The 139,481-nt window shown below is 35.0% G+C and overlaps 10 protein-coding genes, 6 long non-coding RNA genes, 5 other non-coding genes and 1 pseudogene across 24 annotated transcripts; 10 read left to right on the plus strand and 12 right to left on the minus strand.

Annotated features, from left to right (window-relative positions):
• Positions 1–4,085: 4,085 nt before the first annotated feature.
• LOC106388044 (dormancy-associated protein homolog 1-like) lies at positions 4,086–5,107 on the minus strand. Its single transcript, XM_013828021.3, has 3 exons — positions 4,777–5,107; positions 4,453–4,642; positions 4,086–4,357 (listed from the first exon to the last, which is right to left on the minus strand). Exons 1-3 carry the CDS (start codon positions 4,865–4,867, stop codon positions 4,321–4,323), a joined length of 318 nt encoding a protein of 105 aa, XP_013683475.2. The 5' UTR covers positions 4,868–5,107; the 3' UTR covers positions 4,086–4,320.
• A 332-nt stretch (positions 5,108–5,439) lies between these two features.
• LOC125584258 lies at positions 5,440–11,946 on the plus strand. Its single transcript, XR_007321228.1, has 3 exons — positions 5,440–6,899; positions 7,002–11,157; positions 11,495–11,946. It is a non-coding gene; the product is annotated as an uncharacterized LOC125584258 (long non-coding RNA).
• Positions 11,947–12,053: 107 nt separating this feature from the next.
• LOC106447162 (protein FRIGIDA-ESSENTIAL 1-like) lies at positions 12,054–14,938 on the minus strand. The gene is made up of 5 exons (XM_013889033.3): positions 14,344–14,938; positions 14,051–14,162; positions 13,788–13,942; positions 12,490–13,694; positions 12,054–12,400 (listed from the first exon to the last, which is right to left on the minus strand). Exons 1-5 carry the CDS (start codon positions 14,453–14,455, stop codon positions 12,365–12,367), a joined length of 1,620 nt encoding a protein of 539 aa, XP_013744487.2. The 5' UTR covers positions 14,456–14,938; the 3' UTR covers positions 12,054–12,364.
• A 13,312-nt stretch (positions 14,939–28,250) lies between these two features.
• On the minus strand, positions 28,251–29,832 carry LOC106383880. The gene is made up of 5 exons (XM_048749374.1): positions 29,412–29,832; positions 28,996–29,190; positions 28,627–28,910; positions 28,355–28,441; positions 28,251–28,274 (listed from the first exon to the last, which is right to left on the minus strand). The coding sequence occupies exons 1-5, from the start codon at positions 29,830–29,832 to the stop codon at positions 28,251–28,253; spliced, it is 1,011 nt and encodes a 336-aa protein (XP_048605331.1).
• A 1,503-nt stretch (positions 29,833–31,335) lies between these two features.
• LOC106386477 (ras-related protein RABA1h-like) lies at positions 31,336–33,877 on the minus strand. The gene is made up of 2 exons (XM_013826318.3): positions 32,895–33,877; positions 31,336–32,193 (listed from the first exon to the last, which is right to left on the minus strand). The coding sequence occupies exons 1-2, from the start codon at positions 33,113–33,115 to the stop codon at positions 31,758–31,760; spliced, it is 657 nt and encodes a 218-aa protein (XP_013681772.2). The 5' UTR covers positions 33,116–33,877; the 3' UTR covers positions 31,336–31,757.
• Positions 33,878–43,806: 9,929 nt separating this feature from the next.
• LOC125584259 lies at positions 43,807–45,242 on the plus strand. The gene is made up of 2 exons (XR_007321229.1): positions 43,807–44,618; positions 44,692–45,242. It is a non-coding gene; the product is annotated as an uncharacterized LOC125584259 (long non-coding RNA).
• A 1,354-nt stretch (positions 45,243–46,596) lies between these two features.
• LOC106385562 (WUSCHEL-related homeobox 9-like) lies at positions 46,597–50,077 on the minus strand. Its single transcript, XM_013825472.3, has 4 exons — positions 49,268–50,077; positions 48,362–49,147; positions 47,903–48,084; positions 46,597–46,841 (listed from the first exon to the last, which is right to left on the minus strand). The coding sequence occupies exons 1-4, from the start codon at positions 49,392–49,394 to the stop codon at positions 46,836–46,838; spliced, it is 1,101 nt and encodes a 366-aa protein (XP_013680926.2). The 5' UTR covers positions 49,395–50,077; the 3' UTR covers positions 46,597–46,835.
• A 12,063-nt stretch (positions 50,078–62,140) lies between these two features.
• Positions 62,141–70,630, minus strand: LOC106385384. Of its 3 annotated transcripts, XR_007321231.1 has the most exons (11): positions 70,446–70,615; positions 70,220–70,367; positions 69,690–69,764; positions 69,232–69,344; positions 68,630–68,709; positions 66,533–66,631; positions 64,116–64,196; positions 63,515–63,597; positions 63,131–63,229; positions 62,833–62,947; positions 62,141–62,751 (listed from the first exon to the last, which is right to left on the minus strand). It is a non-coding gene; the product is annotated as an uncharacterized LOC106385384 (long non-coding RNA). The 3 variants fall into 3 exon arrangements; XR_007321230.1 differs by having other exon boundaries at positions 62,833–63,229; positions 70,446–70,630; XR_007321232.1 differs by having other exon boundaries at positions 62,833–63,229; positions 70,220–70,355.
• On the plus strand, positions 64,320–64,391 carry TRNAP-UGG. Its single transcript has one exon. It is a non-coding gene; the product is annotated as a tRNA-Pro (tRNA).
• On the plus strand, positions 64,744–64,815 carry TRNAP-UGG. Its single transcript has one exon. It is a non-coding gene; the product is annotated as a tRNA-Pro (tRNA).
• Positions 66,061–66,132, plus strand: TRNAP-CGG. The gene has a single exon. It is a non-coding gene; the product is annotated as a tRNA-Pro (tRNA).
• On the plus strand, positions 67,110–67,181 carry TRNAP-AGG. Its single transcript has one exon. It is a non-coding gene; the product is annotated as a tRNA-Pro (tRNA).
• On the plus strand, positions 69,450–69,521 carry TRNAP-UGG. The gene has a single exon. It is a non-coding gene; the product is annotated as a tRNA-Pro (tRNA).
• Positions 70,631–76,885: 6,255 nt separating the features above from the next.
• LOC106385789 (protein SPEAR2-like) lies at positions 76,886–80,011 on the plus strand. 2 transcript variants are annotated; one of them, XM_013825690.3, is made up of 5 exons: positions 76,886–78,692; positions 78,803–78,919; positions 79,012–79,088; positions 79,179–79,305; positions 79,379–80,011. In XM_013825690.3, the coding sequence occupies exons 1-5, from the start codon at positions 78,261–78,263 to the stop codon at positions 79,553–79,555; spliced, it is 930 nt and encodes a 309-aa protein (XP_013681144.2). In that variant the 5' UTR covers positions 76,886–78,260; the 3' UTR covers positions 79,556–80,011. The 2 variants fall into 2 exon arrangements, with proteins under 2 accessions (XP_013681144.2, XP_013681145.2); XM_013825691.3 differs by having other exon boundaries at positions 79,391–80,011.
• Positions 80,012–80,138: 127 nt separating this feature from the next.
• LOC106386215 (sodium/calcium exchanger NCL-like) lies at positions 80,139–83,496 on the minus strand. The gene is made up of 7 exons (XM_013826093.3): positions 82,422–83,496; positions 82,128–82,309; positions 81,987–82,044; positions 81,503–81,684; positions 81,260–81,399; positions 80,571–81,171; positions 80,139–80,494 (listed from the first exon to the last, which is right to left on the minus strand). The coding sequence occupies exons 1-7, from the start codon at positions 82,849–82,851 to the stop codon at positions 80,246–80,248; spliced, it is 1,842 nt and encodes a 613-aa protein (XP_013681547.2). The 5' UTR covers positions 82,852–83,496; the 3' UTR covers positions 80,139–80,245.
• A 9,818-nt stretch (positions 83,497–93,314) lies between these two features.
• On the minus strand, positions 93,315–94,047 carry LOC106388049. Its single transcript, XR_007321233.1, has 2 exons — positions 93,682–94,047; positions 93,315–93,583 (listed from the first exon to the last, which is right to left on the minus strand). It is a non-coding gene; the product is annotated as an uncharacterized LOC106388049 (long non-coding RNA).
• A 6,492-nt stretch (positions 94,048–100,539) lies between these two features.
• Positions 100,540–105,457, minus strand: LOC106388047 (apoptosis inhibitor 5-like protein API5). Its single transcript, XM_048752469.1, has 17 exons — positions 105,320–105,457; positions 105,096–105,202; positions 104,843–105,004; positions 103,926–104,025; positions 103,774–103,839; positions 103,499–103,590; positions 103,236–103,310; positions 102,989–103,138; positions 102,755–102,820; positions 102,613–102,678; positions 102,204–102,314; positions 101,916–102,005; positions 101,725–101,831; positions 101,393–101,507; positions 101,249–101,314; positions 101,050–101,153; positions 100,540–100,958 (listed from the first exon to the last, which is right to left on the minus strand). Exons 2-17 carry the CDS (start codon positions 105,183–105,185, stop codon positions 100,763–100,765), a joined length of 1,656 nt encoding a protein of 551 aa, XP_048608426.1. The 5' UTR covers positions 105,186–105,202; positions 105,320–105,457; the 3' UTR covers positions 100,540–100,762.
• Positions 105,458–109,876: 4,419 nt separating this feature from the next.
• LOC106350657 lies at positions 109,877–111,186 on the minus strand. Its single transcript, XM_048749375.1, has 3 exons — positions 110,767–111,186; positions 110,371–110,691; positions 109,877–110,314 (listed from the first exon to the last, which is right to left on the minus strand). Exons 1-3 carry the CDS (start codon positions 111,184–111,186, stop codon positions 109,877–109,879), a joined length of 1,179 nt encoding a protein of 392 aa, XP_048605332.1.
• Positions 111,187–112,062: 876 nt separating this feature from the next.
• Positions 112,063–113,417, minus strand: LOC125584260 (annotated as a pseudogene).
• A 3,334-nt stretch (positions 113,418–116,751) lies between these two features.
• On the plus strand, positions 116,752–119,150 carry LOC125584261. The gene is made up of 2 exons (XR_007321234.1): positions 116,752–118,420; positions 118,521–119,150. It is a non-coding gene; the product is annotated as an uncharacterized LOC125584261 (long non-coding RNA).
• Positions 119,151–121,325: 2,175 nt separating this feature from the next.
• LOC106406700 (protein trichome birefringence-like 37) lies at positions 121,326–124,455 on the minus strand. The gene is made up of 5 exons (XM_013847411.3): positions 123,918–124,455; positions 123,673–123,844; positions 122,555–122,736; positions 122,287–122,445; positions 121,326–121,851 (listed from the first exon to the last, which is right to left on the minus strand). Exons 1-5 carry the CDS (start codon positions 124,259–124,261, stop codon positions 121,563–121,565), a joined length of 1,146 nt encoding a protein of 381 aa, XP_013702865.2. The 5' UTR covers positions 124,262–124,455; the 3' UTR covers positions 121,326–121,562.
• Positions 124,456–137,047: 12,592 nt separating this feature from the next.
• On the plus strand, positions 137,048–137,832 carry LOC111208058. Its single transcript, XR_007321235.1, has 3 exons — positions 137,048–137,097; positions 137,181–137,297; positions 137,376–137,832. It is a non-coding gene; the product is annotated as an uncharacterized LOC111208058 (long non-coding RNA).
• The last annotated feature ends 1,649 nt before the right edge of the window (positions 137,833–139,481 follow it).

Consider the following 139,481-nt stretch of genomic DNA (forward strand, 5'->3'; position numbering starts at 1 on the left):
ACAGTAGTAAGATTCCAAATAAGATCAATCAATAACAACATTTTTTTTTTTTACGACAGGAGTTCATGAAACACTAAAAGAAAGATTCTTACAGCTAGCTATGCCTCCAAGACCACCGGTGAGAACTCCTATTACCCCATGTCAACTAAGTAATTATCTAATCAGCTTAGAACCCTCTAATCTCGAGTGGATGTGATACCGCCGTAGGTACTCTCATAGACAGTACAAAAAAAAGACAGCATTTCCAGCACATTCCCTTAACAATATTAACTAAAAATTATTATTACAAAGCGGAGGTTTCACCTTACTAGCTCTGGACATAATACAAAACTAATGATAGCCAATAGCCATAGCTGCACCAAACAGAGCAGATGAAACAATTGTTTCTAGTCGTGGCCCATCATCTCATAAAGTTCCCTTTACAATAAAACAATTCAAAAACTGAAGATGCAAAAATACTTGAAATTACAGTGAAAAGATCAGTTTGTCTTGTATACTTACCTGCAAAAAGAGCATTGCCTGGGAGTATATTCCGAAGCACAATGGAGACCGTTTGGGAGATCCTTGAAGCACAATGCAAACCGTTTTTTTGTATCTGAGCCCTCTTGCACATATGTGTTTTGTTTCTGAAGTTTCACCTGACACAAGAAACAAAAGACAACACCCACCTCCAAAGAATCAAGATTTGCCTCTTAAAGAGAAATAAAAGAGCAAGAGTGTTGCTAAAGGAATGATTTTTATGCATACGAAGCTCATAAGCAACAGACCCAAGTAAGTCCCAAAAGGCATCAGAAGAATGCTCATTGATGATTTTTGAAACATTACCCAAAAGCTAAGTACAGGAACAGAGATGTTTGTATTATCTGTACTAAGCTAAGTACAAAACGTTACATATCTATCGATGCACACTTGAAATACAAATATACCCACATGGTATAAATTGGGATTTAAATGTGGGTACCTTGACGGTATCGAAAGGGTGGCGAGACTAGCCATCATTCCGGCAATGTATACCTTGTAAAACCCTAAACCCTCTCCCATCTTTGTCTCTTTCCTCTTTCCTCTTTCCTCTTTCCAACCACGTCACCGACCAGAAGAAGAAGACTTCACTATTCTTATCAACGGTTTTGAATTGAGGAGGAAACATTGCAGAGTAAATTCAATGCTTTACAATTACCTGCACTTTCACCCATGAATCAAAAAGCCGTCTTAGCTCAGTGGTAGAGCGCGTGATTTTTAATCCCGTGGCCGTGGGTGCCCACAGACGGCGTCTATGTTCTTAACCTTTATAAAAAGGGTAACCATATAGATTTTACTTCGAATCATGGATGTTACAACTTACAACTTAGCCACTAGGGATTTATACACATCAAACATGGCGCAAGAACACTTTATTGGCCGAAGATATATTTTTATAGTGTTGTGGAGAAATGTACATAAGACTTGTTTAAGGAATAAGAAAACCATTATCAGCTAGTAGTTTACAGTCTTTTGTATATCCGTGCAAAACAAGAAACTTCAGGATGATGTGCAGAGCCGGACTTGGAGCATACTTACGAAACATTTGAATATGGGGGACCCCAATTTTTAAAAAGTTCATTTATTTACATACAATATATTATATAACTATATATAAAACATAAATGTCAATGTAAAACAAAAGATCGAAACTTAAAAGAAAATTATTATATAGTATACCATAAAACACTACGTACGTTTGAATATTACATTAAAGCAGAAATATTATAACACTAGGTAATAATCTGCGTCTCACAGGGAATACGATTATTAGTTTTGTTATTTTTTAATAAGAAGACATTAATCTGTTTAATCTAGTTATCAGTTTGGTTTTAGGTTGTTTTTTGTTTTTAATCTCCTAAAATATAACTATCATTTTAAATCAATATTTATTTGGTTTGTTCGATTAAAATGTTTGATGTTTTTGTTTTTTTATGTGATAATCAAAAATTACTATTATATGTTTGTTTTTATGTTATGAATCTTAAATAGTCGTAATGTCGAACCAATGGTTTCATATTATAGTTTCTAAACGGATAATAGTTAAAGAAAAAAGAAAATTATTAAGATAAATCATTTTACTACAATTTAGTCGATAGTGAAAGAAGCATTAAGAAAAATAATATTTTAACTTCAAAAAAATTTAGATATTTGTGGTAAATACTTAGTTATAAGGTACTCATGTCAATGTGCATATGTACGTGTACGTAAAAGTATATAAAGATGGTTGATAAATATATAAAGATACTGTTGATTAATATTAAATGACATTTTTTCAAAATAATACATGAAAAATAAAATTATTTAAAAACAAAAATATTGTAAAATTTTCTATATGATGTTGTCAAAAAAAAAACAAATATTGTAAAATTTATATAAACTATAATATATAACTTACATATAATTCTTTAAATATATGTATATATATATATGCATATAACGGATCAAATTGGATATATGTTCCTATAAAATATTGATATTTGTGATTTGCTTTTTTTTTACAGATATTGAATTTAGTATTTGATTTGCTTCGTAGAGTAACGAAAATCCGGATTTTCGGTTCGAATCAAAACGGTTAACGAATCGAATCAAAATTTATGAATAATTTGTCCAGCTCTATTCGTAAACAGTAAAAATAACATAAAGAAGAACCATGCATGTGAGTTTTATATTAAAAAAAATAAAGTACATATTGTGAACATATTTATGTAGAGTTTGACTGAGAAACTCTATACATGTGACATGTGTCCATTTTAGTGTGAACACATTTATTACAATGCTTTTACACGTGACATGTGTCCAGTTTAGTGTGAACTTATTACAATGTTTTTTCTTTAATATATAATGGATTTGATTTGAGTTTAGTATTTACTAATTATTGTTTAGAGTTTACTATTTTAACGGTGGGTTGAGTTTATAAACATTTTATAAATATTTATGAATGACTTAGCAGAGTTAATTTATTTTCTCATCACAGAGGTAATTACAAAAAAAAATTATTATTGAAAAGTAAATTTAGAAAATAATGATAAAATTAGAATTCTCTCATTAATAATCTAAAAAATTCTTTACAAATAATAAATAATTTAAAACCATATTTGTATTTAAATAAAATTATGAAAATATTAATAATTTTAAAATAGAAATTAAATATATATATTTTTATTTTGAATAGGCCCCTAATTTTCCAGAACCGGCTCTGATGATGTGACATAAATGTCGAACTGCCTAGAAATCATATATGAACCAAAAGATGCTACCATAGTTTTGATTTATAGGTTCAGCGAGATATGGCCATTTTATATTGTTTTCACAAGATGAATGATGCAGATTATATTGCTAATTGTATTGACTTGCTTACAATCGTTTGAACTACGAAACATTCACATCTTGATGTAGTATTAGATGGTAAATCTTCTTAATTTTCCTTATTGATACATATAGTTCTGTAATATTATTGTGAGTTCTGACCAAAATATTAAGCTGTGGAGTGTGATAATTGATAAAGCTGCATTGGGATTGAAATTTATCTACGGAAGTTAAGAACCAAAGAGTCTGTCCCAAGGATCTGCATAAAATGTATCACAATTTAACCGAGTATTTTATAGTGTTTCCTAATACCATATTCAACAAGTAAAACTAATTATTGCCCAATACACCTGTAGTCAGTAAATTACTATCATAATTTCTTCTCAACACAAATAACTCAGCTAACCATTTATTAATTATCTTTTCTTATAAATGGAATAATGAATAATGGTAAGAGACCGTTACAAAAAAAAAAAAGAATAATGGTAAGAGACCCACTACTCAACCATAGTTTTTGTTAAATAACTCATCTAACATTCACATATTGATGTAGTGTTTGAATCTTCTTATTGACAAGTATATATATACTATAATTAAATCACTATCGAATTGCTTCTTGTCACACTAACTAATGTTAAATTTTTGTCCTATAATAATGACATGAGACCCTATAATTAATCATAGTTGAATTAAAAGTTCAATAATGCTAACCATAGTTGAGTTATATATTATCATCTTTTAGTTGAATCATTCGAAGCTAAAAGTTAAATATATCCATTACCAAACAGTAGAAACATTACAAGAGACAAGAGGACGCATTACCACCGTTGAAAACCAACCCAGATGGTCGAAATCAAACGGTCGCTAACAACAACAAACAAACAAATAAAAAAAAGGTTGCGTATACAGCCATAAACTGAAAATAAACACGTGGCTAATGGAAACATGATTTACTACATCACCGGCGTGTCACTCCTTCCTCTCGGTCTCGGCTCAACGGTGCTGGCTCCTAGTATCGTCGCTGTACAGCCTGAGAATCACAACGGTTAAGACATCTTAGATCTGATCTGAACTGTGCGGTCAACGACCACAAAACTCTAGATATTAATAACAAAGTTTGCGTACCAGTCGTAGACGGTCGGAGCGTTTGGGTGAGAGGGCTTGTCGAAGAGGTTAGTACCCATTCCTCTCGTGGCGATGTTACTTCCTGGATGAAACACACTCCTCCACACGTTCTCTTTACGTGCCGATCCTGGCGTCGTTGGAGTTCCCGGACTCCCGGCCACCGCCTTGCTGCTGCTCCCTTCTCCTACACCTTTTCAAGATCACATAAATTAAATTTTAGACATACATATGATGTCAATTGGTTTATTTTTCTGCTGGGTGAATTGCCAGAACTGCTTGGTTGCCAATAACATACATATGCATGCTTGAATTATATGCGTATACCTTTGATGTCAATGGGTTGGGCGTTGATCTTGTTGCGGAGGCGGCCAAGGCCATGCTCCGGCTTAGGTCCAGCTACAGTTTCATCCCACATCTTGTTTTTCTTTTCCTTTTCTTTTGTTGATTAGTAGTGAAGGATGTCAAGTGTGATGTGCATAGTGAGCCTTCATCTCATTTATAGAGAAATATATTATTTTTCACCCATAAAATATCTACAGAAATAAAAAAGAAATAATTGGCAATTCACTGGAAAAATATCAAAGGATTTTTTGTATTTGCATAACGTAGATTTTATTTATCTAGACCATATGTCCAACAAAATAACGTTAACGTTAACCTAAATACTAATAGCATATTATTTTTATATATATACTAATAAGGCAATGGATTGCAATTTCTCAAACCTTATTTTCCCTTTCCTATTTTTTGCATAAGTTCTTTCAGATGTTTTGTTTTGTCAACTAATTCTCATTCATTTCCTTATCTAATTAAATAACCTAGATAATATTTTTCTTACTACTTCAGGACTTTTGTAGTAGTAGTATATACTTCTCTGGAGATTTGTTTTTTTGCAAATTGCAACTTTCCAGTGCATCAAATCTAAAATTAAACACACACTATCTTTGGAAATTAGGGACTCGGGCTCTATTAAAAATTGTTTAGTCCATAAAACTCATACAACCTTAACTTAAAACACTAATTTGGAAATAACCGAAGTGAGCAGTGAGGGAAGAGCGTGGAAATTTATAAAAATGTGACATTTGGATAGAGATGGAGATATGGATAAGGATGAATGAGTCATGAAGTAGGACCCTGGAATCAAAGTATCCCAAAGCTTCCGTGGAAAAGTATTATACTTACAATGGTTAGTGTATTCAAGACCCTCCTTTTTTATTTTTCTACGTTACACATGACTCTCTTTACACATGACTCTCTCTTTCACATTATTAATTCAACATCTATTTTCTTTTAATAGCATACAATGAATTTTTTTAAAAGAAAATTCAACACCTTACAATTTTAATCTCAATTTTTTTTATGTTATTATTTACTAAATATATCAGCAACAAATTAATCTGAATAATACAATTATCTTCGCCGACAAAAAAATATTTCTAATTTTCAGTTTTATTTATAATTTTAATGTATTTTGTTTTATTTATATAAATAAGAGTATTAGGAAATAATATTAATATTATATTGAAATTATTTATGTAACTAAATTAAATAAACCAAATCTCTATTTGTACAACATAAAAAACTATGAATTTTGACATAAATTGTTTTTATAAAACATATAATTTACTATAAAATAATTCAATTGAAGCAATGAAGATGAAAAAAAAATCTCAAAAGTTCCAACAACCAATTAGATATTACCAGTCATATTTATTTTTTAAAAGAGAAATAAATTCTCAGATCTTTACTTGCTTTTAAGAGCGTACAATACAAATACTTCATCTGATTGGTTCATGTTTTAAATGTATGTTCCATTTTTTGGTTTTCAACTACAGTTGATTTAATCCACATAGTTTTTTTTCTTGTTTGAACATCTCCATTGCTTGTGTTCAACCGTTGAAAAAATCATTCAACTACCCCAATGTACATGGTCTAAGAACAGCAAATGAAAGGTACTATATAAACGATAGTGGATGAGAGAAGAATAGATGTGTAACGACCCGGTTTTAAAAAATCATAATTAAAATTTGGTTTGATTATTTATTTAGACTAAACCAATCTGAAAAATAATTTCTCCTTAATGGTTTAGTAAACCAGACATGCTTATATATTAATTATAAGTATTTCTTTATTCTTAAAACCTAAAACGTGAACTGCAGCGCAGCCATCTTTCATCACCATCATCTTCTTCGTTAGCCACCTCAAGTCATCTTCACGTTTCTCCCTCCATTAGTTGGTCCAACGACCATCATTGACCGTCATCTTCTGGGAGTAAGTAGCCAACTCTTTTCTCTGTGTTATAAAAGCGGATCTCCAATCAGATTTGTATTCTAAAAGTTATGTGTGTTTTACCAAGTGATATTTCTGCATAACACATCTGAGACCAGTATTGGGGAAAGTCAGGAACGGATTATCAAAGCATAGAATTTTGACGTCAAATTTTCATGGTAAATTCTAAACTCACAGATCTACCTATAGCAGAAAGCGGATCATCATTTGAAATTTCGGTTTAAATGTTATGATTGTTTATTTGAAACTGATCTCTGCAGAGGGAATCCACGAACAGTCAACTTCATAAGCGTTTTCCTGTTTATCCCGACTCACTTAGAAAACGAGCGAGATACCTTTGGAAAGGTCTCGTTGTCAGCCTTCCAGATCATTCTTTAGATCGACAAACTGAGGTACAGTTAGGAAGTTATGGCCATTTTAATTTCGGGTATCAACTCTGGTCAAATCCGAAAATCATAAACCTAGTCTTCTAATTTGGAAACCCTAAATCTATTGTTTTAGGAAAGTTTCTTATGGACCTAAGCCATTAATTCTCGTGTCGTAGTTGACCGTATCCTCCGTTGTCCATTTCATCCAGTGGCTAAGGTGAGGGTTATTCCGTTTAATCCAGTGCTAGTTTAGTACTACCATTATGGAAAGTTTAGTTTCGAAACATGTTCCGTCTCTATGAATCGAGTATAACTGGAGTCTTGTTTGTTTTTATTTTATTCTTTGTCTAAACCGGAGATAGGAAATTAGATGATTCAACTGTTGATTGATTTGATTGATGTTAAAAGACGGTTATATATAAGTATACATATAGTATGGATTGGTTAGCCGGATAAAGGGAAGTACTTCTGTATCGGCCTATTTGTGTGGAGATTACGGGGTGTATAGGGAAGCACTTTTGTACCACGTATGAGCTGCGGGAGTACAAGGAAGCACTTCTGTACTACGTGGCAATTGTTTTTGTTGAGATTGCGGGGCGTATAGGGAAGCACTTCTGTACACGCATGAGCTGCGGGAGTATGGGGAAGCACTTCTATACTACGTAGCATTGTGTATGAGGAGAATGTGGGAGTATATGGAAGCACTTCTGTACTACACATACTTTTGGTATACATAAAAATTTATATATCTATATCCGTAAGAGGAGAATGTAGGGTGCAACGAAGAGCTATGTACTATAAGTGCATTGGTTGTTCTGTGTGGTGCATTAGGTGTCGTGTTTGTTTTATGCTAGAGCTAGGCCTACATAGTCGTAGTGCTATGTACTGAGTCAGTGGTTTGCGGTTTAGCATCCCATACCTCACTGATTGACTCCCCTGTTGCTCACCCCTCTTTTCTCCTCCTTCCAGGTGAGACTGTCGAGCATGAGTGATTGCTATCGGATTGGTGCTTTTGGGTGTTTACTTCTTTCCATTTCAGACTTGCGGGTTTTATGGTTTTATCGTATTTTCTGGATTTATTTCATTATTTGGATTTTTGACTATTTGTCAGATTTACGATATGTGCAGACGATTTATGAGGACTACTAAATAGAGATTTCACGATTATTATTTATTATTTTATTTTGGAGAGTACGGGTATTACAAGATGATGGAATGATCATGCTATAGAAGCCCACAAAGATAATCACAAACGTAGAAACAGAGTCCGGATGATCAGAGACGTACAAAAACGTGAGTCGCTTGGCGAATCAAATCCCTGACACATGAAATATTTATAACAAAACAATAAAAAATAAAAATAATTGAAATTTTCTTTGCATCTCTTATTTTTCAGCCGTCTAAATATTAAATACTCATTTTCTAATTTTTCTCATAAAATTTTAAGCTACGGTGATTTATATATTTTATCCAATTTTTTTTTCATTTCCTATATAAATTAATCTACTATTTTCTCAATTATTTTAAAACCAGATAATACTTTAACATTTTAAATCTTATACTAGGTGATAACCCGCACCCTGCGCGGAGCGAGTAGATTTAAAAATATTATAACTTATAATTTGTAGACATAATAAAGGTTAAAGTCATAGTAAGAAAAATATATGTAAGAAAGCACGGGTTATAACTAAGAATTTTAGTATGTCAATATAAATTTATATGCGATTGAATTTAAAATTAAATTGTATATTTGTTTGCATAAAGATAAATTATAAATATAAGATTAAATGAAACATAAACAATAGTTTAATAAAATATAAAAGGAAGAATGTATTAGAAAACAAAAGAAAATGAAAAATAAAGACAAAATAACTGCTGTCAATAATGTCTTCAGAAGTCTTCGTTTGCAATCTTATTATGAGCGATAAAAAAGGAATCATCTTGCGAAATTAAACATATTATTTAAAAAAAATCTGTGAATGCATGTATTACCTCAATCGTAAAGCATCGATTTCTGGAACACCAGTGGGGTCAAAGATAATTTTGGAAAACCCATCAATGTAGTAACCTTCTTAAGTCGGCCTTATTATGAAAGATGAAACAATATTAATACATGCATTCACAGATTAATACTGGATGAAATTAATACTGTATATACTACTTACCTTGTTGTACAAAATTGCGAAATGTTTGGACGTCAAATAGGTAACAAAATGAAGTTTTGGTCACACAAATTTAATTTCACAAATATTTTCCTGTCGATTAAGGTAAGTGTAAATCAAAGATGGAAAATAATGTATTCGTAATAACTTTGAAATAGTATAATTTGATTCAAATAACAACTATGCAATATCCGTTAAATCTGTGATATAGAAATTATTTCTTTTCAAGTTAATTGTGTTTTCTTTAATACCCTAACATGATCGAACTTTTTTTTGTATAATATATTCGATCCAGTGATCAAGTCAATTGTGTTTCCTTTAAAATTGGAAGCATTAATTTTGGGAATAATCGAATTGGTAATTATCATAATTATGTTGCCTTGAATCTAAAAGATCATAAAACGATTTGGCATATTATATACTGACAAAATCAAATCTAAGAAATGGTCATGGTACTTTCATATGGTCATGGCATATTACCTCTTCGTACCACAATTAGTTTTTCAAAACATTATGATAAACATGGTTAACTAGTTGCTATTATTAGCTTTTCAAAATATTATGATAAACATGGTTAACTTGATGCAGGATGAGATATGAAATGCAATCCTGGTCATGTTAATTTCTTACAATCGGCGTATCAAGCTTAAAGAACCAATTCAAAATGCAAAGAACATAATATAAAGAAGTTTAATAGATTAAAGAACCAATCGTTTACTCAAACTTAAAGAATTATCACCACACGTATTCTTGGATATATTCTCAAGGTTCTTCACCGAGGAACATAATTATAACAATAAAGACTCTCTTTGAATGGTAATAAAATGTTTCCTTATTTAAAGATCCGATTTTTTTAAAGATCCGAAAGTAACGTTGTGAAGATAATTATGCTTGAGAATCTTATACTATAATGTAATGACCAGTGGTATTTTTTTGTAATTAGTCTAGTTGAGTAAAGACTTTTAAAATAATGAGGTGATAGAGTTTGTGGTGATGACACCTAGAAAATGGTACACATGTAATAAACACATGAAGCCAAAATTATTTTTTACTAATGCTCCTCGAATAATAAAAAAAGATACTCATTTGTCTTCATCAACAACTACTTATATTTAAAGATGAGATTTCTCAAATTGTTATCGAAAAAGTGATTTTTCTTAAATTGTAGTCAGAGGTGAGTTTTTGTCTCTAAACTGATCTTACATATAAACTGTTATCTTTAATACTATAAAAAATAATTGGATTGGCAATTATGTAAATGATACTCCCTCCGTTTCTTATTGTAAGTAGTTTAAAGAAAATTCTTTTGTTTCAAAATGTAAATAGTTTCCAAATATCTAGATAACTTTTACATTTATTGGATATAGTGTAACCAATCAAATGATATTAATCTTTTTATAATTGGTTAAACTAATTAATTAAATATTATTTTTTAAAGTACCAAGTTTCTTATTATTAGTGTTTTTAGTCTAAACTACTTACATTTAATATTAGTGTTTTTATTCTAAACTACTTACATTGTGAAACGGAGGGAGTATGTGTCATTCACTATTTTAAAATAAAATTAATTATTTTTTGTTAAAATCTAATAAAAAACTATTTTCTTTAGATTTTTGAGGAGAATCATTTCCACTACGTCTATATAACCTCTCGCTAACTCCGACTTCTTTTGCTTCTATAATGGTAAGAAATCATTTAGGGAAAAAAGCTCTGGATAAAAATGCCAACAAAGAGGTGCAGACTTCTCAAGGTTTAATGACAATCAAATGTCTAACATTCCTTTCATGTAATAATTTTCTGCCAGTGGTTCTCAATCATCCTTCGAATGTGTTATTTGGTCAACGTTTAAGATTTTTATCGTGTAAGAATCATCCTACAACCGGAAGGTAAACTTCTTATCTTATCTTCTTTCTTTTTTTTACTTCTTATCTATTTTTCTTTGCTAAATTTTTAAAAGATTTGGCATTTTAAGATTCATGATTGTTTAACCAGTCTTTGTTAAACATGGATATTATTGTTATTGTCATGAGTGCAAAAATACTAAATATGTTTCATTGAATAATATTATTTTTACATGATTTTGATGTAAATGGCGTTCTTATATTCATGTTGTACATTTTATGTAAGCATTTGAGTATATTATAATATTATCTTTTGTTTCAGGTCTGAATTTTTTTGTTCTAGGTCTGAAAGATTTTTTTTTTTTTTTTGAACAAACTACAGGTCTGAAAGATTTTAGGTTGCAAATTTTAAGTAGGATTCACTCCAGATCCCTATCAAATATGGAACGAACCTATCAGCCTATAAAGCACATGTTTCGTCTGGTATTTTTACATATTTCCAACCATAATAAAATCAGTAAATTTTTATTATATTTAGTTTTCTACATAAATTTACAGTTAGAAGTTGACTGAGACGAAAACGAACAATAGTAAAATGAAGAAATGAGCTGTTTTTTTTTTTTTTTTTGTGTGTAAGAAACGAACTGTTTTTCTCAAGGCGCTTGAATCTTTTACATGTTAGAAGTGAAAAACCACTTAACAAAAAAGCTAGCTCCACTTATAAGGTTTTGGGGTACATCTAAACCTACCCCTAAACCGGCAGAGGATATCAAAACTACATTGAAAAAAATTATCGTTATGTGGATTGAGACAGTCTGAAGCTCTCAGCACTTGGGAAATCAAGATTTCTGTTTTTGTTCTCTTACAATAAATTATAACGATACACTTTGATCAATTATTTTTTGGTAGGAATTATTTTAACAAGTACTTGGCATAGCATGGGCCATAATACTAGTAACTATATAATATATAAGCGCATCTCTACAAGGTTACAACCAATGAAAATAACCCATTATCTTTCCAAGGCAATACGCTGTTTCTAAGCATTAACCAAGCTTTGATGAGTTGTACAATGTATACACATCTCCAGTTCCAACCTTCTTCCATCATTTGTAAAGGATAAGAAAAGAGATCCAAGAAAATAGCTGCCAAAGTCCTAACTTAGGAAAAGAAGGACGACATAATTTACAAGAATATCATTTTAGCTTGCCCTCATGCCACCATGTAAGGTGGCGTTTGATTTGATGATACCTTAGGGCTTAGGTTTACCATACTTTTCAACATATCCCTGCAAATGAACAGAGGTGCTGTCAGACTAATGCAAGACTCTACTACTTTAAGTTTTTTACCTGCTGAAGTGTATAAGAAGAGATTCACCTCCACAAGCTTCACAATCTTGGTTGCAGACATACTAAGATACTGATCAGCGGATGCTGAGTCAGTCGGCACCTGATGGGACTGGACAGCAGCGCTGACTATCTTTTCAGAAGCTCTTTTAACTACCATGTTATGCACTTCTTTGGTAAGACGTCCTTCACGCCACAACGGTTTCACCATTTCTTTGATGGTTTCCACAACTGCAGTCCGGAACTGTCTCATTGCTTTGGTCCCTGCGTCTGACCTCACTTCACCATCTCTCTCATCTGATTTCAACAACTTTTGATGTGAAGAGCCGTCACTTCTACGCCAAGATCCGTGCCCTGCAGGTTTGCTTCTTTTTAAAACAGATCTATTCTCTGTAGCCACCGAAGAAGAAACTTCTTTGCTTGGTGTTGTTGCATCATTTTGATCAACAACCGAAATAGCCACCCCCTCCACCACTCCATGTGCTTCCAAATTCTTCGTCGCCACAGATTCTTGATACTGATTATTGATACATGAACTGGTTTTATTATCACTAGCAGAATCACCATCTTTCTCCTGGCCAGACTTTTTCTGTGCATCTCTCCCTTTACTTGACGATGGAGCAGTAAGAGATATGTCTTGTGGAGTCTCTATATCCGTGAAAGGATCGTAGAGGGCATCAGACGAGGGAAGTATATAAGGTGGAATTGTGAAAGATGCTCGAAAAGGTTCAGAAGGTTCCCAATCATGTGAAGAAACTTTCTTCTTGTTGCTAGTCCTGTCGACTTCTGCATCTTGAACGGATGAAACAGAAATAGCTTCCACCATCGGTGGTGATCTAGATCCGTTTGTATCACTCCTGTTTTCAAAATTCCCCAAGTTAGAAGCATACTGATTCATAGGAGCAGAACTGAACAATGATCCTGTCAAGGCTGGTCCGGAAGATCCCATGTCTGTTTTTCCATAGGAAGTGATAGAAGCTCCATGTTCTTGAACAAAGCTCCTTTTCAATGGGAAGGAACTAGTGCTATTAACAAACACAGGCTTGTCCTCAGTGAAAACAGCACCACCCTTTTGTAGACTTCCTCCTCCCATGTTTCCCAATGAAGGCATAAAGTGATTCTCGTTGGTGAAAGGGAAAGCTCTCTGACCACCTGGTGGATTCACGGAAGGCATCACGCCATTTTCTCCTAACGAGGAAAATCTTCCACCTTCTTTGCTCCCCGATGGTCTTCTTCCTAAATGAACGCAAGTGAAATAAATCACTGGTTGATTCATGAAGAGGAGCTACCTATAATACCACAATCTCTAAAGAAGAAACAACTACATACCTTCAACAGACTGGATACCACTGGTTGCAGCCATATGTTGCTGCCTAGTGTGATTCGTGTTCTCCTTCACATGAAGAAACCTGCAGGAGTTCCCTTGAAGGAAAAAGTTGCAGGGAAGTGGTGGACGTTTATGCTCTGGTCCATTCCAAGGAAACCTGAGAAAAGAATCTGTCAGTATACAAAGCCAAGTCCATCTCTGTACACTAAACCTCTTACTTAGCTTCAGTATAAGCTTAAAGAACGAAACTTTTTTTGCTATATACCTTGACAAAACAGTGCCTTTTTCATCTCCCAACATAATATTTTCCCCTGTGTTTCCAGTAACATCAGGTTGCAAGTTCCTGTAGCTGCCGCATGGTTCCTTTCTCATCTCATCTAAATGTGACAAGTCAAATCATGAGATAGTGAAAAACAAACATACAAGTTTAAACTCAAAAATCTATAATTAAGTTGGCCATCAGAACAGAGTCACCTCAATTTTCGATTCACGAACTTGAACAATACGAATAAACAAACAAAAGTGTGTAAACAATCAGGAAAGGAAAAATTCACAAACAGTTATGGGAATCGGGAGCTTCTATTGGTCTAGCGAGTAATCCAGGCATTGTATGTTGTACTTGTACTTGGACGACGTCGTCGTCGTCAATGTCCATATCAGAATCAGACATCTCGAAGGTTTTGAGTAGCACGTTTACCGGCGGCGTGATCGGGTGGGGAAACCAAGCTCAGGCGAGTCGAGGATACGTTTGATATATCAAACGGGAGACAAATGTCACAAATCATTGATACAAATACCTTACTGTTTTATTAAATGGGCCTTCCTCAACTCTAAGGCCCCCATACGAGCTTCTCTAATCTTACCTTTTTAATTACTATTGATTCTCGAATATATTATAATCATTAATTAATATTTTATTTTAAAATTTATGTGTATGAATTATTATAAATAGTATTATGTTATTTTATTTACAGATTTTGGATATATAATATCTAATAGATTTTATTTGAACTAGGTAAAGAACCCCGTGCAATATCGCACGAAAACTCATTTTATGAAAATAAATATGCTATATTTTATAATGTAATTTTTTAATTAAAAAAATTGGTTACAATTTATTTTGAAGAAATACATGTCTTAGCTTGAAGCTATATTCTTTTTATTAATAATACTAAAAATCTACATTTTGTTTATAGGTTTGGTTGTAATAAAATTATAAAAAATTTGAATAAATTTTATTTTGAACGAAAAGACACATTTTGAATTCTTTAAAATATAATAAAAATAATTTGTCACATGATAAAACTAACATCACAAAAAATTATGCAGTTTATAAGAATAAAAGACACACCCTTGGACATTTTTAGTAAATGTATCATTATTGCATATTATTATGCACTTTTGTTTTTAGAATATGTTAATATAATAAAATTTATTTGATAAAATATTACTTTATCAATGAGTCTAAAACATATTCAGTTTAGTTAAGAAAAAATAAAGCTACACTCATATAAACAGATTAATTTTCTCTAAAATATAATTTAAACTGAAAAGATATTAAATTTTTAAAAAGGATACACTTTTAAAACATTTTAGTATTATTAAAGAATGCATCTACTCAACAGAAAAATAATACTAAACAAATGAATAATTTCATGAAAAATAAAATAAAAATTCATTAAACTGAGAAAACTAAGAATTATATAAATAAATACTCTTACATTATTTAGTTGTACGTAAAAAATACAACAACTTAAAAATACAACCTATTGGTAAAGGCGCACACACTGAAGTTTCCATGCATGTTTAAAGTTATTATAATGAACTCATTTTATTAAAAACTAGAAATTTTTTCCGCGCTTCGCGCGGATTGTATCTTATAAATTTATTTTATTTGTAATATTATTTGTCGGTTTTTTCTTTTACATTAACTTCTTATTTTTTCAATGTTATTTTTTCTTAATTTAAATTTATATGTTTATAATTTTTCATTTTTCTTGTTAAAAATAGAGAACTATATTTTTTATAGATGGTTTTTTGTATGTGACATAAACTTTTTGAAATTTTAAAATAATGTTATATATAGTACGATTAACACATTAAAGAAGAGAAACATATTCAGGCACATTTTACGCATGTTTTATATGCATAATTTTAAACATTATATATGTATATATTATAAGTTTGAAACATGTAAATGCTTTCTAAAGCTAAATACTTGTTCTGAGTTTACATAACTTATCGAAAGTTTTATCTTTTTTTAAATTCAAATCACAGAAAAAAATATCGAAAAGTCAGTATAGATGAGTTTTTTTGGCTTTTAAATCAACACTGAAAAATTACATGAATCAGATAACAACAGTTTTATAAAGAACTGGATAAAATTTGACCGAGCCAAAGATTTTCACACAATATGTTCTTTCTTCTTCAAATTGCAAAGAGCTATAGGCACAAGAAAAAAAATCATAACTTTTGTTTTCATTTATATAACATTTTTTCTCCTTTACACACGGAGTTTATTACACTGTTATAAGCAATGGAGAACTCTATTCATATAAGATTCACATCTATACATTTTGACAAAGAAGAATTTTAGCCATCTTTAGTTTCAGAATGGACCAACTTCAGTCATATACACTATATTTTCTTTATGATTCAAATCTTACGATTTTAATATATGTGCAGATTTCCATGTGAAAAAGCACGCACGCCATCTATCATTCAACCTATTACTTTTTCCAAAGTAAACACTATAATCCTTGTTTGGTTAGCTCCACAAATTAATCTCTTTGGATCAGTTTACTAAAAAATATAGATACTAATGTCAGAAAAGAATATAAACACTATCAACAACAAATATTGGCACAAGACTATTTGGTTCAAGGAACATATTCTACATAATGCGTTTATATCATGGCTGGCTTTACGGAGAAGACTGCCAACCAAGGATCGCTTGAGGCGTTGGAGGTTAAATGTCTCAGGAACGTGTGTCCTTTGTAATCTGGAAATAGAGACTCACTATCATCTCTTCTTTGAGTGATCTTTCTCTCGCTTGATATGGGAGCCTTTTGCTGCTGAAGTTTGGATTTCTCCTCCGGCTGATCTACACTCTATTGCAGCCTGGATCAATCAACCTCGCGTCAACGCAGATACGCATGCTACTCCAGTCATCAAGCTCTACTTTCAGTCAGCCATCTACCTGTTGTGGAAAGAGCGTAATGCTCGTGTGTTCACAGCTGTCTCCTCACCTTCATCAGTCATCCTTGTCTCTCTCGACCATATGATGCGTGACCGTCTCCTCTCTTACCCGGCAAGTTCTTCCTTCTCCTCTTCTTTACTTCTTTTTATCTTTCTTGTATAAGACTTCCTTAAGACTTTTTTTACCTTGAGTTGTTGTTGGTTGTTTTTGTTTCCTTGCTGTAATAAGTTGTTTAAAAACAACAGTATAACCTTTCAAAAAATGATAATCTTAACATCTTACAAAAAAAAACAACAAATATTGACTTATTTATGTGAATATGTATTTTATTTTAAATCATTATAGTGGACGAAGAAAGCACCATAATTTGTATAACAAATTTTTCTTAGATTCACGTCATCATACTCACCATTTTACCATTTTAATTATATAATTTTACATGAGCTTCTTCACCCTCCCCGGTTATTTTCTCTTAATTTATAACTACAATATAAAGTTATAGACTATATATATTATAAATTAATAATTTATTTACCCTTGAAGTCTAACGATTAAAAATAGAACATAATTCAATAGATATATGATTCTATTAATAAATTAGTAGTTACAAATTTGAAATTTCTAGAAATATCAAAAGTTGTATGTTAGTTAATTATCTTTTAAATGACATTTATTTCTAATTCTTTTTGGATGAGAATATTTTGGCTGAGGTGGATAGTCTCAAAAACCTTGAATTTAGTTCCTTTTATATAGTAGGATATATGCCCTTTTTCATTTATAATATTGCTTAAAATTTCTGACAGAATTTTTGTAAAACACTAACACTTATTATATTAAACTATGGAACATAAAATTAACTAAATTGATAAATTATGGATTTACCTTTTTGAAACCATCAACGGCTTTTATTAGATTTTCAAATAGCATTTTTGAAGTTGAGGTGATATTTAGATATAAACACTCTAAAATTTTATCGGTTCCTCAAACCAAAATTTCTCACCTTAGCCTAAGATATAAGAATAACAGAAATTTTTTTTCATGTGTTTATATGTTTCTTCAAAGATTTTTGATGATTTTTGAACAGTAAATCTCTTTTCTAGTATATATATTGTTGTGTTTTTCTGGTTGTGATTTGTCAATGTCCACAACTTTTTATATAGAAAACTAAGAGTTGCAATAACTGTTAATACGAAAAGTTGCAATGATTTATCACCAAAAACTACAGTCACCTAAAATTGCAATGGTTCATCACCAAAGATTGTAATAGTTTATCACTAAAAATTATATTCACTTAGTTATAACTGTTCCACCAAACAATTGCACTGATTCACTTAAACTGGTACAAATTAATATTCACTTAAATCGCTAGTAATTCTTCCATTTACGTTTAATAGAGGCTATGGAACTCATGTATAAAGGACGATGTTTTAACCAATGCAATTATTAGGATGAAAAGACACATATTTAAACATTTTGACAACTTCTATTAAAGTCATACAATTCTTAGGATGAAAAAACATATTGTTAGAATGAAAATACACATTTTTAGATATGCACTTTTTAAGATGAGAAGACACACTGTAGGATGAGAAGATTTGTGAATATATAAGAACACAACTATAAACATTTTGCCAACCGCTTAAATATCAAAACAATTTTATAAATAACTCTAAAGAACCTATATAATTTATAGGACGATAACACATATTTTTAGACATTTTAAACTTTCTAAAACCAATTTTTTTAACAGTGACAAGACATATCATTACATAGTTTTACAGTTTACTAATTAAACAAAATATTTATAAAGAATACTTAAAAAATATTACATACCCATAATGTAAGATTTTTCTTTTTTTTATCATACGATTAAAAATAACATTTATACATGTCAATTAAGAATAAATCAATATGTTCTATTTTTTGAAAAATCTCATCGTATATAGGTTTATGGAATTTCAATTAAAGTATGTTTTGGCTGTCACTACAAGAAAACAGCGGCATACTGAGGGAAAAAATCGTCGATATGTCGTCGGAATAACGCTATTCCGACGACATACCGACGAAAAAAGTCCTCGGAAATAACTCCTCGGAAATTCATCTTTCCTCGAAAATCCCTCGGAAATTTCCGACGGAATTCCGAGGAAATGAATTTCCGAAGAAATTCCGAGGACAACAAGTTCGTCGGAAATTCCTCGGAATATTCCGAGGAAGATGTCGTCGGAATATTCCGAGGGATAAACTTCCTCGGAATATTTCCAAAATTAAAAAAAAAATTATAAATTTATTTTTTTTAAATTGAAATTCGAAAATATAAAATTAAAATTAAAATAGAAAACATATTTAAAATACAAAAAATAATAAAATAGTTTTTATAAATAAAAAAATGTTTTAAAAATACAAAATTAGTTTTAATAAATATAAATATTTTTATAAATATGAAATAATCTTTTTATAAATACAAAATAGTTTTTATAAATACAAAAAATAATAAAATAGTGTTTATAAATAGTGTTTAAAATTGAAATAGAAAACATATTTAAAATACAAAAAATAATAAAATAGTTTTTATAAATAAAAAAAATGTTTTATAAATACAAAATTAGTTTTAATAAATATAATATTTTTATAAATATGAAATCATCTTTTTATAAATACAAAATAGTTTTTATAAATACAAAAAATAATAAAATAGTGTTTATAAATCAAAAAAATGTTTTATAAATACAAAATTAATTTTAAAATATGAAATCATCTTTTATAAATCCAAAAATCGAATTTATATACAAAGAACGTTTTGTATATTTAAAAATAGTTTTTATAAATACAAAAAAAAATAGTGTTTATAAATCAAAAAACTGTTTTATAAATACAAAATTAGTTTTAATAAATATAAATATTTTTATAAATATGAAATCATCTTTTATAAATCCAAAAATCGAATTTATATACAAAAAACGTTTTGTAAAATCGAATTTATATAGAAAAAACGTTTTGTAAATACAAAAATAGTAAACAATTTATAAAAAAATTTCTAAATCAATTCAACACAACCAAATCACAATTCTAAACCTATTACACAACAAATCACAATCCTACCCAATCACCCTAACAAAAATCTATCAAAAAACTTCTAAAATCATCAAATCTACTTAAAAACCTAACAAATAGGACCTAAGAGAGTGGGATAGGGTCCTTACATGATTTGTTAGGGAATGGAAAGGATTCGCCGGAGAGATTGTCGCGAGAGAAGGTGGAGAACGCCGGAAGGAGAGAGAGATCGCCGGAGAGGAAGAAGAGAGAAATGGGGAAGAAGATGCGTTTCGAGTTTATAAAACCTTGGGTCCGACGGATATTTTCCGTCGGAATTCCCTCAGTATTTTCAATTTCAATTTTTGCGAAATATTTGGCGGCTTGTTTGCCCGGTTAAATGAAAATATTCCGAGGAAATTCCGACGGCCACTTAAATATCCGTCGGAATTTCCTCGGAATATTTTCATTAATTCGAGGAAAAAAATATACTGTGCATATATTTCTATTAATTTATATTGTTCCTCGGAATTTCCTCGGAATATTCCGAGGAAATATCGAGAAACTAGTGTTTGGGGTTTCAAAACATCAATATTTTTTGCCGTATTTCATTTCTTATACAATTGTAATGCATACCATTGAGGATTCTTTGTATAGATGAGTATAAACCATGAAATAACAAATTTCAAAACGAATTGAAAGTATTCCCTTTACCGTTCATTAAAGTGTATAAGTGTTTCTCTTACGTTGTGGGATTTCATTCATACAATCGGAAAAGTGTTAATTATAGGGTAAGGAACAAATTTTTGACTTCATAATGAACGTAAGACACTTAATAAGGGTTATATAGGTGTTATTCAAACCGCAAAACGTTGTTTTCGGTTTAAAAACCCTATTTCCTCGGAATTTCCTCGGAATATTCCGAGGGAATTCCGAGGAAACCCTTTTCTTCCTCGGAATTCCGTCGAAATATTCCGAGGAAATTCCGAGGAACTAGTGTTTGGGGTTTCAAAACGACAGTTTTTTTTTAAACGGATCGATCGATGGATATATGTCCAAAAACACATCGATTGATCACTAAGATGGGCCAAAGCGTAACAATGTGATCGATCGATTAGATTATCCCATCGATCGATCGAGGATATCAAGTGTTCCTCGGAATTTCCTCGGAATATTCCGAGGAAATTCCGAGGAACTAGTGTTTGGGGTTTCAAAATCTCGAATGTTTTTTTATACACGGATCGATCGATGGATTTATGTCCAAAAACGCATCGATCGATCACTAATATGGACCAAAGCGTAACAATGTGATCGATCGATGGGTATATGTCCAAAAACGCATCGATCGATCACTAGTTCGTCGGAATTTCCTCGGAATTTTGTAAAATCCCTATAATATTTCCTCGGAATTCATCAGTTTTTTCCGAGGAACACATTTTTCCTCGGAATTTCCTCGGAATATTCCGACGGATTGATGTTTCCTCGGAATTTCGTCGGTATATTCCGAGGATTTCATTTTCCGTCCGAATGTCCGTCAGAATACCGCTGTTTTCTTGTAGTGTGTTAATCAATATATTATGTCTCGAACTTCTCCCAAAAGAATGGGTTACCAAAACAATAGGGTATTATCATTTCGCTGAAATAATGTGTGTAGCTGTAGATGACACTAACCAGTCTCTTCAGTATTAGTATATATCTTGACAATTACAACAAATTAAAAAACGAATCAACTTATAAGACTTACAAAGTCGAACATGTGATCATGGGCAGACTCATCATTCACTGCTTGCGTATCTCTGCACGTCCGTATACATGTTTGTCCCGAGACGCCAATAGACTTATTCAAATTAGAAGAACAATACGATTTTGAGCCTTGATCGACATGTATACAATATTTGTTTTTACGTTGTGTGTTATACAGTTCCAATTCCTATGACAATAATACAACTCATTATCTGTTAAGATAATTATACGTCACATATACCAATTACCCCATATATATAGACAATAAAACCTAATGAATAGACACAACTCTAACATTTTTCGAAAGACACTCTTTAGAATATTTTAACTATTTTTAAAACTAATTAAAAAGACACAACTCTTCAAACAATTACATGACAATAATAGAAACCCATTATCTGTAAAGATAATTATATATCACATATACAATTACCCCATATATTTTTTATCAAAAAATAATAATATATATATAGGAAATAAAATCTAATGAATAAACACAACTCTTAAATTTTTAAAAACACACTCTTAAGATATTTTAACTATTTTTAAAACTAATTAAAAAGACACAACACTTCGAACAATTACATTTTAGAGGAAATGTTGAAAAGACACATATAATTTGGCAACTTATTTTTAACTAATGAAACTTTTAAGATGAAACACAACTTAAAGATGAAACCATCGCCATAGAAAGAAACCAGTGATCATCTCACTAGAATAACACTCCTATTGAGAAACACAACGACAACGTCTAATTAACCCCACGACAACTTGGATGATCTCATCACTGACGCGTTTTCCTCTAATAGATTTATTGAACGACAGACAAAACCCCATGTCTCTACATCGTAATACTAATATGGTAAGCCTCAATCTAGAATCTAAAAGAGCAAACGAAAGAACAACAACATAAATTTAGATGTATTGAAACTATTAGAAAATTGAATGAAGAGAACCCCAAATTTGTCTAAAGGAAAGGACATTGATAGTGGTTTCTTGAAAGAAACATGAGGTTATGATGAACAATAACTTTGAACTATTATTGTAAACACGTTTCAAATCCAACAGTAAAAATGCTCACTGAAATTAGAGATGGTAGTAAGTGATAACCACCAACTCAATTGCATCGCAATTGGAATCACTTCCACAAAAATTTTGTCATGCGAAAACATTAATTCTAATTTTCTTCAGATTGGGGATAGAGAGCGAAACAAATAAATCAATTCTGAGATTCTTGGTGGAAAGGAAATTTGAGAGGAGACAAAAGAACGATGGAGGATTAAAGTGTTAGTAAAACACATATACACATATATATATATAGAGAGAATGATAAGAGAAGTTTCATTTAAGGGTTGCTTTGTTCGAGAATGAGACCATTCCGTGAAAAGATGCCAAGCAAGACAGTTTTTTTAGAAAAGACAGTTTTTTAAAATCTTTTAGAGATGACACAACTTTTCAATATAAGTGAAATTCATTAACTTTTGGAATTAAATGAGATTGCTATTATTAGTAGATATAATGAATTACATCTATTTTTCCAATTTAATCATAATATTTTTTGTTCAACCTGATTAAAATTTTGATTAATTTTGTTATTTTTATTTAATTTATTTTGGTTGTTATCTTAAATTTGTAAATATTTTTTGGTAAATTTATGTATATTTTAATATATAGTATCTTTTTGACAATCAAATGGAAAATAAATTAAAATGATGATCAGTTCGAAGATACATAAATGAATATAAGGATAATAATTCCTTGCATAAAAATAATTTTCTTAAAAAATAAATAAATAATAACAATTTTTAATATTTTATTTTCTTTTATTAATATGTTTTGAGTTCCATTATTTATAAGGTAAAATAATTAAATATTTTTCTAAATAATAATATGTTATTTGATGACAAAAAATGTTATTATTCTAGTTAGACTTTAAATTTTGGACATAAAAATTTGGATTGGTTCAGTTTAGGCATGGGCATAAAATCCGGAACCCAAAATCCGAACCGAACCCGAACCGAAAAACTCGACCCATTATCCGATCCGAAACGTAAAAATACCCGAACGGGTCTTGTATGGTGGTACAAAAAATATCCGAACCCGAAGTGTTATTAACCGAACCCGAACGGGTAACCCGAAAAATCTAAAATTAATAGTCAGTATAAATATTTTGAAATATATATAAGTATTCCAATTATTAAATTCAATATTTGTGGTAATATTTTATATAATAATAAATATTAAAATTCTAATAAATGCTTTAAGTACACAATTAGTTATAAATAAGTATTTTATAGTTTGCTCATTGAAATAAAAAGTCTACTCCCTATAAGACAATACATATTGTTTACAAATGATGTTTGTTTTCATGCTTGATTTAACATTTTATAGTTATTTTATCAATTTTATATGTGATATATTAATTTTTATTTAATTTAGATGTTTTTCTTTATGTTTTACTTCAAAAAATTTATTTTTTACTTTGGTTATATCCGAACCGAACCGATATAACCCGAATCCGTACGATATATGATTACTTTATGGGTTTTATGATGCAATACAATTTTGAACCGAACCCGAAGTGTTATTATCCGAACCCGACCCGTACTAATAAAATTTTAGTATGAGACCTAGAAGCGTAAACCCGAAAATCTGAAAACCCGAAAAACCCGACCCGAAAGCCAACGGATACCCGAACGCCCAGGCCTAGTTCAGTTATTCATTTTATGAGTATATACAGTTAAATATATTCTTTCAAATTTAAATACAAATATTTTTTATTCTATTTGATCCAAATGTGATTAGTTAAATTCATTGATTTTCATCTTAGATATATACATATATTTTCATATTTTATATATATTTTATGTTTAATAGCCAACAAAGTTAGGAAAACTAAAGTTATTATGGATACGAAATTTTTTTAATAATCTTAAACATAAGAATTCATATTAGTATGGGTTTTATTATTATTAGTATATTGGGGGTGAAAAAAAATCAAACTAAAAATATTAAGCAAATTTTTTTTTAATAATAGTAAGATATACTATTTATTGGTTATTAAAAGTATATTTAGTTGTGCTATTTAAATATTTTTTAATTATTTGATCAAAGTTAAAAAAATACTTTCTTTTTCTCAATTTGTTATGGTTCTTAAAATACTTTTTTAAACAATTGTTGAGACACCATGTTATATATAATATTCATTTTAAAAAAAAAATAAGTCTTTCTTTGCATTATATCTGTTATTCGGAAAAAAAAAATTAATTGTTATAAAATTTTAATGGTAATTATCTATAATATATTAAATTTAACGAGCGACATATAGAAAAAAGATTTTAAATAATATTATAGAGATCAAATTCATATAACAAATACATCGGGAACCGTCTAACCAAAACAAACGAAAAGGTGACCGAATCTAAACCGTGAAAGTTTAAGGGTTTCTACATCCAAGTCTTGGGTTCGAATCGGAGACTATGCAATTTATTGCAGATTACAGGAAATCCAGATTTTAAATCCCGGAGAGAACGATTTATAAAACAATTATGCAGACTACGGAAGAAAGACTTACAAAGGATCTTCAACATGGTGCAAGTAAATCTTGTCAGGCGTGGATCTTCATAGGACGGCTTAGGTTATGCAGTTAGGCGTTGTCTTCATAAGGCATGTAGTATTGTTGGTTGTCGAATCGTCTATGTAATCTTTCTCATATCATAATTGTAAGATCATAATAAGTGAGCGTTAAAAAAAAAAATCTAAACCGTGAAGTGTATCTCACGTTACCTCCATCATAACCTAAAAATTCAAATTAGCCATCGGTTCAAAGACCAAACATGCTAAAGAAGTCCAACCCTATGCCGTCAAAAGGCGACTAAGCAAAGTTTTAAGGAGAGCAATGTGTGGACTAGAACAGTGACATATAACCTATGAATGGTATTGCCACCTTTCTGTCATGCTCATACATATCACACAATTAATAGTGCGAAGAAGTAGGGTATAACCTAGTCGACCTACGATCTACAAAAGATCTGGTGAAACTATTATAAACAGAGCCGGCCAACAGTTCAGTACCAACAGGGGAAAACTATAACTTTGGGAACCCTTGGGAAAACGATGCATATTCACAATGATTTTGAATTGAATTAGTAAATACAAATAACGATGACACTAAAATAACACCGAACCAGATTTTTTTTATAACTCTTTTAAGAACTTCAACCTAATAAAACCATTCTTGCAACGAATCAACCAAGTTTACAAAAGCCATCAACTTGTGACGTCCGATAGTTATCTCCGCGGAAAGATGGGAAGCTCAAAAAATAAAAGCCCGGAGCTCGCATTATTGTATTATGGAAGAAAAGTCGTACAAAAGAAGCCTGGATGAGCCCTATTTGTTAGGGGTGTCGCCCAAAGACGCGTTCACAATCCTAAAACAAACTCATGGGGGATCATGCGGAAGCCACTCTGGCGGGTGATCCCTAGCAATCTGGATAAAGAAACTAGGCTACTTCTGGATAACGATCGCCGATGACAGCGAGCAATTCACACTAAAATGCGACAAATGCCAAAGGCACGCACCAATGATACACCAACCAACTCAAAAATTGTCTACGATATCTTCACCATACCCTTTTATGAAATGGTCCATGGATATAGTAGGCCCGCTAGTACCTTCTGGGCCAGCCCAATTGCGATTCCTCCTGGTATTAACCGACTATTTTACCAAATGGATCGAAGCCGAAGCATTCTCCAACATCACCTCCACGACGGTAACCAGCTTCATTTGGAAAAACGTCATATGTAGACGTGGCTTACCGTACGAAATAATAACCGACAACGGACCACAATTCCTCTCAAAGATATTCAACGATTTTTGCGTAAAGTGGAAAATCAAGATTAAGGCCACGAGCCCCGATATCCAAAGTGCAACGGTCACGCCGAAGCTGCAAATAAAACTATAATGAACAACCTCAAGAAAAGACTCGACCTCAAGAAAGAGAGGTGGGGCGAAGAACTGCACGGCGTCCTGTGGGCCTGCCGAACAACCCCCCACACGGCAACCCAAGAAACACAATTTTCGCTATCTTACGGAGTCGAAGCCGTAATCCCAGCCGAAATCGAGGTCCCGAGTCAGCGACGAGAAATATGTCCAAAAGACGTCGAACTCAACGCAGAGCTATTGATTCACCAATTAGACATGATCGAGGAACGACAAGAAAAAGCGGCAGTACGTGTACAAAATTACCAACAAGCCGCGGCACGTTATTACGACTCCAACGTAAGAAACCGCGCCTTCTCCGTAGGCGACCTAGTCCTTCAGAAGGTATTTGACGGAACAAAGGAACCGTGAGCAGGAAAATTGGGCACAAGATGGGAAGGCCCCTACAAAGTAGCCAAAGAAATCCGAACCGGAGTTTACGAACTAGAGAAAGTCAAAATCGGTCTCTCTGAGATGAGACCTTGGAACGGTTACAACTTAAAAAAATACTACAAATAGCACAAACCCGAACCTCGACAAAGTCCATCGAATTTCGAGCTGGGAGGCTACTGGCACCAGCAGCTCAGTAAAATGCAACAGAAGTACGAATAGGCTTGATCCCCAAAGAGGGTACGTAGGCAGCTCGACACCGAGCACAACCCAAACAACCAAACAAACTTTTGTTCTATCACTCGGAAGTCTTGAAACTAATAGCATAACCCACCCAATTGATTATGTCATCAGGCCTTATAAAGGCCCACCAAACAGATTCTAAATGTCAAGACAAACAAGCTCAATGAAGCTAAAGTTGAACAAAACATTCGATTAGGAAAGGTATTAACCGGTAATCCTTTTTGAAGACATATATATGTTTCTTCAACAAAACAAAAGACAAAATGAAAACACAACAAAAACTACAAACTCCAAAACAAGCGGGTTAACTTTGCATCATTCATGATCAACCGAGTCACCAAAAACCTCAGGAAGCTCGAGGCGACTAAGGCAAAGATCTGACAACGAAGCAACACCATAATCAAAATTGAGCGAGATCTCCTTGTCTCTAAGATGCCCTAACTCCTCTTCGAGCTCGAAACCACCTTCACTATACTCAGTCAAAGCCTCAATACGAGCTCGCACCTCCTGCAAACGAATCTCCGCAGCTGTCTCCTCCTTCTTCTTCCGAAGCTTTTCCCTTACAACGGCCAGAACCGCGTCATACTCCCGGGCAAGGGAACGACGAGCCATACTGCGTTCCTTGAGACCTGTCGCCTCGCGACCTTCGATCTGCCGTCTATGCTTCTCCTTCATCAAGTCGAGGTCATTCTGGATAGCAACCTTCTCCGCCTCGGTAGCAGCCAACTTCCCCTTCAATCCCTCGACCTCGATCTCACGTTGCTTCTCCGTCACTCGAACGGCCTCCAACTCACCCCAGAGCTGTTGAATCGTGAGAAGATGACCTCCGACCTCCTTTTTGCTTGGAAAGTCAGCCAAACACTTCTCCATTAAAGCAGCTTATTCATTGCTCGCTTCCATAGCCTAAGCAAAAGCAACAACAGAATTCAAGCAATCATCAGCTAACCCTTCCGAACATCGGAAGCAATCGCGAGATACATTACCTTAGCATTCGCGACTGCCATCCGCACGTAAGCATCACGCTCACGCATGTCATCCAGAGAAGGAAGCTCGCATCCCTTCTCTCTGATCTTGCGCCAAACCAGAGCAAGACTCTCGGGGTTCTCAAGTATTGGTACCTCATTGTCGTACAAAAATCTCCACAAAGAGGTCTCTTGGCGTCCGGAAGACAAGGAATCGGGTCGACCAGAGAAGTACCTTCATCAGAAGCTCACAACGGCAGAGGAAGCCCTGAGCTCGGGGAATTCGAACTCACAGAATTGATCTCTTCTAGAGCTTGAAGTCGGCGTCGGTGAGTCGATGAAGCAACGTTGTCATCAAGAGCTCGATCACCGGCAGAACCGGCTGAAGCGTCTGGCGCCCTTCGAGCCCCACCTACGGGAACGGCGATCGACACCAGCGTAGCCAAAAGACCAAGAGATTGAGCCTGCGATCTCGACCTAAGGGTCGGTCCATGTCGGGCTTTTTGAGCTCGTTCTAATGACCCAACTTTGGAAGACTCGTCAGAACGATCGGGTAGCGCCTCCTTCTCCCTCGCCCCTGAAAGATAAAATTTGGGGAATTGAGCGACGCGCAGACATTTGAATCCTTCCAAAAAAAAAGAGAAGAAGAAAGATCAGCTTACTCTCGCTACGACGACCTTTTTCTGGTCGAACAGGGACCGCCGGACCAACAGGAGTAGCACAGTTTTCTCCTGGGGGAAGAGCGTAAGCAGCTCGAATTTGATCTACGGTAAATGAGAGCCATCGAGGGCTACCTCGCCGCAGAGTGGAAATCAGTCCGCGAAGCTCGGGAGTCATAGGCGCAGGACCAAAGAGTTCTACAAATAAGCGGAGAGAAGTTAAAAAACGCCAAAAGAGATCAAAGAGTAAAATTATCTTCGAAAAAGAAAACAGAAAAAAAAAGAAACTTTAAAAACCTACCGATCTCGTCGGACCACTCCCTAGGGATCCTCTTGAAATCGAAGTCGCCGACCGATGCCAGATTAATCTTGAAAACGAAAAAATTTCTCCCTCCACCGGTCATCCCTGTTAGGAATACCGTCTATAATAGAACGGTCGGGCCGAGGAGCAAGAATCATTTTTCTAGGAAAGTCATTGTTCCGCTTAATAGAAAACAGTTGCTTCAATTCCTGGAGACCAGACTTGAGACCCTCCTCCCTAGCTCGGATCCTCGAAGCCAAAAAATAGCGCCATAAATTAGGTGCCATCTGGGCAAAATCCATCCCAAGCTCCGCAAGCGCCTCGAGAAGGAAGCGAGGAAGCGGAAATGACAAACCTCCGTCTTGGAAATGCGACGTGTAGGCCCCACAATACCCCGGTCTCACAGTCTCCAGAGTTTCACCATCTTCGGGTGCTTCGATCTCGACGGCATAATCGATTCCCCAGAGTTCGTATAGGTTCTCGATATGTTTTGCCTCGATGATCGTCGGGAGATGAGGACCAAATTTCTCAGATGCCATAGATTCGAAACAGAAAAAGCACCAAGAAGAAGACGATGAAAGAGAAAGTAGAATCGTAACGTTGAAGAAGACGATCCATTCGGTAAAATATAATATATATACATAAAAAAGAAAATGGTTCCCGAAGCACTTAAAATTAACCGGCCACGAACTAGGCCTAGGCATCCGGGTCTTTGGATCGGGTTCGGGTCGGGTATTGTCGGGTCCGGGTCCTTCTGGTCCTAGCAATTTAGACCCATATAGGTACCTATAATTTTTCGGGTCGGTTCCGGGTCGGGTCTTGTCGGGTCCGGGTCGGTTCGGGTTTATAATTTCAATACCCGTAAAATACCCAAAATTTTTGGGTATATTTTGGATCCAGATAGGTTCGGGTATTTAGGACCCGAAATACCCGAACTGGACCCGAAAACTCTAAAAATATCTGAAGAACCGCAAAAATACCCAAACATTTATCCAAAATCAGACCCGAAAACCCAAAACATACTCGAATTTTACCTGAATACCCAAATTATATTTTCTAAAAATCTAAAATTTCACCAAAAACCTACAATTATACCCGAAAATCCAAACCCGAAACTTTTAAAAAAATCCGAAATACCAAAAATATACCCAATCACCCAAATATACCCAGTATATACAATTATTTGCGGGTACTTCGGGTACTCGAACGGGTCTCGGGTAGGACCCGGACCCGAACCGAGACCCGCGGGTCCAAATAAAAAAGACCCAGTAGGTACTTAGCATGGACCCGGACCCGGACCCGAACCTGTATTTTCGGGTCGGTTCTGGTTCGGGTCTTCGGGTCCGGGTAAAATGCCCAGGCCTACCACGAACTGTCGATCTCAACCACACGATTTGAAAATGGCCGACAAGTCAAATCATGTCGATGCGCGTGATGTCCCACTTCCCGAGAATTGCGATGCCGCTGGGCGGTGTCAGTTTTCACCTTTTCGGTTTCCCAAATAAACCAAAAGGGCTGGGGGCAAATGTTGGACCCAATTTTGGTCACATTGTTAATGGGCCACGATCGACCAAATGGGCCGCGAAGAGTTGAAGCCTAGTGCGAGAACTCGAGCTCCAAACGAAGACTTCGAAGATCCGGAGATCGCTAAACGACTGCTGAGATAGCGGAGCAGTTGCGAACATCACGAGAGCAGCATGCTATAAGAGGAGGTCGATGCGTAAGGAAGAGGACACGTTGAAAACCCTAGAAAGAGCTACACCTACACTTCGACCTTGTTTTCATCAATCTTTAGATCTTTTCTCTTTGCGATCTCGTTGTAACATTCGATCTTATTTTACTCATTGTATTCGATCTCCTTCATCAATAAAAGTCCATTTTTGCCTATCGGAAACTGATTATATCGTTGTGTTCTAAAGATATTGTTGTCTACATCATTTATCTTCTCCTGACTAAATTTCCGATCACTATCAAATTCTTAGTGTAGATTTTATGATCTACAATTGTGAACTAGGGATATTTGTATTCTCAACATAAACCCCTCAGCTACATCAAGCTCCAGTGAGATTTTGTGGTGGATCTCAAGCTTTTGATAATCCCATATGGGCTTCTTGTAAAATGGACTCTAAGCTTTTAGGCCTGTGATCTCAGTATATTTATTCCCATCCACAAGGTCTTCGCTAAATAAAAAGTGATTCTTTATTCCAATTGCAATATCAAAGTTTCCACCTTTCTTTTAACCTGTAACGTTTCAGTACATCAAAAGAGATTGCTTACAAAAAGAGAGTAAAAGCTCGTTTATGCACATGGCCAATCCTGGACATATATAAATGAAACATTAGCTTTGAGCTCCCAAAATTTTCCGAGTTAATAGATAAAATATAGGTTCCTAAATTAGAAAAAAAAAGTTTGCAAAAGATTTTACTAAATTGTTTAAGACCATTTAAAATTTCGAGGCCGGCTATTATGTCGAGCAGCAACCCGCTTTCTTGACGGCTGAAACATCATCTCTGCTTCCAACATTAATCACCTGTCCTTTAGGCAAAGCAGTGGTTGGATCAACTCCACCTTCAAGAGCATTCTTGCTAACGACTCTGTAAATCTGAGTGAGAACCTCTGTGAAAGCGCTTTCGACGTTTAATGCTTCGAGTGCCGAAGTCTCCATGAAGAAAGTGTTCTCTCTCTCTGCAAAAGCTTTCACTTCTTCAGTCAGGAGGGCTCGAAGGTGACGCAGATCAGATTTGTTACCTACGAGCATAATCACAATGTTTGCGTCTGTGTGGTTCCTTAACTCCTTAAGCCATCTCTCAACGTTCTCGAATGTCACGTGCCGTGTTACGTCGTAGACCAATAACGCACCAACGGCTCCTCGGTAATAAGCGCTCGTGATGGCTCGATACCTAATTGCAAGTAATAGCTAAGATAATGCAACACATACGCAAAATGTTGGCCATAAACTGTTATTATGGATTAACAATTGGTTTTGGTAAGCTTTTTACATTTTTGATTTGTTGATTTTAAAGAAACTAAAACCAAATAAAATGCCACGTTGTATTAATTTTGATTATATATGTATCCTAAGGTATATAAATTAAGAAGCTCAATAATATTTATGTTCTTCACTATAAAATATAGATGAAGTTCGATTTATTAAGTTTAATTACACTAAAATGTATTATGAACAAAATTCCACATCAAAAGTTGAAAAAAATCTTAAATAATATATATAAGATAGAGCAATACACTTATAATTAATCATTTTAAATTGAAAACTCTTCTAAATTTTAATATCGTATATGAATTCGATCCACCGTATCCAACCATATCAATAGATTATATTGCCGAAATTGGCTCATATATATTTACCCAAAAATTTGACATATTAGAAGATATATTAAGTAATATGAATCAATCTTTTATCAAAAAGGAAGAATCAGTCTACTTATAATTTTTTGTTAAAACATTATCCAACTTAATAAAATGGTGTCGGTTTTAGATAATAACCAATATAGCTAGATAAAATAAGTTGGATTTTTTGTCTAATTACGCATTTGGATCTATTTTACTTTGGTTTGGTGTACATGTCCACCTAGTTGATTACCTTTCTTGGCCCGCAGTATCCCATATTTGAGCTTTGACAATCTTGTCGTCGACTTTAATGCTCCGTGTGGCGAATTCGACGCCAATGGTCGAGCGCGAATCGTGGCTGAAGTCGTTTTTGGTGAATCGGGAGAGCAGATTTGATTTTCCGACACCGGAATCTCCTGTTAACACAACTTTGAACAGGTAATCATAATCGTCCTCAGATTTGTATGCTCCCATGTCTGGTCGATACCCTTTTGTTAATATGACGTTTTTCTCGGAGAAACGTATCCAACATAGATTTTTTGGCTATTCCAAGAACTTTGGATGACAAGCAAAATCTGAAGTCTTCAAATGGTATTCCTTTTGGGTTTAGTTTATTTTATATTTTATTTATATGGTATATCAGTAACGTTTCCTAAATTGGAGAAGAGACCAATATTGTTTACGAATGTTAAATTTGAGATGAGACCAAGGGGCTTCAGAGAATCAAGGACACTCCTCTATTTTACTTGTCTTATCAATTTTGGAATAGTCTATATATATCTTTATGTGTGATGATCTTTTGCTTAGGTTTTCTAGGTTTTTTTCCCTCAAAATGAGTCCTATAAATATGGAAATGAATATATTTGCTAACGAAAATAAAATTTTGACTAAGAGCATTTCTAAAGAGACATCCATACCCACAAATTTTGGTTTTTTTTGCTCCCCAAAAAGCTCTCAAACCCTCAAATTTTGAGGTTATACTATTTAAAATCTCAAAATATTATTTACTTTTAGTTGAGTCCTTATAATTTTGTAACTTACATATAGTTGTACTAATATTAATTTTTATCACTTTAATCTTTATAACTGTATTTCACCTAAGTACTAAAATATGTCTTATATATTATTAATACTTAAAATATATAAACTGTATTTATATTAAATATTATTTACTTTTAGTTGAGTCCTTATAATTTTGTAACTTACAGATAGTTGTACTAATATTAATTTTTATCACTAATTTTTATAACTGTATTTCACCCACTACAAGAAAACACACCGAATTCCGACGGAGGTTCCGACGGACACCAAGGTCGTCGGAAATTTGTGACGGAATACTGACAAATTTCCGACCAAATCCAAAAAAATTAAGTCGTCGGAATTCCGTCGGCCATTTCCGACGGAATTCCGACGAAATATGGTTCGTCGGAATTTTCCGACGACTTTTCGACGACATTCCGATAAAAAATGTAACCGTTGTAGTCATCGGAAGTTCGTCGGTATATTCCGACGAATTTCCTACGACATTCCGATTAACAGCAAAGTCGTCGGAATTCCGTCGGTATTTTCCGACGGAATTCTGACGAACCATGTGACCGTTGCCGACAAATATATATGACCGTTGTATAGCCGTTTGAGATTGGACAATTCCGACGGAATACCGACAGACTGCTTTACATCCGTCGGAATTTCGTCGGAAAGTCGTCGGAGGTCCGTAAGCAATTTCCTATAAATACAACCCCTCCTCATTCAACTCATTCACACTTCATTCTCTCTTCATTCTCTTTAGTCATAACAATTCCGTGAAAATCATGTCTTCAGAAGTTTATTATCGTTCGTGGATGGATAAACCTCATTTGGATCCGAACACCAATTTGCTTACGGAAGAATACGTTCAAGGGATTGGAGAATTCATGAGGCTTGTTCAACAGCAACCGGATGCAAAAAGTGGTATGTTAAGATGTCCCTGCTCTTCTTGCAATAATAATAAGGTTATAAAAGAATTTGATGTTTGGACTCATTTGTATATGAAAGGGTTTTCACGTAATTATAAAGTTTGGTACCTTCATGGGGAAACTGGTTATGAATATGGTAGTACTAGCGAACCTCAGCCTGTTAGTGAACCTCAGCCTGATATTAGGTTAGAAGAATCTAGAACGGATATAGATTATGGTGTAGGTACTGAGCAGATGATACATGATCATTATAGAGGGGAAGAACCAAACCCCGAGTCTAGGAGATTTTTTGACATGTTGGATGCAGGAAAACAACCTTTGTATCAAAATTGTAGAGATGGTCATTCAGTCTTATCATCTGCAACTAGATTAATGGGTATTAAGACAGACTATAATTTGGCTGAAGAATGTATGGATGCGATTACTGATTTTGTCAAAGGTATTCTACCTGAGGATAACCTTGCACCGGGTTCATACTACGAGGTTCAGAAACTTGTTGCAGGTCTTCAACTACCGTATGAAGTGATAGATGTATGTATTGACAACTGCATGATCTACTGGAGAGCGGATGAGACACGGAATGTATGCAAATTTTGTGGGAAACCTCGTTATCAGGAGACGAGGGGAAGAGTTCCGATCCCATTCAAAAGAATGTGGTATTTGCCTTTGACGAAAAGATTGAAGAGGTTGTATCAGTGTGAGCGCACAGCAAAAGCAATGAGATGGCATGCAGAGCATTTCACAAATGGTGAGATTAGACATCCTTCAGATGCAAAGGCTTGGAAACATTTCCAGTCAACATATCCAGAATTTGCAGAAGAGAGAAGAAATGTTTATCTTGGATTATCTACTGATGGTTTCAGCCCATTTGGAAAGCATGGAAGGCAGTATTCTCTATGGCCAGTTATTGTGACACCGTACAACTTACGGCCGAGCTTGTGCATGCGACGAGAGTTTTTGTTTCTCTCAATTCTCGTCCCCGGGCCAGATCATCCTAAAAGATCACTAGATGTGTTTCTTACACTACAAAAAATGTTGTTGTGTAAAATCGTGTTATAAAACATTTTTATTGTTAAATCTTTATGCAAATACTATATATATTATCAAAGATTTGGATTTTGCATTTAGAAACTTGAAATCAACACCCTAAACACTAAGTCGTCGGAATTCCGTCGGAATATACCGACGGAATGTGTCTGTCGGAAAATACTGACGGACACATTCCGTCGGAATTTCAATTAGCCCGGGAGAACCAAACCGCTTGAAAATTTTCGCGAATCGGCATTTGGTATATTTTAATTATACCGACGGAATACCGACGAACCCGTGTCCGTCGGAATCCTCAGATATAAAAAAAACCCTTCTTCTTCCTTCTTTGTTATCTCCGCGGCCTCTCTCTCACAAAACGAAAACACTCCGGCGATTTCTCCCCCTCTCCGGCGATTCCGGCCTTTCTCCACCTCTCTTCACCGGCGAATCCTCTCCTCACCCTCATATCTCTTCCCCAAACCCCAAATCATGTAAGAATCATCCCAAACCTTCTTTTTTATCAATTGTTTAGGGTTTTGGAAGTTGATCTCGGATTTTAGGTTGTTTGATTGAAAATTTTAGGATTGAATGGATAGTTTAGGATATATAAGTTAGGATTGTTGTTTGGATTGTTGTTTTAGTTTTTTTTGGAACATTTTTTTATTTTTAAAAACGTTTTTTGATTTTTAAAAACGTTTTTTGATTTTTAAAAACGTTTTGTGATTTTTTAAAACGTTTTTTTTATTTTTAAAAACGTTTTTCAAGTTTCCAGTAATGAAATATATATAATAAAACGTTTTTAAAAATATTTAACAACATTTTTCTATATTTATAATTTTTTTATAATTTTGTATACATATATATATATATATATATATGTAAATCATGTATAATAAAAATTTTAAAATTTTTTATAATTTTTATCAGTTTCCACTAATAAACTATGTATAATAAAACGTTTTTTTAAAAAAAATATAAATATTTAACAACATTTTTCTTCATTTATAAATTTTTAACAACATTTTTCTATATTTATAATTTTTTTATAATTTTGTATAATATATTTATATAAAAAGTTTAATAGTTTTTTTTAAATGTTTATAAAACCTTTTGTAAATATATAAATGAAAACATTAAAAATAGAAATGATTTGAAAATATGTTTGATGGGTTAATTTTTTTTTTTTAGGGCCGAGGATGAAGCCCGCCCCGCAGCCCATCTTCGACGTAGTTCGGGGAGCAGTTCCCGTGCATCGGGATCGTCTCATGACTCGGTTCCCGCATATATTCCCGATCCAGCTCCCTCAGCCCCTCACGCTGCTGCTCAACAGGATCCGGGGGTCATGCCGGTTCATCTATTGGTTCAACAACCAGGTCGAGAGCATCTCCCGTTTCTCCAAACCAACCCACGACGAGGCCATAGCACTTGGTTAGTATTTTTTTTATTTGTACCGTTATATTTTTTCCTTTAATTTACTTGCTAACTTGTATTTTTTTTAAAGGTTCACCAAGTCGAAAAATGGCATTAGCCGGAGCATCAACTAGATGATGTACTCCATGCTCTGTTTTGGATATCCAAAGTGGAGTGTGATCCCTTCCGACGAACGAGAGTTGTGGTTTCGTCAGTTCGCGGTATAGTAACTCTTCATTTTTTTAAAGTTTGAACATTTTTTTAAATATATTTACTTATTAAATTGTGTTTGTTTTGTAGCAAGAGTTCAACTGGCACTCCGATCTTACGGAAACAGTCCGTAAGAAATTCAACGAAAAGGCCATGGACTCTTACACAAAGCAGATAAACTCGTGGAAGACAGTTTGGCAGAAGAACAAGAAGCCACGGTTCATCAACGGGTCGGTGTGGGAGCAGTTGATAGCTCATTGGGAGAAGGAAGAAACTGCAGAGACGTCTTATAGGAACTCCAGGAACCGGAAGAGCGATCGTGGCGGGAAAGGTATGTATGTGCACAACCTCGGCGCTTGCTCTATGTCTACTAAGGAGGATGAACTTGTAAGTTTTTTATTATTATTTATCTTTATATTTTTTAAATAAATATTTTATATATTTCTTGGCAAATAATGGCGGTTTTTTTAGATCGAAGCAAATGACGGTAATCCCGTTGATCGTCTACAACTCATTAAGGTGGCTCACACTAACAAGACGACGGGTCAAATTCAGGACCCCGTGATCAAAGGTGTAGTTGATTTGGTGGAAGCTGAAATAGTTTCCCAATCTCAGCCTCTCTCTGATGACGGCGTCTCCACGGGAGCTTCAACCAACCTGTCTCTATTGCAAATAAATGAGATGGTTGAAAAGGTAATTTTTTTTATTATTATATTTTTTTAAAAATGTCGATTACTTACTTGTCCCTATTTACTTACTTTAAATATTTTTGTAGGCGGTTCCTAAAAGGAAAGGAGGCCGTTTAGTTGGGTTGGCCCGTCGTGCTTCTTCGTATCCGGCATCTTCTTCACAAGCTCCGTATGCCGATCCCATGATTCTCGAGGAGCTACATGACAAAGATGAACGGATTGGGGCATTGGAGGAGCAGAACACCACTATCCTTTCCGAGAATGCCACTATCCGTTCGGAGAATGCCACTATCCTTGCTGAGTTGGCATCCCAGAAGAAGTTCAACGCCGAGATTATGCAGAAGCTAGATCGTTTGATGTCTTCGAGTTCATCTTAGTTTATTTCGGCTTTTTAAAACTTTCGGAATGTTTTTTTTTTATTTCGGTTTGTATGAATTTTAAACTTTATGAATGTTTTTTTCCTATTTCGGTTTTTATGAATTTAAATTTTATAATATTATTAGTTTTAAATTTCTGATTTTTTAAATTTATTAATATCAAAAAATATATAAAAATGCAAAATTAATTTGAAAAAAAAATGGGTATATACCGACGGACAGTGGTCGTCGGAATATACCGACGGACATATATCCGTCGGAATTTACCGACGAACCTCGTTCGTCGGAATTTACCGACGGACAACGGTCGTCGGTATATTCCGACGACCACTGTCCGTCGGTAAATTCCGACGAACGAGGTTCGTCGAAATGCACCGAGGAACACTCTACGTCGGAAGTGTCCGAGGAACGTTCTCCGTCGGTACGTAGTTTTTCCGATGAACTCTGGTCTCGTGTATCCGCATCGTAATATCGTCGGAAGTTCGTCAGAATGACGTTTCTCGGTATTCGTCAGAAAGTCGTCGGAAGTTCTGACGAAATTCCGACGAATTTTTTTTTTCCGACGAAACGATACCGACGGACGGGTTCGTCAGAAATTCGTCGGAATCGGTCTATTCCGACGAATTTCCGACGATTTTGGCCATCAGAATCCCCCTGTTTTCTTGTAGTGACCTAAGTATTCAAATATGTCTTATATATTATTAATACTTAAAATATATAAATATGTTAAAATTAAAAAAAACTAACATAAACTAATATTATTTAAAATAAAATTATTATTTCACACAAAATTATATTACATTGAAAAATATATTATAAATTAAAGATTAAAAGTATAAGAATATATATTCTACAGTCAAAATTTGCTATCATAGCGGGATGATCACGTTACTAGAAAAAAATATTGCATGGTATAATGACAATGTGCATTATAATGCATAACATGATCATTGAAGATTAACGTGATATCAACACACCGGTTAGATGGCACCAAAAGCAACCGTTGAAATAGCGATAAATGAAAATACTCGATTCCAAGAGTTTTAACTCGTAATCTTCAGATAAAAAAATAAAAGACTCATTTTTTACTTTGAAATGCGTTGATTGATCATATATGAGAACACTATGAAAATAAGAATATTGAATTATTTGAATTTTTATATTTTTATGAATTAATGTGTGTGTTTATATTATTATTTCATGTATTTTTATAATAAACTGCATTTATAAAAATTATGTTTAATATTTTTAACCCGTATGTATTATTTATCTATAAATTTTAATGATTGTAATTAATTTATATTAAAGTTGACGATTAAATTACAAATTATATTACATTTTAAAGATAAAGTTGAAGGTTTCTTCTTGGATATGCTCTAAATCAAAATAAAGATATAAATTTATTGTGTAAGTGAAACTGGAGAAATCCAAAGTAAGATGGGTCTTGTTCAAAAGAGAGAGACAGTAAAACCGAATATAAGATTAAGTTCATAAAACCTTTATTCAAAAACAAGAAAATATCTGAAAAGTGAAAACTATTTAGGTGATTACCAAGATATAGTAGATAATTTGATTGATATCATAAAAAAGAAGAGATTTCATTATCAAATCTAATTGTAAAAAGAAACGTCCATTTATTGTCTTGAATTCCAATAATACAATGTCAAATAGTAAAAATAATCAAATGAGGAAAAAGAATCGTCCATTTATTCCCATTTTCATTCTTAAGACTTTCATGCTTCAGTATTTCCTCTAAAACGCTTAAATGCCATAAAGGTAGATTATAATTTAGAAACAGCAACCACTTTAAGTGAAAATGAACTCACATTGTTATTGTTACATAGTTTAAGATAATCTATATTATAATAGATCAGTTTTTGCTAACTCCTCAGCGCGCCACGTCATCGTTTTGTGGGCCCCACTTTTAAAAAATGTAAAAAAGTGTCAAGCCCATAGCTCGAACCTGGGTTATTGAGATATAAACACCAACATTTATACCACTAAGCTAACCGATACCTTTGTACATTGATGGCCGAACCTAATATATATTTATGAAGGTCGGAAGCCATTGCTTCTTCGGCTTCCTCTGAGGGTCGGACCTACAAGTGTGTTATGGTTTTCATTTTTAAATGGGATTCATCACGTTATATGAAAAAAACTTAAGTTTGCAACAATTATGGTTTTCCTATATTGTAAACTGTTGTAGTTTAATATGGGTTCTTTTCATCATTGTCTCAAACAAGTATGAGTTACAGAGTTGCGCCGTGTGTATGTTCGTAATCTATTTTTTCACCGGTGAACTCTTCATGTCTCCATCTTAAATCGCTTGATCATAAATGTTCCTGATTTGTAGCCCCTCTGTAAACCATATATATATGATTCTCATCTTTGATGAACTCAATCTACATCTCCACAAAACTCATTGATTCCTCTTAGCTTTAACCATCTTTTAGAAAATGTTTCTCTCTGCCTCTCCAGTTCGTCAAACCGGCGTCCCGGCGTCCGTCACTCAACGTTCGAGTCTCTCCGTCTTGGTCTTAGTAGTCAGAGCATAGCCTCTGGCTTCCTCCGCTTCTGGGATTCCCTGAACTTCAAGAAAGACAGGGAGTTTGTGGGAATCACGGTTCTTTTCCTCGATGAAAAGGTAAGTTAATCTTCGATTTATCACACTTATTTAACATAATTGTTTTAATTTATTTTCTGATTCTTTGTTGGATAATACTATTTGCAGATTCCGTGATTCATGGGTTTACTCCCGTCGGACATGCTAATCATTACATGCCATCTTTGAAAGCAGATTCCATTGTGAAAGTCGATCGTTTTGAGGTTGCTAGGTGCTCCAACTGATTGCGAACACAAACCTAGAAATTGGTAAACATAGCATATTTGGCAGCTCCAAGCAAGATTACAATCAGGCAAATTCAAGTGGAATGACATACCAACAACTGAAACTGGTAATTAGTCAACAACTTATCCCATATTTTCCTTATCTGAAAAAAATCTACTGTGTTTCTGATCTATTTTTTCATCTACGCAACTTTGGCCTCTGTCATGGATAGCTCTCTCCCAAGAATTGCATTGACTATGGTTTCTGGGAAGAAAAAGATTTTGCTCCTGAAAAAAGACCGTGACAACCCTGTTGTAAGATTTTAGTTTGTGCAGAACAAAAAACGTTGATTTATTTTCTATTTAGTATAGTGATAGTTGTTGACAATCATTAGTTATTTGCCAATATGTTTTTTATGCGGCATTTCAGAACTCTCCATTCCAAGCGGAACAGCAGATGAAAGCTAATTTTTCTGGAAGCTCATCGACTTCAAGACAGAATCAGAAGATAGATGTTGGTGGGAGGTTAATCAAGGGAATACTTCAGAGAAGTGAGACGGCCTAGCCAGACTTCATCTTTTGTACAGCCTGAGCAAAGAGTGGAACCCACAAAACACGAGAGAAGAAAAAACAAAACACGAAATTAACATATTCAGATATTCTCTCTTGCATGTCTAACATCTGGCGCCGACGAAACTCAACACCCACGGCAGACGAAGCTGATGCAAGTAAACCTCTCATCAATCATGCTTAAAATCAATCTACGCTTTTCAATCTCACAAACTAAGAAACAATTTTACCTACATGAATCGGGAAATTAGTGCCCACATTCCCGACATAGAGAAAAAAAGGAGTTGAAATCCTAATAGTTTTTCAGTATTAGACTAAACCACAGATTCAAGGCCCAGTTATTTTGAAACCCTTACATTTTAAATCTAAATTTATTATCTTTTTCCATGCACTATTTGATTTATATACAAACAACTACCTAAGTAAACACTAACAAGTTCCATCACCCTCAACTTTGAACATATAAGATATAAAAATATCAACATATGACTTCATCGTTCATTCTTATATCAAACTCATCAACTTATGTAATATCCAAAGTCCCATCAATCACATTATAGACAAAAAACAATAAAATCCCGTAAACAAAACTATACAATACACCTATAATGTAGCTGACTCCGCGCTTGCGCGGAGACTATGCACCTAGTATTGTTAATACTTAAGTTAAGAGTCTGCAAATTAATTCTCAAAAACGACAAACTTTTTTTTTTCTTTTTAAAAAGTGACAATTTCTTAAACAAAAAAAAGAAACTCTCACCTCTAAACTAACGAGGCAACAAGATACTACAACATGAGACAGTAGTAGCTTCATAAATGTTATTGTCAGCATTCTGAATTTCTCTCTTGCGTTACAGGAGATCTAAATCATTGTAGAGTTATCAATTTAATACCTTGGGCTATATAGAAAAAAAACAGGAGAGAGAGAGAGAGAGAGAGAGAGAGAGAGAGAGAGAGTGAATGTTCTGTCAGTTCTGGACGTAAGAAAACTTTGTCCCACTTGCAGTAGCGGCCCTGGGTAGAAGCCATGGAAACATATGCTTCCGGCCTTGTCCGGCCTTGTAAAAGTTAAATAAAATTTTGGCCAGTAATTTCAAGTATTTTCAGCAGTTTAGTCGGTTAAAGCTTGAAAGGTTAAGCTAAAGGTAACAGGTTCGAGCTGTTATAACCCCCATTATTAACCTTTTTATTTTTTTACAGGCCCACAATTTTTTTTGCTTCTGGCCCAAATTGTTTTTGACATTCTCAGGGCCGGGCCTGCCCACTTGTTGGTGAATCCACAGTCTCTCTGGTCAACACTCTTACTAACCTAGTTTTCATTGTCTTTTTCTTAGCTTTCTACTTTTTTCTTTCTTGTCAATTCATAGATTTTGTTATTTACATTCTTCAACGTGAATTAATTTTCATGACGACTTTTTAATATTGCGACCGTAATTTATCTCTTTAAGTTGGATATAAATTTGGTTTCGTTATGATAATATTTTGATACTGAAGCAAGTACAACTGAATTCAACCAATATATCACGATCAATGCAAATCAGACCAGACACAACTTACTGTAAGGTAGACGCATCTTGGGATAAAGCTTCAAATTTTGCAGGTTTTGCTTGGATCTTCAACGGACCCCCACGAACCGGTACGAGGATCACAAGCCCAACGATTCGTCAATTCCCCCCTCATGGCGGAGGCTCTAGCAATCAGATTCAGCCTTCGCGTGGCAGCATCCCTCGAGATTCAACATCTTAGGGTTTGCTCCGACTGTCAGACGCTCATTCGAGCTATCAATAACAGAGCTATGGTTTCGGAGATCTTCGGTGTTGTGGCAGACATCAATCATCTCTCATCTCTGTTTATCTCAATTTCTTTTGCTTTCATTCCACGATCTCAGAACTCTGAGGCGGATGCTTTGGCAAAGCATGCCCTCTTGTCTTTCTCCCTTGTAATGGGTCCTGTAGTGGGCTAAAACAATGTTTGGGTTCTAATATAAAGTATTTTATTGACAAAAAAAAGAACATCGTCTACCCCAGTGTTTTTTAATGAAAGTTATTCCCAAATGTTACTTTACATAGTTGCTATTGTTTTTAACTTACGCATAGGGATGTTAAAACGGGCTTCAAACCCGCGGGCTCTAACGGGCTCTGTATAAAATTTCTGGCCCGTTACCCGTTTATTTGTATGTAAAACTTTACGGGTCCATACCGGGTTACCCATTAAGGCCCGTTTAATAAATGGGTGGAGTCTGAATATAAAATTTCTGACCCGTTACCCGTTTAGTTTTTTTTTTCTTTAAAAAAAAAAGAGAAAACAACGTCGTTAGGTTTCACTTTACATCTTTCTCAAGCCGTCGCTCTTCTTAGATCGTATCCTCTTCAAGCTCTCTGTCAATCGAATTTGAGAAATCGAGAAAAGTTATATGAATCAAACTTGAGAAATCGAGAAAAGGGTCTCTTCGTTTTCTTCATTAAGCTACGGTAAGTTATTGGTTTTGACATTTGTTTCATCTTCTTCGAGAGCAATCTCTCAAACAACTCTTCCTCTGATTTTGATTCTGGGTTATTGATATGAAGCTTCATTGTATAGGATCTTTTTGAGTTAGAAAGAAGCATTGCAGCTGGTGTGGACAACCCAAAGACACATTTAGATATTTATTTAGAGGAGCCAAGAGTAAACAGAAAAAATTATCCAAACTTGGATGTCTTAGGTTATTCGAAAGAGAATCATCATAGGCTGAGTGATTTAGCTGATATGGCGAGGGATTTGCTTACCATCCCTTTTACTACGGTTGCCTCTGAGTCGGCCTTTAGTATTGGAGGTAGAATTTTGACTCCATACCGAAACCGGCTTCTTCCAAAAAATGTTCAAGCTTTGCTTTGTGCTCGCAATTGGCTTAGAGGATTTGCAGAATTTGAAGGTAGTTTTAAAATTTTACACAAACAGACTTGTAGTTAAATGATTCTTGGATTAACTTGCATTTTAAATTGTAGGTACCATCCAAGATACTGATGAGATTGCCACTGAAGATGTCAGAAAAACAGTGAGCAGCTCAAGAGTAGAAAGTTCAAGGTCAGGAGATTCAAACATACAATGAGACAGTGAAGAGGTAACCTTGAGTCCTTGACTGTTACTTACTCGGTTCTTTGATAGAGAATGGTCCAATTCTGATACTTTCATGTCTTGTTAGGTCATGTGTTTGTGGCCTTGACTGTAAACTGTTATGTCTTTTATGTCTTGTTAGGTGTGTAAACTCCTTACGTAATGCTGATATAAATAATGTCATTTCTTTGCTGAGCAATGCTCCATGTAGATGGAGAACTCATTGTTGGTTTGAGACTAAAAGAGGAGGATGAAGTTGGTTTCTATCTTGTTTATCCATAGTTGTTTCTCTATGGTTGACAGTTTTTTTTTTTCAGACACAAGTTTAATTGCAAAACTGTTTTGTTATCTTTCAATTTATGAGTTTGTTGGTTTGCACTAGAACAGATATTGTCGGGTTTTGTTGTCTTTCACCTTCAAAAACAGTTTTAAAACAGGTTCATTACATGTTATTGTAAAGCTCCAAAATTGTTTGCTTTACTTCAGATTTCAGATTCGTTAAACTTACAAGTTACAAACACATATGCAGAAGTTTAATAAATATTAAAACTGATAAAGGTAAGCATTATGGATTCATTATAAAATAACATCCTTAATCATAAGTTTCTTAGGATTAACATAGCAAAAGAGAGAAACAATAACAAATCTATATTAAAAAAATAACTAAACAGTATTTGGAAAAGAAAAAAACAAACAGGCTCACGGGTATCTCCAATTCAAAGGGGCTCATAATTAAACGGGCTCTAACGGGTTTGCGGTTAAAAGGGCATGCAGTTAACGGGTTTTAAATGGGTATGGTCTAAACGGGCTGGGCCTAAAAAGGTACGGGCTACCCGTATTAACATCCCTACTTACGCATGGGTAAAGATAACGCCAAAGCGACAAAACGAAGGAAACAGTCAAATAATAGAAAGTAGGACCATGTTTTTATTGAGAAACATTTGTATGATAAACGTCTGATTTGATATAACAAAGCCCCTACCTAGCTAGACTTCCTTTGCATTCGAATACAGTTTTTACTAATATTTATTCTCCTTAATTACCTAAAATATATGTAGGTTTTCGTATACTCCATTGCAATGCAGTAACTTAAATATTACAATCATGAGACAGAGTTAAAACTTTGAAGCAAAGGATCATATCAACTTGACTGTCAAAAACTCTGTTCCTGACTTTGATATGTTACGTGTTCGTTTGTTGCAAATTAATTTGTAGGGGGGTAAATAATGAGATTGTATCATTATGTTTGGACATCTAAAAACAGTTATAGCGATTTAACATATATGGTTATTTGTTTGGACAATCTTACTACAGTTTGAACATATGTATCTTAATAGTTTAAAAACATTTCCAAGGCAAGTCTCTTATGTGAGTATTAATAAATTGAATGAAAATTAACAATATTTTAGTAGATGGCAATTTCAGATAAAATTTACTCAAATATATCTTAAATGAAAAAATTAGAATAATTATCTCAATTAAACTAAATTTCCTACGTTTTATAACTAAAATAAAAGTAACTATATCACTATTATTTGGTTGAAAAGGAGATAGGTTCTGTAATAATTATATTGACGTACTAACGTTTTTAATCCCCGGGATTAAAGTGTAGTATCACCTCACGTGGATAAAGACTAACTTCCACACTTTCCGCAAGTAAACCATATACCACAGTCTAAACACTAAACGCATGACCTAATTTACTTTCACATTGGGCAATGTGAAGCTTCGACATTACTCATCACCATATTAGCCCATTGTTTAACAATTCTTCGCATCTATAAAATATCCAGATGAAGAAACAAAAGCATTATAGATTTAGGAAATCAATAAGAAACGCGCACAACAAAATATTGGTCAACGATCTAACGAGAGCGTTTTGTGAATGTTATCCGAAACTCATACATCACACCATCACAACAGGTAAGTGAAACCAATATTTTTGCAAATGTTAACATTTAAGCGTCCGTACGAGAGATAGTGAAAGAAAGAGACACGTCTTAAATTCATCTTCAAACCGTTATCTCCCACACGGCTAGATCTGCAAAAGTAAAAAGCATACCTGAAAATTAATCACATACACAATAAGTATACACTGTATGTACATACATGCATGCACAACCTCCAAAAATGTTACTAGAATTTATACTACAAAGTCAAAAAAACACGAAGGCCAAAAAGGGAAAAACCAATGAATGCTCTAAAGAAGCACAATGTGTGTCTGTGTGTAACTAAATTAGATTGAGTCAACATTGTTGACCTATGCCAAACAACATGTCTCTCGCATGCATTTATCCATTTTAGATCCCAACGAAGAAATGAACAATAGTCTTTTTTTTTTTTTTTTTTTTTTAACCTGGGGTATCCCGGATCTATGGAAAGGCCCAGACTAATCTCCAAGGGAAGGTGCAGCCCACGGATAGATCCTCTCTCCGGGTATGCAAATGAGCCCTAAAGCATGGACCCATATCCGTGTGGGGTGTCCAGAGACATCATGAGGTAGTTCCCTCCGGTAGGGTTCGAACTCGCAACCTGGGTGCAGGAAAGAGCCTGTCCTTACCATTGGGTCATGATGTTCCGGACAATAAACAATAGTCTTTAGTCAATAAAAAAAGAGAGATGAACAATAGTCTACTGATCTACAGTACTAGTTATTTCTCTTTCTTTTTTTTTTTTTTTTTTAATGAACAATAGTCTTTAGTAAAAAAAAAAAAGAAATAACTAGTACTGTAGATCTGTAGACGAAGTTTATATAACCATTAAATAATGATTTCTTTTACTAGGAGTATAATCTCACCTATAATAGTATCTTGAATCTCAATGCACTAGGATATAATCTAATGGTATATCTTATCGGTTTAGGAAAATTTATTTTTTCTAGATAAATATGTATTCTTATAAGAAAAAGAAAATCGGAATTTGAGACTGCTATAAATATGGATCTACGTGTTTGTAAATTTTCATTCACATAATAATAAGAAGCCCTAAACGGGTATTTGCCTCAGTACGTTTTTTGCTCTCTTTTGTTTTCTTCGAGTTAATTAGCGTTTGTTCACAACAATTACTCATACGAATTAGAGAAACTAAGAGAGGAAACAAAACCAGATAGTAGGAGGCTCCATGTTGAAGAGGCTGAAGTGCGACGCCATATTCATCAGTGACAATGGGCTGACCCGCAGAATTGATGAGAACAACCTCTTCTCCGAATGCATCTCTCACATTGAACGGTTCAGGGCTCACTTCAAACTCCATTTCGTTGATAAACACCCTTATTCTCGCGCACACTGCTTTCGATTTAGCCAAGGTTATCCCATTATTTCATGTTAGTATAATGACTGTATGTTAACACTATCTATATATAGAAAACCTCAAACGGGTATATAAATAAATAATCATTTTACATACTAATAAACAAAGTTTTTTGTAGATTTATATTGATCAATGTGTCCCTTCCATTGTTGACAAACAATTAATGTATTTATATTGTTGAGTAGAAAATTAAAGATATATAAGTAATGAGTCTTTTTTCAGAAGGGAAATAATATTATCTACTCAACTAACCTTGAACTTGAAGCTGGTCCGAAGTTGATAATACAATATCAAGAGGATCTGAGGTTGTAATAGTAGTAGTAGTTGAAGTAGTTGGAGGAACATGAAGAATGATGTTGTTGTTGTAAGAAGTGATTTGATGACTTGTAGCAGCGTAATGTTGTGGCTGCTGCAACATCTTCATACTCATTTCTTCATCTTCTTTATCACTCAAGTGCTGTTGATGATGAGTTCCATAACTAGCATTACCGTTCATGATCTCGCTCAAGAGATATCCGGTACATGGTTCCACCGTTGGATGAGCCGGTTTATGTTGCTCAATCATATCACCGGAGAGAAATCCTAATTGGGATGAGGCGGTGATACCTCCAAACGCTCCGACGGTGGAAACCGGGAAAAGAAACGCATCTTCCGATGGAAACATCCCCATCATTTGACCACCACCCAAAGAGAGATTAGTGTTGTTGTTCTTGTCCTTGTTTTTGTGTGGTTTGGTAGACTTGGAGGAAGATGATGAGGGAGATGAAGGCTGCTGCGGTTGAGGTTGGGGTTGAGAGAGGGAGTGTTTATGGAGGAGGCGTATTTTGTGTTTGCTACGAGACTTGCGGTTTTGGAACCAATAGAAGACGTTGGCGTCACCAACTTGGCCGTATTCTTGAAGCTGAGCCCTAATCCTTCGAATCTCCTCTCTTGGTGGATTCACCATCCCTGAGTTGAAGATTGCTTCAAGTACACGAATCTGCTCTGGCTTCGGATTCCATCTTGGTTTTGGCTCTGGACTCCTCTCCACCTCACACCCTTTAACAAATCACATCTCATCAGATTAGAACTAAAAAAAAAAAAGAATTATCTTGAACAAAATTATCAGAAAGTCTTGGGTTTCAATTGCTAAATATATATATGGAAGTATAGAAGGACCTGAGAAGGGAGAAGATCGGTGGGAAGCAGAAGAAGGCAAGGGAGGAGAGTTGATGTCGTGTTGCCATTGATGGTGATGAGGTTTGGATTTGAACATGCTTGGCCAGTGTCTATTCGAGGAAGCCATAACTGATTTAACTCGATCCAAAGAAGACAGATATATGCGTATGTATATGATGATGATTGATGGTGATTATGATGTGATGATGATGTGATGTGTCAAGAGGGAGGAGGAGTAGAGGCAGGGAACAGAATGGCTAATGGGAAGAAAATAAAAAATGTGAATAGGGCAAAAGAGTTACGGCCTCTTTTTCTCCATCTTATTGTCTCTCTTCACCTACCCAACCTCTCTACTTACTTATATTCATCTCGTTTACCTAATTTAATAGAGTCTCTTTCTCTGGATATATGATGTTTTCTTTCATCTGTATATGTTTCGTAAAGACAAACTTTTATAAAAATACACTACTCTTGTTTTAGGATGCAAAAGAATTAGAGTAGGCTATATATCCTACAAACATAAAATATCATAAAACAAAATATAAAGAAATAATTTTCTTATTTTACACTGTTTATTATAAACTACACCAGTCAAAAAGTAAGTTCTAATCGCATTAAAAATGAATTTAGCAACTGCATGTAAAGATACATTAGGGTCTTTGATCTGTTTTAGATTCCGAGGAGAACTTTGACATTTTAGAATTGAATCCATTTTGCTTGTCGTCATGATTTGAATTACTTTATACTAGGATCCATGCATGTAAGAAACTAAGATTTGTTTTAGGTGTTACATTTAGTTAGTTCGATTTTGTATGGCGAAATGTGTACTACTATAGCAGGAATAAAAACTTAAAATGCTTATACAAATTGCCCAGGGAATACTCGATCCCTTCAAAATAATTCATATTTAGAATTTTTACACATAATAAATACATTAAAGTTTAACTATAAATGCATTATTTTTCGTAATTAACTACTCTCTCCATTCCAGAAAGTAAATTTTCTAAAATTTTCACGTTTATTAAAAATATAATAAATGTTTACAATTTAATTTACAATACACTTTACAATAACTATCCTGCAATAAAATTTAATCAATTCAAATATTCACAGTTAATGTTTCTTAAAAGTACCTTAAAATATAAAATTTGTTTTTGTGGAACAAGAATAAACTCTAGAAAATCTTACTTTCGGAAACGGAGAGAGTATTTTCTATAATATTTTACCAAAAGAAGTTTAATAAACACATCTTAAAAGTTTATAATTTACCATATTACATAATGAAAACTATAATGAACTTTTTTTAAATGTATCTTTTGGAAACAAATTTTTAAGAAACATGAATAATTTGAAACAGATTAATATTTAATAAGATAACAATGTATTGTGACTAAAACAGTAAGAGATCAGAGAAAACTCAAAGTATAAATGCAACCCCATGCCTATCTTTCTTTACTTAGAGTTCTTGCATTGAAATCCAAACTGCTTCTTCACTTCAAAGTTCAAACGTACAAAGCCAAATTTCGTCATAAATAGAAGCAACAGACTATTTGAAAGTGATCCGTATGTTTGGTTCTGAACTATGATTTATCACTTTTATTATTTTCTTTATTATGACATCTCAAAAACATTAAATAGAACCAGACAGAAAGATCGTAATTTTACTTCTGTCCTAGAACTATATATTCAATATACTACTATAAACTGTGTTTTTATTTTAAATTGAATGTAAAATTGTATTCAACCAAAACTAATTTTTACAGCATGTGTTGTTTTAGTTCGAGAGGGAGAAGGTTATTTCATACAGATAAAGTTTCGAGCTTAGTTATTTCCCTTGATATGTTTTGTTTGTTTGCATAGGATTCATTCCCCATCCTTTGATGCATAGAAAATTTCTCAGCCACGTTTGTGTTTATGGCCTAAATTTCTGAGCGAGAGATGTTTTTATTGGATGTGGGAATAGTGGTTCGATGAACCAAAGAGGTTGTGTGATGTAATGTAATAAGAAATTTTGAGAGGTCAGGATGGGTGGTGCAAGGTGGTATAGTAATTGCAAAGAAATTAAGGTTGTTTATTTGGATTGACTCGAGGGTCTTTTTGATGATCGTTCCCATTAATAATGTACTTTTAGTAATTGTTAGATATTTTTTTTGAAGTATTAGAATTCTTTTCGTATGCCGTTATTTCATAGTTAAACGAAATGCGAACATTTATCTTATCAACAACAATGGTACGGTGAGTAGGGTGAAAATACTGTTTATAAAAACTTAATTGAGTAGGGTGAAAATAAACCAAAGCATCATGGCGGAATTCAGATGTGCCCTCGTACGGTGTGCAACACTCTCCGGGGGATCTAGAAATAAACATCAACAGCTGTGTTGCGCTGTGTTGCATTCGTTTCATTGAGCATGACAAATTTCGAAATGAATAATTTGTCGCATTGGTCACCATTTCTTGGTTCTTTGCAAAATGAATATGTTTATCCTGCGAATGGTAGTGTCATCACTCTCTAAATTCTTCTTGTGTCTTGGAACATTAAACGTGTTAGTAACAATTTTTTTTCTTAGTTAAAAAAAAACTATTTTCTACGAATTATTAGTAAAAAAATATTGGCGTCACGGAGGAACGCTAGATTTCAGTGGGGTGTCTAAACAGCAATCAGTATGGCATAAGTTTTGATATATTGGGACCACTACAAACGAATGAAAACCTTAAAGGCTCAACAAAGTACATACAACTTTTTGAGATAAATAACTGTAGTTTTTTTTCCCTAAGAACATATCTAAAATACATTCTATAACTTCAAATGCGAAGTTTTTTGCTCTTTGAAAAAAACTTTAAATTTGAAATTTTGAAAAGTGAAATTATATATTTGAAGCTTCAATACTCAAAACTTGAAATTTGATTCTTAAATATTTTATCATTTAAATTTATTGTTTTAGTCCTTAAAATTTATATTTCATAAATATTTCAGTTTTTTTATAAATTTAAGTTTACGCATAAACTTAAATCAAAAGTTTTAAATAATATTTAAAATATTAAAACTAGATTTAGAGAACAACAACAATATTTAAAAAAACTTGACAAAAAAGCTTTTAAAAAGTACATAAAGACATAACTATTACACAAATTTATATATTACAACAACACTAATATTCATGTAAATTTAATCCGGTGCCTCCAAAATCTTCAAATATTGTCCAAACAAATTTGTGTAATCGAATATGGTATTTGAAGCATTTTCGTACGATTCCTTGTACATATCGAATGTACTTATCATCAACATAAGTTAAGTATTTTAACAATATTTTAACAATATTTTATTTTCTTCCTTTACTTCTTTGCTCAGATTCAATGTATTTACAAATATTACTATCACCCGATTTCAATAACTTGTAGCTCGTAATCTATAAATTAAAAATAAAGAATCAATTTTTACTTCGAAATGCATTAGTTGACTATATATATATTGCATCAATAATTTTATGGAATAATGTGATATTTTTCTTGTAGTTTAATATTAATTTTGTATTTCTATTTAAATTTTAATGTAATAGTTTTATATATGTGTTAGTTATTTATAAAAAAATGATGAATTAAATTAGTTATGACAAATATAAGGACCATAGTATAAATTATAAATAGTTTTGAAGTTAAGTTTGAAGTTTTGTTTTAAGAGAAAAACACATTTAAACTTCAAATATATAATTTTACAAATTTCAAAATAGAATGTATTTTTGGAGATGCTATAAAAAAAAAACTTTGACATCTTACACTTTTCAAGTTTTATCGAGAACTTACAGTATAATATAAATATGGGATTATACATATTATCTTTAAATCAGAAATCAAACAGGTTAAATTCATTTTTCTGTAATTAATCCGTGTTCGAACTCATGCCTATATATTTAAAAACAATTTGAAAAATCATTGTAAAACCTTTTTTCAAAAAAAAAAAATCATTGTAAAACCTATTTTTTGATATTACGGTTTCAAACCAAACAACCTTTTTGAAATAATCAAAACGACCATTTTACGTCCATATAAATATTATACTATGTTTAAATATTCAAATTTTGGATTTGAATACTTTTTATAACATCCACTCAGCACTAACAAATATTTATACGATTGTTTATTACAAGATGTCATGTTTCTTTGCGTTTGTTACAATGAAATTAAATGTGTGTAAATTAAGAAAAAACTACACTGTAACTAGAATAGACCTCGACAATTTTTTTTTTTTTTTTTTTGATTAACCTGGGGGTATCCTAGGTCCATGGAGAGGTTCAGACTAATCTCCAAGGGGAGGTGCAGCCTACGGATAGACATTCTCTCCGGGTATTCAAATGGGCCCTAAAGCATAGGCTCATATCTGTGTTTGGTGACCAGGATAATTGTGTCTTAGTTTCGCGTAGCAGGTGGATCGAACCTGAAACGTGTTGGCGTCTCAGTCCCGTCTCTTTACCACTCGACCACGATCACCCGGTCGACCTCGACAATTTATCAAATTAGAATATGTTTTACAAATACAATGCGGGATGTTATTCTTTGTAATATTTACATTTTATTTTTTGTCTACCCTCAAATAGATATATCTTCTAAACATAGATTTTACTCGCACTTACAAGTAATAAGATGTTTTTGCTTTGTGTATAATTGTAAGATCTCTTTCAAACTGATTTTCAAATAGTAACTTCATTTGCTTTTAGCGTAAAAATATAGATGTCGTCGACTCATACATTTATGTTGTACATGTTCGAAGCAATTATTATGTGGAGTAGTGGATGAAGAGTGATCCATACCGAATAGTACTGAAGCGATAAGTATTTTAATTTCTTTTCGATTTTTCATCTTCCTGGCATCGTTTACATACTTTGTTACAAATAAGTTGTCCCTAACCTAAATGTAAAAAGATTGCTGCACGATCACTTCAAATGTTTTTTTTTTAAACGCTGGATAATTATGCTATTACAACTATGAGAAATATTACAAACGATTCTACAGCCGACAATTCTACCTACCGTACGAGGATTCACGTCTGACTGCATCACCTAAGCCATCCTATGGGATCCATGCTTGACGGTACTCCTTGCGCCATGCTGCAGATATCTTGTAAGCCTTTTCTCTTTTAATTCGCATAATTTCGTCTTCTCCGGAAATTGAAACCCATAATTCTTGGTGTAGAAACATTAATGAACACTTGATTAAACCATTGGACTAATGGGGCTTCCACAAACTTCAAATGCTTTATATATAGTTTATTAGCGTGAAGCTGACAGAACCTTAATTGAATATGTTCCAACATTTAAAGTTTGCTTTAAATTAACTTGGATGTGGGAGCATGAGGGAATTCACATGTATACAACAATAAAATGGTAAATACAATTGTATACATATCAGATCCTTCGTAGAGGAAGTCTCAAATAAGTAGATGGCTGGCTAGCTAGACGACCAACAAAAGATTTTTTTTTTTTTTTTGCTACAGCCAGTTTGTCCCTAACCAAAATGTCAGTAAATTGCACGATCACTCCAATGCTTTATACTTTATGAGCTTGAAAGCTGACATCAACTTAACTGAGGGTTTTCCGACATATAAAGTCTATTTTATTCAGATCAAGTTTGAATTGGATTATGGTAAGTCATATATATGAAAATAGAATAGTCTTTCAAAATTGTAAATATATGGCTAGCTAGCAACCAACAAAAGACCTTTTATTGACCTTACTGCAAAACTTTTTTTTTTTGTAGCTAAAATACTTCATATTTGTGAAAGACCCCTTAATCCAGTGGTTTGACAAAAAGTTCATCAATGATTCTACCTTAGCAGGTCCAGATTTTAATTCCCGGAGAAAACGATTTATTAAACAATTATGCAGGCAACAGAAGAAAGACTTACAAGGGATCTTCAACATGGTGCAAGTAAACCCGTTCAGACGTGGATCTTAATAGGACAGCTCGGGTGATGTAGTTAAACGTAGATCCTCGTAAGGCAGATAGTATTATTGGTTGTCGAATCGTCTATGTAATCTTTCTCATAATTGTAATATTCTAATAAATCATCGTTAAAAAAAAATACTTGATATATATATACACGAACACACATGATAGTAATGTAATATACGTCCGTATTTCTTTTTCTTATAAGTATATACACACATCTATAGCCTATCGTTATATAATATGTTGCTAGCGATGCAATAAATGAAAAGTACACAGAGGGAGCGCGAGAAATGGGTTATAGGAAAGAGGTTGTGAGCTTGTAAGCTAAAATTGCGCTCCTTTTTTGCAGTCTCACTAAATGCTCGCATTAGTAAATACACCAACATGCCATCTCTTCGATGCCCTAACTTTCCATCACATGCAATCTCCCTACTTTGCATTTTCATCATCGATTTTTTATTATTATCATAAATTGCTCATTTTCATATAAATTTCATATTTTTGTAGTAACTAATTTGTTACTTCTTATACAATTGCTAGATCTTCTAAATACTCATATCTTGATCTTTTTTGAAAATATAAGGAGAGAATAATTAAACACTATTCTTGTTATATCTAGGAAAAGTCAAAATACTAGTTCATTTTCTTTGGGTGACCCTAAAATATAAGGAAAACCCCACACAAAATAATATGATAACTAGTATTTTAAATATTCAAAATATATCAAAATATGATATTTTGTGAGTTGTTTTTGTCATCATCATAAATAGATTCAACTATGACTCTTAAAACCAAATTGATAACTCTGCATCCATGTGAACGACAAAAGATGATTGTTTCCTGGCACTGCGTGCAAGATTATCCATCCTTAAATTCTGCGTTTGGGGTATATGAATGACCTCTGAATGATTGAAACTTCTTCGTAGTATCTTGATATTTTTCAAATAATTTTCAAAAACAAGCTATTCTTTTGGTGTTGACACCATCTTCATCAATTGAGAACAATATGTTGCAAATGTGACGTGAAACTGACGTAAATTCATATACATTCTACGGCTCATATGAGTGCTTCTATTTCCTAATGTATGGGTGAATGGCTGGCTCTCGTATTTCTTGCTTCCATCGGTTCATAAAAGTCTTCTAACGTACTATACCAGCCTTGGTCCGAATGAATATCATGAGCGTTGTATGACCCATCCGTAAAACACCATGGATGACATGTAAACTTGTCATCTATGACTCCCTAAAATGCGTGACCTTTTGTGTAATTGAGACATGTGCCTCATCCCAAAGTAATGATTCGGTTTCTGCCAGCTTGAGAATGTCCCTCGGATCAACATCTATATTGGTAAAAATCTTATTGTTTCGTCATTTCCAGAGATATCATAAAATTCATGCAAATTGATGGTCATCTAATACAGATGATCCATGTTGACAAAAAGCGATTGAAAAGATAATATGTTTGGATTCGATGAGATCTTTGAGAGAGCCCAAACTTGGACCGTTGGAGAATAAAAATTTTTTTTGTGAGTTTTATATCATAAATTTTATAATTATTAAAAATAATGTATAATAATAATATAGTTTTCCATAAATAATTTAATAATTAAAAGATAGTGCATTTTCAATTTTAATATTCTGTTTCTTTTTGATCTTCAACTGGTTTAGGTTGATAGGTAACCTTATAACTCATCTACACTATCTAAACAGTGTGACAAGATTGCAATTAAGCTTTCAACATTAGTACCAAAAAAAAAGTTACAATTAAGGATAAATTGAGGGACAAGAACAGTAAAAATTGGGCTGTTGTCGAGTGTATTAGTACATAGGATTGAATGACAATCTTATCCATTATATTATTTGTACTTTGTAACTCGCTCTAGCTTACAGCTTAGTTTTATAAATTAATCTCAAATACAAACACGTAGATAAACTTTGAACTCTTAAGGAATAGAAGAAGAAAAATCACCAACCAATAACAATAAAATAAAGTACATATATTCCTCAAAAGTTCAAAATTTATCATTCTTGGCATCCAATGGTAAAAAGGTTAAGATAATGTATTTCATCTAGTCCTGTGATTTCGGTTTTCCGAAACCGAACCCAACCGATTTTTTGGTTTTCAGTTAACCAAAATTTTGGAAACAAATTCCGAAAATAACCGTTTGATTTATCGGTTCGGTTCGGATATCGGTTATTTTCAGAATTATGAAATATTTGAAATTAACCGATTTTGAATATAAATTAATTTGAATTCGGAAATTTTTGGTTAATTAGGGTCGAATCGCTTAATTTCGGTTTTCAGTTAGTCGGTTATTTTGGTTACTAAGTTTTTTTAATTAAATTGTTATTTTGGTTCGTCAGTTAATTTCGGTTATCCTGTTAAAAATTATAAAAACCGAATCAAACACACAAGAAATTTAAAGACAATGGATCATATCTAAGACATTCACTCGATTGTTCAAAGTTCAAACCCGATACATTCCTTTCCCAATCATCAACAACAGTTCATCAAACATTTTGAATCTAAGTCTCTTTGCAACAACCACACATTCAAAGAGGCAAAGAGCCATAGATTCAAATCATAGATTCACCAACAATAGAGAAAGGTAACCTTAACTTAAGTAAAATAAATACAGAAAGAGAGCCAAAAAAGAACAGGCCATCAACACCTTCACTCTCGCACTCCAACTGCAATTTATTAAGGTAAAAATCAGTTCATAAGAGACAAAGTAATTAAAGAGACAACACATTAAAAAAGATGACATTGCCTCTAATTCTCATGTTGTCTTGGTAGTTCCAAAGCCTCTACACAATGACAAATACAATTAGCACAAGTCACTATCAAAAATATTAACAGAAGAAGTGAAAAGTTTACGTATAGACTTATGAAAGTTCAATTCTTCAAACATCTGAATCAAACTTACAAGCTTCTCGACATGAATATTATTTTGAAGCCACTGATGTGTGCAAACGAGTGTTTCGATCATATATGGTGTTAGACAGCTACGATAAGGATCTAAAATCCTACCACTAGTACTAAATGTCGACTCTGAAGCAACATAAGAAACCTGGACAGCTAGAACATCCTTCACCAATTCTGATAGGACTGGATACTTAGCAGAATTACGCCTCCACGTTAACAACACATCAAATTCCCTTCTGATGCTGTCTGAGGTTCGTGGCACTGGTATTTCCATCAGGTAAATATCAAGCTTGCTACTGCCTTCATCATTTGTAACCTCGGATTCCATCTCTGAGTACAAAAAATCCCTCCCCTCATACTCTTCATCATCATCAGAGATGTCAAACATGTTACCAGTCTCATGTTCGACATTCTCACTAGTGTTACCAGCACTGTCTCCTTGAGATTGTGGGCGCATCTTCACTGCATACTCTTCATACAAATCCTTCAGCAATGTCCTAATTGAGCTTCTAAGATGGGTACTCTCTACACTGTCCTTACCATAGAGCTTGGCTAAACAAATGCAAGCAAACTGCATCTTGTTTCTTAGATCAAGCACGCTTGCAATGATGATAAGCGGATTCATGTTGATAAGGCCATCCCAATATTTCTCAAACTTGTTCCTCATCTCCCTTGCTTGAATCTTTAGAAGTCCATCTTTTCTGTTGCTCAAACTAACGAGGTTCCTCTCAATGACGACAATCTCATTGTAACATATAGTTGAAGTCACTGTCTTGGATGCTGAAAACGCCAACGTGCAACCAAAAAAGAGCTTAAGAAATTTCACTAACCTCTGCACCTCATCCCACCCGTGAGAAGTTGGAGGTCCAACCCTTTTATGTCCACTCTCTTCTGCTTCGTTCAAGTAATCATTGTACATCATGTCTTCAGCTAAAAGCTTCTCAAAAACAACCCTAAACTTCAACGCAGCACAGAGCATCAGATATGTTGAGTTCCACCTCGTGATACAGTCCAAAGACAAGCTTCCTCTACTAACTTTTCCTTTGAGGACCCTCAACTGAAATGATTGTAGCCGCGAACCAGATGATCTTACATACTTGACTGCATTCTTATAGCCACCACACTCTCTTTGACCTCACCTAAGCCATCCCTCACTGTCAAGTTTAAAACGTGGGCACAACAACGCATATGCAACAACACCCCATTCTTAACTAAAGCATATGGCCCTACTTGCCTACAAGCTTCTGTAAACAGTCGTATTGCTTTATCATTCCCCTTGGTGTTGTCTACTGTCACTGTGAACACCTTATCAATTCCCCAATCCTCAAGACATTGACTCAGATGTTCAGCAATCGGTTCTCCTTTGTGATATGTCACTGGTTTGAAGCGAATGATTCTCTTCTGCATATCCCAGTTTTTCTCAATCCAGTGCGCTGTCACAACCATGTAGCTGCAAGAGGTTGTAGGAGCAACCATATATATGTGGTTAGAGAGATTCTCTTCTTCTCAGAACTGAACATGTGCTTTAATGTTTCTTTCTCTCTCAACAACATGCCAAATATTTCTTATGTTGCTGTCCTCCTGCAATGAACCGTGTACATAGGCAACACATTATGACAGAAACGCTTAAAATCTTTGGATTCCACAAAAGCAAACGGCAACTCATTCAACACAATCATTTCATTCACAGATCTCCTAAACATGCTAGCATCATACTTCACTGCAGTCACTACACTAGTACTATCACCACCTAGCATTGTTTGATTCCCACTTGACTTAAAGAGTTCATACAACTTACATCGAGCTATATGATTCTTCATGGCGCCTGTTCCACTCTTCTTTGAGTCGCATCCTATGTCTTGACCACAATATCGACAGTTTGCTATGCTCGGGTCATCTTCCCTCTAAATAAAGTGCTGCCACACTTCTGGTCTGTGAAGTTGCTTCTTCATTGTAGGCGGAAGCAATTCAGTACTTAATCTCTCTGAAGCATGCCTTTCTTTCCACCAGCTTGAGTTCCCACTGATTCATGCCCTTCTCCAAGTTGATCATCGTTATCGACATCGTTAATGTTATCTTCACAAGCTGACATCTACATAAGAAAAAAAATCAAGTTAGTGAGAGTCTGAGACAATGAGACAGTGAAATAAAATCATCATTCAACACTAATCACAAACCCCAAATTGTTTTTGCCCTTTACTCTAAATCCCAAAATCGATTTGAAACCCAAACCCTAATATATAAAATCGACACACAATCGAACATAATAGATGGATAGAAAGTAAAATTGAATCAAGTTAAGTGAGAAACCTAAATCCCAAATCGATGTTGACCTTAACCCTAAATCCCAAAATCGAAACACAAACCCTAATCCCAAATCATTTTCGAAGAAATCGTACTCCATATTCATCCCAACCCCAATCATAAACAGGAAGAAGAAGAAGAATTAACCTCGAATCAAAAAGAGAAGAACCAATCGATCGATTAGAGAGATAAGATTAGAGAGAGGATTCTGTTTTCAAAACTGCTTAGACTTAGATTAGTCAACTATTAAGGTTAAGAGGGGTATTTATACTTAGGTTAATTAATTATCAGGTTTCCAATCGGTTACTCCAAACCGAACCGAACCGAGGATATAACCGAAGTATTTCTAAATCTCCACCGAACGGTTTCCTTTTCGTAACCGAACAAATACCAAAATGTCAAAATGTCGGTTCGGAATCGCAGGACTAATTTCATCCATTTAAAGTCTCATAAGCAGTTTTTGGAGAGAATTCCACTCTTGTGAGAAAGGGGTACTTTTCAAATATTCACTTGAGAGATCTATTTTTTCTTAACATAAACATACTGCGCCTATAAATAGTCATATAGATCAAACAATAATATTACCATTTGTGTCAACTATATGACTTCTTAACCACGTTATATGATAGAACAGAGCAAATATAATTTTGACAACTAACACATTCCATTATTTTGACAACTAGCACATTCCATTATTGGCACAAAACTGTTTATATTTACAAAAAAAAATCACGCATTACACTGAACGATAATATAGAAAATTTGACAAAATACATAAAGTTCATGTTTTCTGTTCAAAAAAAAAAAAAAAAAAAAAAAAAAAAAAAAACATAAAGTTCATGTATATAGTCAAAAGTTTGACAAAAGATGGAGAGAAAAAAAAAACAGATTTGTTAACTAATCCGATTGGGAAACGACATTAAAAGCCTATAGGAATCATGACCAGTAAACCTCACACGTGTATAATGAACTTCAGAACAATTTTGTGTGTGTGTGTGGATTTTGAAAGAGCAATTTTCTAAGTACGAAAGAAGTTTTCGAGAAACATGCTCTTATTGGAATTAGAGTATGCCAAAGAAAATATGAATTTTTAACAACATTCTCTCAAGTTTATTTTTTTGATTGACTATTAAAAAATGTCAAATGACAATTAATATCTAAATTTTTATCACACTAAACTAGTATAATGCATAGGGACTATAATTAAGGGAGCATTGAGGAATGAGAATGTTTGAGGAGTACTATATATTCTCTAATACTTGGGACTATATACACAGTTATGCTACTATTAGAAATTTGGAATTGATCATGCTGGAATCCTTGGTTTTTTTTTTTTGTCTGAAATTGACAAAATGTATTAAGTCGATGGCTCGTATCAAGTTATCATTAAATGTCCAAGATCAATGTTTGGAGTAAAATAACACGATCTAGACACTCCAATTAATTTTGTTTAGATGAAATACAAGTTAGCATGGTAAATGTAAGCCTCATGAAATTTGGCGCATATAAGCATATTTCAGCAAAGATCTTCGTCATTCTCCTCATCTTCAGCATACAAATCCAATTATGTCAGCATAGGGTATTTCCGTTCGGATATTTTGCTATTTCGGTTCGGAATTCGGTTCGGGTTTTTCGGATCGGGTTCGGGTGCGGCTTCGGGTATCGGGTAAAGTGCCCAGGCCTAGTATGTCGAAAGTATATCAGAACTCCTTGATAAGCAAAATCAAGACCGACAATCTCATGTTCATTAATTTTAGGAATTTAAGGTGAAAAACAAATGGTTAAACATAAGATATGAGATGTTTACAAAAAACACATAAGATATGATAGTGTTACAGGAAAAAAACAAAACATAAGATATGAGATATGACATGAATAGTAACTGATTAAACAAGATGCAAATTGCATCCTTACCATCAGATCCACTACCTTAGGTTCCCTAAAGCTAAATTCACATCTCCCTCTAACCAAATCAATCCTGATCTGATTCTAGTTTCATCAATTGCAATGGTGATCTTTCAAGCACAATAAAACCAGAGAGCAGGAATTGGTATTAAAAAAAATGGATCCAAAGACAAAATCATTCTCTCTTCAATGTTCGAAAACAGGGCATTTGGTCTAGTGGTATGATTCTCGCTTTGGGTGCGAGAGATCCTGAGTTCGATTCACGGGGCATGCAATTTCTATGTTTTCTGGTGCCAGATTTACAAAAGTAGCTACTCACATACGCCTTGTCTTTCAGGATTCAGAAATTTAGATTTTCATGCTCCATCTTGATAATATTTCAATCTCCTTATGCAAGCAGAGTACGCTACAGGATATAAAAACAAATGCAAACGCTTAGATTAATGAAGTTCCTGCAAAAGACCAAGAAAAATTGCTTTGATCTTACGGTTTCATCAACAGCGGAGAAGTTGGTTCACCTAAGAGATTATCGTTTATAGATCATATCAACGAAACTATTGATCATCTTTTGAACTTCTTCATCAGTAAAGTACGAAACATCACTGCACCATAACAAGCGTTTGGAGGCTCAAAACTTCACCTCTACTTTCGTTTATAGTCAGGCAAAGCTTTTTGTCTCTCTACTTTATACAGAGTTGCAGGAGCTCTCCATTATCAAAATCCTTAGGGTCTTTGTATTTTCAGCACTGTCATATACTAAAATATCGGTTTCTGTCTTCACATACCTTTCAGGTCAGATGATATAGATTTGCAGATATTTAAACTATTCTTGACCCATTCCAACCAAATAAATATCAAATGCAGGTAGTTTCTCCAAGAATGAGCTGCAAGAAATAGAAAAAAATTACCAGGCCCACGTTAATAAAGTTCATCTGAATTCCAAAAACAGTTGCTTGAAATGGATTAGATCAAACAGTTGGGTGTTTGTCTGGTGGTATGATTTTTGGGTGCAAGAGGTTAGTTCAATTCTCAAAATGCCCACGTTGACTTGTTAAACAGTGTATGTTTGGTATGCTAATTAAAGTTTATTACTGAAAGTTCTGTCATCTAGTGCCAGATTTATAAGGATTATATTCAACTGAACATCACAAACGGTCAGGGAAACATACCTTTGCTTTCAGGTCATATGATTGAGATGTCTAACCAGATAATATCAGAAAAGGGCTACGATGCCTGATTCTCCGCCAACAAGCTGCAAGGAAATGTATAAAGAACAATGCTCAAGTTAACTAAGCTAACAGAATTTCAAAGAAGGTACTGCAAATGAATTAAATCAACAGTAGGGCATTTGATCTAGTGGTATGATTCTCACATTGACTTTTTTCAACAGTGTATGTTCTAAATGCAGCTAAATCTTTTGTTACTGATAATTGTTAGCTATGGTGCCATATTTTTAAAGATAATGTCACCTAAACGATTTACCAGTTCCTAGAACTTCACCATCAGTTAATTACAAAGATCACTGCCACATACTAATCCAAGCGTTTGGAGGATCAAAAACTTACTTCTACTTTGTCTATAACTGGTAAGCTTTATATTTTTCTATTATATATAGAGACTTGCAGGAGATTAGGCTATGGGTCTCAGAGGGAATTGGAGGACCCTTATTAACAATCCTCAAGTCTGTATTTTTAACAATCCTCAAGTCTGTATTTTCAGCACTATCATATATTGAAATATTGGTTTATGTTTTCTGATTGTATCACATACCTTTATTTTCAGGTCAGATTAATTAGATATCCACAAAAGTACACTCTTCTTGAAACATTCCAATCAGATGAACATCAAATGCTGCAAGAAACAGAAAATGTACCACCCCCAAGTTAATAGAGTTTAAGTAAACATACAAACAAAAGGGCAACTGAATTTCGAAAACAGTTGCTTCAAATGAACAAATGAAGTACATCAGCAGTTGGGCATTTGGTCTAGTGGTATGATTCTCGCTTTGGGTGCGAGAGGTCCCGAGTTCGATTCTCGGAATGCCCCCATTGACTAATTTTGAAATTTTTGTTCTAAAACCCAGGAAAAAAACAACAAGTAAACAAAATGCATAATTTTTTAATTCCTCATTATGAACTACACAAACTCAAAAAATGGACATTTAAAATTTAAAAAAAAAAGTAAATTCTACTGCTCAGAATGTTTCTATTTAAAATTGTATCCAAAGGCCATAACATGCGCACTTTTGCATCAGATCTCAGACATTAAATATAACTTACAACTTTCAATACTGATTGTGTGCCAAAAGTCAATCACAAAAACAAGATCCAAGTCTCAGAAGTGATTCTAGTCTCATTACATGAAACTTCAGTGCTTAACCTGAACTACATTAGTATCAGGGCATTTGGTCTAGTGGTATGATTCTCGCTTTGGGTGCGAGAGGTCCCGAGTTCGATTCTCGGAATGCCCCCATTGACATTTTCAACAGTGTATGTTTTAAATGCAGCTAAGTTTTTTTTACTGACAATTCTTTCTATGATGCATATTATAGGGTTATTGTTCAACTATAAGATTGACCAGTCCTAGAATTTCACCATCAGTAACAAGTTCAGGGTATTTGTATTTCCCGCAATTTCAATATTCAAATACTGGCTTTCATATTTTGATTGTATGACATGCCTTTACTTTCAAGTCAGATTATTGAGAATTGCACAAAAGTAAACTCTTCTTGGACCACTCTAACGAAAAAACATCAGACACCCCTCACTACTAAAATGCAAATACTGCCAGTTTATCCAATGTAAGCTGCATGAAACAGAAAAAGGTAAATCGCCCAAGTAAACACACAAAGATAAGGTCAACTGAATTTTTTTTTTCTAAGTTGCTTCAAACGAGCAATCACCAGTTGGACATTTGGTCCAGTGGTATGATTCTCGCTTTGGGTGCGAGAAGTCCCGAGTTCGATTCTCGGAATGCCCCATGATATAATTTTGAAGCTTTTTGTTCTAAAGCCTAGAGAAAAAAAGTTAGGTATACCATAGTTTTGTGCTTAAACTAGATCCTGAATATGGGCTACAAAAAGTCAACAGATGCACCCTTAAAATATCTTAATAAGCAAATTCTACAGATTATGTCACATCCAAAGGCCATAAACTATGCACTATACATCAGATCTCAGACAATTGACATTTCTTACCACTTACTGATTATGTTGTACAGGTCCAAAACAAAAACCATTAAACGATATTTAAACACCAAAGAGCTCTGGTCCTATTTTGTGGCTACTTAGATACTAGAAAACAGCCATCCCTTAAGCTTTTTCACTTAAATTACATCAAAAATAGAGCATCAAGTCTAATGTGGTTCTGGCTTTATTTATGTTTCTTAATACCATGGGAATCCCTTACACAGCAGGAAAGCTCATAGAAACGTATCATGTGCTTTAACATATAAACAAGGTCAGAATACACAGAGTAATAGGAATAATTTCACACAATCAATGCAAATGGCTATTCCCTGGACTCTCGGTTGTGAAAAGATCACACAGATCAGATCTAAAACCGACACTGACTGAAATATTAAGACTGATCAGATCTAAGAAACCTTGTTAAGACTGAAATATTAATCACGGAAAAGTCAACTACGGGAACTAAAACCGACAATGACATAAATATGATTTCTTCTATAGCATTTTCAACATAAGTATTCAACATCAGGGCATTTGGTCTAGTGGTATGATTCTCGCTTCGGGAGTGAGAGGTCCCGAGTTCAATTCTCGGAATGCCCCCAAGTCTTTTTCTTGTTTTGTGTGCTAAAAGCAAGCTCGGCAATGTTAGCGGGAAAAGTGTCAATTTCGACCCCAACAATTTATGTCGTGCCAAATACAACCCGAACAATTGATCAGTGCCAAATACGACCTCAACTCAATTATAATTCGAAAAAACTACTCAAACTTCTTAAAATGTGCTTAAATATACATTGACTCTAACAAAAGTTAGTCAATCGTTAACATGATAAAACGACGTTGTTTTGTTAGCTAATAAAGTATATTTGTACTAGACTTTTCAGTTTTCAGAGACCACTTACAACAAGTCAAAGAAAATGCATTTCCCTAAAATTACACATTGTTCAGACTTCCACTAAAGAAAATTCCAAAGTCAACAAAAGGAAAAAGATCTGTAATGTACCTTTGCTCTTGCACCAGATGAATTATAGATAGCTTAGATTTGTTGATTTCCGATATTAGACTTAGCCACAAACCATGTTGAAAGGCATTCAAGAATAAGCTGCACCAATAAGAAAAGACTTGTTAAATAACTTTCATCTAAAATTCAACAGAAATCACAAGTTATTTGAAGGAATGGTAAAACATTACATAAAACTATGGTAAGAAAATGAAGAAAATTAATCTCTAAGAGCTATGATTGTTGAAAAGTATAGGTTTAAATTCAGTAACCAAGATCTAAAATCAGATTTCAGACAATGGATCTGTTAGGCATGATACCACATCTATGCATCTAAGAGATTCTTATGATTGATTCTTTCTAATCAAATGAACTATGAAAACAATATTCAAACTGTATCCTTATTTTCAGATGCTTTGGCCTTGGTTCTAGTAACCAACCAAAACTGATTTTACCCATATCACCTACAAAAGCAAAGTTTCAGATATAACAAACAGAGAATTCAAATTGGCATTTCTAAGATATGATCAAATCTTAGCAACATTCCTATAGGCGTTTTAACAGAGTTAAGGAAGCAAGAGGGCATTTGGTCTAGTGGTATGATTCTCGCTTAGGGTGCGAGAGGTCCCGAGTTCAATTCTCGGAATGCCCCCATTGACTTTTTCAACAATGCATGTTTGGTGTGGATGCTTACTTTTGCAAGATTTTTTTAAGATAATGGTCAAACCAACGCCTGACCAGCCCCCTTGAATTTGTACCAAACCTTCTCCCCATTATTAATAACTTAAAATACATCAACCAAATAATACCACTCATCACTATACTGCAGATATTGAGAAGTATACTGCCTGAGTTATTAGCAATTCAGCAAAAACACTTGGTGTTATTGGTTATATAAGTTGAAATCAACCCTATTAGATTTCAGCTAGGTTAGATTTTAACTTTATTCATTTACAATCTAAGATACATGATTTACTTTATATATTTTAAATCTTTGTTAATGTATTTATAAATTCAACATAATATGATTTGATTTCTATAACAGAATTACAATTTATTCAAGGATTTTAAATTGAATTGTAATTCCAAAATTTAAAAACTATGGGTGTTATTGGTAAGTGGATTTAAAGTTAATTCATTTGGTTTTATAATCTAGTGTTATTCAATGATTGATTTTAAATATTTTATCAAAACCTTGTCTTATTGGTTACTGTATTTAAAAGATTTTTTTAAAAGATTTTGAAATCTAGTGTTATTGGTTCTTGTATTTACAACTTTTTCATTATAAGAATTTAAAATCCATTGTTATTTAATTTAAGATTTAAATACAAGATTTAAAATTTGGTGTTATTCATGTTTGTCCACCGGAGCTAAGCCGGGGAGCTTGCCGAAGGTATCCAGAGGAGCCGTTTTTTTCACTCTATTTTAATCGACGGTGGCCGGGACTCGAACCTTGGTGGCAGAACTCACAGCAGTGAGTCTTTCACCACCAGGCCACAAGCACCCGGTTGCTATTATATTTTTCACTCATAATAATGAATATAAAATATTGTTTTCATTGTGTATTAATGGTGATCTTATGATAATATTGTTTTCTTGAACATACATTTTATAATTTTTAAATTTTGGAATTACAATTCATTTTAAAATCCTTGAACAAATTGTAATTCTGTTATAGAAATCAAATCATATTATGTTGAATTTATAAGTACATTAACAAAAAATTAAAATATATAAAGTAAATCATGTATCTTAGATTGTAAATGAATAAAAGAAGTTAAAATCTAACCTAGTTGAAATCTAATAGAGTGATTTCAACTTATATAACCAATAACACCACCTAAAAGAAAGTAACTGAATTTCCATATTAGTTATTTCAACAGTTGGGCATTTGGTCTAGTGGTATGATTCTCGCTTTGGGTGCAAGAGGTCCCAAGTTCGATTTTCGGAATGCCCCCATTGACTTTTTAATAGTGTGTCCTGAATTATTATTTAAAAGTTTCCCGTCTTTTGATTTTCAAAGATCATGTTTAAGACAGCAATTCTCTAATCATTTCTTAATTTTCTCCAGCTGTAAATGACAACATCACCACAACATACCTTGGCTTTCAGGTCAAATGATTCAGATCTGCACAAAATCGGCCTTGATAATTTTCCAACTAGATAACGCAAGCAGTGTACTGCAGGAAAGGAAAACATAAGCTCCAACAAAAAAAAAACACAAATGAAAAGAAGTAACTGAGTTTCCAGAACAATTGCTTTGAACTAAAGTTCAGCTATAGGGTGCAAGAGATCACAGGACTAGGCAAAAGCATTCTCTTATTAATAAATCACAACAACTGGACATTTGGCCTAGTGTATAATTATTACCAGAATCCTGTAGGTAGCTCCTTATATCAGAAAGGTCTAAATGTAGCTAAATTTTTGTTACCGGCAATACTTTCCTATGCATATTGTAAAGTTCATGTTAAACTAAAAATTTAGATCAGTCCTAGAATTTTACCATCAGTAAATTACAAACATCACTACAACATATCCGTACATGCGTATGGAGTAGCAAGAGATATGGGGTCTTTTTATCGAGGTTTAGGGTTGTCACGTGGGAGTTAGAGGAGGGTCAGTATCAAAAAAATTTGGAGAATTATGTATTTCCAGCATTGTATATTAAAATATTGGTTCTAATAAATGATTGCGTGACATACCTTTACTTTCAGGTTGGGTGATTGATATTTGCACAAAAGTAAACTCTTCTTGAACAATTCCAACCAGAGAACATCAATACAACGCAAATGCTGCCATAGTCTCCAAGAATGAGCTACAGGAAACGATAGAAAAGTAAATCACCCAAGTAAAGAAACAAAAGATAAGATCAACTGAATTTTAAAAACGGTTGTGCTTCAAATGAGTTCAATCAGCAGGTGGGCATTTGGTCTAGTGGTATGATTCTCGCTTTGGGTGCGAGAGGTCCCGAGTTCGATTCTCGGAATGCCCCCATTGACTTTTTAACAGTGTATTCTGAATGCCAGCTGATTAATATTAGAGACTTTCCTGTCTTTTGGTATTAGGTTTTCAACGATCACGTTTAAGACAGCAATTAACTAATCATTTCCCTGATTTTTTTTTTCTCCAGTTATAAATTACAAACACCACCTCAACATACCTTGCCTTTCAGGTCAAATGATTTAGATTTGCACAAAATCGCCCGTACTCTTGTCTTGATAACGCAAGCAGTGTACTGCAGGAAAGGAAAATATGTAAGCTCCAGCAAAAAAAAAAAAACACAAAAACAAAAGAAGTAACTATGTTTCCAAAAGAGTTGCTTTGAACTGAAGTTCATCTATAGGGTACAAGAGATTACAGGCTACGCAAAAGCATTCTCTTATAAATGGACATTTGGTCTAGCGTATAGTTAGTTACTCCCAAGTCCTATAGCCTAAACAACCAATGAAACGCACGACAATAAGGATTGAGCCACCACTAAAAGTTTAATTCAGGATCTTAGGTTAGGCTCTTGCCGCCACCGATGGTATCATTACTCTGATACTAGGAATAGTAATCGAACAACCAACAAAGTCCTAATGAGAACTACTAGTGATTAAGAATATGGCATTGACCATTCAGTCTTCAATATGCAAATCCGCCTAACTATTAACAGTAACTCAGTGTCCTCACAAAACATAGCTCTCATACCTTGATACGAACATCCATTCATCTTACAAGGCTCAAGGAAAGTAACAATATCAACAAGCGAAGCGTCTTATCCAATCTCTCCCTCTGCCTCTCTGGTTTGCAGTAATCCCTTATCATGGCTCTTCTGCTTTGCCACCTGGTAAAGAAACTGAATCAAATGCAATGTTACAAACCCAACAGATATCTACGAGACAGTAAACCTAATTCTAAAAAGCAAAGTACATACCCGAGTGAGTAGACAATGTGGAAGACCTCTAAGTGAGCGTCAAACGCCAATCACCGTCGTCTCCTTCGAAGTGACAGATCAAGACAGCAGCTTTATATTCGCCTCGTCGAACTTTTCGCGGCCAACGACATAAAAAAAGCAAAGCTTTTTCACCCTACACAGCTCCAGTCTGATCCATTTTTTTCAAGTTAGTCCCGGTCCGGTCTGAGTGTTTTTTGCACCCAAAAAATGTTAGGCTGGGATTTTGATCCGAACCGAACCGGCTATACCAAACCGAACCAAAAATTTTGGTTTTTTTGGTTTAAATTCGGTTCAATTTGGTAGATTAAAAATTGGTTATTCTTTGACAATTTGTTAGTTCGGTTTCCATTTGCTTTTTAAAAATTAAAATTATATCTATTCTAGTAAAAAATTTAGACCAAACTAACCAAATTTTAATCTGATATAACCGAACAACTAAATTTAAACAAAAATTCAAACTTTTGAAATTTAACTGAACCAAAAACTTCAGTTAGTTTCGGTAAAACGTGCAGTAAATTAACCGAATTTCGTTCGTCTCAAATTGTGTGCTAACCAAATAATTTTATATAGTAAACTAGGATTGGACCCGCAAATGAACAAAATAACACAAATATATTTTAAATTTTAATAAAATTCTAATTTGTTTTAATTATAATTTTTACTATTTTTACTACAAAATTTACTGTTTCTTTTTTTATATAGAATTTATATATTTGTTACTATATTAAAAAAATTCATAAAAAATATAACTGTTTCACTTTGTTCACAATATTTTCTTTTCTTGAATTTAATAGATTTTGATACATTTCTTCTTACATCTTATAATTTAAAAACATTTAAAAACAAAAGCCAATTTCTTATCTTTTTATGATATTAATTGTTATTGTTTAATATTTATAAATAACATGTTAGGTTATATATTTATGTATTATTATTTTTGAGAAAATATACTTATGTTGTTTATATGTTTCTTCTAACTCACATCAACAAAAATTTTAAAAATAATAAATTTCGCAATTGTTTTCTTTATTTTGACTACCAATGTTTAAAAAAAAATAATATTTTTACACTGATGTGTCATTTTTTCTTTTCTCGTTTGTTGAGGTGGCAACAAAAAAATGTTTGAACTTATAATAGTATTTATTTTATTATGATTAACAATGTAATTAAGATATAGAGGACTTATCCAAGAACATTTCATATTGTATTATTCTCACTATTTTATCTTACAACTTTTGCTATTTATTATATTAGTCTTGTTAGAAATCATTTAGTTAGCTTACAACTAAAATATAATTATTTTATTTTGTTATCAATATTTTCATTTTTGACCTTTTTAAAAATGTTAGTCAATTGTACTTTTTCATACATTTTCTCTTCCAATTTCACAATTTGTAACACATTTTTGATCTGCAAAATTCTCAAACCAAAGAACTATTTGTTGCCGATAGAAGTCAGCTTCTTACATCATCAACCTCAAGAACGTGACTCAACTTTATCTTAAACTAACCACTTCTCTGAGTCCATTACGAGCGATTTTCTCAGAGTTAAAGAATCTCAAAGCTCTTGATATTTATAACAATGAACTCAAGGGAAGAATCCCAACCTCTCTTTCAAGTTTGACCAGACTCAGAGTCTTGAACCTTGCAAGAACTCATTTTCAGGGAAAATTCCCCATGTTGATCTTCTAAACCTGAGGCAAGTCGACCTGTCTATTTATAGGCTCATAGGCACAATATTGGAATTTCTTCAAAGATTCCAGAGAACCTAATGAACATTGTCACAATACTCTGCAAACTGTGTTGACAATCGACGGTCATATTTCTCTCGCCTTTGTGATCATGATCAACTGAGCCAAATCAAATGGTTCTGGAGCATTTAATGTTTTGTTCAAAGATGAGTTCAAAATACAAACTGCTCAAACTAATAAGATTCGCTTAACTAAAAACAAATGATGACGAAAACAGATAAGGCCAAATACCATATGTAGCTTACCTTTGACTGGTTTCACATGTCTAAACGAATTATTAAGGAAAAGCCGATAATCTGTGTGTCTTCAAGAACAGAAGAAAACGGCTTGTGTTCATCAGACACATCGATGGATGAAACAATAACATTGATTCGATCTAACACATTGTTAATCAAATTTCCACATACCCAAAATTTCGATTTCATCCTTTCGTTGAAAAAAGCACAATTTTATAGAGGTAAAAAATGAAATCATTTATGAAGAGTCAATAGTAAGTCAATATCATCTAGTAAGCATTATTCATCAATATTCACTAACATTCTCTAGGTCGAGAAGTGCTATGATGGTCACCTTTACTTACATTTACATATAGTTAATCATCAAAATGTATGCAAGTATGCAACTATTGATCCTTGTTCGCTTAAAAGACTAGTGAATACAAACGCATACACTCTATGAATTATAAAGAACTTTACATTTCCTCCCAATCTTCGTTTTTCATTTTAATAAGGAAAACTAGATGATAACCCGCGCACATGCGCGGAGTGAGTTTTTATAATAATATTTGTTCATTAATTGGCTTTAATATTTTGCAACACTACAATATTTATCGATTGTAAAATGACTAATACAAATGTTGGTATCTTAAATGTATTATCGTTGTTGAAGAGTTAACGTATTACAACTCAGTTTAATTATTTTTAAGACCATAAGTATACAAAGAAATTAAGTTTTGCGGCTGACACAAATTACCAAAACCAAATAAGCAACATCAATTGTATAATCACGAAAGAGGATTAGGTTTTCTGCTCTCGATTTGCTTACTATTGACTCTCCATAAGTGATTTCATTTTCTACCTCTGTAAAGTTGTGTTTTGGGTTATCATCTCTGTTTTATTGATATGAATTTAGTTTCCTTTTAACTTCTTCTATTAATTTGTAGAATTACATAAGTGTCAATTTAAAAAGATGGACATCGGTAAAAATTAGTTCCACTCCATATACATATCAAAGAATTAAAATTTTAAAGAAAATCACCGGCAAACTCTATTATCAGGTTAGTGTTCAAATCTAATATATTAAATTGTTATAAAATATAAATGCATGTCTAGTATATATTCGCCAATTCGGTCTAAAAATCATCTAATTCTATAACAACAAAACAAATTACTTATTTTATTAGCCTATTCTTTTGAAATTTAGTTACTTAAAAATATACAGATAAAAAATATGTAATACTTTATCATTCTAATATATGTAAACTATGTATAAACTAAGAACTGTTTGATTTATTAAATGATAAACCAGAAAATTTATAATAAATAGTTCAAATATTTCATTCTTACAATTATAATAGCTAGATACGATATTATGGCGAAACAAATATTAGACGAATGATCAAATCTCTCATTCTTTAAAGAAACTCAAAAGGAGATGATTGAAATCTTGTCATGATATTCGATTGAAAGTTTTTAGGAATAAAAATCAAGACTAAATTATTTAATCTGAATGAAATAATATATGTAGTGCTTCCGATATTAAGAATCACTTCGATTTGAAGAAGTGTGTTTTTGGGATTGTGAGGATCAAATAAGATATTAGAAACCACCTCTTTTAAAAACTTATTTGTATGCATAAAAGTATATACATTAGAGTAAGCACATAAATCAAAACCAATATTTTTTGTTAATTTACAATCACATTTTTGGTAAATAAATCAAAACAATCATTTTATTTACTTTATATGGAATAAATTAAACTTTAGTGATATTAACATAGATACATAGTATATTTTAATATAAATATTTATTATTGACACTTCCTACTCATATGATTTTCTTAACATTTTTATATTGGTATAACAAAAATTTAAACCGTTAATCAAAAAACTTTTAATGTAAATTTTTCAATATAAATTTCAAAATTAAAATATTAAGATCTCAATAATTTTTCACTGCAAATTTTGAAATTTACATATTTATATAGCTGTATATGAAGTCTCATTTATATAGTATATAATTTATTTCAAATGATATTTATATATATATAACATGAATATCTATTAATGAGACTTCATATTCATACGATTTATTAAAGATGTGCATTTTATCTGATACCCAAACCCGTATCTGAATCTGATCTAAAAATCCGAACCAAAGTAACAAAATACCCGAACGGTTATTGAATTTGAAGAGATTGGATATCTGAACCCAAACGGGTGATATCCAAACCCGAACGGATAATATCTGAACCCGAATGGATATCCGAAGATAACCAAACATAAGTATACTTAACCCTATATTTTTATTTTACTTCTCTCATTTTATTCAAAATATTTATATTAATGATGCACATTGCTCAAAAATAGATAATATATATATAATTATGGACAACATCATTTTCTATTCACTTAAAATATATATCAAGCTCTTGCTTTTTACATTAACAAAAGTTGCAATCTAAAATTTCAAAACAACAACTAAATTTTCAAAACAACAAATAAATTAGTGTCTTTCTATTTTAAAAGTTTTATCTTCAAACCTATTAATAGTTTAATTTTTTTTTTTAAATTAGAAAACCAGTTAAGTTAAAAGTATATTTTAAATATATAAACAATAAATAATTTATTTATTTTTTCTTCAATAAATATCTGAACCTGACCCAAAATATCTGAAACCGAACATAAAATACCCGAACCCGACCCAAAGTATAGAAATACTTGAATGGTTTCTATACCTTTATAATGAAATACCCGAAAATCCTATATACCCGATACGAACCCGAACAGGTATTCGAACGCCCACCCCTACGATATATAATCATTTCTATCTTGTTTGAACAAAAAAAAAATAAACCATTGATTACAAAATTTCAATGTGGGACTTTTACCATTTTTAGTAATTTATAGTCGTTTATTAAAATTCAAAATATAACATATACGAAAAAATCCATTTTTTTATTATATGTTTAATGTAATTGTTTTATTTCTTTTAATAATATAAAATTAAACAAAAAAAGAGAAATGATACAAAAATTGTTATCAAATATGTATTATTCATAATCATTAATTATCATATATATGATAATCATATTAGGTAATTCTGTAGCTTCTGTTTTAAAGAAAGAAAAAATATTCTTTTTTGCACTATTAATTAATTTGATGGTTAGTTTAATAAAAAACATAGTATATGTTTATATGGACCAACTTATTTTTCTAAGAATTCTCAAAATCATCTTCGTGATGACACATGGCTACAAAAACATGTTGTAATGTTCCAAAATTAATATACCGCAGATTTTGAATACCATATAATTTTAATATACCTGATTGTCTTATGAGTTATGACATAACACGTTAATTACACCTAGAAGTAGATGCAGAATTTAAATGCATGCTTTGTAGAGATTCAAAGGAATTTTGGTTTTGGAGCACTCCATCGAAATTGTTTTCTTTTCTACATCATATTTGTTATAAATTCTAAAATACATGCTAAATACGTTCTGAAGTACAGTGTATAACTATTGAAGACAGATAACTTATTCTCTCATGTAGCAAATGAAACAAAAAAACTTATTAAGTAAATACAGAAAAGAACTTTTGATTTTGAATATTTTAAGTAAATATGCAAACCTTTTAAATTAATTATTTCCCGGATCGGAAATTATGGGCTTATGATAGTAGAATTAAATACATATGGATCTGCTAATGCTGCACATCTAACCATTGACACAGCCATATTTTCGTATAACAATTTTCTAGCGGATCTTACATATTGCCGAATCCTAATTACAGTTGATCCTCTAACGTGCGAATCAACAACTAAATTTCATAATTTAACAAAAGAAAAAACAACTAAATTTTTTTTTTTTGACTAAAATATAAATTTGCATCTGAAGTAAAAACTTACAACCTATATTTTGAACCAAGAAAATAAAGTTAAAAAAAAAAAAACAACTAAATTTCAGATGATTTGTAACTAAATTAAATTATTTGTAGCAGCGTTCGTACGCTGTCTTAAAAAACATAGGGATAAACAGTATAGTGTTATTTATAACCAAATTACAGATTCTGAAAATATTGAGCACGTGATTTGAGTTGGATCGTAGGGTATCCGCCATTTACAAGTAGGAGGTCAATGAATTAAACAATTTGATACAGATGACGCAAGAATGTGCATGATGCATGCATCATTATTGTGATGTTTACGTATTGAAGGGAAAATTAGCACCAAAATATAGTTATCTCAATTAGTTTTCGGATCAGATATTTTATGGGACCATGAGATCTCATTTACAAATGGAGAAACTATATACGTATATCATGATTTTTTTGTAGTCAACCTATATATAAAACTATATGATAGATAGCATTTAAACCAAACAAATAAAAATCTTTATGACAGAACATGGTGCATAATGCATATAGGTTGTTTGGAACTTTTTCCCCATTATATAAATTTATTAATAGTTATAACCATTCTAACAGAAAATGAAGAGTAAAAGACAAGAAACTTATTAAATCACATTTCACAAGTGGGTCTTGTATTATATGTTTGCTCGGTTTTGATTCTGGGACCATATAAGTTTTTCAACTTTCAATTTCAAGAATTATAAATATCCCCCATTTTTTCCGATTAATCATTAACGTTCTCTGATTCTCGACAGCTTCTTGAATTAGAAATTTTCATAAAGGCCCCTACTCTTAATATAAATTAATAAAACATATATGACTCACTTTTCCTAAAAAGCACATAGTTTAGTTGAATAATAACATGAGCATGGAATAAGATATTTTTACAAATTAGGCCTAAACATTTATAATTTAACCAGATATCTGAATTCTACTAAAAAGCAAACTTATCCAATATAATTCTAAACATATACATGATTGGGACTTAAAAGCCAAATTCGTCTTACATTAGGTAATAGTAGAACCGGACCGTAGTTTGAATTAATATCCAAAATATCTCAAAGTTAACTAAACTTTTTTTCTGAACACCTCTCAAAGTTAACTTTAAACAAATTCATATTTTAACCCAAATTTGAGTAGTTTGAATATTCTAGAGTACTTTTGGAGAAGTTAAATAATTTTTACCGGTTTTTATTATTCAGTTACCTTTGAATATTTCATATTTTGAGTAGTTCAGGTGATTTTTACCATGTTTTTTGAGTAATTTAAGTATTTAAGTATAGGAGCTCTAGCTGGAGTGTCCGCCCCTGGGTTCGAGTCTTGGCCACTGAGAAATTTACATGTGGGCTGCAACATCCGAGACCGAAGACCGTTACGCGGTGAGCCACATGGTGACGTCCTGGCAGCGTCCATGCTCACTTCGGTCTCTAGTCTGGACCACTTCGTTGGGACCAGGATACTCGGTTAGCAAAAAAAAAATACCTGAATAAAACTTATGAGCACAATATCAAAATCTGTTAAAAAAAAACTTATTCCCTATCCGAACATTTAGTACAAATTACATCTTTAATGGGTAACACATTAAAAAGATCTTTCTATTTTGGTAAAATGTTAATTAAGAAATAATAGATCAAGCTGTAAACATAAATAACTCTAAGGGTCATCAAGTAATATTGCAAGATTTAAGAAAAAGAAACATTAAATTTTTTTAATAATAATAAAACTGTGTAGGTGGGGGAGAATCACAATATTTCCCAGAGAGAAAATCACGGAAACCGACGAAGATTCTCTATCTCCAGATGGTACATTCGAAAGGGAGAAATAGATCTTAAGAAAGCTTAAAACATGGAGACTTTGAACTTTCTTTAAACTCCCACGCTAAGAAGATCTGTTTTCATCTCAGAAGCAGAGGAAAATGTGTAGTAACATAAGCAGTGGAAGCTATGGAGGAGACAGAGACTTCTTACAACGAGATGATTACTTTGGTTCTTGTCCGAAAAAACAGAAGAAAGATAAAGTACGACGAAGAGGACCTGGTGTCGCCGAACTCGAGAAGATCCGTTTAGAAGAAGAGAACAAATCTCCTTCTCTTGTAACTCCGCATTCTTCTTCTTTATCATTACCAAGAACCGATCACACTCTCTTTTTTCCTCCTCCTCCTCCTCCACAGCTTCCTTTGCCGTCCTCTTACACCACTAATCATATTTTCCGGTCACCGGCGACGGTGATGCCTCATAACTTTGATTTGCCGTTGTCGTCTTACCTCTCGAACGGATCTTTCCCTATGGATATGATTCCTCCAGTGCCGTTTTTGCATAGGAAGCAGAATTATCCGAATCATCAGACAGTAAGAACAGAGAAAGAGTGAACGTGACTAATCACTCTGTAGTGTTATGTAATGACACGATCACAAGTTTACAAAACATGTTTTTAAAAAAATGTCTCATGATCTTGCAGATGAATCTTGCGAACCCATCTCCAGGACCAGGAAGATTATACCAGTTCATAGAGCCCCCTTCAAACCAAAGATCTTGCGTCGATAATGTCTCTCAGATTCTTCAGGAAGAAGAAAAGGCATATATTAGATTGTTTCCATATATCATAACTAAATTTTCTTGCACGTTTTCTAATGTTTTTGTTTGTTTGTTTCTTTGTTATTTCCATAGGTTGTCATGAGTGCGAAGAGGCCGTGGCATTTTCTCGCAGACACCACCACGAAAGCTAGCGTTGGACCAATCTCAAGGTTTCTTTGGTGTATTTTTTTTCCTTGGTTTCATTCATTTTCTTGATGTACCAAAAACCTAATCTTGATGTGTTATTTAAAAATGTCAAGGGAGTTGAAACATAACCGGTCGTTGGATATGAGATTGATAAGTACGGTCCAAGATTCCGGTACAATGATTTGCAACCCTATCTCCATTGATTCACCTACCTCCATTACGCGTGATTTTAACGTACAGGTAAAGTTGATATCCTCCTATTTGCTATGTATGTATTTATTTACTCTATTTCATCAAATCATCTTGATTTTAGTATGAACAACAGCAACCAGAGCAAGACTTTGATGAGAACATGCAATGGAGAAGTAAGAAGACTTTCTATAGCTTCATACCCTCTAATGATCAGAGCAATATTGGACGAGAATACCGAGCCTGTGAGCCACATGAATCTGCCGCTGATCATGGCATCGATCTCAGCCTTAAGTTATAAAAATTTTTGCAAGATACAAAAAAATCACTAGGTTATCTGTCTTATGTAACTTCTGATATATTAATTAAATTCCATGCAACTAGATTAGTTTGTGCTTCATCAATTTGCAGAAGACTAATCAAGACTTATTAACCAGAGGGTTTGTTTGTAACACAGAAGTCCTGGTAAAAAACATTTCATTTTAGTACTTAACTCAGGTACTATTGTTGATAACTAGTATGAAACAAAAAAAAGAAACTGTTTTTTTTTTGTCACTAAAACAAAGAAACTGTTTGTTTACTCATAATACAGAACAAAGAAAATGAAACCTATTGTTTCTTAAAATCTTGGTTTAGCTATCTATCTCTTATGAGCTTGTGATGTGAGCTCATTTCCCACCATGTTCTAATCAGGATCGGTCTTAAGATTTTGGAGGCCAAAACAAATTTAGTAAAAACTTACTATAATTTTTTATGATTTGAGATGTATATTAACTCTTAAAATTTTTGGAGTACAAGACTAATATTTCACACCGCTATGCCTAATACCGGCTCTGGTTCTAATCATACTTTAAAGAAGAAGAAAAAGAAGACTGCAAGCTTAATCAAAGAGAACATAGGTTTTATTAAGCTCTCATCAACATTATGAAAATGAAAAGCAATATGGAACTGATAAACTCTCAGTCTGATCAGAGCTCAAAGGTGACAGCTTTTAGTTCTGACCTCTCAAATGAAAATGGAGATAGATTAAAACAAGAGAGGAGATATACATAGCAAAGGCCAATACAGAAATCCAAAACGGATAAGTTGATCTCACATAAGCCGGTAAGCCAATTGCAAGGCCAACAACCACAGCAAGAAGAGCTTCTGTTGAGTAATCCCATTTCAATCCTTTGGTGTATACAATCGCCAATACAATCGACATTCCCATGAGATTGTTCATTGTAACATCCCTATATATCTGCATCAAAACCCACAACTCTTAACTTTAAGCTTCTCATCAATGTAATGTACATGGAAAAAGTAAACAAACTTACCTCAGAGAATTTCTCAGAAGCGATTCTTGCCTTATCTTTCTTTCGACAGAAATGTGCAGATAACGTGTTCTTCAAGTTTCTAACCAAAGGGATCACTGCAAATACAGCGTAGAAAGAAGGAACTCCAGCTGTAACCGACAAGAGATTAATGTTGATCATAAATGGTTTAGCAAGAAACAGGACCATTAGCATCCCACCAATGACTTTAAGGACAGCTTTTAAGGTTCTCAAAGAGAGCAATTTAGCAACAAGGGTTTGCTTTGGCATCTCCAGCTTTAAAACTCCAGCTTCCTCGCCTTGAGACAGATTCTTGACATGCACGGAATCTGATGCCGTTCTGTAAATGCAAGTGTTTCCCTGTCTTGGAGTATCTGCTGGGTTGTCGAACTTGTATTGATTCAGTAGTTTCATTACCCCTTCTTCAAACTCGTTCTCGTCTAACTCACCATCTTTGTCTTTGTCAAAATCAGCAAGTAAAGTGTTTGCAAACTCATTGATGTCACATTTCATTCTTCCATAAACTCCAAACTCTACGGTTAAGTCTTTAAGCTCCGAGATTTGAATCTTCCCATCTTTGTTCCTATCGATCTTATCAAACAAACTACACAAGCAAAATAACCCGGTAAACTTGCAATGCAAGAAAACATAACAAATCTCTATAGTTCTTGATTCAGAACAAGAATAAAAACCTTTTCAAGCTCTCTTTAGTTAGTTGTCCATCTCTTATAAGGCTTCGAGGCGAAAAGCTTTGCAAATGTTTATGAACTTCAGACATGAGCTCAAACTTGGCATTATCTAAGCTCTTCTTTTGGTCTGCCGTATCAAAATACTGCGAGTTTCAACAGAAAGAACAAGATTGACCGGTCAGACAACAGAGCAAAATAGTTTTCAGAATATAGTTTTGATCACTTCTTGTTCCAGAGATCTCGTACCGAGTAAACAAAGTAGATGAAGGTTGAAGAAACGGTGATTATGAGAGTGATCAAAATAGTGATGTCACTCCAAGCTTGTGCATCAAGTAAATCAGGCAATGTCACCATGAGAAATGGAGCTAGAGTGAGAAGCATAATCCCTGCAGATTTCTTGTTCTTAGGATCCGCATCTACGTTTGCTTCTGCATAGAGATAAAACCCCGAATGAGAATAGACTTCATACAAAAGAGAAGAGACGGAAGGAATCTGTTATTTTCCAATACCATAATATCTCCAATTGATTTTTTTCTTCAAAAATAAAGTAATTCTGTATTTTAAAAGTGAAAAAAATAAAGTGATAAACAGAAAAATAAATGAATTATTCTATTTATCGAAGAACCCCATTTTTACTCTATTGTAGAATGAAAAATAAAGCAGGGTCTTGGAACATTTTTACTCCAAACTCTTATTTAGAGTAAAAAATTAGAGATGGTATAAAACATACCAACGATGTTTTTCAGTATCTTCGTCCTGTAAAACCCTCTTCTTGGATTCTTTGTATCCTATATATATATAAACATATTATATTCACTGGAATAAGATCTGGTTAATACTAAAAGATTGGAACAAAAGAATATGATCTTACAGAGGTTGTTCTTTTGATTGATCCTCTTGGGGTTGACTGGCCTGAACTAGGGCTAGTCAAACCAAAGACAACACAAGCTCCCCATTGCATTGTTAGAGCAAAAACTGTGTACCCTACAGTAACACCAACGTTGCTACCCACAATCGCCAGAGCATCATCATGGGTCGCTGATAATCCAGGCGCTAATATCAACAATCATAAAAAGGTTTCAGACTCAAAACCAATACTGAACATGAAGTATAATACTATAAAAAAGTTTCAGGTGATGGAACCAGAGAACAAGGGGAGTCTTACAGAGCATAAGGACAATTCTTGGGAACATTGTAAGAAGAGGGAAGACAATACCACCATAGAAACCGACCTCGAAGATTACAAAGAGTTTTGATCTTCCTTCAGACAAGAAATAGTCACCGATGACCAAGAGACACCCAAAAGAGAAAACTTGGAAGGCATAACCTCCAATATTGTCTGCACATGGAAGAAACCCGTAGACATGAAGGCAAGCTGCTTTAGAGACGTTCTTTGGAGGATCTAGAGTGAGAAACTCATACTCCGAGGCGCCATGGATGCCATCAGAGATCAGGATCGAGTTATTTAGAGGGACAGGACTTAAGACACGGGAGCTCACACTAGAGATGGTCAGAGCTAGAGATATTAAGAATAATAACAGATTTGATGGGCAGTGTGGATGGATAGGTGTCCGCTTAGAAGATAATGTTTGCATATGAGCTGATTTATTGTGAAAACAAAAGATAACTTATAACTTCAAATTGTGAAAGTTTTTCTGCTTTGGGTTTTATTAAGTGACTGAGGTTGAAGATAAAAGAAAAGAACAGAGGAGAACAACAAACTCAACTTCAGAAATTATAACTATCCTTACCAAAGTTTTGTACTTATATACTAAAGATATACTAGATCTACAGTACTTATACAACAATTTATAAAACGTAGGCACTTCATTACTTACTAAAATAATATTTCTTACCATCAACTGAATAATAAAATGTTAAACATTTATAGTAGAAAAACGCTTAAACAACATGTATTGAATGGTGACAAGAAAAATATTATAGTAAGTTTTAGTTGCCAGCTCACATTTCTCCATGCACGTGGTTCATCTTTTCCATGCACCATGGCCAAGAGCACGTGAGTTTGAGTTCGCTCTCTCTCTCTACTCGCTTCAGTGAGAAAGTATCCAAGTAATTTGTCTTTATATTTCTTGATTTCTTCTGATCTCTCATATTTTCTTATTACAAGACTTTCATCAAGAGATTTGATTTGCTATTTCCAACATTAGGTTAATAAAATTCGTGGAATTTCTGACTTTTTTTGTAACAAGGTTAGTGACATTAATATTGAATCTCGTCATTCGCCTAGTATGGCTGGTCAGTTATTTTAATATTAACAAGATTTAGGCAGATCATGAATAGTTGCTATACCCGAAAAAATAGCCGGTTAATGCTCTCTTTCCACTACATATTTTACTATCTGTGTTGGCAATTTCCATGCGACATCAACGAAACCTTGAAATCCGGAGATGAACCAATTTTGACCCCATCGAGCTTAAAATTAAAAAAAAACTATTGTGCACTTCATCCAAGTCTGATATAATTGGACGTATTTTTTTTTTTTTTTTTTGAACTTAATTTTTGGACGTATTTAAGCGTACAGTCCAAGTTGTTATTAGATTATGGGAGAATTGCCAAGTGTGACTCAAAACTTGGAGTCAAACCCAAAACAATACCCCAACTTGGGTCAAAGGCAAAAGTAACCTAAAAGGCTATTGAAATTACAACTATCCCCTTGTGACCAAACAAAAAAACGGAATTCTTTTTACGTTTCTACCCCTCGCAAGTCGTCTGTTTAGACGACTTGAAAATAAGTCGTCCAGACGACTTAACTTAAAGTCGTCTGGACAGTTAGTCTTAAACATAATTTAAAAATTTTGTAAAAAATATTTTGATAAGTGAAAAATGGGAATTATGTAATTAACATATGTCTTAGGAGGTATAAATTAAGATATAACAAATTTCAATTGTTTTCAGCATAGATGAGTGAAAGTAGTGAGTCATGATATTCTTAAGTTTATGTTTCATCAACATATGTTGTAGTATTGTATGTGTTCTTAGGGTTAGATTTTGGAAAGCATTAAAACCGTTTTTGAAAATTTTTAAAATTACTTATGCGTGTTCATTTCTGTGTATAGTAAACACTATTTAAGTATAATTTGATTTTATAACGTGGTTAGTTAGTTAATCTAGTCATTTTAGTTTAGGGGTTCATTTTAGGGTCTAGGACGACTTAATATTTTGTCGTCTGAAAACAGACGACTAAATATTAAGTCGTCTGTTGTACATTATCAGCCAGAATAAGTCGTCTAAACCGGACCAAACCTTAAAGTTTACCAATGTAATTTTAAAGCTAACCGGATTATTTACCCAATATATAAGGTGATTTTTTTTTTTTGTTTCATTTTTCGCGATATTCAGAAACCCTAACAGTTCTCTCTCAAAGGCGATTTCGAATTCCCACGATTTCCGAACAAACCATCGTTCTCAACATCGGCTATCTATCTCACTTCATTCTCACCGTTGTCGCCGCAGCTTCTTCTAACCCTAGCGCCGCCGATTCCTCTAAACCCTAGCGCCGCCGCTTCCACTATTTCCGAACAAACCGTCGCCCTCGCCACCGTGGTCACCAACGTTCTAAACACTAGCGCCGCCGCTTCTTCTAAACCCTAGCGCCGCCGCTTCTTCTCTGTAAACCTTAGCGCCGTTTCTCTGTAAACCCTAACGCCGCTAAGTCATCAATCTCGAGGAAAAGATGAACATAAAACGTTGTCTCTATCAATTTACTCATTCTCACCGTTTCACGTTTATTTTTTCAGATTATAACCGCAATGACGAGTACTCCAACTCCTTCTGCGACTGGAAGACTTGTAAGTAATTTAAGTCGTCTGGAAAGTCTTCCAACTGGACGACTTAGTAGATGACATAAATATAAGTCGTCCATTTGGAAGACTTTCCAGACGACTTAATTATAAGTCGTCTACTAAGTCGTCTGGACTTATATTGTTGTCTTTGATTATTTTGCAGACAAAAAGGATGGATATTCCAGAACTCCCCCGTAGGTTATACACATCAGGGGAAGAACCAGAAGCCCACAATAGCATTTCGTATCATACGGATAACAGCAAGTTGCATACTGCTCTTAGGAAAGCTCTTACTGATGACGAATTTGAAGAGCTCAAGGAGTCGAGTTTGGGAGTTTTCATCAAGTTCAAGGAGCAGGGATTTGGTTGGGCTTCAAGGCTGGTTCACTACATGCTCAGTTTCAAGCTGGACATTAAGAAGAAGTATGAGATGTGGTCTCTCGTTGGTCCAGAACCTTTGAGGTTTTCACTCATAGAGTTTGAAAACCTCACTGGTCTAAACTGCGAGTACATCGAGGACCTTGAGACACCAAAATGTGACGTTACCCCAGAGATGGTTTCTTTCTGGGGGATGCTGGGAGTTCATCTGGAAGCTGGGCCAACTACTGATCAGATAATAGCAGCACTGCAGAGATGCGGGGATTGGTCCAGGGAAGATCGCAAGCGGCTCGCGTACCTCTCCATCTTCACTGGATTCATTGAAGGGAGAAAGTTTTCAACCGCTACACGATCTACTCTGGCAAGGCTAGTGATGGATTTAGAACGGTTTGAGAATTATCCATGGGGGAGAGTCGCATTTAAGGTGCTGATGGACTCTTTGTGGAACAAAGAAATTGCTGGCTGTTACACCGTGGATGGGTTTATACAAGTTCTTCAGGTCTGGACGTACACAGCTATGCCGGAATTGGGTGCTAGTATTGGTGGTCCCAGAGCAGACAGTCCGTCTCCACCGATACTGGCTTACGAGGGCAGCAGAGGCCGCAGATCAATGAAAGCTGCTATCTTGAGTCAGGTATTTACTTCAATCCAAAAGACTGCGCATACGACTTATTATAAGTCGTCTGGAAGGTCGTCCAGCTGGACGACTTATCGGACGACTTAATTAAGTCGTCTGGAAAGTCTTCCATCTGGACGACTTATTAGACGACTTATTATAAGTCGTCTGGAAGGTCTTCCAGCTGGACGACTTAGTAGACGACTTATAATTAAGTCGTCTATTTAGTATTTTTTTTCAAATATCTAACTCGATTCTTCTATTTACTGCAGACCCGCGTGATCAACTTTGTTGAGAAGGACATTAGTGAAATGTGGCCAAAATGGGACTCTGAGGTTGAGGACCTGCCCGCGGAGAACATCATTAAAGTCATGTATGAGCGGAGACCGTGGAAGTGGACCATGGATTGCTGGGAAGTCACTGGTACTAAGGTCAATACAAAACCTAAGGTTGTGACTCCATCAAAGAAGGCCAAAGAGATGGTTGTGTTGGAGGAGGAGGAGGAGGAGGAGGAAGACAATCCAAGACCTCGGAAGAAAGCTCGTAAAGAGGCTCCTAAAGTGGCTAGTGAAGAGGCTAGAGAAGAGGCTAGAGGGGTGACCAGAGAGGAGTTGGAAATTATGTTCAAGGGCGTAGCTGACTGCATGAAAAAAGGGTTTAATAAGTGCATGAGGGAGTTTAGGAAGTTGTCCGATAGATTGGAAGCTGTGGAGAAGAAGGTTGGTGTCACCAATCAGGCTACCCCTCCACGTCTAACCAATCAGGCTACCCCTCAAGATAAACAGCCTACCCCTCTTGCCAAAGAAACCGGGGGTAGAAACAAACAGGCTACCCCTCAAGATAAACAACCTACCCCTCTTGCCAAAGAAACCGGGGGTAGAAACAAACAGGCTACCCCTCATGCCAATGAAACCGTGGTTAGTAACCAGCCTCCTCCTCATCAAACCAAACAGCAGCCTCCTCCTCCTCAAAAGAAACAGCCTCCTCCTCAAAAGAAACAGCCTCCTCCTCAAAAGAAACAGCCTCCTCAAATCAAAGAGGTTAGTATCAAATCCAGGGTTAACTAGTTGTCCAGACGACTGTAAAAGTTGTCTGGACGACTAGTTGACCCTGGACGACTTAAACGTAAGTTGTCTGGACGACTAGTTGACCACGGAAGACTTAATTTTAAGTCGTCTAGGTCCAACTAGTCGTCCAGACAACTTTTGTTTAAGTCGTCCAGAGTTAACTTGTGTGCAACTTTTATTGCAGAGATGGTTGCCGGAGGATACAGCAACCGAGGCGAACTCGGTAAATAAGACCTCCAAAGAGATTGTTGCTGTCACTTCCACCGATCACCAACCGAGCCTCGCTTCCACCGATCAACAACCGAGCCTCGCTTCCACCGAGCCAAGCGATCCAGTTTCAGAACCGAGTCTGGTTGTATTGGACAAGCGTGCAAAGAGTAAACGAGCGAAGAAACCTGCTCCCACTGTGAGATCTCCTTATACGGCAGAGAAAAAAAAAGATAAAGTGGCAGCCTATAATCCATTTCCGCCAGTAAACAAAGATCGGTTGAAGGAACTCGCTGATTGGTTGAAAACTGATCCGTAAGTGATTGCTTTACCCATAATAGCTTGATTTAGTCGTCCAAAACTGATTGCTTTTTTTGTTTGCAGTCATTATTTAACTAAGACCGAGGACAAACCACGTACATCACCAACAAGGTGGTACCACTTCCTCCGGACAGCCAGAGGATGGCTGGAAGACTGCGTAAGTCTTCTGCACACGATTTAAGTCGTCTACAAAGTCGTCCAAGTAGACTACTTTCCAGACGACTTAAAGATAAATCGTCTGGAAAGTCGTCTACTTGGACGACCACGTAGACGACTTATATTTAAGTCGTCTGGTAACTTCTAACTTGTTATATTTAATATGCAGCATATAGATGCTTGGATTAATGTGCTAAGGCAGAGGTATCAGGAGAACCCACAAGCTTTCAGGAGCGAGCGAATGTGCTTCCTGGATCACAACTTTTCCCAGTCTTGGAGAGAGCAGTATCACCTCTTCAAAACATCGGAACCTGATCACAAAGGTTTAGGAAGAGTTCTACCTGGTGGGGCGTCGTATTTTTATGACGGATCAATACCTTCATTTTGCCAATCAAACAAGAAGTGGGGGGAGGACATTGATGATATCTATGCGCCAGTGAACTTGGACAACAAGCATTGGGTTGCTATTTGGATATCGATCCCTAAGAGGCACATAGTCGTCTGGGACAGCATACCTTCATCTAGTGTACCAGACGCATGGGATGCGATAATGGAGCCTTTTCTCCAGATGGTCCCTTATCTGCTTGTTGAGTGCGCAGCCACCGACGAAATACGGGTCAAATACGGGTTGGAGCCATACACATATGAGAGACCGCTGAAAGGTGTACCCACGGCCAACAATGGTGATTGTGGCGTGTACACTGTAAAGTACATTGAATGTCATGCTCTCGGTGTCTCCTTTGACCCTAAAGACTTTGCTAGGTGCAACGCAAAGAAAATGAGGGATAATATGGCGGTGGATATATGGAAGGAGCTTGTTGATCAGCATCTAAAAGAAAATGTGGATGGTGATAAGTTCGTGGGCTTGTATGATTAGATTAGTGTTTGTATTTGAACTTGTCTTTGTATTTGAATATATAAGTTGAACTTGTAAATATATAAGTTGTAAATATATAAGTTGTCTGGAAGATTAGTCAACTGGTTGTGTACATTGTGGTTTCGTATGGCCAGTTTCCTTGCAGTTTGAGCATCTCCGTGCCCTGTGTTTCTTCCTGGGTTTGTGTCCTCTCATCCTAGATAGCTCCAACCAAGATTGCCATCTTGATTTCTTCGGTCTCCCCCGACCACGCTTTAGTTCTGGAGGAAAGCATTCTCGTTCCTCAATATGTTGTGACACGATAGGATATATATTCTCTGAGTATCCTGCATACAGGTAATTCTTTGAGTACAGTGGACATACAAGTGTGGAGATATGCAAACCAGCATGTATTCCAGCAGCTATAGCATGAGAGCAAGGTATTTTCTCCACTCCATAGACACCACAATCACACTTTGCATGTTCCAAATCAACCACACAGTCCATTTTGCCACCTTTGACAAAGAAATGCCATCCATCAATTGGTTCGACCGTCATCGTACCCGCTATCTCTTCTCGAACAGCAAGCAAGTATTCAACACCCCCGCTATGTTCAGTTGTGAGACTCAAAGCATCTTGTCTCCTTTTCCAATACCATTTTCCTAACTTCTGCCTTATGAACTCCAGCAGGAACGTAATCGGAAATCCTCTTGCTCGCTTCAGTGCGGAATTAATAGATTCAGCAATGTTGCTTGTTTTTATGTTGAACCTGTTCCCCTTACAATAAACCCTTGACCATAGCCTGACGTCGGCTTTCTCCAAATACGTTGCAAGTTCCGGGTTTGCACTCCGTATCTCAGCCATGTACCGGTCAAAATCGTAAACCGTGTGAGCATAAGCAGCCCCTTTCACCAAGTACATGAGATGTTTCCCTTTAAACTTTTTGACAATGTTATCTTGAAGGTGATAATAACATATTCCTCGGGTTGCCCAAGGAAACACCTTATCACACGCACTTTTAATGGCCTTGTGCCGGTCGGAGACTATCACCAGAGGCTTGTCATGAGATATCTTCTTGAGCCATTGCAACAAGTTCAGCATGTGTTGAATCTTCATTCAATAAAAACAATCTTCCTCCTTTGAGATCATCAACCACAAAATCCCAACGGAAATCTCTCAACAACCATTCTCCATACACTGCATGTAACTGAAAAATCATCTGCAAATATTCAAAATAAAACACATTAGTAAACATAGAGAAAAGGGAAATGAAGAAGTTCAATAAACATTGCCGCAGACGACTTAGCATTAAGTCGTCCAGAAGACTTAAAGGTAAGTCGTCTAAAGAGGTCACTTTTGCAATTGAAAATTAAAAGGGACGACTTAATTCTAAGTCGTCCGGCTTTGTTTGTTAAAAAAAAAACTTCAGACGACTTATATATAAGTCGTCTACGAGAAACGGGCTAGTTTTGCATTTGACCGAATCGTGTCAGATCTTTGACTATTTCTGGACGACTTATAATTCAGTCGTCTCTGGGAAAGTTAAAATTTCAATATTTTATGAAAACTTGACGACTTACGTGTAAGTCGTCCTAGGTTAGTTTTGTAATTGAAAAATAAAACTTGAAATTTAACTTTCTCCAGACGACTTAGATGAAAGTCGTCCAGCTAAACGACTTAATTTAAGGTCGTCCGGGATAAGCAAGGTTTGACCAGAAAATTGGGAAAAATTCTGGACGACTTTGCTTTCCCCGGACGACTTTAAATTAAGTCTTCTGGAGGGACGACTTTATATTAAGTCGTCTGGTTAAAGTTAAATTATGAAGTTTTATTTTTCAATTACAAAACTAACCTAGGACGACTTACACGTAAGTCGTCAAGTTTTCATAAAATATTGAAATTTTAACTTTCCCAGAGATGACTGAATTATAAGTCGTCCAGAAATAGTCAAAGATCTGACACGATTCGGTCAAATGCAAAACTAGCCCGTTTCTCGTAGACGACGTATATATAAGTCGTCTGAAGTGTTTTTTTTTAACAAACAAAGCTGGACGACTTAATTTAAGTCGTCCGTTTGACCAGAAGACTCATCAGTAAGTCTTCTACATACAGATGACTTACTAGTAAGTCTTCTACGCGAACAGATCTTGAAAAAAAATTCAAATTCGTACCTTAAACTAGGTGAGATGACTTCGTTTGCACACAGGGTCTTCTCCAACCACCCAGAACCTCAAACGAAAGCAACCGTAAGTCAAAACGAAAGAAATATGGCTCTGCAACCATAGCCCATATTTTGAATCAAAAGCTTGAGTTTTTTGGATGAATATAGAGAGAAAGTGAAAGAAATGTTGTTTTTAGTTCATAACAATTGAAACAGAGAGAGTGTAAAGAGATTTACGTGCATTAAAGGGCATTAAAAGCTCCAAACAGTTCGTACAAGGTTGTTGCCACTATTCATTGCAGTGGCAGTATTGTAAATACTTGAAGAAGATGAGGTTGAGACAGTAAAGAAGCCATTTTCAAAAAAAAAAAAAAAAATGTTAATGGCATTTTCGTAGATAAAGTGCAGGTGTGGGGTTAAAATCTCAAAAAAAAAAGGAGTCAAAAGAAAAGGTTAGTTTTCTGTTTGACTCCAAATTTTGAGTCACTTTTGCAAAAAGCCCTTAGATTATATATGAGAACTTGGGTCTTATAACAATTACAGGACTAAGATACATGCTGCCGGATGCAACTTCCATTATCTTATATAATAACGATATTTAAATGTTGGACCAAGAAGATTGCATCTTCTGAGTCAATTTTAAAAGTACGTACTGTATCCTCAAAATAATCAAATATAATATTTGAAATATGAAAAAACAAACCTAAGCAGATCTAAGAAAAAGATAGTTATTAAAAAAGAATTTGGGTCAAATTAAAAATTAAGATTATACATCTTTTTAGAGTTTAGTTTTGAAGATTTTAGTTCAGTCTTGGTTAGGGTTTATACTGGTAAATAGAATCCTTTGGAGGATTATAACGTAAGTGCAACGTCCCGACAGGCTATAACTAAGGGATCTTCCACTTTGTTCACTTCACCCATCTGGTCTATTCCGTTTGACGAATGATGCATTCATTTTTTGGAAATTCAGAAAAAAAATTTACTGACTCTTCAATCATCACATGATTTTTCTACATGTTTTGACCTCACTCATAGATATTACGATTCACTTCCCGAACTTAACTTTAAAATTCTTTTTGAATGTATGACTAAAAAAGTAAGTGTACTTTGATAGCCAAATCAAATTCTATTAAATCTTTCACTATATACCACAAACCAAAATGTTATATTAAATCTCACCCTAAAGATGTAAACTTAGAAAAGGCCAATACATAGATCCAATAGCAAATGCCAATACACAGATCCAAAAGGGATAAGTCGATAACCAATTGCAAAGCCAACGATCACAAGAATAAAAGTTTCTAAATATCGATCCGGGTTCGGTTCCTACTAAGTTGTATTGCTTGGCTAAACAAAGATGGCCAATGCTTTAGGTTGTCAGTCTAGTGATTGGTACTATATAAAACCCAAGTAAACAAAAAAAAAAAGAAGAAGAATAAGAGCTTCTACTCTCTTGATCCCTTCTTCTAAGTGAATTTTCTTCTAATTCAGCTTTCTATAGAAATCCTCAAGATGTCGCATTTCATTTTCCCAAAGTTCCAAAATTATAGACTTAATCCTCAATTTGTATTAGTTTTATCAAACAATCTACCAAATTTAAGTAAAGCTTTATGATGTAAGAAACCCCAAATGAAACAATCGTTGCTTCAAAAATATGAAGAGAAGGAACCAAAAAAAAACTTTTAAAGCTCTCATTGCTTAACTCTCCATTTTGTATAAGGCTTTTTGGTGAAAACCTCTGAAAGAGCTTACGAACTTCCGACATGAGCTCAACCTGGCCTGATCTAAGCTCTTCTCTTGGTTGGTCCAATCAAAATACTGCATGTTGGTTTACATCTGTTTTAAGGGGACAATGGTTAAAGAAGAAGAGATTATCATTGATCAGCAGAATGATGTTACTTCAAGAATGTGAATCACATATCGTTGAACGTGTCACCATGATAAAGGGAACTAGACTTAACGACATACTCCCTGCAAAACTTTCTTTGTACTTGGATCTGCTCTTACGCTTGATAAGAGCATCATTATCCCACATACCCAATTAGGGTCTCTTATTTATTTTTTAATATTTTTAAACAACAAATATGAGTTAAGAGACTCCGTTAAGAGACCCGATCATTTATGTCTTCCACTGCAAGTCTCTTATTTAAGAGTTTTTAAAAAAAATATTAAATAATTTTTATTAAAGTTACAAAAAAAATTATTAAATAAAACATAGTAAAAGAGATTGAAATGAATCAGAGGAACAACAAAGCGTTTTGACCTGAAGTGTGTGTGCCCGCCTGTTTCTTTTGCTTGATCTTCTTATCTCTGATTATCTTTTGTCTGGTCTCATAAAACTTGAAATCATCAAGTATACATGTCTTGCTCATATACTCCTTGTATATATTTATTATTCCTGTTCCATCTTCCACATTCACCTGCAACAACAAAACCAATTGTTGTTGTGGCCATAACCAAAACTCTGATCCTGGTAGCCTTTCACATTTGTTATTGTTACTAAAACATCATTTATTCCACGCAACTGAGCAACTGAGACATGATCATCAAACCAAAGCTCTGGCATTATTTAAACCAAAGCTTCTACATAACCTTTTTAAAATTTATTGTTGTAAAGCCAAGCCAGTCTGTGATTCGAATCAATAAAAATGTTGAAACCACAATCTGCTTGGTTAATGAAAATCTAAAAAATGAATAGAAAGACAAAACCATATAGCGAAGACAACACACCACTTTGAGCCCGTGCCATAACAAGAAACCAGCTGCTAAAGATGTAATAAAAACACGTATTAAATCTTAGAATAAAAACTGGAGAGCAACTGTTTGCTAATATCATTTAAGGAAAAAAAAACTCACTTACGAGATTACAAGTTTTTGGTTAGACCACGACTGTAGCCAAAAGAGCATGCAACATCGCCCAGTATATCATTTAAAAAGACATGATCCTGGTTTGGCTTTACAACAATAAATCTTGTTCCATTCCACATTCATCATTTGTTATTGTTCTCTCCACATCCATCCATAGCTCTGGCATTATTTAAAAAGACATGATCATCAAACCAAAGTAAAACAGAACACAACTGAGCAAAGATAGGAATCAAACGACGAACAAACAGGATCTACTCAACCCCAAATCTCTTCCTGAGCATAGCCATGAACTCAACAACCTTCTCAGGATCAGGCAAGGACTTGGCCACACTCTCCCTCTGCATACACCTCTTAGCCCAAGCAATCAGTTTCGGACACACTGCTTAGATTCTGAAGTTACCAAACTTCTCATACCCAGGGAACCAGGTGTAGAATCCAATAAGCGCAATGTCTACATCTGATCACATAAACAAAGCTCAAAGGTAAAGCTCATGAAGCATCAAACTCTAGGAGCGTCAATCAAAATATACAACAACTCTTCTACAGATCCAAACTTCAACAACTCATCTAAAGATCCAAACTTTGATTTCAAACTAACAAAAACGGAGGATTTAGATTATCTTCTTGAGTAGCTATGAAGCATCAAATTAAATGAGAATATCTCAGATAAATCCAGAGAATGCTCAAAGATCGAAACTTTAACAATAACTCATCTAAAGATCAAAACTTCTTGATTCACAAACCGGTTTACCGTTATGGATGAGAACCGGGTGCATCTGGAGAAGCAGAGGGCTCTTCTCCCTCAGATTCTCGTCCCTGTACTCGAAGTCGACACCTTTCTCCCTCAAAGCGATTCTTGTCCTCATGCCGTACATGCTAGGCCAGAAATCAAGAAGGATCACCTCTTTCGCCATTGTTTTTGCGATCACTCAAAGCTCACAGAAGTTGGATTGATCTTCTTTCTCTCGCTCGTTCTTCATCAATGGCGGCGTCACCAACATCAAAAATAACATCCCATCCTCTTGGATACTGATGATGGCAACTATGACGCATGGCGAGAGCTGTTCTTAACCCGCTGGACATCTCGATGGAACGCTCTTACCAGACAACGACGACGATCAACCTTGGAAGAAACGTGATGGCTTGGTCAAACTTTGGCTTTACCGAACTCTCTCAAAGGATCTCTTCAAAAGCACATTCAAGGCGGGCGGTACGTCTCGACAAGTTTGTATCAGACTTGAGAACTTCTTCCGCAACAACAAAGAAGCTCGTGCGATCCAACTTGATCACAAGCTTCGCAATCAGGAGATTGGTGACCTCTCAATCCATGCCTACTGTCAAGAACTGAAATCCATAGCCGATCTTTTGGCTAATCGAGAGAACCCTGGTCATGTATTTGTTGAATGGTCTTAATGGAAAGTATGATAATATTATCAATGTCATCATGCACAGACAACCCTTTCCAACCTTTGAGGAGGCACGTTCGATGTTGATTCTAGAAGAGGATCGCTTGGGCAAAGGCAAGAAAACAACCGCAACCAACAACGAGTCTTCTTCCTCGACAAAAGTTCTTGCTGTCACTGCCTCCACACCAGAACACAGGAGCTCTTCTCACGGTGATCAACAACAACAACAGTTCTCTAACAAAGGACGAGGCCGCAACCGAGGCAGAGGGAGACACAACAACAACAGTCATAGGTCGCAGTGAAGGATCTTCGAACACGGAAGACTCTTCTCCGCAGTGATAGCACAGGAGATCTATATCCATTTCATTCTTCTACGAATAAAGCGACGCAACAACCATCTGTTTTTCTTACTGCTTCTTCAGATGTGTGGCATCATAGACTGGCTCACCCCAGCAATCAGACTTTAAATTCTTTGCTTTATACTTATGTTTTACCTTGCAATAAACGAGATTCTTTTCATGTGTGTTCAGCCAGTCAGTTTGCAAAACATACTAAGCTTCCCTTCTCTCTTTCAAATTCGACGGTCACAAAACCGTTTGAAATAATTCACTCGGATCTATGGACATCGCCGATCCAGAGCTTAAGTGGGATCAAGTACTACGTTCTATTTCTCGATCAGTACTCTCACTTCCTCTGGGTATATCCCATGCGGTATAAACATGAAACTTTCTCAAAATTTCTCCATTTTTCAAACTATGTTAAAACTCAGTTTGGAACAAATATCAAGTCATTGCAGTGTGACAATGGAGGTGAGTTTAACAACTCAAAATTTCATGATTTTTTCGCAAATAATGGGATGACTTTCCGGTTCTTCTGCTCCCACACATCGCAGCAGAACCGGAAGTCAGAGAGAATGATACGTACAATAAACAATGATGTGCGCTCTCTTCTCTTTCAAGCTCAGCTCCCTTCCTCCTTCTGGGTAGAGGCGCTTCATAGGGCAGTCCACATTCTAAACATTCTACCGACCAAAACTCTCCAAAACAGAACTCCTTTTTCGCGGTACTCTTCAAAAAGCCTGTCTCTTATTCTCACTTAAAAGATTTTTTGCTGTTTGTGCTATCCAAACATTAATCATTCTCACCTTTCAAAGCTTTCTCCTCGCTCTTCTAAATGCATTTTCCTTGGCTACCATAAGTACCATCGTGGCTTTAGATGCTTCGACTTGTCTACTAAGAAGATCATCATATCACGCAACGTGACATTTGATGAGGGATGTTTCCCGTATGAGACATCACGAAAACGCGATGAATCTCATTACGACTTCTTAGAAACAGACGACGAGCTATCACCTTTGTTCAGGTCACTTCTCGAAGCTCCGGCAGCAACTCCTTCTCCCGTTGCAGCCAATCCTCCTTCTGAGGAGCCAACTCCTCCAACCCAAGTGGCGAGAGAGGCACCACGGCACTCCATGTCTACACGTTCTAAACATGGAATATCAAAGCCCAAACAGATTTTCTCACATAATACGGAGGCTATCTCGCCTCTACCAAAAAGCGACATTCAGGCTCTCAATGATCCAAATTGGAACCCATCTATGACAGTAGAGTACGATGCTATTGTAAAAAGCGAAACTTTTGATCTTGTACCTCGGCCTGCTAACACTAATATTGTGCGTTCTATGTGGTTTACACAAACACAAGTATGATGCAGAGGGAAGATTCAAGAAACACAAATCCAGGCTTGTAGCTAATAGGAAATCGCAAGAGCAAGGTATCGACTTCGACGAGACTTTCAGCCCTGTCGTGCGACCAGCCATAATACGAACAGTCTTGCACGTTGCTCTTGTGAATGGATGGCAAGTCAATCAACTCGACGTGCAAAATGCCTTCCTGCACGGTACCTTGGACGAAGACGTTTACATGTTCCAGCCCCTGGGGTTCGTTGATCCCACCAAGCCGAATCATGTCTGCAAACTAAAGCGCTCCATTTACGGCCTCAAACAAGCTCCTCGAGCTTGGAACGCAAGATTTGTGAAGTTTATAACTAACAATGGTTCTATTCTAAGCAAATCAGATACAAGTTTGTTTGTCTACAGGAAACAGGATCTGGTGGCATATCTCATCCTATATGTCGACGACATAATAGTCACAGCCTCGACAGAAAAGCTAAAGAACACAATCATACAAGTTTGAAAGCAGAATTTCCTATGTCCGACTGTGGTCGCATCAGCTCCTTCCTCGGCATCTCTGTCAAGTTCAACGAAAAAGGACTCTTCTTGAATCAGTCTCACTACGCAGAAGACATCATCAATAGAGCTGGTATGTCCGCCTGTAAACCCTGCACTACACCTGTGGATATGAAGTCAAAACTTGACGCAGACGACGGCAAGAAAGTCTCCAATCCTAGGGAATACAGAAGTCTCGCCGGGGCCCTTCAATATTTAACTTTTACGCACCCCGACATCACTTATGCGGTACAACAACTCTGTCTCTTTATGCATGACCCTAGAGACAGCCACCTACACGCAATGAAGAGGGTTATCAGATACTTGCAAGGCACGAAACATATGGGATTACAGCTACTGAAGAACCAGAAAATCTCAATGACGGCTTACACCGACGCAGACTGGGCCGGATGTCCGGGCACAAGGCGATCGACCAGTGGCTTCTGCATATACTTGGGAGATAACCTTATATCCTGGTCTGCCAAACGACAACCGACGGTATCAAGATCCAGCGCAGAAGCTGAGTATAAAGGTGTCGCCAATGCTGTTGCAGAGTCATGTTATCTCCGCAACCTTCTACTGGAAATGGTCGCGCCACTTTCACAAGCTACTCTCGTCTACTGTGACAATGTGAGTGTCGTTTACCTGTCTACAAACCCAGTGCAACATTAGCGAACAAAGCACATAGAGATTGACATACATTTCGTTCGGGAAAAGGTTCAAATGGGTCAAGTTCGAGTTCGAGTTCATCACGTCCCAGCAGCTCTACAATACGCAGACATCTTCACCAAAGGCTTGCCTTCAACGCTGTTTACAAGCTTCCGCTCCAGTCTTGGCGTGACAGAGTCCACGCTGCAACTGCGGGAGGGTATTAGATGATAAGAATATCATTTGTATAGTTCAGATATCATAGGATATTGTTCCTAGTATATTCTCCTAGAATCGTGGTGATCCCTTAGATCTCTCACCCGTTTGTAGTATATATTATCATATCAATACAACAGAACACTTCAAGAGAAATACCTTTACTTACATGATCTTGTGTAGAGAGAGTGGGAGGGTTACGTTGTTTATAAAGACCAAAGATAGACAGAGAGGAAGAGAGGAAGAGAGGAAGAGAGGAAGGCAAAGAGAAGAAGGTGAAGAGAGGAAGATAAAGAGATGGCTCTTCTAGTGCTTAACTAAGAGACGTCTCCTATGGTTATTACATTTTTTTCTTTTTTTTAAAACTCCTAATTACACTAAGAGCATCTTTATCCCAGAAACCCTAGATGGAGTTTCTTAATTTTTTTTTTTTTTGAATTTAGAAAAAAAAAAATTAAAAACGAACCAATCGCGGACCGCCACATGTCAGTGGGGTCCGCGAACAGTGTAAGAAACCCTTAAAGACCGACTACTATTTGGTAGTTTTGGTAACCGGTTTCTTAAAAAAAAGTGGGTCCTATGCGGGACCCACACGCTAAGAACTCTTCTAGTATTCTTGGATAAAGATGCTCTAAGAAACCTATCTAAGAGACAGGGATAATGTTACAATAAACTGAGCTTTACCAACAATGATTTTCACTATCTTTTGTCTTTTTGCTTCTCCCATCATGTATGATTTTTTGTAAACATTCTTTGATAGTAGTGTTTTATAGAATGGCCATCTATTTGAAAAAAGAAAGTAGATGCCATTTGGTGGACATTACAGACGCGAATGCCTATAATATGATTATATCATCTGAAACCTTTGTTTCATATTGCACAAGGATGTGTCTGCATGGTTCACCAAATGTTTGTCCACATTATTCCTTTACATAGATAGCTATTCAGTTAATTAAGAAGAATGGTCATGAGAACTAGCAAATCTATTTTATATATATTCACAAGAGATGCTTAGAAATATGATCATAAAACTAAGATCAAGCAAATGTGCCATGGATGTAATAATGGATGAAGGAGACATGCAATGGCTGAGAACTCGAGAGTCGAGATCAAATAAGCAAAGATAGAATTTTTTACATCAAGAGGCACTTTATCACTTTTCAATTATATCCAATGCCACAATGCACTTGCAAGACACTTTCTCATGGGACCTACAGAGAGAATATACATATTTGCCCTTAATAAGGAAAAAAAAGAGATATTTCTTAGACAAGAGGAAAGAGAAAGTGTGTTTCTTTATTATTGTTTAGTCTACTTCTTAATATTTTGTTTTTTTAATTTTTAAATTAAAAATATATATAGCAAACTTTGTTGATATAATAAATTATATTTTTTTATTCTCTATAATTTGATATCCACTTTGATATATTTTTTTGTTATATTTTAAAATCTATACTTGTACATGTATTCAATGATTGTGTTAAGGATGAGTGATGTGTGGATGTTTGAAAAACATGGATAACTACATGTAGAATATAAGCATGGAATGACACATGTGGATGGGTGTGGGAAGATAAGCGTGGACGGGTAAACATGGACGGCTATTTGTGGACGAGTAAAATTATGATTAGAGTTCAAAATCCAGCATACTATATATCTCATGGTGGAAGACTGTGACGAGCTCGAATCACTGCAGCTTCACCGAGCTCATCCACGACGATGTTGAGCTCAGAATCCATGGTGTGTCTCACCGGGAAGAGGAGCTGACTGTTTTGACCAAGGGTTTTAGAGGAAAAGATGACTCGTTTTAATTTTTTGGTTTTGTTTAGCTTTGTTTTCATCACTCAAGCTTGTTTTTTTTCTCGACATGTACGTTGTAGTTATTGGTTTGAAGTTATTAATTTGTTCATCCTTGAAATGGTGGACACATTGGCATCCATATCACAGTCTTTCAATATTTTATATTCTTATATTTATGTTTAGTGTTTGAGTTACTACTCTATCCACCACATCAAGCTTCAATTCCTTATACACAAATTTAAAAGATCTCTATTGTTCTTTATTCATGGTTATGTTAGCATATCCACAACGTAATCAAAATCTTTTCGTTCCCGTCCACAGACAAACATTGTTGTTGGAGTTGTGTCTTTAAATTTAACTATTGTGGAGCTTGATCTAATGAAGCTTCTAGAATTTTTACACTCATCTCCGTCCACGCATCACCCGTCCACGTATCATCCGTCCACGCATCGAATATCTATTAAGAGCAAAGTTGTCTATAGTTTATTGCTAGCCCACAAGAAAGTGTTTCACATGTAAAAAGTATCTCTGAATGTAAAGAAAAATCAAAAAATGGCCTAAAGAGTAATCAACTCTTGTTTTAATCTCATGAAAAGATAAGTCTAACTCATATTCTCCATCGCGAATAAAGAAAGACACATACGATTTGTTCTGATGCGATAAGTCCCCAAACTCTAGCAACTAGCAAGTACCAAACCAAAACTCCTACTGACAAATAGAAAATGCAAAGAGTACAGAAACATAGTATCACGGAATCCTCTCATGGAAGCTTGTTATTACCAGTGACCTCTTCCTTGTCCTCTCCCGCGACCACCTCCACGTCTTCGGTTTCCGCCTCTACCACCACCGTGAGATGATATTCCCTGAAAAGCCTTGTTCACAAGCTGGTTTGACATACCACCCGAACCACGTCCCCTCTTTGCAGAGACATTGTAACCACTTCCAGTGTTGCTATTAGCAGGCCGTTTTCCTCTGTATAGTATTACAGTAAAGTCAACACAAATTGCAAACAGATACAAGACGGTAAAAAAAAATTACGGATTGAGTTAACTTTGAAACAAACCCGATTGTTGTTGTTGCTGCAGATGGTAACGGCTTTGTGGCTTCTTTCCAAGAAAGGTTGATATTAGTATCTCCGATAAACGAAGGCACTTTTGCATGCAGTGGCTGTTTCATATCAAATATGCCCCCAAGATTAATTCATATCATCAAAACTATATGCTTCCACCAATATAAAAAGACTAAAGATGTTGGATGTTTACCTTTGTCATTGCCAGTATGTTATTACAGGTCCTGAGTCCAGTTGTAGTATTCTGCTTCTTTGTTTTCTGTAAGGTGCGATGCATTAGCTCTAAAAGCAAATACCACCAGGATAAAAGAAAGAAGTTACAGGTTAATGTACTCACAACGCTTGCTTTCTCTTCATCTGTCTTAGCAGCCGACATGGCTTTGTTGTGCTCAGTCATTCCCTGAGTTAATTTCTTCATCGTTGTCTTGGTAAGATCTTCAACGGTGGTCAATCTGCACCAAAGGACAAAAACTTTATGATACCATAAATAGAATACCAATAACTCTTCATATTCTCTTCTTAATCTACACTACCAAACTTTTTCTCTTCATACCAAATAAAACTCAACTGGTGTAGCTACAGCACAACAAATTTTCCCAAGAAAATAAGATTATATTTGACGACAATATCTTAACTTTTAAGTCACACAAATCTAGATTCATTCAATACCTCTCAGTGAAGTCCTTGTTCAATTCCGAGAAGTCTTCCCCAAGTCTGTCTGATGGCTGGCCGGTCACAATCTTATACCCACACAAGCTGTTTGTTGCATTTGGAACCTGCATATCTCAACGTACTCAAATAAGTAAAACATGGAGGAAGAAAGGAGAACGATACTAAACACAAATACGATTGTCGCCAACCTTGTGGGCCAGGTGATGAAACGCGTACAACAAACACTCAACGTACGTGAAGTTCATTTCCTCTCCAGTCTTCTTGGCAGGCATGTATTTCTGCAAACAAAGAGTGTAACAATCTTTATAAGACGATTTTACTACTGCATGTAATGCTTTTACATTCAAAATTTTGAGATTGTAGTAAGATACAATAAAGACGCTATAAATACAAGTAAAATGTCAACAACGATTTGTAAAAGGAATCAGGACACTGAATACTGTAGGCAGATGAATAATGGCACTTAAAGTGGGTACCTTTAGAAGCTGAACTATTGAAGGAAGCATTTGCCTTGCCTCCTGGGCGGTTGTGTATGGGGAAATATCAGCAAGAGCTTTCAGCAAATCAAGTTTCCTCTCTTCTGGGAGCTAGTTATAAAAAAAAAGAGTGTGTCATACATTATGCTGGCCAAGAAAGCTTCTTTTTGGAATGGTACGGATATATGCATGCAAGATGGCAAAAGAGAAACAAGCAGAATAGCTACACATATGGATGAAATAAAAGGTACAATAAATCAAGATTCAAGATTTTCTTCATATCCTTCGTGTCATACACTATTCTTATTTTTATCTACGAGAGTTGATAACAAATGACTAAAAGAGCACACACGATCATGTGCTGATACAAATACACTGAAACACGAATATTATATGAGTTCTAGGATACCTTGTCAAAAACAGGTATGATATGTTTGTTCAAATAGTTGAGAAACCTGCTGGTTGGAGCACCTCTCTGATAAAAATAGGACGAAATTAGCAAAGCAACCAGTAAAGTTCATACGACTAGCGGAACCAATCTGAATCCGTACCGCAAAAAAGGGAAGAGCCAGTTGGAGGCATGATATCAACCTGTCGATATGGTCTGTATCTGAAACCTGGTAAAATAATATTGGCAATCAGTAATACAACATCACAAGGACTATCATGTTTATGAAATCAAGAAATTTAACTTCATTTTCAGGATGATGCAACATAATAAGCTTAAATAAATTTGTACGATACAATACAGCAAATTTACATAAAAAAAAAAGAAGCAAACTTACATCAAACTGAGCATCCAAATCGGCCTGTCCTTCGATAATTTCCACAAGTTCTTGCATTCTTTCTTGAGGAGCTTTCGCTCCAAATATACTCAAACTTGTCAGGAAATCCATAAACATTTTAAACTCTCCTCCAGTTACATCTTCCAGGCTCTGTGAAAATACAAATAAAGTCAGAATATATGGGAAGATGAAGAAGGCATATGAAAAAAATAAAAACGACTGCACCCACACAAAATTACGTTCTTACCTGTTTAATCAAATCTGTTATACGTCTCTCCATTTCCTCTTGAGGCTTTAAAAGTTCCCCTTTAAGAGGAAACACCTACATACAGATTAATAAAAAATTTACAATGAGTATTGGCTAAGGTAATCCAAATTTCTCCAAGGATTTTCATTTCTGAATTCTGAGACTAACATTGTGGGGAAAATGAGATATGAATACCAAATAAGTCACGCAATGCTAATAAGAAAATATTGAAAATAGCAAAAGGACGTAGAGAAAACTCTGACCTTATCTCTGATGAAATTCAAGACCTTTTCACGAATCTGATCGTCCGTAGTTGGAGTAACTCCAGCATGCGTAAACAATGCAGTCAAAGATGCTGTAGAGAAGGAGGGTAAACATTAGAGAACGACATGAAAACACTTAGGAATTGCATATAACAAGAGACAATAAGGAAACCATAGTGTAAATATAAGATAATTAAGCAGACTAGTCAACCCATAGGGCCTTAGGCCATAGATTAAAAGAGTACACTAAAATTACTGTAAAGAAATTAGACTACCTTTTGGATCCTGTCGTATCAGCGACATCAGAGCCTTATGCACAGCATCACGCTCCATAGTTTCCTCTTCAGATAATGAAACCTCTAAGTCAGATAAGAAATTCACAAATAGGTAGCTAAAGGTGTTGTAACCAAAAACCTCAAAGAGTTACCAGTATTTAGAAGTTGCACAAGAACATCAACAATCTTAGATATAATATCTGGTGAATCCTTGCAGAACAGTGGGAGCCCGCGGATGGCTTGAACCCGTACCTAAACATTAAAAGGATTTTAACTCAGAACAAAAGGCTAGTCACAAAACTGAGAAACGTGCATGGATACATATCAATTTCTCTGGAGAATCAAAGCACTATATCTCAAACACGTATATCACCTAACCGAACAAGTTGTAACAGTGTAAGGACAGCAAGAAGTTAAATTTGAGCACTGCAAGTGCAAACTAATCTGAGCTTATCTATTGATTCAGGGATAAATGGCATATGTAAGAAGATAAAGTTACAGAGCCCCCAAGATCTCCATCATCGATGGAGTCCATATGCACATCGAAAGGCTAGTTCCACAGAACAAAAATCTGAAAAACGTGCATGGATAAACATCCTATTCTCTGGAGAATCAGAAGCAGTACATCTCAACTATGTATATCACCTAACCAAACTTGTTGTTAACCCCGCTTCATCACACTATTAACAGTGGAAATCCAGCAAGAAGCTAACTTTAATCACTGCAAACAAATCTAAGTTTATCTATTGGCTTAAGGATAATTGGGGATCATGTAAGAAGACAAGGGTCTGTACCCCCAAGATCTCCATCATCGATACAGTCCATATGCGCATGGAAAGGCTAGTCCCATAGAACTCAAAACTGAAAAATGTGCATGGATAAACATCCTATTCTCTGGAGAATCAGAAGCACTACATCTCAGATCCGTATATCACCTAACCAAACAAATACTAAGCCCTAATTCATCACTATATTAACAGTGTAAATCGAGCAAGAAGCTAACTTTGAGCACTGCAAGTGCAAACTAATCCGAGTCTATCTAATGGCTTAAGGATAAATGGATACAAACCCCAATATTTTCCTCATCGATACAGTCCATATGAGCATCAAAAGCCTCAGTGGAGAGAGTAGGGAAGAACTTGAAGTAGCGAGGAATCAGCTGCGACGCAAGCTGCTTCGCCTTCATACTCGTCTTCGCCATCTTGATAATCCCCTCATAGTCCTCAACATTCTGCAAATTAACAGCGAGAGAAAAGGAAAAAAGCAATCGATTTCAAATCTCGGAACCAAAACCCTAGCTGAGAAAAAATCGAAGGCGAAACCTGGGACTTGTCCTTGGAGGCATTGAGCCGCTCGCTGAACTCGTAGAGCTTCTCGATCTGCTGGACTTCTTCGGACTGGTGCTCTGACATCGCGGAGGAAGCTGAAGCTGAAGCAGAGATGAGTGTATGCACTTATTAGTTTCGAATCAGGAGAGGATAACAGAAGGTTTACAGATGTAATCGTATCTATAAATGAAAAGGTGAAGAAGGGAAGAGCGTATTACATGGTGGTTGTTCTTGGTCTTTCGGAAGAGCAGTCGCGAGAGTTTCTGACGACTTTTCGTTATTAGCTTGGAGAAGACGAGCCGAAGCAAAGAAGAGCCCTTTATGTTGAGCCAATACGCTGTCGTTTTGATTTTTGTGAAACTTGACTAACGCTACCTGTGTTTTATCGTTTCTTACAATTTGACCCCTGATGTCTATTTTGGAAAACAAAGCACCTCAAGAACTAGGGCATGGCGGTTTAAAATGGGTTGCGTTTTTCTTTTTTTTTTGTCATCTTAAATTTTCATTCATAAGTTTAACAAAACACCTCCTTTAAACAAAGAGCCATAAACAAGACCAACCCTGATTCCAAACCTAAACATAGGCCAAGCTAACACACCAACACCCCTAGTACACCAAAAAATTCTTTAAGGAGTCAACTACAAGTCAAAGAGAGGCCAAACTTTTCTCATTTTCAAAGATACCCTGCAGCCAAAAAGGATAATCTGCTGCAACATAGGACTGAAGTCTTTGGTCCCTAGTAACACTTTGAGCAATGAGAAATGCACCTCTATTCCTGCTTTTCACTTCTTTAAAAATCCTCCACCATTCGATCTTCCTTAGCCCAAACAAGATATCTGCACGCATTGCTTTGAAAGATGGCCAAGCTTTTGGTCTTGTCACCGCACCAACAATCATGTCATCATCAACCGCAAAGATCATCCTGTTTAGCCTATGACTTACCATATTGTCAATCGCTCACATAAGAACTTGAAATTTCAGTTCCTTCAAGTTGTTGAGACCAGTAAAAGCTCTCCTACTATGCAACAACACCTTTCCTTCTGAGTCCCTTAACACCCAAGCCGCTCCTCCTAAAGCAAATTCCTTCCTCCAATGCACACCAATATTGCATTTTTAACCAAGAATCTTGAGGAGGTTCCCATTTGAGCATCACTGTCTGCTCCACCCTTTTCTCCTCTTCCAATCTAGTCTCTTCCATTTCAACAGCTAAAAACCATGAGTCTGCTTCCAACATTATTTTATGAACAATCTCATAAGCATTGAATCTCCTTCCCTCAAACCAAAAGAAATTTCGATTCTTCCACAAATGCCAGATAACCCAAGGAAAACGCCTTCTTGCTTCTTTAGTAGAATTGCTATCAGTTAGACTCGTTAACAAAAAATGAAGGTTTGAATAAAAAGAGACCAAATCAAACCCATTTTCAGGCAAAGGGATGAGAGACAGAGCCCAAACCTGACGAGCCACCGGACAAGTGAAGATCAGATGATTAACCGATTCACCTTCAAAACCACATATCTGGCAACAAGAATCCATTTTCATTCCCCTCTTGAGCAAAAGTTCCCCAACCGGAATCGCATTGGAGACTGCTCTCCACATAAAAGTTTTGATCTTAGGAGCTGTTTTAACCTTCCAAACAGCTTCTTTGAGAGGATTCAGAGAAGGCAACATTGTAGCTTCTTGGATCAGACCTGAGTGCTTCTCATTATTCATCATCCAATAGCCAGATTTCACTGAATACACACCATTTCTATTGTGACACCAAGTCCAAAAATCTTCCTCTCCAACTGCTGGCTTCATCTTCAAAATGCTGGCTATATCATCAGGAAAGAATAGTTCTTCAAGCACCGATCTTTTCCAAGTTCTGGTTTCACAATCGATGAGATGATATACCTTAAGCTCCAAATCAACAATTATGTTCTTCATAAGGGGTCTTCTCATTATCTCACCAACTATCCAAGAGTCCATCCACACGCTAACTGAATTACCTTTCCCAATTTGTTTTCTTAAACCTCGAACTAACAATTCCTTCCCAAATTGGATACTTCTCCATCCATAGGAGGGCCTAGCGCCCATCTTAGCATTTAAAAACTCACAATCAGGGAAGTATCTGCTCTTGTAAACCCTTGCAAAGAGAGAGTCAGGCTGGTCAAGTAACCTCCAAGCCTGTTTGGCAAGAAGAGCTTGGTTGAAAGTCTGAAGATCTTTAAAGGCCAAGCCACCTTGCTGCTTAGATAAATACAGTTTTTCCCAGCTTAACCAATGGATTTTGCGCTTATGCTCTAATGAATCCCACCAAAAGGCTGCCATTGCTTGAGTCAGATTTTCACAAGAGATTTTTGTTAACTTAAAGCAAGACATGGCATAAACAGGCATTGTCAATGCCACTGCTTTAAGTAACACTTCTTTACCCCCTTGAGAGAGCAATCTCACAAAATAACCAGAGAGTCTATCTTTGATTTTGTCATAGATATATGCTAGCATCTCCGTCTTAGAGCCGCTGAAGCATTTCGGCAAGCCAAGATAATTCCCAGTCCCTACCTCTTTCTCAATGCCAGTGATTCTTTTTATGCTAATCTGATTCTTCATCAATACCTTCTTCCCAAAGGTTATAGCCGATTTCTCTAGATTTAACCTTTGACATGTAGCTCTCCCATACCTATCCAAAATCTCCATCAAAACTACAGCTTGATCATCGCTGGCTTTGCACACAAAGAGACTGTCATCAGCAAATAAAAGATGATGAATCATCGGTCCTTTCTCGTCAAACTGAATGCCTTCCAGCCTACCCTCATTCTTTGTCTTCTTGATCAGGTGTATAAGTCCCTCAGTACACAAAACAAATAAGAATGGAGACAAAGGATCGCCCTATCTGAACCCTCTCCCTGGTTCGATATTCCCAAAAGGATGATCATTTATCAGAACCGCATATGTAACCGAGGAAACACACTCCATCACTCTATCAATCCAAACTCCATGGAAACCCATCCCTTGCATCAAGGCTTGAAGATAACACCATTCAACTCGGTCATAAGCCTTTGACATATCAGATTTTATCGCCATAAACTTGTCAGAAATCTTGTCATTGGTGCGCAAGCTATGGATCATCTCATGAGCAATGAGAATGTTATTTGAAATCAATCTTTCTTCTACAAACGTCGACTGTGTAGGAGAGACGATGTCTGGTAGAAAAGGCTTCAACCTCCAAACCAAAATTTTGGATATGATCTTGTAAAGAACTGAACAGAGACTATTGGCCTTGGATCAACCATTCTTTGGGGATCAATGATCTTCGGAATTAAGCATAAGTGAGTGGAGTTCCAAACTTTTGGTAAGGTACCTTCAGTGAAGAATCTTTGAACTTCTTCAGTGACCTCCACTCCAACGATATCCCAATTCTTTTGGAAGAACATTCCTGTCATCCCATCAGGTCCTGGAGCACTAGCTGCATTAATGGCGAACACAGCTTCTCTAACTTCAGCTTTGGAAACTTCCTTGATTAGGAGCTCATTCATTCTCGGCGTGACAGATGGAGTAAAGCCTTCAAAGAATTCAAGGAAGCTATCAGGGTTTGAGGATTTGAAAAGGTCACTGAAGTAAGATAAAGCAACCTCCCCTTTAGCAGTTTCCGAGAAATGGCTTAAACCCTGATCATCCACAAGTTTCAAAACTCGTTTTCTAGCTCGGTTAGCCTTCACTGAAGCATGGTAAAACTTGGTATTTCTATCACCACAGATAGCCCATTTGTCTCTACATTTTTGGCGCCAAAACTCTTCTTCCTCCTTATAAGCCAGAACCAGAAGTCTGTTGAGGTATGCTAATCTTTGCGTTGAGGGCGACAGAGAAGATTGCTCCTTTTCCAGCTCCATCTGATAATGAATCAGCTTGTCACGAGCATTTAAGTTCTGAGTCTTTTTCCATTTACTAAGACTTCTCCTCACTCTGTGAATCCTCTCAGAAACAGACTCACGTTCAGACCAGTGATAGCTCATCCACGCTTTTTTGATTTCCCCTTTAGCATGTACATTATTCAGGAGGCGGCTATCATATCTGAATCTACCAATGTGTTGAGCTGCTCTAGAAAGGAGTTTGACTAGAACCGGTCTATGATCAGAGCCTCTTTTCTCTAGGAAGGTTTGAGAAGATTGAGGAAACAGAGAGAACCCATTTTTGTTCCCAAAGGCCCAACCAAGTTTGCATTGAATCCATCATCTCCTCTTTTACCTCCCCACGTGAATTCATTCCCAAAAGAAGGCAACTCAGCCAGTTCACTGGCTGTATCATATCATTGAAGGGTTGAAAATGCGCTTCACTTCTTCTCGGGCCCTCAAGCTTTTCTCCATTGCGTCTTATCGCATTAAAATCACCCATAACACACCAAGGGATTTTGCGGTTAATCCCTATTCTTGTCAGCCTTTCCCATACTCTAGGCATTTCTTTATAAACAGGATGACCATAAACGCATGATACAAAATAAGATCCGTTACTCGACTGTACATGAAAGTCAACTAGATTCTTATCTACAAACTTGAAATCCAGCCTAACTCAGTTCTTCCAAAAAAGGGCTAAACCTCCGCTATACCCAATGGGATTGACCGTGATGATTCTGTCAAATCCCAACCACTCTTGAAGGTCCACCAAAGCATCTCTTCCATTTTTAGTTTCCATCAAAAACAAAACATTGGGAGCATGTTCTTTCCGCATCTCCCGAAGTCTTGGAATCACCAAGTCATGTGCATGGCCCACGCCTCGGCAATTCCAACTAATCATAGCCATTTCAGAGATTGGGTGGTCCCTCATTTGGGACCACCGCTGGTTTCTTAGACCTTGGTGAGTATTGAGATGTCTCCACATCATTCGAACTTTTCCTTTTCTCTGCAACGGCTGGAGCTTTATCTTTCATCTTCCCTTCTCTAGAAGCTTCAGCCTTAAAAGATTTTCCCCTAGCCTTTCTGACAAAAGAACCCGACCTCCTCCTCTGGTAAGTTTTCCCCCCTTTGGTCCCGGAAGAACAAACATCAGAGATGCCAATGTTATAACCCGTAGGACCTCTAGGATTCCAACTACCAGTAGCAGAATCAGAAAAGGCAGCAGCATCAGACATCATCCCCATGTTTCTAGGTTCCAAAGACATCGCATTACCAGCTCTAATGGCAGATGCCATAAGCTTGCTTCCTCCATGAGAAATCACATCTTTTGGGAGTTCTTTTTGCCTCTGGAAATCAAAAACAATGCATTTGCCCTTGTTAAGGTCACAGGTGAAGACAGGACCGGTTCAAGCCTGAGAAAGGTTTTCTGAGCGATCGGATCCTGCTCTACTTCTTTTAAGGACCACTTGATTCTTTCTTTTCTTGCCATTTTCTCAGCTCCTTCAGCATCCACCAAGTACTGTCTCATTCCTTCTAACACTTCCTCCGCAATTTTTGGCTTCCCATTCTGAGGATTAATACCAACTTGAGATTCCATAACCACTCCAAAAAGAGGATCATCCTCTTTAATAATTTTCTCCATCAAAGGCTTCTGAAGACAGACTGATCCTTTTTCTTTGAGCACAACAGCAGCCTTGTCAGCTTGGAAGATATGACAGGAACTCTATTCATGCGTCAATCTTTGGCAAGTGTAGCATCTCTTTTGAAGTCTCTCATAATCATACAATATTTTCACAACCTCCCCACTAGGAACATTAACAGTTTTAAACCGTCTAAGAGGCTTGGAGACATCAAACCTGACTTTAGCTCTTATATAATCTTTGGTCTGCGGTTTGTTTGGATCAAAAGCAACTTCGATGACTTGACCAGCAAACTCTGCAAGGTCAGTAAGCGCCACCTCCGTATAGTGGTTAACCGGTATGTTCCTCATTTGGACCCAGACCTCAATGAACTGCAAGTAATCAGGCGGAGGTCTCTCGACCCATCTTTCCATCGCTAGCGACCACTGGTTAGAAGTGTGAACTCCTCTGTTCAAAATATCTATCAAGTCATGTTCATACTTGAAGATAAACTGAAACCTATCTTTAGAGAGAGCAACTCCTCTAACCCTGTCATATAGTTGCCACTTTCTTGGCATGTCTAGGATCAGATCCGTCATATCTTGGCACTGAGGGTTGAGAAGACGCCCCACCAAACTCAAAACATTTCTCTCCGTAGAATAGAACTCTGGACGGTCAGGAATAGTATAAGGTTCTTCATCTTCTTCCAGTCATACCAAGCATCGCCTTATCCAGAGAAGGCTCCATAATTCAGATCCTTTGATTTTCAGGGCCCACAGAATACTTTTTTCAAACCCCAAAATATATCCTGACAAAAACTTCTTTAAACCGTAAAATTCCAACCCAGAGGACTACAAATCTTGAGCAAACTCTGACTGAGATCACCATAATAGCACTCGATCAAGTCTTCTACACCTCCAAGAGAATCGATTGAGATAAACAACACTCAGCTTAATCGATAACGAAGGATTAGGGATTAGGTTGAGTAGCCAAAAGCCCAAAAGAGGGAATCAGATATTTTATCGCCTTTCTTATCGCCTTGGTTCGCGTGTCTCTACGCTTTTTTTCCTTTTTTTTTTCTTTCCTCCCATCATTCTTTTACCATGTTTTTTGGGTAAAAATATTGAGATTTATTAGCAATTTTCAACTTTTTTTTACATAAGTAGAGAGACGATTAAAAACAGAAGAATGGAATGCAACTAAAAAGTAATAAACTTAACTAACTCCGAAAAGAAATTGGATTCTACTTTAAATTTTTGTTTGGATAATACCCAATATCGAAAAACTAGCTCACTGATTTCATCCGAGTATTTTCTAGAAAGGGTCTGATCGGATTCGAGTTTTTACCATTTTAGATAAACCATCAACACCATTATGAGTTGAAAATACCCTTTTACTCAATGTCGTTTATACAAGAGCAAAATCTCTCAAATCTGGTATTCCCGCAAGATTCGTAAACACTAAAGAGAACTATATCCAAACAAAAGCTAGTTTGATGATGAAGTTGTTTTATTTCCCATACAAAACCAATTCTAATACAGAAAAGTGTATATTTTCTTTCTTGATTTAGCATATCACAGAATAGGCATATCCAGAGCTTGTAACACATCCTTGAACTCAACACATGAGTGTGTTTATTAAACCTCTCAAGCAGCTTGTACAGCGTGTCGTTCAACTAAAACGACTGAGATGTCTCCATGATCCATTTCGCCTCCTCGTCTGTGAGTTTGCTTGTGAACACAACATCGCCTCGGATAAACACCAAGTCTTTTGTCTCTGAAAGCTCAGTGTAGAAGGTGCTAGTCAGGTAAGGAGCCGCTTGTGTTCCTCTTGCTTTGTAGTCTTCGAGACCAGTGAAAATCATGTGAGGCGCTTCAACTGCCACAAAAAAAGATTGACGGTTCATATAAAAATCATAAACAGATGAGCTCTTAGTTTTATAACGAAGCTGTAATGAAGTTCAAAAATTAAATGATGCATCTAGCAAGATTCAGCCTCAAATTACCCCATACTGAATAAATAAACTGTTCTTGAGATTAGTAGTTAACAAACATTGTCCTCACTAATCAACCTAAGTAAAAGAATGTCCATTGAGTAAAGCTATATCTACCATTGCTAATATCACTAACCATATGGAGCGTTGCTAAAATAACTAGTCAGATTACAACGCTTGCAGATAAAACTAAAACAAACCTTGAGCAAACATTGTAACGTAACCATTTCTCTCCACAATGGAATCACAAAGTATCGGCTTGCAACATACAACAGAAGAAGATCAAATCACACACAAAGAAAAAAGAACAAAGCTGATGATAATCTTCTTACCACTCGGCTGCTCGTTGCTCCAACAATCTATAAAGCTGAGCTTTCATAGTTATCCCAATATGCCCTCGTCCCAAGTGATACTGCCAAATGAAATCATCCATCATCAAAATCTAAAGACACAACACATCCAAAAGAACGAAACTTTGAGAGAAATTATATCGTCCCAGATCGAAGTGAGCTCCTCTGGCGATTTAGTCTTGGCCCTCTCCAAATCCATGATCGAATCCAACGGTTTTGGCTGCAACGGCGTGAACCCAGATGCGAACCTCGAAGTTCTGACTGAACCAAGGGATGCCCATTTGATGTGGTTCCCCGGTAACGCTTCCGAGAGCTTACTTCGGGGGTTTCGTTGCGGAGAAGATGACCGTGCCGTGAAGATTTGTCTAGATGTGAGACGGGAAGAATAAGACGAAGACGAATAAGAAGAAGAGAGGTTTTCTGTAGCGAGAATCGAAATAGAACCAAGGATTCGTCTCAGTTTCAGGGTAGGTTCCAAGAGGAGCTCTCAGAGGAATTTCGTCGAACACATTCTGTGCTAGCAGATCTGTATCCAACAAGGACGAACAAGTCCACTTAGAGCGTGTTACAAAAAAAAATAAAAAAAAATCCACTTATAGAATCGTGACCAGCCGTGGTTCTTAACTTATGATTTGACATTTTTTTATTTTTTATACTTTTCGACTAAAAGACAGCTCTTATATCTTTTATTTAAGAAACGGTTCTTAATTTTTCTTAGTCTTAGCCGAAAGTAAGAACCTCAACTAAGAGACTGAGATTAATCATGGTCTTATTCCCGTTGCATTGCTTCAGAACCCTCACGTAAAGACGGTTCAAGACTTAGTGGTTTAGCTTGGTTCGACCAGTCAAACCAAATTTTCGTAATTTCGCTAGAGTCCAGACATTCGTCTACTCAACCTGATTTCCAACTAAAAGTTTAGACGCCCGCTCATCAACGAAACCATTTTTATTAAAGAAAATTACGTTGTATAAGTACTCAAACAAATTATAATTCACTATCTAGCTAAAAAGTAAGTTGACCCTGATATTCAATATATTTTCTATCTTATTTGCCAAAATACCTCTTAAAACTACCGATGCAACATTTGTTTTCTCTCGTATCTACAATTTCTTTTTCTTTTCTTCCTTTGAGATCAATTATTCCCACAACCATGTCTCTCTCATACTTTTTCGATTTTGAATCATATAACACAGGCTGGATCTATCGTTGTATCAATGCTGATTTTGGTTGTTATTTAGATATGATGGTGAAAAATAACGACAACGGACCAATGATGTATCAGAAAAATAAGAAGAGATGAAGAAGATGACTCATATGAAAAAGGAATAATGGTGGTGGGCCAATGAATGAGTGTTGCCATGTCTGGGAAAGAAAATGAGCTAAAAAAGAAGAACTTGCCGACTCTACTAGACTATTTGGATATAGTCTTCTATTTTTCAGATATTGATTGCATCTAAAATATTATAAATATATATTATAATTTATTTTTGGGTTGGGGTAGGAGTAACATTTAGTATTCATGGGTTGTTGGTCGGATTAGAGTACTATACTACTTCGGCAATATGTAATAGAACACTCAGAAAATTTCAAAATATATTTTCAGATGTTGATTTCATCTAAAATATTATAAATATATATTTTATAGTTTATGTATGGGTTTAGAATTTTGTGATTAAGATTTAGAATTTAGTATTTAAAGGTTGGAGTTAGGATAGGAGTAACATTTAGTATTCATGGATTGTGGGTCAGATTGGAATCATATACTAGCTAGGCGATATGGAATAGAACACTGAGAGATTTACAAAATATATTTCAGATATTGACTTCATCTAAAATATTATAAATATATATATATATATATATATATTATAATTTATATTTGAGTTTATAGTTTAGTGATTAGAGTTTGGACTTTAATATTTAAGGGTTGAGATTAGGGTTATAGTAACATTTAGTATTCATAGGTTGTGGGTCATACTGGATTCCTATACTACTTCAGCGATGTGAAATAGAGCATTCAGAGATTTTCAAAATATGTGTTTGTGCATTTCCAATTGTTTGAACCACATTATCTATGGTTTCATATAGCATAGATTCATGTCATTCCTTATATAAGATGACACCAACAATTTTAGTCATCTATTTTATTTTCTATAGTGCATATGTATGTGATAAATAAGTGTATAATTTGGATAGATCAGTAAATATGGAGCTTCACTCCTATCCATACATAAAATCGCAAAGTCATCTGCTTTCTTCCTCTTTACATGATACTTGAAAAGAACGAGGGCATAACCATATGAAATGGAAGTAAAATGTTAGTAACTTAATTATGTCAAAATCATTGCAATATTCTTAATTTTCATTCAAAATTTGGTTATTAAGCAAATTAACCCTTTTATTATTCTAATTGTGTTAAAAAAAATCTAAATTGAAGGTTACAAATTGAGAAATCACTCCTTTCTTCTTCCCATATCAATATAAGGATTTGCTATATTCGTGTTTTGTTTTCTATATATATATTAATATATAATATACTAGGTAAAGAATCCACGAGATAGAACACATTTTGTAAAATTACATACAATATCTATAACTTATATTTTATTTTGTGTTATATATTGTTTGGATATAATATATTCTATACATGTATAGAATTGGATTGTATTATTTTTTTTAATGTATAATTTTTGTATGTAATAATTTAGTTTTTTGATATGGCCATTGATTAATAATATTATTTTTCAGCTTAAACACAAAGGTATTAAAATACTTAATTTACATTAATAAAATTATTGATTTTAAATAATTTGAATATCTATTAATTTAACTAAAACAAATTTGTTTATATAATATTAATAATAGGCTAGGCCACATTAACATTGTAATTGTTAAAGTGTGTTATTGAAAACAATGCATGCATAATTTTCCTCTATATATTTCATATTAAATAATAGGATTAACAATTGTAAGAAAATAGAATGAATAGGTAAATATTATTCAACATATCAAAAAATATTTATGGGCTTGGTTTTTGTTACATTCTTTTAAAAAAAAATAATTTAAGAATAGTTGGTAACTTAGATTTGGTAAAATAAAATCTTGATTGTGTAGATTTGGTAAAATAAAGTAGGATTGTGAAGTTTTAAAAACCAAATAATGTGCTAACAATAGTATTCTAGGATGAATATTATAAATCATTGGATTAGGAAAGAATACATTAACTATAATTTAAATATAATAAAATGGAGTTCATAGACTACATTTCAAAGTTATATTATATTGTAATTAGGGAACTTTTTATATAGCCTACATATTTTTTAATGATAACATATTAATATAAACACATAAGCTTACATTTGAAAATCTAACATTTCAAAACAAAAAGTATACAGTAAAACCTCTATAAATTAATAATGTTGGGACTTTGAAATTTTATTAATTTATAGAGATAATAATTTACAAAAGTTTCCTTATTTATATTTTTTATTTTAAGATATATTTTTTCTAAGATAAGAAAAATATTTTATTTTATGTATAGACATTAATTGTTATTTTTTAAAATTTGACATTTAAATTAATTTTATTATATTATTTGTTGTATATAGGATATATTGCATAGAACTTCAAAGTGGTTTTAGATATAATATTACTACATCTCATCAAAAATATATGAAGTGTTAAGAAAATATAAAAATAATTTCATTGTGAATATAAAACAAAAAATATAATAATAGGTGCTTATTTATATAAATTATGTATACATATAAATTATTAATTTATAATTTTAATATGACCATATATTTACATAGAATTTTCTTAAAAAAATATTATTTTATTATTTTATCGATTTGTGTCAAATTTTGAACCAGTCCAAATTGGGACCGGCAAAATTTATTAATTTATAGAGATTATTAATTTATCGAGTATTAATTTATAGAGGTTCTACTGTATATTGTTTAGTGTGGATAAAATGAATAACCAAGTATGTATAAGTCTAATAATGTATATAACTGAAAGAAAAAGGTTTGGTATATGAAAATGATGGATGAAGTCAATCTATGAAAAAATACTACTGTAACCAATCATTTCACCGATCATATGAGTCACTTGGATAGACTCGGTTTAGTATGAAATTTATGCGATGGAGTATTTTATTTGATTATATTGGTGTTTACGTTACTGTTTTCATATTTATATATTCAAAATAGTTAGGTGGGTCACCAAAATCGTATGTAAAATCCAGTGGCATAATATATGGAGTTAGTTAAGCTATTTTCTTATTTTATATACCAATAACCATAAGTGCAAAACAGATTGTATTAATATAACCATATTTACTATTAATAAAATAAGGAGTAGGTCCAAAAAAGTTAAAATAACAACCTTTTGTAAGTAGAAAAAATAGGATTTTAATTTAATAGATTAGATCCTCACATAAAAAGTTAATTAATGATTAATCGACTGCAAATCTTGCACTTACGAGCGATACATAGAGTATATAAAGTTATAAACCAAATCCATAGATAATTTTGTCACAATGGCTTAACAAATTTTTTAACTAGTTGTTCTTGTTTGATCGTCAACATAGGAAAAAATATAACCGGAATGTAGACAAAAAAAAGTAGACAAAACATGGATAGTAAATAATTTGTAACTATTAAGAAATTAACGAGAAAATTTTATTTTATTTTCTTATTAAACTGATGATTTCTTAAACATGTGGAAAAGCAAAAACTAATCTTTAAGTAGAGGTGCAACCCATAGATGGACATTTTCTTCGAGTATTTAAATGGACCGTAACAACCGAGAGCTTGCCTGCTACTACACAACTATCATGTAGTTAACACATTTTTTTTTCAACCACAAGCAAATAGCAAGGATATAATCCATTGCTACTCGATATTGGCTAATGACCTTTCAACAATGCATATGGCTGTCGTTGATTGATATTTTTAGATAATGTTAAATTAAATCAAATACCAGAAAAAATGTTTCAAAACAAAATAAACGTACGTCAATATTTTTAAAATAGAAAGAGAATAAAACTAGTCAACCAGCCTTTTCGGATTATCCAACAAAAATCTACAACTAATTATATATACTCCCTCTGTTTCAAAGTGTGTATGCACAAGAATTAAAGTATACACTCTTTTCTAAAAAGTAATATTGAAAATATAAACCAAAATTAATTCAGCCAATCCTCAAAGATAAATATAAAACATCATTGATCACACACTTTTCAATAAAACTAAGATTAATATAAAAATTCAAAACATCATCTATTTTGAAACATCAAAAACTTTCCAAAACATCATCTATTTTGAAACGGAGGGAGTATATATATATGTTCACATATGGTTTTGTATCATAGAAAAACAAATAGTCTATTTGGAAAAGAAGAACTACAATGTCGTTAATAAAATTAGCTATTTTTTGCATTATCCTCGTTTCTTTCGTTAGTCTTCATGATTGTATGTCATCTAAAGGTTTAGTTTTCGTTCAATTTTTTATCATCATTGTCATTATAACCATCGTCATATCATCCATAGTGTTTTAATTGGTTTGTTCTTTAATTTTTTTATATAGGTTTCGCAATAAATTTCATGCCCTGCAAAAAAGGAGTTGCTGGTGACTGGTGCTGCACTAAAGGAGGGTTAGAATGCACAAAGGACCACGCAGAATGTGCGCAAAGCTGCCTTTAACAGGCTAAACCTTAACCAAATTGTAATTTTTTTTTAAAAAATAATTTTTAATAAAGAAATCTTTCCCTTACTAGCAAGATGGAGTATATAAACCTATAAACCAAATCCATAGATAATTTGGTTATTTTAAGTGTATATGTGTAAATTTTTATATATTATTGTGCAAATGTGATATTTTCTTATCACTTATCAAATAGTATGTTTGTAATATTATAAAGTTACGCATTAATGTTTAGGTATATTTAAATATTTTCTTACGTATGCTATGAATCCTTTTTATAGGATCGTTAAAAGATACTCCCTCCGTTTCATAATACTTGATGTTTTGTAATAGTGCACGAAGATTAAGAAAATTACATTTTCCTAGAAAAATATTTTAAAGATATAATTTTAAAATCACTTAACTAATTATAAAAAAGACTGTAAAATCTAATTGGTTGAACAGTTTCCAATAAAGTTAAAATTAACCTTAAAATCTCAAAACTTCCTTAAAATCTCAAAACTTCATGTAAATTGAAACAAAACAAACCTTTTAAAACATCATCTATATTGAAACGGATGGAGTACTTACTCAGGATTATTTTCACCATGCAATAGATCTCTAACCGGGGCTGGTTTAGACGTCACCTGAGACATCAGACATAACGCAACATAATTCTTAAATTATATTTTCCTCAGTTAAAAAATAATAAAGTATATAGTTTTTGAGTGATTCAGAAATAAAATAAGACCTCGGAGAAAACTCCTTTAATAGCGCTTTCGTCCAATCTCCGGCTAATTTTATATGTACGCTCATATAGCCCGTCTTGTGGTGCAGAAGTTATTGAAAAATGGATGCCTGCATCGATATATAAATATAACCATCACATGAATCTATATTAAAATGAGTTTACGATTCTTTATTCTTAAGTTTTTTTAACGTACTTCTCAAATGGTGAGACTTTTGGGCAGTTCATAAACATGTAAATGATATATATTCAATATGGATTTTAATGTTTTTCATGACCCAAAACCTCATTCTATCAAAAATCGGTCAGGAATTTATCGGAAAGCTTTTGTGGTGGATTCTACATCTGAGCTTTAGGAGGGATTATGTGGAGATTACTTTGCGTAGGGATTGTGAATTTTAAGAGTTGATAGATTTTAAAAATTATATGGATTGTGAAAATGTATATACATGACTTATAAAATTTGATAATATTTTTTTATAGATTGGTATAGATTTTAAGAAATTTATATTACCTTTTGTCTATCATTATTTTTTCCTAAATCATATAGCATAATTATTTATTTATTTTTAAGTTTTTGTCACAAAAAAAACCTTTAAAAAGGAAAATGACTAAAAGATGTTTCATCAAAAAGGCAAAAGATTTTATACCCCTTTTATGATATCTAAATAAAATCAAAAATCAAAAATCTATTTTTAATATATTTTCGAATTATATGTTTTCAAGTTTGAACTTTGAATAAAAAATCGATGTATTTCAAATTTTCCTTTTGAAATTCAAAATATGCTTTTTGAAACTATTTTAAGATTTTATTTTTGAAAATTTAATATTTATAAATATAATTATATATTCAAAAATGATAAAACACTATAAATATAATTATATATTAAAATGTAAAAATATATAAAATGTACTGAATTATAGTTCTGGACTATAATTTAGATTTAAAGTCCAAAAGATATTTGATAAAAATAACTATCGTGTTAGTCGTATTATGTTTTTTTTTTTAAAACACTTAATCGAAGCCAATCGTACTGAAGGGATAATCATATTACATATTTATTGTCGGCAAAACAATACTCAAGATGTGTAATCCAACAAAATCAGAAAAAAAAACAAATAACTATTTTCACATTAAATATATAAATATATATAAACATATAAATTTACATTACACTGGGAAAAAAACTTTGTACCAAGAAGAAAAATTTAAATACAAAAGGCTTTTAAAATATTATAATAAACAATCAAATCAATATTAATGTGAAGTGCCTGAAAATAATTCTAAATTTCTAATATAAATAAAGAAAACATAAAATAATAAAAGTATTCAGATGCAACTATTAAATTGAATATTTTACATTTAATTTAAATTAAATACAATGTGAAAAGTAAACATTCACATACAAATTAGCGAATATAACAAATTTAAAAGTATAATCCGTGAGTATCACCGACAAAAGATCTAGTGCAAATTTTCACAAAAGATAAGACCACCAATGTTGGAAAAGTTTCTCACGAAATTTCTACATTCAAATAAAAATTGGATAATAAAATAAAAAGAGTGAAAGAAGAAATATTTTTCAAAAATACTCCACAAAATTGTGAAAGACGCGATGATTATAGGGAAATTAGGCCAAAAGACCAAGGCAAAAACTATAATTCATTAACTAACCAAAATCCCACCCTCTCTCTTTCTTTCTCTTCCTATCTCTCTCTACTTTCCTACTACAAATTTAATTTCCTTTTTCTTTTTGGTTATTTCACAAATAAACTCATGATTATACGTCATTTTTAGGAATACTATTTAAATATTAAAATTTCAATAATATGATAAATTATAATACCTGAGATAACCACTATAATTTTAAGACCGAATCTGCCAAAACTGAGTTCAACCGTAACCAGATCTTATCCAGAAAAAAAATAAGATTTGTTTGGAACAATTTATAAGCCACAACTGACGAGTCAGACAAATTTTGTTACTGAGTTTTGATCCAAAACAGTTCAGTAGGATACAAATGTGTTACTCTCTAGTTCTTGTCCAGACTTCCAAAAGAAAATAAATGTAAAACACTTTACAACTTTATCCTCATCCTGTTTGTAAATCTTTCAAGTAAAATGTCAGTCCTTCCTTTTGTTTCCTTTGGACTTCCAAGAATGTAATATACATGCATCTTTGTATTGAGTCAACTTCTTCACATAGAAAGAGCTGCATAGAGAAGCTGATTCCAAGTATCTGGCAAGCCAGGAAGGCACCAGTGACTGCAATCAGTTCCTCCATCACCTCCATAGGTAGATGGATGAGCATCTTTTCTTAGTTGAGACAGAGTTGTGATGTCGAGTAAGTAAACTGGTGTTTTCATCGAGCTCAACACTCGTGACACGATGCTTGCTGCTGGAAGTGAACCACCCGGGTATGTGGACCCGGTCAACGGTTGCATCTGACCGTTGCAAGTCTTCCTCGGCTCATTCCATTCCCTTCCCCTATTAAATTTCCCACAAACAACTAATTATATTTTACCTAGAAATGCTATTTTCAATATATTATTAGTATATATGTCTTTCGTTTTAGAATGATAGATTCGTTCAAAAAAAAAAGAGATAGTTTTGTTAGATTATTTTCTACAGATTTTTTAAAAAAAAAATTAAGATACCTTTAGTCACTGATATTAATACAGTAAGTTTTATATTTTTAAACATTAATTGATTGAACCGGTTAAATATAATTATCGGAAAGTGTATATATAGAAAGGTAAACTGTTACAAAAAAATTATAGTAAAAGTAAATAATAAATTTAATTGAAAATAATAATCATTTTTAGTATGGGTGAATACTTTAGAAAAATTTATCTTTAAAAACAGAGAAAGTACATATATGTTCTTTCTCAAAAAAAGTACATACATATATGCTGAACTTACATGTAGTGAGTGGGAGAAATGCCTTGGAAGAAAACTCGGGTTTGCGAAATATTAACATTTTGATCAACCCATTGAGCCCAAGTGGTGAGTCCTTTGTTGAAAGCATCAAGACGATCCATGTCTCTAATCAGTGAAGACCCATTTCGTATAAAATCCCACCTGATTAAACAACATAATAGAAGAAGAGAAGATGATTTTGGTTAACTAATTAAGCATGTATTAATGCCAACTTAGACATATACATGAGTATAACGTATATGGTATGAACCCTTGAGATTGTACTCCTTTGTGAAGCCACCAGTGCCAAGAATTGAAGACGAGAATGTCCATGTCTTTCCAGACATAAGCACCACCTTCGATGGTTCCAAGGTTAAGCACGCGCCCTACATCTTCTTTGGAGATATCCACTAGGTATGGTGTTCGATATAGGTATAATGCAACTCCATATTCCTGTTTTTATCATTTAACAAGATTAAGAATCTAATAGTCTTTATTATAAATATGAATACGTAAATTATTTCAATAGAAAAATAGATAACAATCAGTTACGTAGAAATTACACATTTTATATATACATTATTCGAAACTGAGTAGCCGAAATTTCCAAAACGGATTTAAAATATTAATATAAGAAACACAATTTGGAGTTGTTTATTGGTTGTCATTAGCTGTCCGGTCTCCTAGTTCCTTTCTCTGCTATGTTCTCTTGTTTCTGTTTCTTTCTAGTTTATTCATTGTTATATATCAATTTTATAATAATTAGATTATTTTCTAATCTTTATACACAACTAGAAGAGTGAAATAGCCAAAATCCTAAGTCATCACTAATTAAGCATGTAAATGTTGTCATAAAGATAATTTGGGATAAACACACACAATTATACGTCGCCAAAGAAACATACAGTGTGTATAATTCTTAACTGAGATAACAAGTATATTGGAAAAAAGAAATATCAAATAAAATATATATAGAAGTGAAGCATACGACTACATCATCAAAAAATTCTGGCATTTTCTTAGAAACATCTCTTTTGAATAAAACATGATATAGAAAAGGAAAACAATTATTGGTTTGTAAAATCTATATGCTTTTGCTTTTACTTCTTTTGGTCATTGTTCATAATTTAATTAAATAAAGAAAAAAGAAAGATCCATTAGGTAGACAAAATCATAATACCTTGGATGTCAAGCGTTTGCACAAAACATTTTTGCATTAAAATCAAAAGCAAATTTCGAGAATGCTTCTTTTTATAATCAAAATATTTATATAATATATAGCCCGTGACCAACTTGGTTGAATAAAATGACAAGCCCTCCTCGTGATGATGAATTATTAGATTTTTAATCAGAATCAAGGAATAAAAAAAGAGGAGAGAGAGGGGGGACCTGGAAAGTGAGAGAGGAGAGTGGGGTACGTTTGATAAAAGTAGTCTTGCTGTCTGGTACCGACGAATGTATCATACATGCTAACGATTCCCACATGTTTAGACTCAGTGAGTCACCCACGAACATCACTCGTTTCCCTCTCCATTTATTCAAAAATGCTTGTCCATCGAACCTTCATTAACAATTTACATACATCAGCATCATCATGTTTAGCTTAAATTAATGTGTGTGTCAATTTTACGTACCTTGGGATGCTGCATGAATCAGGTTGCCAAGAGTACTTGAGGAACTGTTTGTCTGGTCGGCCGAAACAGTTGAACTCGCTGTCTATGAAAGGGCACATGGAAGAATCGTAAAAAGGGTAAGAAGCATCGAAAATCCATCTCCCTTGGAACAAGTTACAACCACTAGTTTGCTTCCTCCCTTTCAACGCCACTTTTCCTACTCCTCCGGCGGCGTCCAACGCCGCTCTGTTACGGTGGCTTACATTCCGATTCTGGTCGGAACCCAAGGCCTGGTCGGCTCTAGACAAGATTGTGAATATGAGAAGTGGAAGAAGGAAAAGAGGGATAGGTTTGAAACCCATCATTAACAGAAAAATGAAATAGATTTATTTTTTGGAAGTGGCTTTGTGATAGAATTGGGTTTATATATATGCACAAGTATCTACTTACATATATGTATATACACACAGTAGTGTGTAATGTGAAGAGATTCTTGGGTGGAGACTATTGGCCTTATAATAGGTTTCATATTAATTAACAAAAAGTAAAGGAAATAAATCAGTTCACTAGGAATTCCACTATATTTTCAGCTAATCTTGGGTTCGTCTATATTGTTAGCAAGCTAATTGCAGTGGTTAACATCTGTGTCTATGAAATTTTGTCAACAAGTATTCTTTTTATATAGCCGTCAACTAAGAACAACCTATTTCAACATTTTCAAAATGGACATCTGAAAAAGAAAGAAAATAATAATAACATTATAGTATCATAATAGTAAATGCTAAACAAAGTATTTAGATGTGTTCCAAAGACATCACTCCCTATAAAAGTTAACAAGAACAAAAAATGGAGAAAATTAAAAGTAAAAAAGAGTTCTTATTTGATAGATTTTCAACATTTTAAAAAACTTTCAAACCACATGTAACTTTTTTTTCTAATGATTAAGAAGTTCTGAATCCGAAGATTCATACATCTCTCTAGGGCCAAATTTTAACTATATTAAATTAATTTTCTTTAAGAGAGTAGACTCATTTCAAGAACATACACCCTCTACGAGGTGATTTAGAGCATCTCCAATGTATATCTCTATAATTTCCTCTAAAATAGAGATATCTAATATAGAGGTAAAAAATAACTTTCCTCTATATTTTCCTCTAAAATAGAGAAACTCTATTATAAAGGTATACATTGGAGCATTTTCACCTCTATTATAGAATTTTTCTATTTTAGGAAAAAATATAGAGATAGAAATAGAGGTGGGTTGGAGATGGTCTAAGAGTTTTACCCACTTTATTAATTCTCTTATCAGTAACATTTTTATTTTAGACTTTAAAGTTTAATATATTAATGGTAAGACACTCATTTTAAGAACCTCATTCACTAATAAAGATGCTCTAATCAACAGTTTCTCTTTTGATAAACTTCATTGTTTTCTCAACTTTTTCATTCTTTTAGTTGTTTGTTAAGACTATATCCACCTCTATCATAATTATAGAAGTGCTGTAAAATTATTGTTAGCGGGATTCAAAAAGACTCTACCATGGTACGGTGGTGAAGTCGTGATAATGTTGCGCCAGGACACAATATGAATAAATCGAGTAAGGATGTCTTACTACAAAAAAAATTATTACGGCAATATAATTTTTTTCCAGTAAATGTTTTCGAAAGAGCCAAACAATATGAAAAATGTTGTGCTACTATATTACTTCTTGGGAATCTGCAGCCAATGTGATCTGGAACGTCTACCAATGATTATTGCTACACCGTTAGTGACACAATAATTCTGGTAATAACAATGGAAGGCAAAAGAGGTTTGTTGAAGTCATCCACATTATCATTTTAGGTGTGTGTTTTGTGGGGTTCCAGTGAATGAATCAAAGTTATTATTGGGCATTCTATTGCTTAGCTTGTCACGGGGGACATCTTAAATCATTTTCCATCAATTCTCACATGCTTCTACGCTATCTGTTCATTTAATTTATTTAAAATTTTCAAATTTGATGATTTTTTTTTTCTGTATACGATAGGACAGAACTAGACAGGCAACCTTGGCTATTTTCTTCGAGTTGATTTATTTTTAAAATAGTGGGGTTTTCACAGGAGTACTCACATGTAAGGGAAGAAAATTATTTCACGTTTCTTTTTATTTTGACACTATATATGATTCCATTATGAAACATGGCCACTAAAAGCAATCAAACAAAAAAGACCAACATATAATTGGTATTTTTATTTATATAGTCAAATTTGGCTTGATTGAAAGGAAAGTATATATGACTTTTTGTTAGACCTTATTCAAAATTCAAATATTGTACAATATTAAACTATATGTTGGTTTGTGTTTTCTGCAACTATCCTGCATGTGAAAGACAGAGTAGTTGGGAGTGAGAAAAACACTATTAGTAAGGAAAAATAACGTTAAATCCTGATTATATAATAGTTGAGACTTTGGAGGAACAACAAAGCATATATTACCCCCATTTGGTTGGATTTTTTATTATACATGCTATTCTCTAATATAATTTGAGAAGTGAGTGTGACAACTCACAAAACTAATTTCTACGGGAAGGATAATAGGCTCAAGATTCTTTTACGAAGAATCAATGAAACGATATGTATTGCAAGCAAATAATTTAGCATCTATATAAATAGGGAAATTGTCACAGGATATATATATGCACATAAATTTAGTAAGAAGATGAAAATAACGAAAAATGAAAAAAATACAAAAAAACAAGAACTCGGTGTTGAAATAGTATCCTATCAGGCGTTGAAAACTTATGAAAGCAAGATAAATATATCGAGTCTCAACCCCTATTTTGCAAATAGAGCATTATGCTAATTGATCATAATTTGCAAACCCCTTACCACTAATATGCTAATAGCCACCATCACATCGACCCTTTGTAAACCCAAGTATCTGTTCATGATACCCAATCCATGGTATCCTAATAGACCACATACGGCTATGGCCCTCTTCGTTTGTACATCTGGAAGATAAATCCAGATGCTCCATCTGGGTGTTGTTCGTTTTTTCATTTCGTCCATGCATCCAGATGAATCATCTGAATGCAACAATGTTCGTTTGCTTTTCATTTTTTAACCTCCATCTACATTCAGGTGGACTTGTTAATAAAACGATTAAAATATAATTTTTTACGTTTCGGCGGAAAAATAGCATTTTTACGGTTTTGGCGGAAAATATTTTTGCAGTTTTAGAGGGAAAATGTGTTTTTGGCGAAAAAGTGCATTTTGTGGTTTTGGCGGAAAAATACGTTTTTATGGGTTTGGCGGAAAAATAGGTTTTTGCGGTTTGGACGGGAAAAGTGTGTTTTGCGGTTTCGACGGGAAAATACATTTTTCCGGTTTTGGGTGGGAAAATACATTTTTTCTGATTTTGGCGGGAAAATACGTTTTCCCGATTTTGGCGAGAAGAAGCGTTTTCCAGTTTTGACGGGAAAATGCGTTTTCCGGTTTTGGCGAAAAAATTGTGTTTTCCGGTTTTGGCGGGAAAATGCGTTTTCCGGTTATGGCGGGAAAATGCGTTTTCCGGTTTTGGCGGGAAAATACGTTTTTCCAGTTTTGGCGGGAAAATTCCGTTTTCCGGTTTTGGCGGGAAAATTCCGTTTTTCCAGTTTTGGCGGGAAAATGTTTTTTGCGGCTTTGGCCGGAAAATGCGTTTTGGAGTTTGGCGGGAAAATGCATTTTTTTGGGTTTTGGCGGGAAAATGCGTTTTTTTTGTTTTGACGGGAAAATGCGTTTTTTCGGTTTTGGTCGAAATGTGCGGTTTTACTGGTTTGGTCGAAAAATGTGTTTTTATGGAAATGTGTGTTTTACGTTTTTTTGCGGAAAAACGCATCTTGCGGTTTTGGCGGGAAAGTGTGTTTTTCAGTTTTTGCGAGAAAATGCATTTTTGGTTATAGCAGAAAAATATATATGCAACAAAATAGAATTTAGGATTTGAAAATAATATTTTGATTTTAAAAGATCATTTATCATTTTGGACTGAACTAGATGCATCTGCATCCATATGCACCTTCAACACTCACTTTCATTTGGTTGAGAATTTGAGATGAGTTTTTAAAAATTCAGCTGGGTGATCCATCTGTATGTAACATTATAATGCACAAAACAAACATCGATTTGCATCTTCACCCAAATAGATCATCTGGGTGAGCAAACGAACGGGGGCTAACGAACTGGGGCTATTTATCTGAGTACTTCCAAACAGCAAACATTTCAATATTTTATATTAAAACATTTGAAAACAAAACATTTGAAAACAAAAGAACTGACCCTCGTTAATCTCTTCTATCTGTAAGGACATGATGAACCATAATCATCATTATGGTGCCATTATCATCACAGCCGTTCAGTAACCGAACTTGGACGACCACTACCAGCTTTTACTTCGAACTAATTGATATCACCACTATTGTTGCCAGGAAAATATTAACATAGAGTAATTATATATATCTTATTTATATATATTGAGTTTTTATATATAAGAAGATCAAAATTATTTTAAATAATGACATGTCTTACAAGTTACATCAATGCCATGCAATAAGTACATATCAATACAAATACATTGCAAATACGTGGTTCAAACTATACGATGGTGGATTTAAATCTCACCTCAACAATATTCAATCTAGTCATCAAGAAAGAATTGTAATAAACGTACTTTAATTTACTTTCCATTTGATATGTCGTCTATGTATAAAATTACAAAACAAAAACAACGCCTTTTTTTTTTAATTTTTTTTAAATTTATTTAAGCAAAAAAATCATTTTTACATTTGTTGTTGCCCTATTTTTAAGTTTGATTTGAATTAAAAAACCATCGTCGACTCAATCTTCATCTTGTTTCCGGCCATTGAAACTATGTCTTCAACTCAATCTTCATATTGTTTCCAGCCATCTAACCAGCCCCCTCTCATAGGCATGGCCATATAATCCTCTGAATATAGCAAATCGATTTTGAATTCATTTGTCCACCATTCGGATCAGGTGAGAAGACGGTGTAGCCGCCTCCCCATGTCTTCTTTGATTGTGTTCCCTCCATATAGTGACAATGTGGTGTGGAATACATACCGAATTAGGAATATATCAAGCTTATCCACTCCTTGGTGTGATAAAAAGCATATTGGGCTACACCACACATCCCTTGAGGCCAAGCCACGTCTCTACGGATCCTAATGTAACCATTTTCTCCCCAAGTTTCACCCCAAGAGTTCTTTGCCAGCCAGTACTTAGTCCCGTCCTGGCTTGTCCCATATCCAACAATCGTAGCCGCATGATTTGCGCTGGTCCCACAAGGCCCGTCGTATACTCCACCTGAGTAATGCATGAACCCGTCCTGATGACTCGCGGTTGATATGCCTTGAATCTGGATGTTACATCTAGGCGATGGATGTTACATCACATACATCATACCGACTCGGTTGCATCAAGAGCGTTGCATCAAGTTATTATGGATGTTACATCTGATCGTGGGCTTAGGCCCATGAGTCTGTATAGTCTAGTGTTTTAGATGCGAGATGCTACTATATATATCTTGTATTCGAAGTAACCCTAAACTTGCAATTTGTAAGCTCAATATCGCCTCCAATAATAAGATCTCTCTTTGCCCGTGGACGTAGCCCTAGGGGTGAACCACGTTAAATATATGTGTCGCAGTTACATCGCTTTTATTCATATGTTTCCGCATCAGTTCCTTCTCACGTTCGTTACAACAAACTGGTATCAGAGCTCGGGGTTGGTGATCTGGTGAGAAGATGTCTAGAATAAACGCGAAGATTGACAAGTTTGATGGGAGAAATAGCTTCAATCTTTGGCAGGTTAAGATGCAGGCGTTATTGAAGCAACAAGGCATCTAGGGACCATTGTCAGGGAAGAAATCTAAAGCAGCTGATTTGGAGGCTCTGGAAGAGAAAGCGTTCTCAACAATTTTGTTGTGTCTAGTAGACGAGATTATCATCGAAGTATCGGATGAAAAAACGGCTGCTAGTTTGTGGCAGAAGTTGGAGAGTTTGTACATGATAAAATCTCTGACGAATAAGCTACTTCTGAAGCAACGCCTCTTCGCCTTGCGTATGCAAAAAGGTATTGAGCTTCGCGACCATCTTGACAAGCTAAATTCGATATTACTGGAGCTGCGTAACATCGATGTTAAGGTGTAGGATGAAGACGCGGCACTAATCATGTTGGTATCTCTGCCGAACTCTTTCGAGAACTTCGTGCAATCGTTCATTGTTGGCAAAGATTCAGTGAAACTGGAAGCAGTTAGGTCGGCGCTTCATAGTCGGGAATTGCGCCATAAGGCATCCAGCTCAGGGACAGACAATCAATCATCGGGGTTGTTTGTCAGTGGTAAGAAGATGTCTAGAATAAACGCGAAGATCGACAAGTTTGATGGGAGAAATAGCTTCAGTCTGTGGCAGATTAAGATGCAGGCGTTGTTGAAGCAACAAGGCATCTGGGGACCATTGTCAGGGAAGAAATCTGAAGCAGCTGATTTGGAGGCTCTGGAAGAGAAAGCGTTCTCAACAATTTTGTTGTGTCTAGCAGACGAGATTATCATCGAAGTATCGGATGAAAAAACGGCTGCTAGTTTGTGGCTGAAGTTGGAGAGTTTGTACATGATAAAATCTCTGACGAATAAGCTACTTCTGAAGCAACGCCTCTTCGCCTTGCGTATGCAAGAAGGTATTGAGCTTCGCGACCATCTTGACAAGCTAAATTCGATATTACTGGAGCTGCGTAACATCGATGTTAAGGTGGAGGATGAAGACGCGGCACTAATCCTGTTGGTATCTCTGCCGAACTCCTTCGAGAACTTCGTGCAATCGTTCATTGTTGGCAAAGATACAGTGAAACTGGAAGAAGTTAGGTCGGCGCTTCATAGTCTGGAATTGCACCATAAGGCATCCAGCTCAGGGACAGACAATCAATCATCGGGGTTGTTTGTCAGTGGTGTGAAGGGACATCGGAACAGAAGGACTTGAAAGATAGGAAGTCGTTTCCAAGGGGTTCTAAAGCATCTGATATATGGAACTATTGCAAAGAGAAGGGACATTAGAAGTCAGACTGTCCCAAGATGAAGGAGCAACAGTTTGGATCTGTTGCAGTAGCCGAGGAAGAAACCAAGTCTGACGACGACATCGCTCATGTTGTGCACGGACACACACACTCTTCTGATGTGTGGGTTCTTGATACGGGAGCATCCTACTATATGACACCGAGGAGAGAGTGGTTTTCAGAGTACACAGAGGTACTTGACAGCAAGATTAAGATGGCAAACGACTTTGTCTGCAAGATTGTTGGGATCGGCTCAATCAAGCTCAGGACACATGATGGTAGATTATGCACATTGAACAAGGTTAGGCATGTTCCATCAATGACAAAGAATTTGATATCCGTGAGTCTTCTGGATAAGAAAGGGTTCAAATATTTGGGTGGCGATGGAGTTTTGAATGTTTACAGGGGTTCTGATGTGATTCTGAAGGGTTTCATGAACGGTACTCTGTATTTACTGAAGGGTACAACGGTTACCGGTTCAGCAAATATTGCATCGCCAGAGATCCCAGAGGAAGATATGACTAAGCTATGGCATATGAGGCTTGGACATATAAGTGAGCGTGGGATGCAACATCTGTCGAAGCAAGATATGCTTCATTCTGATATTGGTTTGGAACTCTGCTCGAAAGAGTTTAAACAATTTTGTAAGGATACAACATCTGTCAAGCATCTTACAGACAAGGGAACACCACAGCGGGATGGTGTTGCAAAATGGATAAACTAGATAATGCCAGAGAGAGCGATGTGCATGCTCTCGAGTGCTGGTTTGGAGAAGCGGTTTTGGGCTGAAGCAGTTAACACGACTTGCTACTTGATAAATCTTATTCCCCACATAGGCATCGAGTGCAGGATACCTTCTAAGGTATGGTCAGGTAGATCTGCTGAATATTCACTTTTAAGAGTGTTTATGGGCTACGGTAATGGAATCAAAGGATACATGGTGTGATCTCCATCAGAAAACCGAATGGTTCTAAGCAGGAATGGTGTCTTCGATGAAGCATCTATGGTTAGAAGCTCAGGGTCCAGTTCAGAAGCAGAAAAGGGTAGAACTGATAAACAGGTGGAGCTGCAAGATGATCATGAAGTGATCGATGTGCAGGCACACACAGAAAATCAAGAGGAGCGTGTAGAAGATGTTCAGTTGGAGTCTTCGAAGATTCAACCGCTTGATGCTACAGAGCGTATCATCGTGAAAGATCAACCAAGAAGGGTTGATGTCAGGCCACCAGAGAGATATCGCTTCAAGGATATGGTGGGTTATGCACTTCAGGTTGCAGAGGAAGTGGATGCCTCATCTACTTACATGGAAGCTGTTTCTAGTCTCGAGTCTGAGAAATGGCATGTTGCGTTGCAACGAGAGACGTGGAGTCTCATCAGAAGAATCATACATGGGACCTGGTCAAATTACCATCAGAGAGAAGGGATGTTACATGCAAGTGGGTCTTCAAGATTAAGGATGGAGCATCACTGGTAGAAGGAGCTAAGTATAAAGCTCGGATTGTTGCAAGAAGTTCCAGTCAGAGAGATGAAGTAGATTACAATGAAATATTCTCATCGATGGTCAGACATACTTCCATCAGAGTGTTGCTAGCGCTGGTAGCACGTCAGGACTTGGAGCTTGAGCAATTTGATGTGAAGACAATGTATCTTCATGGAGAGCTAGAGGAGATATACATGACTCAGCCAAATGGTTGTCGAGTTCCTGAAAAGGATGACTATGTGTATACGCTTCAGAAGTCACTTTGTGGATTTAAGCAGTCTCGGAGGATGGTACAAGAGATTCGACAGCTATATAATCAAGTTGGGCTACATCAGAAGTCCTTATGATTGGTGTGTCTGCATGAGTAAGTTGAAGGATGCGACGTTCATCTGTTTGGTACTCTATGTGGATGACATGTTGTTACCTGAAGAGAAGTGTGGCATCGAGAAGCTGGAGCTTCTGGGTTTTGAAGTTGAGATGAAGGATTTGGGTGCAGCAATGAAGATTTTAGGGATGGAGATCTTCAAAGATAGGGAGAAGAAGTTGTTCTTGTCGCAGAAGGCCTACATTAATGAGGTGTTGACAAGGTTCGTGATGTCTTCAGATGAACCTATCAGTATTCTGTGCACTGCAAATGTTCATCTCACCATGTATATGGTTTAGCCCGTTGGGGCATCATGCCCGTCGGGGCATCTGGTCCGCAAGGACATCTGGCCCGTCGGGGGATCTGGTCCGCAAGGACATCTGGCCCGTTGGGGCGAACGGCCCGTTGGGGCGAACGGCCCGTTGGGGCATCTGGTCCGCAAGGACATCTGGCCCGTTGGGGCATCTGGTCTGCAAAGACATTTGGTCCGCAAGGATATCTGGTCCGTTGGGACGTCTGGTCCGTTGGGACGTCTGGTCCGTTGGGACGTCTGGTCCGTTGGGACGTCTGGTCCGTTGGGACGTCTGGTCCGTTGGGGCGCCTAGTCCGTTGGGACATCTGGTCCATTGGGACATCTGGCCTGTTGGGGCGTCTGATCCGTTTGGACATTCGGTCCTTTGGGACATCTAGTCCGTTGGGATATCCGGCTGATGACGAACGTCTGGCTCTAGTAGAGCATCTGACCGTTAAAGGGCGTATGGTTCGTCATAGCAACACATCTGGTCTGAAGGGACATCTAAGGCAAAGAGAGCGATGGTACATTTGGCGTTGAAGAACGCATCTGGTACATTTGGCGTTAATGGTGCATCTGGCACTTGAAAGTGCATCTTGTACATCTGGCGCTGATGGCGCATCTGGTACATCTGCCGCAGAGAAACGCATCTGGTACATCTGGCACTTGAAGGTGCATCTGGTACATCTGTTATTGGGAGGATTTAAATCAAGGTGGAGATTTGTTGATATGCCTTGAATCTGGATGTTACATCTAGGCGATGGATGTTACATCACGTACATCATACCGACTCGGTTGCATCAAGAGCGTTGCATCAAGTTATTATGGATGTTACATCTGATCGTGGACTTAGGCCCATGAGTCCGTATAGTCTAGGGTTTTAGATGCGAGATGCTACTATATATATCTTGTATTCGAAGTAACCCTAAACTTGCACTTTGTAAGCTCAATATCGCCTCCAATAATAAGATCTCTCTTTGCCCGTGGACGTAGCCCTAGGGGTGAACCACGTTAAATATATGTGTCGTAGTTACATCGCTTTTATTCATCTGTTTCCGCATCTGTTTCTTTTCACAATTGTTACAACACTCGCGTCCATCTAGACAGAAACAGGTGCCTCTATACAGCCTCCAACAATACCCGCTCGTTGTTGCTAGGGACGTACTGAAAACTTCTGATCCGTGCAACTGGTATTGCACTGGACCGGCATGTCCCATCTGATCCTTGGTAAGAGTAGGACTTCTCTGAGGCGATGCCTCGGTTTTGGATTATATTGTTAAAAGCATCCGACATTATCCCACCGTTACAGCCTTGGTCGTATACTCTCTATCGCAGTCTAGAAGCTGTTGTTCGGAAAAAGATACGAGCCTCCCACTGGCGATTTTAGTCACACGTTCCACTCCTGCCACAGCCGAAAAACTCCCAGCAACATCCTGTACATATATATAGATTTTCTGATCAATTGGATGCTCTCGTAGAAGCAACAAGTACAACCCTATTTACTTAGCCCTAAACTAACCCTATAATATATTTTGGGTTGCCCTTGCATTTCATTTGTTTAGATTATCTTTATCTATTTTTTTTTATATTTTAATATACTGTGAACCTCTATAAATTAATAATGTTAGGACTACACCAAAACTATAATTTTTTATTAATTTATAGAGATATTAATCTATCGATATACTAATTAAACCAAAAACTTAATTTGAGACTATAAAATTATATTATTTTATAGAGATTTTTAGTGTATATTAATTTATAGAGTATTAATTTAAAAAGGTTATTGTAATATGTTCTCTAATATGTATAATTCTATAAAAACAAGCATCATTGGCCTTGGTATTTGACAGGAGTGACAGCTTCTTCACTCCTCCAGTCCTTGCTCTCGCCTAATACTTAGTCCAGTGTGCGTTGCTATGAACTCCTCGTTGGTCGAATCCGCGAATTCATTGATACCAAGCTTGTAGCTTGTGTTCCCTTTCTTGTTGAAGTTCTCAATAAACTCGTTTTAAACACGTGTATCTCATCTGTTTCTCGAGCTCATCACTGTAAACGCGAGAAAAGCGAGACATCTATTGCTCATGTTTATCAACCATCGACAGCTTGTGGGAGGTATTGTACGAGAAGTAGCTTGAGAGATTCTGAAACTCGTGAAAAGAATGGTCAAAACCATGAACAAGACCATGATCGATGTCATTTTGCTTTTAGAGAATTGGGTAAATAGAAGAAAGAGTTTATTTTTTTGTTGTTGATTATGATTAGTTGTGTTGTAGTGTGGTGACGGGTGAGGAAGTAAGGATAGAAGGAGAAGTATTTATAGATCTAGGATGTAACAATGAGACCCAATCATGATTCATATGTAAGCAAATGCAAGTTGACAAATGACAATCCATTTGAGGTTATGTTAATACTTCCGTGATCTTTGGAAGAAAATACTTCTCATTTGCGTGTATTAATATGTTTTTTTCTTAAGAGCATCCGGTCGGGGTTCTAGTCAAAAGTTTCTATATACATATATATATATATTATTTAATTGTGAGTTTTTAAAAATTACTAAAAATCCAACGAAATTTTTTAAAGTTTCTTTGTATTGAATTTCTGTAAATTTTAGAAACCTGCAATTAAATACTAATATAAGTAAATAAATAAATATATATATATATATATATATATATATATATATATATATATATATATATATATATTTTAGAATCTTATGACTAGAACCATTATTGAGAGTGCTCTTAGTTACGACTAGCATCATTAGTGGATATTATCATTAGTGGATAGTATTTTCCCAACAATCTTTGTCATTATTATATTAGTTATGTAGAATTATTTTATTTTGTTATTTAAATTTAATTTTAACACAAAATTGAAAATAATAAAATGACACATGACTCATAAGAGCATGATTGACCCATGTCTCTTAGCCGGGGTTGTTAACTCATGATTTGACTTTTTTTTTTTACATTTTTCGGCTAAAAGACGATTTTTATATCTCTTATTTAAGAGTCGGTTCTTAGCTTTTCTTAGTTAAAATCTAAGAAAAACTAAGAATCGTCTATTATCCGAAGCTAAGACCAGCTGCAACGCAGGATATTAGCTATTTCTTAGCGCTAATCCTTATGCATTAAGAATAAAATAATAATTAAACTTGACGTTACGCTAAGGTTGAATCCTTAATGAAGGATTTATTTGCGGTTGATCCTTGATGCGCTAGCAACGTCTGATTGGATCCGGAAAGGGATGTGTTTTGTGAGGGGGGAAAAAACTCGGTCATTTTCGCGACTCGAGCAGAAAAAAAAACCTTTTCAAGGTAAATCGGACCATTTTAGTTCTTTATTTTTGCATTTGGAGTTGATGCATGTTGATTCATCAGTTTTTATGGATTCGATTGTGGGGATCAAATAGAGTTTGGGTTTAAAATCGAATTGGGGATTAAAATCGAATTAGGGTTTTCGTCTGGTCTTACTATTTTCTTCTTTTCTATTCGCTTCTTTGTTTATGGATTCGATTGTGGGGATCAAATAGATTTTGGGTTTAAAATCGAATTGGGGATTAAAATCGAATTAGAGTTTTCGTCTGGTCTTACTATTTTCTTCTTTTCTATTCGCTTCTTTGTTTATGGATTCGATTGTGGGTTTCAAATCGAATTGGGGATTAAAATCGAATTAGGGTTTTCGTCTGGTCTTACTATTTTCTTCTTTTCTATTTGCTTCTTTGTTGGTTTCATCACGATTAAAGGATTTTGATCCGCTTATATGTTTCTGTTCTTGTAGGTTCTGAAATGGAGGAAGAATTGCGAGATATGAAAGCACACAAAGCATACTACAACATGCTTCATTTCGTTGCAAATGCGCAACAGGGGATTCCCAAGCTGTGCCCCTGTGGATCTATCACGAAGGAGGTCGTCGATGAAGAAGATACATATGACTACCTCCCTGGGAAAAGATACTTCATATGCAAAGACTATGAGGTTTGAATTCTTCTGTCTATATTTATCGATCTCGTCCTTCCATATTTATTTGTTGTTTGATAAATTCTTTCCTGTTTTCGCAGAATGACGGGATGCATTTCAGGCAACCATGGGTTATGGGAATGCAACAAGAGGTTGAGAGACTCAAAGAACGTTTTCACGAGCAGGAGAAGCTTCTGCGAGAGTGCGAGGCACTTAAGGTGAGTTCTCTCTGATGGTTCACTCTCTTATTAATCATCTTTCTAAGATATTCATTTGTTAGTCTGCTGTCTTTTCAGGGCCAGGTGAGGATGCTGCTTATGCGGGTGGCTGAACTCGAGAAACGAAACTTACCGGTTTCTAACTAAGGTTAGTGTTTGAACTTACCAGTTAGAATTCAAATGGAATTTAGTTTGTAGTTAGAAAAGAAACTAGGATTGTGTAACCGTGTCACTTAGTAGTTGAGAATACTTGAAAACAAACTAGGATTGTGTAACCGTTTAATGTTTCTGAGCAAATAACTTTTAGTTTGTAGTTAGGAAACAGACTAGGATTATTAATGCACACCAAACCACCATTTAATTGTGCGTAACTGCACTGCTTCCTTTAAGCCTAAAACCCATTAAATTCTCGTGAGCTGTTCTGATATGACTGTTTTCTACTAGGATTCAATAGAGTTATTATAAAATCTCTCATTTAATCGTATGTTTTTCTACTAGAGAAACACAGACTTCTTCCTAAATGGCCAAATCCGGTGGTTATGTAAACCTTGTAATGAGTCAAGGGCCAGTTCATCTTGACTCCTGCGAACCTCTCTCTGAGATGGAATCAGCTCTCAAAAACAAACTTATGTCTGAATTGTTGTAGGGTTTGTTAGCTCTAACCTTAGTTTCAGATGTTTGCATTATACTAGTTTCAACTGTTTGCATTAGACATAAGTGTAGTTGTCATTTCACAACTAAAACATGTATATTTACGTTGCTTACACACGTGATTTTCTTCTGTTTCAGGTGAAGTACAAGACCATGTGCTTGTTGAAGACATAAGCTGGTATCAAGTCACGGGTAGTTTGTATTTTCTGTTTGTATTTTCATGTGAACCACATCACGGGTTGTTTGTATGTTGCCTTTATAAGTCTGTTTGTAGACTAGGATGTTATGCTATTTCCTTTGCTCTTCTACTTCCTTTGTACTGTCTTAAAAACGGATGTAATGATGTTTTAGTGGAATCTATTTCCTTTGCTCTTATTTTCCTTGTACAATCTCCTTTCCACAAACAGAAAGAGTACTTGGTTCTGTTCTGATTTGTGTGTTGTCTAGAACTCATAGTTCTCAAATGGTTTTGTTCTCTTGATCCATTTTTTTCAACAACAAGAGACAATAATCATATGGTTCATCTAGACGAGCTTCCCACCTTCATCTAGACGAGCTTTCCACCTTCATCTCCATCAGCAGTTCCCACCAATCTCGACGAGCAAGGTATATGGATCTATAGCTTAAAAATGATCTCTTCGGTAATGCTAAAGATTTGTCTGGTTCTGATGATACTTTGAGGTGGAAATGACGCTGTCACATGGACCGTCAATATCTACATCATTGAATTTTGGTTTGTTCTATAAACATTTCATGTTTCTTTCATTAGCCTCTTTGATGAATTCCCAAGTGTTTCGTTTGTTCAATTATCAGTTATTAAAACAATTTGATGAACCATTAGAGCAATTAAAATGATTCGAAACTTTATTATGTAAAAACCCACTCAAGAGGATCTTCAACGACTACTCGATATTGGAGAGGTACGCGGCTTTCCGACGATGATAGGAAGCATCGATTGTATGCATTGGGAGTGGAAGAATTGCCTAACCGCTTGGAAAGGACAGTACACACGTGGATCAGGAAAGCTGACAATTGTCTTGGAGGCTATTGCTTCACAAGATCTTTGGATATGGCACGCTTTTTTTGGTCCTCCAGGTACCTTAAATGATATTAACGTCCTTGATCGGTCACCTGTTTTTGATGACATTTACCAAGGTCGAGCTCCAAGGGTAACGTACATGGTCAACGGACACCAATATGATTTGGCTTACTACCTCACGGACGGTATATATCCAAAATGGTCAACATTTATCCAATCTATCACACTCCCTCAAGGTTCTAAATCAGCGTTATTTGCTAAAGTTCAAGAAGCAACCCGAAAAGATGTGGAGCGTGCTTTTGGTGTATTGCAAGCTCGATTTGCGATGGTAAAAAACCCAGCTCTATCATTGGACAAGGAAAAAATAGGGAAGATTATGAGAGCATGTATCATACTACACAATATGATAGTCGAAAATGAACGAGGTGGATACACTCTGTACGATACATCGAAATTTGAAGAAGGAGAGTCGAGCAGAAGTTCACATGTAGAGC

The sequence above is a fragment of the Brassica napus genome, chromosome C3 (genome assembly GCF_020379485.1).
Source record: "Brassica napus cultivar Da-Ae chromosome C3, Da-Ae, whole genome shotgun sequence".
NCBI classification, from domain to species: domain Eukaryota; kingdom Viridiplantae; phylum Streptophyta; class Magnoliopsida; order Brassicales; family Brassicaceae; genus Brassica; species Brassica napus.

Coding starts and splice junctions, on each gene's coding strand:
- LOC106388047 (XM_048752469.1), bottom strand. CDS start 105,185: ATGTCAGAGCACCAGTCCGAAGAAGTCCAGCAGATCGAGAAGCTCTAC. Junction 103,311..103,498: donor TGAATTTCATCAGAGATAAG/GTCAGAGTTTTC, acceptor ATCTGTATGTAG/GTGTTTCCTCTTAAAGGGGA. Junction 101,508..101,724: donor AACAAGGACTTCACTGAGAG/GTATTGAATGAA, acceptor CCTTTGGTGCAG/ATTGACCACCGTTGAAGATC.
- LOC106383880 (XM_048749374.1), bottom strand. CDS start 29,832: ATGGCATCTGAGAAATTTGGTCCTCATCTCCCGACGATCATCGAGGCA. Junction 29,191..29,411: donor CGACCGTTCTATTATAGACG/GTATTCCTAACA, acceptor GCTTATTTGTAG/AACTCTTTGGTCCTGCGCCT. Junction 28,911..28,995: donor AAAAGGTCGTCGTAGCGAGA/GTAAGCTGATCT, acceptor TTTATCTTTCAG/GGGCGAGGGAGAAGGAGGCG.
- LOC106350657 (XM_048749375.1), bottom strand. CDS start 111,186: ATGACGGATCTGATCCTAGACATGCCAAGAAAGTGGCAACTATATGAC. Junction 110,692..110,766: donor TTAATGTTCCTAGTGGGGAG/GTTGTGAAAATA, acceptor ACGCATGAATAG/AGTTCCTGTCATATCTTCCA. Junction 110,315..110,370: donor CCTTTCTCAGGCTTGAACCG/GTCCTGTCTTCA, acceptor TTTGATTTCCAG/AGGCAAAAAGAACTCCCAAA.
- LOC106386477 (XM_013826318.3), bottom strand. CDS start 33,115: ATGGGAGCATACAAATCTGAGGACGATTATGATTACCTGTTCAAAGTT. Junction 32,194..32,894: donor GATACTGCGGGCCAAGAAAG/GTAATCAACTAG, acceptor ACTTGCAATTAG/GTATCGAGCCATCACGAGCG.
- LOC106388044 (XM_013828021.3), bottom strand. CDS start 4,867: ATGTGGGATGAAACTGTAGCTGGACCTAAGCCGGAGCATGGCCTTGGC. Junction 4,643..4,776: donor CCAACCCATTGACATCAAAG/GTATACGCATAT, acceptor GATCTTGAAAAG/GTGTAGGAGAAGGGAGCAGC. Junction 4,358..4,452: donor GCTCCGACCGTCTACGACTG/GTACGCAAACTT, acceptor TGTGATTCTCAG/GCTGTACAGCGACGATACTA.
- LOC106385562 (XM_013825472.3), bottom strand. CDS start 49,394: ATGGCTTCCTCGAATAGACACTGGCCAAGCATGTTCAAATCCAAACCT. Junction 49,148..49,267: donor CCGATCTTCTCCCTTCTCAG/GTCCTTCTATAC, acceptor GATTTGTTAAAG/GGTGTGAGGTGGAGAGGAGT. Junction 48,085..48,361: donor GGACCAGCTTCAAGTTCAAG/GTTAGTTGAGTA, acceptor AATCGAAAGCAG/TGTGCGCGAGAATAAGGGTG.
- LOC106386215 (XM_013826093.3), bottom strand. CDS start 82,851: ATGCAAACATTATCTTCTAAGCGGACACCTATCCATCCACACTGCCCA. Junction 82,045..82,127: donor CAATCAAAAGAACAACCTCT/GTAAGATCATAT, acceptor ATATATATATAG/GATACAAAGAATCCAAGAAG. Junction 81,172..81,259: donor ACTAAAGAGAGCTTGAAAAG/GTTTTTATTCTT, acceptor TTGCTTGTGTAG/TTTGTTTGATAAGATCGATA.
- LOC106385789 (XM_013825690.3), top strand. CDS start 78,261: ATGTGTAGTAACATAAGCAGTGGAAGCTATGGAGGAGACAGAGACTTC. Junction 78,920..79,011: donor TTCTTCAGGAAGAAGAAAAG/GCATATATTAGA, acceptor TTATTTCCATAG/GTTGTCATGAGTGCGAAGAG. Junction 79,306..79,378: donor CGCGTGATTTTAACGTACAG/GTAAAGTTGATA, acceptor TCTTGATTTTAG/TATGAACAACAGCAACCAGA.
- LOC106406700 (XM_013847411.3), bottom strand. CDS start 124,261: ATGATGGGTTTCAAACCTATCCCTCTTTTCCTTCTTCCACTTCTCATA. Junction 123,845..123,917: donor GATTCATGCAGCATCCCAAG/GTACGTAAAATT, acceptor TTGTTAATGAAG/GTTCGATGGACAAGCATTTT. Junction 122,737..123,672: donor TCTCCTCTCTCACTTTCCAG/GTCCCCCCTCTC, acceptor TGATAAAAACAG/GAATATGGAGTTGCATTATA.
- LOC106447162 (XM_013889033.3), bottom strand. CDS start 14,455: ATGTCTGATTCTGATATGGACATTGACGACGACGACGTCGTCCAAGTA. Junction 13,943..14,050: donor AAAGGCACTGTTTTGTCAAG/GTATATAGCAAA, acceptor TTCTTTTCTCAG/GTTTCCTTGGAATGGACCAG. Junction 13,695..13,787: donor TGGTATCCAGTCTGTTGAAG/GTATGTAGTTGT, acceptor GCGTTCATTTAG/GAAGAAGACCATCGGGGAGC.